Source organism: Lithobates pipiens, unplaced genomic scaffold (assembly GCF_037356315.1).
Source record: "Lithobates pipiens isolate NorthernLeopardFrog02 unplaced genomic scaffold, aLitPip1_a1.2 Scaffold_19, whole genome shotgun sequence".
Taxonomy (NCBI): domain Eukaryota; kingdom Metazoa; phylum Chordata; class Amphibia; order Anura; family Ranidae; genus Lithobates; species Lithobates pipiens.
This window is the reverse complement of record NW_027507764.1, coordinates 357,522,909-357,667,087: the sequence shown is the minus strand read 5'-3', so window position 1 is coordinate 357,667,087 and position 144,179 is coordinate 357,522,909. Positions and strand designations below refer to the sequence as shown.

General features: G+C 43.9%; 2 protein-coding genes across 2 annotated transcripts in view; both read left to right on the top strand.

Annotated features, from left to right (window-relative positions):
• LOC143996909 (regulator of G-protein signaling 9-binding protein B-like) overlaps window positions 1–57,471 on the top strand; it is a 62,810-nt gene extending 5,339 nt beyond the window's left edge. Inside the window, 2 exon segments of the mRNA XM_077492221.1 lie at window positions 50,491–50,766; window positions 50,769–57,471. Coding sequence (XP_077348347.1) covers window positions 50,491–50,766; window positions 50,769–50,839 — 347 coding nt within the window. The 3' untranslated portion in view covers window positions 50,840–57,471.
• A 22,365-nt stretch (window positions 57,472–79,836) lies between these two features.
• MCUR1 (mitochondrial calcium uniporter regulator 1) lies at window positions 79,837–143,198 on the top strand. Its single transcript, XM_077492220.1, has 9 exons — window positions 79,837–80,179; window positions 83,013–83,129; window positions 89,004–89,107; window positions 93,281–93,382; window positions 97,450–97,491; window positions 98,934–99,005; window positions 101,927–101,980; window positions 133,903–134,017; window positions 142,918–143,198. Exons 1-9 carry the CDS (start codon window positions 80,080–80,082, stop codon window positions 142,971–142,973), a joined length of 762 nt encoding a protein of 253 aa, XP_077348346.1. The 5' UTR covers window positions 79,837–80,079; the 3' UTR covers window positions 142,974–143,198.
• Window positions 143,199–144,179: the final 981 nt, after the last annotated feature.

Below are 144,179 nucleotides of genomic sequence, written 5' to 3'. Positions count from 1 at the left end.
GGAAAGTCCGGTCGTGTGTACGTGGTATTACAGTAACCATTATGTGGGGGGGGGGGGGGGGGGTTTGGTCATCTTAAAAGTGCCTATTTTCAGTAAATGTGTTCTCTGGGCTACCTTACTAGACATTCTTTTGTGGCAGAACAGTTTTCATGAATTTGAATATGTATATCCTTACAAATTAGTATATTGCATTCAGATACTGGGATCACTTGCCTCCTCACCAAAAATATTTTCACCCCAACACAGGTACACGTGTCTATATCCCAAGTCTATGCATGACCATGCATTAGATAGTTTGTATATATCCATAGTTTGTTTTTCTTTAGGATGCTAAGTTGCACAATGATAGGGTAAATAACAGGGCTTTTTTTCTCAATGAATAGGTGCAGAAACCCCTCCCTTCTGAGTCACCCCTTGGCTTCACCCCCTACCCACTTCCGAGCAATGTTCCTTGGTTCCACCTCCTACCCACCTCCTAGTACCACCCCTTTTGGAGAATACAGAACCAAATATCATTTTTGTGATATTTTGATATGGAATTTGTTAATGATAACAAAAAATGGCATTAGAGATCGATCTAGCAACAATGGACACCGAGCGACAATAGATCCACCTCAGGAACAACAGACTCCCAACAGTCAGCATCAATAGACCCTCCAGCAGCCAATAACATTAGACTCCTCCCTCAACAATAGACCTCTTCCAGAAATGATTTACCCTCTTGAACACAAGACCCACCCCCAACAACAATAGATTCCCCCACAAGCAACAATAAACTATTCCCAGCAATAATAGACTCCCCTGCAAAAATAGATCCCCTCCAGCAACAAAAGATTCCCCACCAGCCAGCATCAATAGACCTTCTAGCAGCCAGGAACAAAGACCCCTCCCTTAACAGTAGATCTCTCCCAGCAATAATTGCCCACCCCCCCCCCCCCCCAGCAACATAGGACCTACCCCCAGCAACAACAGATCCACAGGAGCAACAGAAAACCTCCCCAGCAACAATATAAACCATTTCCCTGCAAAAATAGATCCCCTCTAGCAACAATAGATTCCCAAGCAGCCAGCATCAATAGACCCTACAGCACACCACAGCACCCCTTGCCATTACATACATTCAGTTCCCGGAAGTCACTTTGAATGCAAAAGTACATTGAAGCAGCATGATCCAGCTCAGAAACAACTTCGGGAATTGAAAGGCAAATAATTGCAACTGAAATGTGAGCAAAAACATAACACAAGTACCTGCTTCTGAGTCTAAAGCCCATCTACACATGTCCTTACAAAGCCAACGGTTGACGTACCATCATATAAAAAAATGGCAGTGAAGAATTGGACAGCTAGAGTGCACAATCACATAAGATAAGTTACTTCAGGGTAAAGGATAAATGTTGATGCTACAAACACACTGTCCAATGTTTAACTGCTTGCCGATCTGCTCATGCACTAATCGCTGTATAAATGTGAATGGTCCCAAAATAGAGCCAAAAGTGTCGGATCTGCTCGCCATAATGTCACAATCACGATAAAAATCGCTGATCGCCACCATTACTAGTAAAAAAAATATTAATAAAAATGCCATAAAACTTTTTACCAAAAATATGTAGAAGAATACGTATCAACCTAAACTGAGGGAAATTTTTATTTTTATATATATTTTTGGGGGATATTTATTATAGCAAAAAGTAAAAATAAAAACCACAGAGGTGATCGAATACCACCAAAAGAAAGCTCTATTTGTGGGGAAAAAAGGATTTCAACTTTGTTCAGGAGTCACGTCATGCGACCGCGCAATTGTCAGTTAAAGTGACGCAGTGCCGAATCGCAAACAGCGGTCTTGTCTTTTGCCACCCGAATGGTCCTGGGCTTAAGTGGTTAATGACATTTTCCCCTGAAGGAAATGCATACTGCGTTTGTAAATGTTTTTGTTCCTTATTTATATTTATTAAAAGAGAAGTATGGAATTTTTTTTTATCCCATAATCTGCTGCATCTGTTCCCCGGCCGCATTTTCACTGAGAACCGAGTGATTGGATATCTCTGATGGCTTGATTCTCTCACCTCCACGAGCAGAGAGATGCTGCCTGTCTGTCAGCATCTCTCTTCTCTGCTCCTCCATGCTCATTGGAGCGATGAATTGTGGAGGGGCAGGGAGCGGCTGTCTCAGCGAGTCTCGCTGAGAGTCTGAGGCGCCTATCAGTCCAGGCACCTGGCGCATACAGACTTCGGAAGTCGGGATGACGCGGTGGACTGATCTTGGTGACGTCAGCAGAGGGCGGACTTCAGACAGCTCTTTGCTGAAAACGGGTCACAGGAGTACAAATTGCCGAATGAGCTCAGGCTGGACTGGACTTCTCCTTTAACCACTTGCCATGAAATCACATACCTGTACGTCATTCTGCTTCAAGTGTTAGTACTGGGGTGATGCCTGCAGCAGCTGCAGACATCACCTCAGTACCGTTTTTTTAGAGCCAACAGCCAGCTTTCTTGTCATAACAACCAATGCATCTAATTAGCCACCCCCGCCACCTTCCACTGCTCTGCCTGGGTTCTCCCATCCCACCGGGAGGCCTGAGCAACCAGCCGGCGGAGCCAGCTGGCCAGAGACCCCAACAAAGCCGGAAATGGCTTTGATCAGGTCTCGGTTATAGAAATACCAGAAGCGGCGCAACAACGTCACTTCCAGTTTACTGAAATCTTAAAGGCACCAGATTTTTAAACAAAATGTCAGCATTCAAAACAGCTAAAATTGGCATTTTGAATGCTTTTAAGTGCAAGGGGGGATTTGGGGTCTTATAGACCCCAGATCCCTTTAAAAAAAAAAAAAAGCTTGACACGTCACTATTACTGTCACAAGGGATGTTTACTCATGCATACTTAAGTCGTGCCCACAAATGTAAACAGTGTTCAAACCACACATGTGAGGTATCGCCACAATCATTAGAGTGAGAGCAATAATTCTAGCACTAGACCTCCTCTGTAACTCTAAATTGGTAACTGTTAAAAATGTTTAAAGAAAGTATTTTAAATGATTCTCCCTCTAAATTCCTTAAAGTATGGTCACCTTGGTGGTCCTATGCTCTTTCCACTTTGCACACTGAGCAGTCTGGGCCTCTCCTGAGAGCAGATCTCCTTCCTCTCCTGCAGGACTTGCCCTCCCCCCCCCCCTTTTTTTTCCTTTCTTTCTATCCTGACCCTTATTTCCTTATCTCTTTTCTTTTCTCATTCCTTATTCTTTTTGCAGCCATGGATTGTGCCTATGGCTGCCCTTGGTCTCCCTTGCTTTAGGGTGACCCTGGATCCTTGGATTTAAGGCTACCTCTGGTTGACAAGCACCCATTTTCACTACATCACAAATTTTTCTGTATCTCTCTACCGAATGTTACCCCAGACCTGTACCAGGGGTAACAATGGACTAGTATACGGCTACACGCAATACCCTCCGCTGTTTTCCAGTGGATCTGCACCTAGGGCCCTAGTTAGTCGGCCATTATGCACTGGAAATGTATATGGACCTTTGGGTTATCCCATTCGGTCGCCCAGTAAACAGCTAATACCTATAAAAGTTCCTTGATTGTTATACTCACTGCACTTGTCAACATGTTATTCTTATTACAATAAAAATTATTGTACCAGAAAATGTTTAAAGCATCACCTATGGAGATTTTTAAGTACTGTAGTTTGTCGCCATTCCACAAGTGTGCGCAATTTTAACGCATGACATGTTAGGTGTCTATTTACTCGGAGTAACCTCATCTTTCACATTATAGAGAAAAATTACTAACTGTACTTTTTTCTCTTTTTTATTCTTGAAAGTGTATTTCTTCCAAAACAATTTTGTTTAAAAAACTGCTGCGCAAATACAGTGTGACAAAATATTGCAATGCCCGCCATTTTATTCTCTGGGGTCTCTGCTAAAAAAATATATAATGTTTGGAGTTCTAAGTAATTTTCTTGAAAATTCAAAAAATACTGATTTTAACTTGTTAGCAACAAGTTAGCAACAAGTTTCAGAAAAAGGCCTGGTCCTTAAGTGGTTAAACAATACAACTTTAAAAATGTATTTTTCAGGACAGGTAAATATAGAATATTCCAGATAATATTATGTATTTTTTTATACATCCAGCAGGTGGAGTGTTAGCCCTTGTACACACGGTCAAATTCCGATTTTTCTGTCGGAATGTCCGACCAACAAAGTTTGAGAGCTGGATATAAAATTTTCCGACAACGTGATCCGATTGGACTTTTTCCGATCATTTGTAGAGAATTCTGATTGGACAAAGTGCCCCGCATGCTCAGATCAAATTACGAGACCAAAGCTATTGGCTACTAGCCTGAATGTAGTCCCGTCGTACGCAACAAACGTCACCACGTTCCGAACGATTGGATTTTCCGACAACTTTGTCCACCCGTGTGTATGCAACACCAGTTTCGGACAAAATCCGTCAGGAAAAAATGAGACGGATTTTGTGGTCGGAATTTCTGACCGTGTGTAAAAGGGCTTAGTCAATTTTTTTCACTTCTTTTTCAACTTCTTACCTCTTGTTGTAAAAAGCCTGCTGTTTACAAAAGCAAAATAGCTCAATCTGAAATGTACTTGCAAGTGAATGTATTGTAAGGCCTCATGCACACTGGGTGTTTTCACAGCTGCTGTTTTGGGCATCAGGCATTTTGTTCTACAGCCAGTAAACTCCTCAGCATGTTATCCTATGTGTCCATGCAAACTTATGAGCTGTACATACGATTGGATTTTTTAACGGCAAATGTTCGATGTGAGCGTGTTGTTGGAAATTCTAACCGTGTGTATGCTCCATCGGACATTTGCTGTCGGAATTTCCGACAACTGTTTGACAGCATGTTCTCAAATTTTCCGACAACAAGACTTGTTTCGGAAATTCTGAGTGTGTACACAATTCCGAAGCACAAAAGTCCACGCTTACTTGGAATCAAGCAGAAGACCCACACTGGGTATTGAACTTCATTTTTCTCAGCTCGTTGTACGTGTTGTATTTTACACGTTCTTGACTTTTGGAATTTCCGACAACATTTGTGTGACCGTGTGTGTGCAAGACAAGTTTGAGCCAACATGCTTTGCAAAAAAATACACGGGTTTGTTTTTCAGAAAATCCTATTGTGTTTACATAGCAATGGTGTCTTATGAGCATTTTTGAGCTTCAAGCTTTTGTGGGAGTAAAGTTTTGCTAAAAAAATGCTATAAAACGCAAAAGCGCAAAAGTGCAAAAAAAAAAAAAAACGCTATTTAAAAAATGCTGCAAAACGCAGCAAAACATTGGCTTGTCTAAGCCACTAACTAAACACATTGAGGAAACCCACATTGCAGTGGTTCTCATACCAGTGACCTCAATCTTTTACTGACAATGACAAAATAGTTACAACTTAAAATAGATCCTCCTATGAACATGTATCAATTTAGAGAGTGTGGCAAGTGGCATATTCCACAGCCTAGGTAAGTATTTCTTAAACATTTGTCAGTAAAGGCACTCCTTTGTAATTCTGTAATTCCAATGAGGTGAGAGTGGGGCTACGGTACTCATTGTTCAAACAACAAAAACAAGGGAAACGCAATAAACGTATTTTTTAACAAATATAAAAACAATAAATGTTGCACTCACATGATCCCTGGTACATGACCATAAATCTTCCCCTAAGCCCGCGTACAGACGGTCGGAGATTTTGCCAACCAAATCGGTCGGATTTTGCCCGTCGGATTTAGTCCGACGGATTGTGTCCGAAACTGTTGCATACACACACGGTTGGGCCAAGTTGGCGAAAAATCCGATCTTTCAGAGCGTGATGACGTAATTTCGTTACGATGGGACTACATTCAGGCTAGTAGCCAATAGCTTTCATGTAGGAATGTGATCTGAGCATGCGTGGCACTTGGTCCGATCAAAATGCTCTACACACGATCGTATTAGGTCCGTCCGGCCCAGTTGGTCGGGAAATATTTCCAACATGTTGTAAAATTGGGTCGGACGGAGATTCGGACGGAATCAGTCCGATGCATACCACACACAGTTGGATTATCTGACGACACGGTCCGATAAGACTCATTCTGACAGATTCTCCGACCGTGTGTACAAGGGCTAAGAGCCATGGGCTGTGTCAGACACTCTCCAAGGAACCTCTGTCCTGTGCCAGCTGGTGTATATAGCTCAAAATTCTCCTCTTTCCCAAAAAGAGTTAATAATCTGACAGGGCTCTAGCTACTATATCACGGGGAGAAAAATTCATTTTTTGGGACAGATAGAGCTCTCTTTTGGTGATATTTATTCACCACTGTTTTTTTTTATTATTTGTGATATATTTGAAAAAATAAATCAGAAAATTTTGAAAAAGAAACACGCTTTTCTTAGTTTTAAAATTTTGCAAATAAGTATTTTTTCTTTGTATGTTTAGGCCAAAATTTATACTGCAACATACACTGATAGGCTGCACTGATGGTGCCTGTGACAGGTAGACTGATAGACTACACTGATGGCGGTTGTGACGATTAGACTGATATGCTGCACTGATGGCAGCTGCGATGGGTAGACTGATAGGTTGTACTGATTGCAGCTGTGACAGGTAGACTGATAGGCTTCACTGATGGTGGCTGTGATGGGTAGACTGCTAGGCGCAACTGATGGTGACTGTGAGGGGTACACTGATAGGCTCCACTGATGGCGGCTGTGAGGGGTACACTGATGGGCTCCACTGATGGTGGCTGTGACATGTACACTGATAGGTTGCACTGAAGGCATCTGTGATAGGTATACTTTATTCTAGGGCAGTCAGGGCGGTGCTGTACACAGTAAAGAAGAGGTTAAAATGGTAACTCACTGTTCCCGTATTCTCCTGCTCACACAGGATCACTGTGATTGGACACAGCACAGCCTAGAGGCGATTCAGTTCGCATTGTGCGCTATATAAGTATTTCATTCATTCATTCACTCATGTGGTATAGAGCCACTGTCATTGGCTCTTTACCCTGATCGGTGATGTGCTGTGCCCAGCTTAGGCATTTGCCTGTAAGCTGCTGGGATCCTTGTCTTTTGCCTTTGCATCTGAGGCTAAAGCTGGCTATACAGTGGGGGAAAAAAATTATTTGATCCCCTGCAGATTTTGTAAGTTTGCCCACTTACAAATAAATGGTCTTTAATTTCTATCATAGGTTTATTTTAAATGATAGTGGCAGAATATCAACCAAAAACTCAGAAAAAAACACATGATACAAATGTTATAAATTGAATTGAAGTTCCGTGAGTAAAATAAGTGTAGTACTAACCCCCAAAGGAGCTGCTGGTTATTTTTGGGCTTACCGTTACCTTCTGTCCTCCTTGTGACACATCTAGGGGATGTCCCGTGGTAAATAGCCCAGTAACTCGAGACTGACAATAGATCCACTTGAATGGATTCTATTTGCAAACTCAGACAATTGAACAGTCTTTCAACTTGGGATCAGAGGGTTGGAAAGGAAAGTTCAGGTACTCTTAGGCCCCTTTCACACTGACGATCCGTTCAGGCCCATAAACGTTAAAGAACTTGCTTGCTTTGATTGCATCCAGAGAGTAGCCATTCGCAGCTGGATGAACACTCAGGTTGGACAGTCCCTCTATCACAAGGCCTAGCAGCCAACAAGGTGCTTACTCAGGAACAAAGTCTTTGTCACAGACGTTGTTGCAGAACACGTAGGGAAACTAAGCTTTAGAACACTTGTAGGATGCCTGGATCTTTCAGCCTGCTTGGCGATATCCACAAGACCGGATTCTCTCGGTTACTTCAGCCCTTCCAGGCTCTTGTTAAGAAAACCAACGTGGTGTTCTTCTAAAGAGTCCTCCCCTGGAATGCTTGAAGTACAATGGGTCTCTCCCACACCGGAGACAGCACCCAACCACCTTGGAATCCTCCTTTAGTTTCCTTGCCTCGGGCTAGCCAGCCCCGAGACATTAAAGTCGGGTGGATCCGCACCCGAGGCCATAGCCTTCCTGGGGGCTGGTCAGGAGGACCAGGACCATATAATCAGCACTATATACTGGACCGGAACCCAGAACCACGTGACGTACGCATCTTAAATACCCTCTCCCAGAGGGCACAGCGAGAGCGCCATTCCCTCTGACCTGGCTCAGAGAGAGAGTAACTTAATCACTTAAGCCCCAGACCAATTTGCAGCCAAAGTACCAAGCCCCTTTTTGCGATTCAGCACTGCGTCGCTTTAACTGACAATTGCGCGGTCGTGCGACGTGGCTCCCAAACAAAATCAATGTCCTTTTTTTCCCACAAATAGAGCTTTCTTTTAGTGGTATTTGATCAGCTCGGCGGTTTTTATTTTTTGCGCTATAAACAAAAATAGAGCGACAATTTTGAAAAAAATTCTATATTTTTTACTTTTTGCTATAATAAATATCCCCAAAAAATGTATAAAAAATATTTTTTTTTTCCTCAGTTTAGGCCGATACGTATTCTTCTACATATTTTTGGTAAAAAAAATTGCAATTAGTGATTGATTGGTTTGCGCAAAAGTTATAGCGTCTAAAAAAATAGGGAATAGTTTTAAAGCATTTTTATTAATATTTTTTTTTTTTACTAGTAATGGCGGCGATCAGCGATTTTTATTGTGACTGCGACATTATGGCGGACACATTAGACATTTTTGACACATTTTTGGGACTATTGTCATTTATACAGCAATCAGTGCTATTTAAATGCACTGATTCCTGTGTAAATGACACTGGCAGTGAAGGAGTTAACCACTAGGGAGCGAGGAGGGGTTATGTATGACGTCATGTGTTTTTTTTATTGTAGGGGGCGTGGCCTGGCATGTGACATCCCTGATCGTCTTTCCCTATGTCAGGGAACAGACGATCGGTGACAGCCACAGTAGGAAGCACAGGGAGAGGTTTGTTTACACAGTCCTCTCCTTGTTCTTCAGCTCTGTGACCCGATCGCGGGACACCAGCGACGATCGGGTCCACTGGTCCCACGGCCATGGTCACGGAGCTCAGGACCGCTCCCGACCCACAGCTGGGCACTTAAAGAGCAACGTACAGGTACGTGCTTGTGCCCAGCCATGCCATTCTGCCGACGTACATCGGCGTGAGGCGGTCCTTAAGTGGTTAAGCACCTGACCAGACTATAGTTCTATGCCTGCCATAAGAGACAGTGCCCCCCGTGGCCAGGCTGAACATCTCACAGTCCAGTCAGACTGATGCTGAAGTCCAATTTAGACAATTATACCTAAACCAAACTGCAGTTTAGGCAAACTGCTCTTCAGGAGCCGCCGCTACACAAGTATTTGATTCCCAATCAAAACATGACTTAGTACTTGATTGAGAAACCCTTGTTGGCAAGCACAGAGATAAAACGTTTCTTGTAGTTGGTGACCAGGTTTGCACACCTCTCGGGAGGGATTTTGCTGCACTCTTCTTTACAAATCTTCTCTAAATCCTGAAGGTTTATTGGCTGTGGCTTGACAACTTTTCAGTTTCAGCTCCCTCCATAAATGTTCTAAAGGATGAATGTCTGAAGACTGACTAGGCCACTCCATGACCTTAATGTGCTTCTTCTTGAGTCACTCCTTAGTTGCCTTGGCAGGATGTTTTGGGTCATTGTCATGCTGGAAGACCCATCCAGTACCTATCTTCAGTGTTCTGGCTGAGGGAAGACGGTTCTCATCCAAGATTTTGCAATACACGGCATTAATGCGGCAAAGTCAGCCTGTTTCTTTAGCAGAGAAACAACCCCAAAGCATAATGTTTCCACCTCCGTGCCTGACTGTTGGGATGGTGTTCTTAAAGCATTTTTCTTCCTCCAAACACGGCCAGTCGAGTTATAGTCAAATAGATACATTTTGGTCTTATATGACAACAGCACTTCTTTCTCCCAATCCTTCTCTGGTTCATTTAGATGTTCATTGACAAACTTCAGGTGGGCCTGTCCATCTGCCTTCTTGAGGAGGGAAGCTTGCCGGCACTGCAAGATTTCGATCCATGGTGGCGTATTGTGTTACCAATGGTTTGTTTGGTGACTGTGGTTCCAACTGCCATAGTTACATAGTAAGTGAGATTGAAAAAAGGCACCAAGTCCAACCTATGTGTGTGATTATATGTCAGTATTACATTGTACATCCCTGTATGTTGCGTTCGTTCAGGTGCTTATCTAATAGTTTATTTGAAAGAGACCACTGCCTGTGGAAGGGAATTCCACATCCTTGCTGCTCTTAGGGTAAAGAACCCTCTACGTAGTTTAAGGTTAGACCTCTTTTTCTTTTCTAATTTTAATGAGGGGCTATGTGTCTTGTTAAACTCCCTTCCGCAAATTTTTTTATCCCTATTGGGGGATCACAAGTATGGTATTTATAAATTGAAATCATATCCCCCTCTCAAGCGTCTCTTCTCCAAAGAGAATAAGTTCAGTGCTTGCAACCTTTCTTCATAACTAATATCCTCCAGACCCTTTATTAGCTTTGTTGCCCTTCTTTGTACTCGCTCTATTTCCAGTACATACTTCCAGAGGACTGGTGCCCAGAACTGGACAGCATACTCCAGGTGCGGCCGGAGAGTGGGAGCATTATCACTTTATCCCTAGAGTTAATCCCTTTTTAATGCATACCAATATTCTGTTTGCTTTGTTAGCAGCAGCTTGGCATTGAATGCGATTGCTGAGCCTATCATGTACTAGGACCCCTAGGTCCTTTACCATCCTAGATTCCCCCAGTGGTTCTCCCCCTAGTGTATAGATTGCATTCATATTTTCTTTATCGTACATCATAGGACACAGAGTCTCAAGTAATTACTTGGTGGGTTATAGGCCTACCTTCAGGTGTTGACACTGGTATAACCAATACAGGAAGTTGACTTCCCTATATAACCCCTCCTCCTTCCAGGAGCACTCAGTTTTTTCGCTAGTGTCTAAGGTGTTGGTCACGAGTGAAGATGTGCTCTGCGGAGCTCCAGGAGGGATCCATGCTGGATTTAAAAAACCCCCACAAACTGGATCCATCCTCACCATTGAAGCCATAGGATGGTACCTGGACCTCGATTCAAGAACAATGTTTTTGCCTGTAAAGCTTCTCTCTGAGAGCTGGACCCTAGGAACCAGGACTCTTTTTGGTCTTGCTACATTTCCTAAAGTTGTCCTGAGGGGTGCTATATAAGGCCCAAAGGAGTGGAATCCCTATTAAAATGGCCCCAGTCTTTGAAGGTTTAAACTACGCTGCTCGCCGTGATGGGTGAAAGTTGGATCTGTCTGTTAAATCAGCATATCCTGCAGCGAGGACAAGGTAAGGGAAGAAGCTTTGATTTTTCCTTCAATATACCTTATATGCCTTATAAATGTCTCCTCTATAAGGAGTAACTTACACTACCTATGCATGTGTCTTAGTGCAGCTCTGTCTCAACATGTGTGGTCCCAGCGGCAGAGGGGGTTCTTACTTAAATAGATCTTGTGGGATTTGGTAAAAAATACAGCAGTTGCTAATACAGAGATGTGTATAAACTTCTATATGGGCGGTGGCTGATTGGTTGATGCTGCTGCTTTAGCTGCATGGTTTAATTACAACCCAGCACTTCCACCTAGTAACATTGGTAAATGCCCTATGCTTCTGTGGTTTTAAAAAACTATAAATCTGCTGACAGAACCCCCCCCCTTCCCCTCTTCCCCTCCCCCCTTGTAGAGGTGTATAGTATGTTCATCTTACTTTGTGTTGCCCATTCGGGTCCCTAGCAGGGCCTGAGAATGCAGAGGGGCAAGGTCACGTGGCACTGTGTATGGATGTAACGTCCACACACACACAGCACTCGCCGCATAGCTGAGGGGAAACGCTGAGGATGCCAGTCAGGTTCCACCTGAGGCTTTATATCACAGACACTCTCATTTCAGAAAGACTTTTTAACTGAAGAGAGGCAGTCTGTCACACTAAGAGACACCAGAGTGCTGGACATGTAAGGTTGTAAACAGGCATTTCCAGACAGGAAAAAACTATTGTTACTTAGCAGCAAAAGAACTGTTATTTTGGTGACATTATCTTTGCTAGAATTGTTGTCAAGCAAATATTTTGTGTGCACCTCTTCTTGTGCTTTGGCACTGTGTATGGATGTAACGTCCACACACACACAGCACTCGCCGCATAGCTGAGGGGAAACACTGAGGATGCCAATCAGGTTCCACCTGAGGCTTTATATCACAGACACTCTCATTTCAGAAAGACTTTTTAACTGAAGAGAGGCAGTCCGTCACACTAAGAGACACCAGAGTGCTGGACATGTAAGGTTGTAAACAGGCATTTCCAGACAGGAAAAAACTATTGTTACTTAGCAGCAAAAGAACTGTTATTTTGGTGACATTATCTTTTCTAGAATCGTTGTCAAGCAAATATTTTGTGTGCACCTCTTCTTGTGCTTTGCACTATGTCTTCCAGACCTACCGTAAAGGAACCTAAGGTATCACCCCCCAGGCGCTGGGAATCCCATTAATGCCCCCATACTGTCTTCCTCTTCAGAGAGATCAGACATGGCAAGCCAGAGTGAGTCATTGGAAGCTAGTGGTGGTGCAACTGCTTCACACACTTCAGCCCCTGTAGATGTGACTGAAGATGCATTTTCCTCTGCCTTGCAAGGCTTAGAAGGAAGATTGGCGGCTTTAATCGCATCCTCCATCCAGTATATAGGAAGAGTCCTAGATCCCCCTCCCCACCTTAGACTCTTTACAGTCAGTAGAGGTTCCAAGAGAATTATGGGGACAGAATAGGGTATTGCCCTCAGATGATCAAGAGGAAAGACATGCGATTATTTCTCTGAGGAGGAAACAATACTTGACTTTCCCAAGGATCCCTACTTCACAATCTGAAGTACAGAGGCTTGCAAAGATGGTTCGCTCTACTTGCATGCTACCCCTAACAGAGTTAGCTGAAGGGGGTGGTCTCTTCCTTGGGTTCTGTGAAGCCTTTACAGCCTTTGAATGCGTTTCCCGTCCACACATTACTAAAAAAGCTTATTTATACCGAATGGGATCATCCGGATAAGCATTTTTTCCCTTCCAAAGAGACTCGCAAAGCTCTATCCCATGGAAGAAAGATTCACTAAAAGATGGAAAGTTCCAGCAGTTGACGCTGCGATTTCCAATGTGAAAAAAAAAACCAGTGGACAATGCGCTTATGCTTAAAGATATAAAGAAGTTGGAAAGTCTTTTAAAATCCTTTTTTTCTTAGCAGGTACTGTTGCTCAGCCTGCAATTGCAGCTATAGGCATCTGTCAGTCCTTAAAGGACCAGTTCACAGATGCTCTCAGATGAGCTCCCTGCACAACAAGTACAGGAACTGGCCGAGCTACCTAAAGCATTATGCTTTGCTGTAGAAGCTATGAAGGATTCTATTCAGCAGGCATCACGCCTTGCGTTTGTACTTGTATATATGCGAAGGACCCTTTGGTTAAAGGGGTGGTTCAGCTGAGACGCCTTGTAAGAACCTTCTAACTAGTTTCCCCTTTAAGGGAGAACGATTATTTGACGATAGATTGGATAAATACATTCAAACAATTTCCAGAGGAAATAGTACTCTTTTGCCAGTCAAAAGAAAATATAAACGTCCGTCATTTAAACTCTTCGGCCTCTGCCATCAGACCAGGCATAAAGGAAGACCTGGGGCTACAAGTCTGCAAAGCAGAATACAAGACCTCATTATGAAGAGTTATCTCCCCTCATCAAGGTGGGAGGAAGACTTCTGTTGTACTCAGAAGTCTGGCAAAGGGAGATTCAGGACAAATGGACTCTCTCCACAGTGTCTCTTGGATAGAAGCTAGAGTTTTGAGAGTTTCCACTATCTCGTTTTCTGAGATCAAACGTTCCCAAGGATCCAGGGAAAGGAAATCCCCGTTGCAAGCATTAGACCGATTATTGATCAGACAGATTCCCAAACAAGAGCAAGGTTTGGGGTTTTACTCAAATCTAATTAGGGTACCAAAGCCAAATGGGGATATCAGACCAAGTCTAGATCTACGTAATCTAAATCGGTTCCTGAAAATCCGCTCCATTTGCATGGAGTCAATCAAGTCAGTCGTTTCCATCTTGCCAGGAGAAAAACTTCTGGAGTCCATCGACATCAGAGATGCATAGCTGCTTGTCCATATATTTCCTCCTCACCAGAGGTTTCTGCGGTTCAAAGTAGAACAGAAGCATTTTCAGTTAATAGCCTTGTCCTTCGGGCTTGCTACAGCACCTCGGGTATACACTAAGGTATTAGCCCCACCTCTTGTCAGGTTAAGGGCACAGGGCATAACTGTCTTGGCTTACTTAGATGATCTATTGTTAATAGACCAGTCAGTGGCTTGCTTGAAGCAAGGTGTAGCCATTACAAGCAGTTACCTGGAAGGTTTGGGTTGGATTCTCAACCTAAAGAAATCCTCCTTAACCACTTGGGATCCGCGCTATTGCCAAATGACGGCATTAGCGCGGACCTACTTTTCCGGGACTACGTCTATTGACGTCGTCCCGTGCACGAGCGGCCTGCGCGCCCCCTGAGGGGCGCGCGCGGCGCGCTCTGTGATCGGCGAGTCCATGAGACTCGCCTGATCACCGATCCGTGCAAGGGGTCGATCCCGACCCCTTATCATGTGATCAGCTGTCAGCCAATGACAGCTGATCAGGTGATAGAACGGAGCCGGTAATCGGCTAGTATTCCTCCTCGCGCTGACAGCGCGAGGAGAAAAAAAAAAGCCGATCGCCGGCGGCCGTGATCGGGACATAAGTCCCGATCACGGCCAGCAATTCAAGCGACCATCTGCCTCCTGCCAGTGCCCACCTGCCCCCCGCAGTGCCATCCTGAATAAAAGTAAGTGCCCCCCGTCAGTGCCACCCAGCAGTGCCCATAGTGCCACCCAGCAGTGCCCAGTGCCACCCAGCAGTGCCCACAGTGCCACCCAGCAGTGCCACCCACAGTGCCACCCACAGTGCCCACAATCTGCCTCAAAGGTGCTTCACCCCAGTGCCGCCCATCAGTGCCCAGCAGTGCCGCCCATCCGTGCCCAGCAGTGCCGCCCATCAGTGCCCAGCAGTGCCACCTATCAGAGCCACCTATCAGTGTCACCTATCAGTGCCCATCAGTGCCACCTATCAGTGCCCATCAGTCCCATCTATCAGTGGTACCTATCAGTGCCCATCCGTGCCACTCATCCGTGCCACCCATCCGTGCCGCCCATCCGTGCCGCCCATCCGTGCCATCTTATCTGTGCCCATCTTTGCCCATCAGTGCCGCCTTATCTGTGCCCATCAGTGCCGCCTTATCTGTGTCTATTAGTGCCGCCTTAACTATGCCTATCAGTGCCCACCAGTGCAGCCTATCAGTGCCCACCAATGCAGCCCATCAGTGCCCACCAATGCAGCCTATCAGTGCCGCCTAATCAGCGCACTTCAATGAAGGAGAAAAATGACCCGTTTGCAAAATTTTAGAACAAACTATTAAAACATGATTTTTTTTTTTTTGCATCTTTTTTTGTTTGTTTAGCAAAAAATAAAACTCCCAGCTGTAACTAAATACCACCAAAAGAAAGCTCTATTTGTGGGAAAAAAATGATAAAAATTTCATTTGGGTACAGTGTTGTATGCCCGCACAATTGTCATTCAAAGTGCATCAGCGCTGAAAGCTGAAAATTGGTCTGGGACTGAGGGGGGTTTAAGTGCCCAGTAAGCAAGTGGTTAAAGCCACTAAGAAGGCTGGAGTATCTGGGCCTGATCATAGACACAGCCCAGAAAAGGGGTGTTCTTGCCTCCCGTAAGGATCGGCTCCATACAGGAGCTGGTGAGGATGATCAGGTCAAAGAGAAATCCTTCAATTCGCCTTTGCATGAGGTTGTTAGGGAAGATGGTAGCTTCATTCAAAGCAGTTCCCTATGCTCCATTCCATTTGAAACTGAAAGCAGTATTCTGTCTGCTTGGAACAAAACGATTCAAGCTTTGGACTCGCCAATGTGGCTGTCCCCATGAGTGCCCCAAAGCCTCAGTTGGTGGTTACTATCTTGGAACCTGCTGAAGGCAAAGTCCTTCAGATCAATTATCTGGAAGGTAGTAACGACAGATGCCAGCCTTTTAGGCTGAAGAGTAGGAGCCTTGCCCATCGACATCCTAGAGATTCCGGCAGTGTACCTGGCTCTAGAAACCTCGACCTCCAGGTTAAAGAATTGTCCTGCCAGGATCCAGTCCGACAATGCCACGGCTGTGGCATATATCAATCACAAGGGGTCAGCAAGAGTCTCTCAGCTCAGAGAGGTTAACCAGATTCTAACTTGGACAGAAGAGAATGTCCCATGCCTAGTGTCAGTTTTCATTCCGGGAATAGAGAATTGGCAGGTGGACTATCTAAGTCGCCGGCAGTTATTCCCAGGAGAATGGTCTCTTCACCCCAAAGTGTTTCAAGCTGTTTGCCAAAGATGGGGGACTCCGGACATAGACCTTTTAGCGTCCAGATTCAACACTAAGCTAGCCAACTTTGCATCCAGGACAGGGGACCCACTCGCATACAGAACAGATGTGTTGGTGACCCCGTGGGATCAGTTTTTACTGATCTATGCACTTTGCCCCGATTCAGTTGCTACCTCAAGTTCTTTGCAGGATCAAGCTGGAAAGAAAATCGGTAATAATGGTAGCACCAGCATGGCCCAGAAGGTCATGGTATGCAGAGATCGTAAAGATGGTAGTGGAGGGTCCAGGGCTCTTCCCACTAAGGCCAGACCTGCTATCTCAGGGGCCGATATTCCATCCTACTTTACGAATGCTAAATTTAACGGCTTGGCTATTGAGACACACATTCTGAATAAACGTGGGCTTTCCAGGTCAGTTATCTCTACTTTGATTAATGCTAGGAAGCCAGCTTCTAGAGCTGTATATTATAGAGCCTGGAAAGCTTATGTTTCCTGGTGTGAATCCAAGAGTTGGTACCCTCGGAGATATATCATAGGCAGAATTCTTACCTTTCTACAATTAAGCGTAGAGATGAAGTTGGCCCTGAGTACTATTAAGGGCCAAGTCTCAGCCTTATCAATTTTTATTTCAAAGACTGCTTGCTATGCATTCTTTAGTCCAGGGTTTCAATCAAGGAGTGCTGCGGATTAATCCGCCAGTTAAATCACTCTTAAGCCCTTGGGACTTAAATTTAGTTTTGTCAGTGTTACAAAAACAGCCATTCGAACCGTTGCAGCATGCTCCCTTAGTCCTTCTGACTAGGAAGCTGATATTTTCATTTTTCTATATTCTCAGCAAGGAGGATTTCAGAATTGGCTGCTCTTTCTTGTAAGGAGTCATATTTGATTATTCATGAGGACAGAGTGGTGTTACGCCCTCGTCCAGGTTTTTGCCAAAAGTGGTTTCAGGCTTTCATCTGAATTAAGATATTGTCCTGCTAGGGTTTTCCCAAGACCTTGTTCCAGGGGAGAAAGGTCACTACATTGTCTTGATGTAGACAGTGAGAGCAGTGAAAATGTATTTAAGAAAACTGCTCCGATTCGTAAGACTGATGTCTTATTTCTTCTGCCAGAGGGTCCTAAGAAGGGACAGTCAGCATCAAAATCCACTATCGCTAAGTGCATTTGGCAAATTATAATTCAAACTTATGATTTAAAGGGAAAGATTCCCCCTTTTTCAAGTTAAGGCGCACTCTACCAAAGCAGTTGGTGCTTCTTGGGCAGTGCGTCACCAGGCCTCCAGGTCTCAAATCTGCAAGGACTTTGCCTTCAGTACATACATTTGCAAAATGTTATCAAGTGCATGCAAGATGGAATGAGGATATCGCCTTCGGGCGCAGTGTGCGGCAGGCAGCAATATAAGTCCTCAGGTCTGGGGTTACCCTACAGGTTTTGTCTCCCTCCCCTCAAGTAGCATTGCTATGGGACATCCCACCAAGTAATTACTTGAGACTCTGTGTCCTATGATGTACGATAAAGAAAATAGGACTTTTAAAACAGCTTACCTGTAAAATCCTTTTCTTGGAGTACATCATAGGACACAGAGCTCCCGTCCCTCTGTTTTATGGAGTGAGAGTATATTACTTATATTGATTGGCTACAAAAACTGAGTGCTCCTGGAAGGAGGAGGAGTTATATAGGGGAGTCAAATTCCTGTATTGGTTATACCAGTGTCAACACCTGAAGGTAGGCCTATATCCCACCAAGTAATTACTTGAGACTTTGTGCCCTATGATGCACTCCAAGAAAAGGATTTTACAGGTAAGCTGTTTTAAAAATCCTATGTTTCCACCCAAATGCATTATTTTACATTTTTCTACATTAAACCTCATTTTCCATGTAGTTGCCCATCTCATTGATTTGTTCAGATCTTCTTGCAAAGTTTCCACATCTTGCGGAGAAGTTATTGCCCTGCTTAGCTTAGTATCAACTGCAAATACAGAGATTGAACTGTTTATACCATCCTCCAGGTTGTTTATGAACAAACTAAATAAGATTGGCCCAGCACAGAACCCTGTGGGACCCCACTACCCACCCGTGACCGTTCTGAGTATTCCCCCATTTATCACCACCCTCAGGACTCACCCTTGTAGCCAGTTTTCAATCCATGTACTCACTCTATGGTCCATTCCAATGGACCTTATTTTGTACAGTAAATGTCTATGGGGAGCCGTGTCAGATGCTTTTGCAAAGTCCAGATACACCATGTCTACGGGCCTTCCTTTATCTAGATGGCAACTCACCTCCTCATAGAAGGTTACTAGATTGGTAAAAGCGATTCTTCATGAATCCATGCTAATTACTAATAATAATACTGTTTTCATTACTAAAATCTTGTATATAGTCGCTTATCATCCCCTCCAAGAGCTTGCATACTATTGATGTTAGGCTAACTGGTCTGTAATTATCAGGGATGTATTTTGGGCCCTTTTTAAATATTGGCGCTACATTGACTTTTCTCCAATCCGCTGGTACCATTCCAGTCAGTAGACTGTCAGTAAAAATTTGGAACAATGGTCTGGCAATTACTTGACTGAGTTCCCTAAGCCATTAGATCATTCACAAGCTCCTCCCGTGTAATTTTGGGCTGATCCCTCACTTTTCTCATGATCATCCTTACTCCATGAGGGGAAATCTTGCATGGAGCTCTCAACCAAGGGCGATTGATGGTTATTTTGTATTTCTTCCATGTGAAAATAAATGCTCCAACAGTTGTCTCCTTCTCACCAAGCTTCTTGCTGATGGTCTTGTAGCCCATTCCAGCCTTGTGCAGGTCTACAATCTTGTCCCTGACATCCTTATACAGCTCTTTGGTCTTGCCCATGATGTTGAGGTTTGAATGGAAGAAATTGATTCTGTGGACAGATGTCTTTTTTACACATGAGTTATTGTTAGGAACACCTTCTTAAATTGACAGGACTAATCTGTGTACCACATGAGCACATATTGTAGCCAGTCTGTGGGAGCTAGAATTATCGTTGGTTGATAGGGGATCAAATGCTTATTTTACTGAACTGCAACTTGATTTATAACATTTGTATCATGTGTTTTTTCTGGATTTTTGGTTGATATTCTATCATTTAAAATACATCTATGATAAAAATGATAGACCCTTCATTTCTTTGTAAGTGGGCAAACTTACATAATCTGCATAGGATCAAATAATTCTTTTCCCCTCTGTAGAGGGTTTGAATCTTGGCCAGTTCAGCAGGCACTGGCTGAGAATTGAACCATGTATGGGCAGGCTGAATGTACCCAAATTGATCCATCTGTCAAGCAGCCTATCGGATTTAACGTGCTTATTGCTAACAGCTATTATAGCTGCTAGCAGTAATCATTGTGTCCTGCTGGGTGAACATAATGGCTCTGCTAGAGGGATTTACAGTCAGTGTTGATGGGAGAATCAAGCAATTTTATTTTCTGCAACCTGTGAAAAAGAAAAAGAAAAAGATACCTGCATCAACACAAGCAATGTTGAAGCAGGGATCTCTCTTGCTGCACTACTGGATTCTGACAGGAAGTGGAATCAAATTCTGGATTTCTAGCATGACCGTTTGAGAGAAGCTTGTTGTTAGACCGGCTTCTATTGAACAGATAGTGGCACACAGGTGCTGAAATTGGGCTGGGGTTCTGCTGAACCGTCCTAATTTCAGTACATGTGTACAGAGCTTATGCTTGCAATACAGGTACCGGGCTTACGATTGCAATACAGCAGCAGTTTGTTTATACCCAAACTAAACAAAATGTTTAGTTTGAGATCGGGCTTAGCATGTAAAGTAAATGGTATGCTTAGATGTGATAGAGAGGAAATGCTCATAGTAGGAATACACTGAAAACTGAGCATGTGCACTGCTCTGCAAACTCCTCAACTGCAGTGGGGACATGGATAGGAGGGGGAGACAGAGTAGAGCAGGAACAACCAGGTTTTTTGCAGAATACAGAAAATAAATCCCATAGTGACTGAGTGAGTATAAACAGCATGTAATACACCATTTATTGATAGTTTTTATGATGTGGGTTTAATGACACTTTGATACTTTGGTTGATAAGAAAACATGATTTGGCTTTGTGTGGATGTTTAAAAATGTTCCTCAGGCATCCTCATGAGAATAATAATTTTGATCGAAGTGATCTTGAGTTTGAGTCTGGGTTCACACTTAGGTAAGGCAAATAGGTGTGATTCTCATGCAGAGTTCAGTGCGATTTTTAATTGCGATTTGTGCTAAAGATATTGCAAATGTAATGCATTTTTGAATGGGCGCAGCTAGGATTTCTGTGAGAGGGGGAAATATGTAAAAATCTACACCGAAAAAGCAGTATTCGCATACATCTAAACACAAGATATGATTTCTGTTTCCATTGATGTCTATGTAGAGGAAAATCACACCGCAATGCAGTAAATTCGAATAGAACCATTTTTTGTTGCTGCATTGCATTCGTATAGCAATCGCAATGCATAGATGTGAACAACTGTCATTGAACGCAATGTGTTTTTGGATAACATGTGAATCTAGGCTTTTTGTAACGCATCAAATTTGCAACAAATTCGCATTGAGTGTTAACCGGCACTAAGTGATGAATTAGTTACACTCCAGACCAGCTAGATTCTCAAGAGTTTAAAGTGTTACTAAGTCCACAACAGTAAAATCAGTCTATATATGCAGTAAAGCATGCTTGTTATAATCACTGTGGACCTTAAGGGTTTAAAGTGGTTGTAAACCCTTAAACAAAAAACAAAGGCATAATGAGCTAGTATGCATAGCATACTAGCTCATTATGTATTACTTACCTTACATCGAAGCCCACTCAGTCGTTCTCAACCCCCCCCTCCCCCCGTCCACAGACATCTCTCCCGGAGCTTACTTCTGGGTATCGCGGCTCCGGCGGTGTGATTGGCTGGAGCCACGATGACATCACACGCAGGAGCCGGCGGTAACGGCACATCTAACCGAAGCAACAGCACGACGATCACTTCGGCACATGCAGACACAGGGGGATATCTCCTAAACAGTACAGGTTTAGGAGATATCCAGGGTAGCTACAGGTAAGCCTTAATATAGGCTTACCTGTAGCATAAAGTTATAAAAATTTGTTTAGGATTGTTTTTGTGCATCACACAGACATTGCATGTGATGTGCAAAGGAATTCAGTGCAAATCACATGCGATGTCTGGCATCCAGGGGCGGACTGACAACTCATGGGGCCCCCGGGCAATAGGAGATTATGGGGCCCCCAGGCAATCAGAGATTATGGGTCCACACAGTAGACAATCACACAGTATACACAGACATGTTTCTATTGGCTGAGAAGGTACTGGAGAGGTGGGGCAGCTATAATCTCAGGATTTTTAGACCAAAAGGATGTCGGTAAGGGACATTTCAGAGACAGATGTAAAAAAAAAAAACACAAATTTTTACATACTGTCCCTGGTTTACTGAGGCTGACAACCCTGATGGGGCCCCCTAGTGGCATGGGGCCCTCGGGCAGTGCCCAAGTGGCCCAATGGTAAGTCCGCCCCTGCTGGCATCGCAGGAGTGTGAACCCAGCCTTACTACATACAAACTCACTGAACATAGCAGGCTATTTATCTTACAAAGTATTTATGTCTAATCTCCTTTCACCTTCATAGTGACCCTGTAAACATGCACAACTTAACCCTGATAGTTATCCGCTTTCATAATGTTGTACTAACCAAGTCATTGAAGAAAGATTTGAAAGCTTTGTCCTTAAGCATGGGTCATACACACAAACAAAATGAATGGAAAAAATTACAAAAGTTAATAGTTTGTACCAGACTGAGATGTGAGGAATGCAAACAATTGAAAACTTTGATAAACTTCTACAAAACACATGCTCAGATTACCATTTAGGAATGCAACAAGTTATTATGCTCTGTAAACAGGTCACAAAAACATTCAAGTTTTAAATATACTTTTATAGCACTGAGTAAAAACAAATGATTAATTAGTAATAGCTTCTATATAAATAGTTGTTATTTTTATCTAATGTAAAAAGTAGAAGAGAAAAAATAGCATAGCTGTCTGAGCCGGTCATGTCCGCTTAGAGCTCCGCACCGTTCTTGTCCTCTACACCCGAGTCTTTTTAGCCTGAAAGCCACTTGTAGCGCCGGCTCCTGAAGAGCATGCGCTATGTGTTTTTGAAATTTAATGTTACACCTATACTGCAGTTTGGTTTGGGTATAATTATTCCAAATTTTGACCTCAGCATCGGACTGACTGGACTATAGGATGTTCGGCCTGGCCATAGGGGGCAGACATGGAAACACAGTCTGGTTGGGTGCTTTAAGGTTACTTTCTCTCGGAGTCAGCCCAGTGGGAGTGTCACTCTTGCTGTGCTTTCTGGGAGAGGGTACTTAAGATGCACATGTCACTTGTTTCGGGGTTCCGGTCCAGAAGTATGTTCTGACTCCATGGTCCTGGTCCTCCTGATCAGCCCCCAGGACACCTATGGCCTAGGGTGCGGATCCACCCGAGTTTACGTTTAGGGGCTGGCTAGCCCGAGGCAAGGAAACTAAGGCAAGGATTCGGAGGTGGTCCGGTGCCGTCTCAGGTTGTGGAGAGGCCCAGCAGCTAGTTATCCAGGGGAGGACTCTTCAGAAGAAGGCCACGCAAGGGTTGGCTTCTTAGCAAGAGCCTGGTAAAGCTGAAGGACATAAGTGAATCCAATCTCATGTGGTATTGCCAGACCGGCTGCAAGATACTGGTACCACACGAGTGTTCTACAAGTTTTCTAGTTTCCTTCATGTTCTTCAACAAAGTCTGTGACAGAGACTTATTCCTTCATGTTCTACAACAAAGTCTGTGGCAGAGACTTATTTCTACATGCTCTATAACAAAGTCTGTGGCAGAGACTTGTTGCTGATTTAAGCACCCTGCTGGCTGCTAGGTCTGGTGAGAGAAGGACTATCCAACTAGGGTGAGGATCCAGCTGTGAATGGCTATTCTCTGGATTTTATTCAAAGTAAGAAAGTTCTTATATACTGACTTTGAAACTAAGAGTACCTGGACTTTTCACCTAACCCTCTGATCCTATACTGAAAGACTGTTGTTAATTACGTTTTTGCAAATAAAAATCCCTTTAAGTGGATCTATCGTCAGTCTATATAGTTTATGGGCCATCTACCACGGGAAACCTTTAGACGCAAATCAAAGTGAAGAAATTAATGGTAAATCCATTAAAACTGCTCCTTCGGGGGTCAGTGCTACACACTCTAAGTGACTGTCACCTCTGTGGGACTCCAGGGCACAAATTGACACTATGTATTCAGGGAGAAAAGCAAAGCTTTACATGGCAAAACTCCAGGAAGCGCTGCCTCTAAAATGGCCGCCCGCCATCTTCCCATTCCTCTCAGCTTCACACACAGAAACAGCTCAAGACTCCCTACACTACTCAACACGGTGAGCCTGATTTTGATTTTGGGTTAACCCCCATTACATTACAAAACTCCCCGCCGGGCTCTGATTTGTTAAGCTAATTTGAAAGAGTTCTCCATAAAGCATTACAAAACACCTCAGATGCTATTACTGAACAGCAGAGTGGATGAATTTGATATTACTACCTCTAGCCATGCTGAGGAATTAGAATACCTCAGAAAGTAATATTCCTTCCCTTTAAACACACCTTGAAGATTTTGAAAATAGGAACAGGAGATCTAACCTCCAAATCTGTGGAATACCAGAGGCTATTGAGGATCTACAATCAACAGCACTCTTTCAGGAACTCGCTCCATTTACCCCCATTGCAAGGCTGGAAATGGACAGGATCCATAGATCTCTTGCTCCTCGTAAGGAAAATGAGTCAACTCCACTGACTATAGGTCTGCCAAGGGGTCTAAGTGGATTCTTATGCATTTTGGGTAACTGGTAAACGACCGGAACTTTAGGTGGATCTGGAATAAGATATCTTGCTTCTTTCTTTTTTTAAATACCATCCTTTTGAGCTCCTTTAATTTGCCTTTTCAATCTTTCAATGTAGTAGGATTCCCCTTTCATTTTTCATATATCTCACTGTCTCCAACTAATCTATCCAACTCTTCCAAATTGTCAGCTTTATTTATAATAGAATAATGAGACGCCCCTTTGTCCGCTGATCTGATAATTATGCCCTTTTTCTTTTTAACAGCTCTAAACGTCTTTCCAAATCTTTTTTCGTCTACTCGAACAAATATTAATTTTGTCCAAATCTTGCTCAATTAAAGACTTAAATACTCCCACAAAGTAGCTATTAGTGATTTTAGGATTGAAAATAGAATTGTTTTTTTAAGGAAGTATGCTGATACTCCTCACTAGATTGATCCACTGATGAACTACTATTCGAATAAAACTTTTTAATGTTAATTTTTCTTATAAATTTCAATAAAAACATCAAATTTGTTTAAATTCCTATCTAACGCATATTTAAGACCTAGTTCTCTATGTTCTCCATTCCTCCTCCCTCCTGTCTGGTGGATTGTAATCCTTCCCACTTCCCATAGGGGTCAGCCCCCCTCTTCCCCTCAATGGCGGACCTCCAGAACCCCTTCTCTGAAAATCCCCTCGATAATTATTAGGATATCATCCACTACCCCTATTGGGGGGAGGGTAGTAACTGGAATGGTTGGGAGTCCAAGAAAGACCACCATAACTTCCCATATGATCATAACCTCTTTGATTATAAAACCCTCTATTAGGGGGGTGATCATATCTCAAGGGTTCAAATCTGTTGTAAGTTGGAACTCCATATTGGGGGGTCCCTGGTTTGGAACTTTCCCCACCATGATGCTCTCCCCTCTCATAATCTCTCTGCGATCCATCATATTTGCGAATGGGGGTTTTGGGAATATCTGGAATGGATTCCTTTTCCTCAGTTGAGGCTCTAGAAACGGTATTTGGATCTTCATTGGTTTCCTGCCACCTATAAACTTTATTACATTTATAATCATTGGTATCCCTAAAAATATTTCTTCTTTTGTTTCTTTTGAGTGTCTTTATCTATTCTATCTACAAAGTCCTGGAGTTGTTTCAATTTATCTGTATGCTCACCTGATGCTATTGAGGGAACTAATTTGGATTTAATGGCATTGATATTAGCCTCTATGAGACTTAATTTTTTCTCGTTCCATGCTATTAACATTTCCAATAGCTTTCTTTCAGAGTGATTAAAAAAATAAAACCATTCATCCTCTAAATCTTTATCAACTAAACAATCATTGGGAGCAATGTCCCATCTTAAAGAGGGAATCCACCTAAAAAAAATGTATTAAAAGCCAGCAGCTACAAATACTGCAGCTGTTGACTTTTAATAAATGGACACTTACCTGTCCCAGAGTCCAGCGATATTGGCAGCCGAAGCTGAGCAATCGCTCAGCTCTCGGCTGCTGCTGCCGCCATTCTCATTGAGGGAATCAGGAAGTGAAGTGTTGCGGCTTCACTTCCCGGTTCCCTACTGTGCATGCGTGAGTCATGCTGCGTGTCGTAAGTGCTCCCGCTATTTCCTGGGACCTGTGTGTTTCCCAGGACACAGTGGGGGGTGCGGGAAGGGGCTTGACTCCCGCATGAGTCTATTCCCGGAAGTGGGTGCAGATACCTGTATTATACAGGTATCTGCACCCCCTGCCCACTGAAAGGTGCCAATTGTGGCACCGGAGGGGGGGTGGAATTAAATGAGTGGAAGTTCCACTTTTTGGTGGAACTCCGCTTTAACCTCCTAAGTGTAATTTTATCCTTAACATATTTGCCAAAGGTAAACACATCCCAGCAAGTTCTAATTTGCTTATCTAAAGTATTTTTGAGATGTCTGACATCCTGGTTCACATCAGAGTTATCATTGGTTTGTGAAAAAAAAGTAATCTGCATTAAAACTTCTATTGTGAACAAAAGTAATAGGCTTCAAAATAGGGTGGGCTCGGGGCAAAGAGAGTGCACCCTGATCCCAGCCAATTGTGTGACGATACTATTTTCACACTAATACCACGTACACACGGTTGGAATTTCGGCCAGCAAAAGACAGATGAGAGCTTTTTGTCGGAAAATGTGACCGTGTGTATGCTCCATCGGAAATTTTGCTGGCCGAATTTCCGCCAGCAAAAGATTGAGAGCAGGTTCTCAATTTTTCCAACGAAAAAGTTTCTATTGGAAATTCTGTTTGTATGTATGAAATTCCGACGCGCAAAAACTCACACATGCTCAGATTCAACTACGAAACGGAAGCTACTGGCTAGTGAACTTCCTTTTTCTAGTCCCGCCATACGTGTTGTACGTCACCGTGTTCTTGACGGTTGGAATTTGATGTGACCGGGTGTATGCAAGGCAGCTTGAGCGAAATCCTGTCGTAATTCTGTCGGGAAAACCATCAGGGCTTTTTCTGACCTAAATTCCTATTGTGTGTACGAGGCATAACATTCCTCCCCGCCAATCAGGGAGGCAGGTTGTCAGACCTGTTTCCCGAATAGCCAAAGCACCAGGGCATCCTATTGGATGCCTGGAGCTTAGGAAGAGGTGGCACAGAGTAGACACGAGGACGGACATCCCCGCCGCAATGGCTGATCTGGTGAACTCAGGACTGGCGGGAAGTGCCGGACCACCTCTGGGGGGTGCTGTCAGAGTTGCGAGCGGGGGCCTGTCAGAGCCGCAAGCGTTGGGGCTGTCAGAGCCACGAGCAGGGGGCTGTCAGAGCCACGAGCTGTCAGAGCCACTTACAGGGGTCTGTCAGAGCCGCGAGCGGAGGGGGGCTGTCAAAGCCGTGAGGAGGGTGTGCAGAGCCGTGGGGGGAGGGTTGCTGTACCTTGAAACGTATTCTGCTCTGCATACCCTGCTCAGTATACATTTATCTGTACACCCTGATCTGTATACCCTGATCTATACACCCAGATCTGTATACCTTTATCTGTACACCCTAATCTGTATGGCTGGGTCATATATTCTGTCCTGTGATGCTGAGCTGTATACTCCTGACACTATGGGTGGAAGCAAGTGGAATACAGAGAACGGAGTGGGTGGATTCTATAAGGGGTGGGGCTTGAGAACTGGGGGGAGTCAAAAAGGAAGTGCGGGGTCTGGCACCCCCCATCCTAAAACTTCACCAGCCGCCACTGCTTACAACCTGGTCATTGGCATGGATGGGTAGGATAACAATAATGAAAATGTCTATCCTTCCTAAAATTCTCTACTTGTTTAGAGTACTCCCAGTAATAATTCCTTCACATTTTTTCTGCATTTTACAACGCAATGCCATACAATTTATTTGGGACAGACTCAGAGCACATTTACCTAAACCAACCCTATATACACCCGAATCCACAGGGGACTTGGGGTACCAGACTTCACCAAATATTACTACGCAGCTCAATTGGCACAACTCCCCAAATACCATGCTTCTAAGGAAACTCCACTATGGGTAGCTATAGAGCCAGTTGACAGTGACCCCCTTCTCCACTGCATATATCTTATGGCTCACCCCTGCTCAACGCTGGACCATCACCAACCCCATTACTAAATACAACCTTTATATTTGGGACAAATTAAAAACCTGCTTCGGTCTTCAATCCAAGCATAACCCTTTCCTCTCCTTCCTCCATAATCCTTCTACCCAGCCTGGTCCTCTCCAATCTCATTCTCTGCCTGGTCTACTGCTGCTTTGATACGTGCCCACCATTTCTTTCAATCTCATATTATTGCTCCCTTCCCTACCTTATGTGTATCACATGATCTCCCTTCTTCAGACACCTTCCGTTATTTACAAATTAATTTTTTTTTAAGTCATTACACACCCCCTGACTTGACAACCCCTGATTTTACAGTCTTTGAACGCAGCTGTGCACACACAGACGAGGTCTTATTTCAGATTTATATACACAGCTACTCTCACACACTTCCTCTTCTCCGCTATCTTACATGAACAAATGGGAGACTGACCTCCACCTCCAACTGGAAGAACTGAATTGGGCCCAGATCTGGCAAGTAATCAAATCAGACAGACGGGGGCCCCGATGATGGCTTTGCAGAGTGCACAGAGGACACAAGAGGCTGTATTGCCGATCTAGCCAGCTGTGAGGGGGTGGGGCTGGGAGCTCCACTGGTGCACTGACTCCGCCCCATGTAGCCTGTATGCTCAGAAAAGAAGGGCTGTAGTTAGAGCAGTGATCGGAGTGGGCGCATCAGTGGAGCTCCCGGCCCCACCCCTCTATACTGGCTGGGGAATACAGAGGTCCGGAAGCTCCACTGACCCGCCCACTCCGATCACTACTCTAACTACTGCCACTCTATTCCCAGTAGAACTCCCGGCCCTGCCCCCTCTCTGCTGTCTAGCGTGTGAATACAGCCTCCTGTGTCCTCTGTGCACTATGCAAAGCTGTCATTGGGGCCCCAATTCCCGGGTAATCTCATGCAGTATATCCACAGTCTCTGGTAAGCTCATGCAGTATATCCAAAGTCTCTGGTAATCTCATGCAGTATATCCATACTCTCTGGTAATCTCATGCAGTATATCCACAGTCTCTGGTAATCTCATGCAGTATGTCCACAGTCTCTGGTAATCTCATGCAGTATGTCCACAGTCTCTGGTAATCTCCTGCAGTATGTCTGCACTCTCTGACCCTCTCCTGTAGTATGTGTATTAATGTACCGCTTTACTTGCTCAAATATTTGGGATTGCTCCACTGCTCAATGAGTGGTAATGATGTGCATTAACCTATAGCCACCAATCAGTGAACGCTAATAATGTGCAGTAACCTCTAGCAACCAATCGGCAAGCAGAAATTATGTGTTGTAACCTCTAGCAACCAGCCAGTGAGCGATAAGGATAGGCTGTAACCTCTGGCAAACAATTGCAATCAAAAACAAAAAAAACTCAAGCGCAAATGTGGATGATAAATGAAAATAATACCTATATAGAAAGCAGCTGCAAACACTTCAAAAGGTCAGTCAACCAAAAAAATTAGGATATTAAAAGTGAGTAGTGTTGCACTATCTTCAAAAAACCCTGCCTGTACAGCCAAAAAAAAAAAAAAAGGGTATATATATATATATATATATTGTGGCAGCAGGCAGGTAAAGTCACCTGGTTGTATTCAGGATGGTAAATATGTGTGTCCTAGATTCAGGCTTTATGCAGACTTTTACAATTAGAGGGGAAGAGTTAATGAGCCCAGCTGAAGTAAGTGGGCTCATTAAGGCCTCTACAAAAAACCCCAGCATGCATAGGGAGATGCTCCATCCTGGAACCAGTTTTGTGTGTATAGACTGGGGAGTCTGAGATCTGTTCTGTGCGGTGAGTTAACGCCTGTGTGGCAAACCCCTACAATAGAGACAGGGACTGGGGCAGCACAAGGCTGTACCCAGTTGTTAGACAGGGAGTCTACGTGTGTAGTTAGAGGTCAAGCTGACCAGGATTTATTTTCTTGTTTTATTTTGTTTGGCTGTTATATGTATCACTGCATGTAGCCTAAATAAACCGGATCTTTTGTTTTTTGAACCTACACCGCTGTCTGCTGTGCCTGACTTTGTGTTGTGAACCCATCCAGGGGGTCACACACACCCACTGCCGAGCTAACCCCTCACAGTTGGTGGAGAATTTTGGCATTTTTATTTATTTTTTGTTAAGGCCAGCATGGAGGAGATACTGAGACAGCTGGCTCTAGCAAATGCAAACCAGCAACAAGCAAATGCAAATCAGCAGCAAACAAATGCAGGTTTACAAAAGAGCCTTGCAGCTCAACAACAGAGCCTTGCAGCCCAGCAGCAGATAAATGCAACTTTGCAGCAGAGTTTGGAAAATCAGCAGAAGGCTCACCAGCAGAGTTTGGAAGCTCAGCAACAAGCCCAGCAGCGATCTGAAGCCCGCTTCATAGACCTGTTGCAGAAGCAAGAGCAGAATTTTCAACAGAAAATAGAGACATTAATACAGCAACGTCCGCAGACCAATGAAGCAAGTGGTTACAATAATACCGCATCCTTTGGTGTGAGCCGTTTACTGACAAAAATGACTGGAGAGGATGATCCGGAGGTGTTTTTGACCACATTTGAAAGGACTGCTGAAAGGGAAAAGTGGCCTAAGGAGCAATGGGCTGGACTGGTGGCCCCTCTGTTAACTGGGGAATCGCAGAAAGCTTATTTTGACCTAGAGCCTGACCAAGCAAAAGACTATGTGGTGCTAAAAGCAGAAATATTGGCACGGCTGGGTGTCACCCTGGCCGTCCGGGCTCAGCGTGTGCATAACTGGACTTTTCAGGTTGGAAAAACTCCCAGGTCTCAAATGTGACTTTGACCGCACCAAACATTGTGGAACGTGTGGTTATGGATCGTTTCCTGAGAGCTCTTCCTACTGCCATCCAAAAATGGGTAAGCCATGGAGACCCAGAAAATGCAAATAAACTTGTGGATCTGGTTGAGAGGTACTTGGCTACAGAGAACCTGACCACCTCTTCCAGGGACTCACGGACTTTCCACCCTAAGACCAGATCATCCCCAGTGGCGGGTAAGATGACTCCAAGGGGTGAGGGTGGAGAGAGTGAGAGGGTGGGAGTTCTACCTAAGGTCTGGCGGGAGCAGCCCAGGAAGCCCATGCTGCAAGAGGCAGCGAAAAAAATTATTTGCTACCGCTGCCGGCAAGAGGGACATATTGCAGCCAATTGCCCAGTTGTGGATGAGCCTATGCAATGTGACTTTATAAGGGAGAGACGTCAGTCGCTGTTTGCGACAGTTGCATGCACTGCCATTCAGGGACCTGAGAAACATTTATGTAAAATGTGTATTAATGGTAGACATGTTGATGTGTTGCTAGATTCAGGTAGCCTGGTAACATTGATAGAAGCTGAATTAGTTACTACAGAGGTCTCTGGGAAGAACAGGGTGGCTGTTATTTGTGTGCATGGGGACACCCGAGAGTATCCTGTAACTTCAGTGTTTTTTGAGACCCCCAAAGGTAACCTCTCTCATCAGGTGGGGTTAGTGGCTCACTTACCACATGATGCTATTGTGGGAAGGGATTTTCCAAAATTCTGGGAACTCTGGGATTGTCCTGAGGCCCCCATTGGTGCCCCTATAAACCAGGAAGATGACCAGAATTCCTCTGGGAGTGGTGAGGACTCTCCTGAATTTCCCTTGTCGGTATTGGCGGGGGAAACTCGAGAAACTGGGGAAGAGCCAACATCCTCAGATGAAAACATGCCGTCTGTGGAGTTTTCGGATCTTGAGGTTCACAGGGAAAATTTTGCCACAGAACAGTTAAAAGACCCCACCCTAATAAAGGCACGGGAAAATGTGGTGAAAATAGATGGCGAGTTAGTGAACCCAGATAAGACTTGCCCTTATCCTTACTTCACTATGGAAAGGGACCTGCTATATCGAGTGGCTCAAAGGGCAGAAGAAACCATTGAGCAACTTGTAGTGCCCAAACCTTACAGGAAGTTGGTGTTAGAATTGGCTCATGGACACATTCTGGGAGGTCATCTGGGGACAGAGAAAACCAGAGAGAGGGTACTGCAGAGATTCTATTGGCCTGGGGTCATGAAGGAAATAGAAAAGTATTGTTCCTCCTGCCCTGTGTGTCAGAAGTCGGCACCTATGCCACATTTCCGTAACCCACTGGTACCTCTTCCTATCATTGAGGTCCCCTTTGAGAGGATCGCAATGGATTTGGTAGGCCCGATAATGAAGTCTGCTAGGGGGCATCAGTACATTTTGGTTATTTTGGATTATGCCACCCGTTATCCGGAAGCAATTCCTCTCCGAAATACCTCGGCCAAAACCATAGCCAAAGAGCTATCTCTTGTTTTTAGCCGCGTGGGTATTTGTAAGGAACTGCTTACGGACCAAGGTACACCCTTTATGTCCCGGGTTATGAAAGAATTATGCAAGTTGTACAAAGTGAAGCAATTGCGTACATCTGTGTATCACCCCCAAACAGATGGGTTGGTTGAAAGATTCAACAAAACCCTAAAACAAATGTTAAAGAAGGTGGTGGATAGAGATGGAAAGAATTGGGATTGTCTAATACCCTATCTGATGTTTGCCATTAGGGAGGTACCCCAATCCTCTACGGGTTTCTTACCCTTCGAGTTGCTCTATGGGAGACACCCAAGAGGGCTGCTGGATATCGCCAAGGAAACTTGGGAAAATGAGAGTTCTCCTCACAGGAGTGTGATTGAGCATGTCGCCCTGATGCAAGATAGAATTGCACAGGTAATGCCAATTGTAAAGGAACATTTAACCCAAGCGCAGTTAGCACAGCAGAGAGTGTACAACCGTGGGGCCAAGACCCGTACTTTTTCCCCGGGGGATAGGGTCTTGGTGCTAGTCCCTACGGTTGAAAGCAAATTTCTGGCCAAATGGCAAGGTCCATATGAAGTAATTGAAAAAATTAGTGAGGTGAACTACAGGGTTAGACAGCCAGGAAGGCGAAAGCCGGAGCAGATCTATCACGTCAATCTGCTGAAAGCCTGGAGGGATAGGGAATCCCTAGTCGCAGAGACTTTGTCACAAGTACAGCCTGATTGCTTAGTTCCTGAGGTTGGAATAGCAGACACCTTATCGAAACCCCAACAACAGGAGGTTAAAGAGTTTGTACTTCGTAACAAAGAGATTTTCTCTGAGCTTCCGGGACAAACATCTGGCGTAGAGCATGACATTATCACCCCGCCAGGAGAAAGGGTAAAACTAAAACCTTATAGAATACCAGAGGCCCGACGGGAGGCAATACGTGGGGAGGTTCAAAGGATGTTGGAATTGGGTGTGATAGAGGAGTCCCAGAGTGACTGGTCCAGTCCTATCGTACTAGTGCCCAAACCTGATGGGAGCTGGCGGTTTTGTAACGATTTTAGACAATTAAATAAAGTTACAAAATTTGACACCTACCCCATGCCACGTATAGATGAGTTGATTGACCGGCTGGGAACAGCCCGATATATGACAACTCTTGATCTCACCAAAGGGTATTGGCAAATTCCCCTGGCCGAGTCGGCCAAGGAGAAAACTGCGTTTGTAACCCCAGATGGGGCATTCCAATATAAGAGAATGCCGTTTGGGTTACAGAATGCACCGGCAACATTCCAGCGGAAAATGGATAAGATTCTGAGGCCCCATCAGAAATATGCTGCAGCTTACCTGGATGATGTGATTATCCATAGCACAGACTGGGTCTCACATTTGCCAAAAGTACAAGCAGTCCTAGACTCTATCCGGGAAGCTGGGTTTACGGCCAATCCAAAGAAGTGTACTATTGGACAGGAGGAGGCCAAATATCTTGGGTACACTATTGGGAGGGGGGTGATAAAACCCCAAGTCAATAAAGTCGAGGCCATACAGAGTTGGCCACGTCCCAACAGCAAGAAACAGGTACGAGCCTTTCTGGGAATCGCTGGTTATTATCGGCGATTCATTCCCCATTTTGCTTCTCATGCTGTGCCCCTCACCAACCTGACAAAAGGGAAAGAGTCGGTTATGGTTAAATGGTCCCCAGAGGCTGAAGAAGCATTTCAGTCCTTAAAAACAGCCTTATGTAGCCAGCCAGTGTTGTACTCACCAGACTTCTCTAAGGACTTTGTGGTACAAACTGATGCATCAGACGTTGGGTTAGGAGCAGTGTTATCCCAGGTCTGGAACGGGGAAGAGCACCCAGTCATTTACCTCAGCAGGAAGTTAAAGTCCCATGAGGTAAATTACTCCACGATTGAGAAGGAATGTTTAGCAGTGAAGTGGGCTCTAGATTCCCTTCGGTACTATCTGCTAGGTAGGCACTTTGACCTGGTGACTGATCACGCTCCTTTAAAGTGGATGGCTCAGAACAAGGAGACCAATAGAAGAGTAAATAGGTGGTTCCTAGCCCTACAGGAATTTAACTTTACAGTTAAGCATCGTCCTGGTGTTAAAATGGGGAATGTGGATGCTTTGTCTCGGATACATGCGTGTCTGACTGCTGGTGTTACAACCCCAAGGTTGAAACAAGAGGGGGGGTATGTGGCAGCAGGCAGGTAAAGTCACCTGGTTGTATTCAGGATGGTAAATATGTGTGTCCTAGATTCAGGCTTTATGCAGACTTTTACAATTAGAGGGGAAGAGTTAATGAGCCCAGCTGAAGTAAGTGGGCTCATTAAGGCCTCTACAAAAAACCCCAGCATGCATAGGGAGATGCTCCATCCTGGAACCAGTTTTGTGTGTATAGACTGGGGAGTCTGAGATCTGTTCTGTGCGGTGAGTTAACGCCTGTGTGGCAAACCCCTACAATAGAGACAGGGACTGGGGCAGCACAAGGCTGTACCCAGTTGTTAGACAGGGAGTCTACGTGTGTAGTTAGAGGTCAAGCTGACCAGGATTTATTTTCTTGTTTTATTTTGTTTGGCTGTTATATGTATCACTGCATGTAGCCTAAATAAACCGGATCTTTTGTTTTTTGAACCTACACCGCTGTCTGCTGTGCCTGACTTTGTGTTGTGAACCCATCCAGGGGGTCACACACACCCACTGCCGAGCTAACCCCTCACAATATATATATATATATATATATATATATATATATATATATATATATATATATATATATATATATATATACACACATATATATTAAATAAGATAATTCATTATCGACACCCTAAAAATGATATATATAAATTAGGACCATTCATAAATTAACACAATTCATAAGTTAAAACATCCCAAAATGTAAAAAAATATTAGATAAAGTGCAGATAGACCAAGCCATATAATTTTTAGGGTGTTGATAAATTAATTATTAAATAAGGGAGTATTGGAATACCTTTTGGAGGTGTATTTTTCCTTTTTTTAGTAATATCATTAGAACTTTATTTGCGATTTTGGCACTTAGCACTTTTTTGGCTGTACAGGCAGGGTTTTTTGAAGATAGCGCAACACTATTCACTTTTAAACAATTGCAATCGCTGCGTGATCTGCTTCAGTAAACTGATTTTGAGTCTACCTGCTATTTTTGTGTATGTCTCAGAATGGGGTGGGGGGGTTGGGGGGGTGCAAGAAAATGTTTGCCTAGGTCCCAATTAAAATTAAAGACGGCCCTGGGCCTTTGATATGGTAGATTTGTTTTAGGGACTGTTCTCTTGAATACCTATTTTAATATTGTTGCCAAGCATTATGAACCACACTTCAATATGTATTATTATTATTATTATTATTATACAGGATTTATATAGTGCCAACAGTTTGCAATCTAAGCAATTGGTCCTACCCATTTAGAGAATTAATGGTTTAACATAATAACAGTTTAAAGTAAAATGCCAATATTCTTTACACAGAAAAGCAGTCTCATTCCACAGGTGTATTACCACCTGCAATATTAAACATAAAAATATACAGACTCATTATGCAGGATGAAATTACTGTAGATTTGTGTCCATATTTTTTTGATTTTGGAAATATACACATAATATGTGAACTGCTAAAAGCCTTATTATCGGTCTTCTAATACTGTGCTCGGCTCTTGGTGTAGGTCAAATGAAAAATATCTTGAGTGTAACATTGCTCAATGGAAACTGGTTGTATGCTCAATTATAATTGAATTTGCTAAACTCATCCTTGCTATATTTGATAACCTCCACTGGTAGAAATTAACCTTCTACCATTCCGCATAAATTCAAATAGCCATTGCAATACCTACTTAACTAAGTCTTGTGTTTCCAAACACAAAAACATTCTGTTAACTTAATAACTGAAGACTTTCAAGCTGTTACAACAGGTGACTGTTCTAGTGCTTATTATCAGCACTGTATTTCATCTTTCCAGTGAGCACCAAAGTTAATGATACATGAAATTTCTGATTGCTGTGTTCAAAAGATCTTTAGTGACCCATCACACACATTTACTGTTAAGGCGTCAGTCTATCAGCTGTCATAAAAAAATGTATCTCTAGAATCACAACCGGCAACAGTGCTAAACTGGCTAAAATGGTGTGAACCATCTGACTTTTTGCCTACTATTAACTTTCTGAAGTTATCCTTTAGCAATTACTTGTACCCTATAATCATACAAAATCATTCACAGTATTCAAGAGGGTCCTGCAGGCTTATACCTTACATTCTGCTTGACTAATGCACTTTAGATTAATTTAAACGGGCAAGGTTGGCATACAGTATGCCAACTTGCAATTAGGGGATTCTGAGAACAATATGTGGAAAGTAGAGAGGTAAAATTTACGGAAATTTTGAAGCCATGGAAAAAAAAAATGTTTCCGCCTGTTTTTTTTTCAGGAAAAATTGAAATCTTGGAAAAAAAATATATAGTGTGTAGTAGTTTTACAAATTGAAAGTCATTTTGTTACACTGGGAATGTGAAATGCAGTGTGTATAAAAGTATTATGCTTTTTTTTTTTTTTTTTTTTTGAAGAAAAAATACAGCTTATTCAGTAACTAAACTAAATTAGCTTTTTTTTTAATTTTTATAAATTAAAAAAAAAATATATATATGTATATATATATATATATATATATATATATATATATATATATATATATATATATATATATAATTTTTTATTTTTTTTTATTTTTTACAAATGGAATAACAAGGATGTCATATGTAAAGAACATTTCAACAATACATGAGAACATTACATTATTCATTACATTTATGCATAATAATTCAGAAGCTTCATACCAACATGCATTTATGCATATATTGATGTAGTGGATAGCACTTTCACCTAGCAGTAAGAAGGGTCGCTGGTTTGAATCCCAACCACGACACCGCCTGCCTGGAGTTTGCATGTTCTCCCTGTGCCTGCGTGGGTTTCCTCCGGGTACTCCGGTTTCCTCCCACACTCCAAAGACATGCTGGTAGGTTAATTGGATCCTGTCTAAATTGTCCCTAGTATGTATGAATGTGAGTTAGGGACCTTCGATTCTAAGCTCCTTGAGGGTAGGGACTGATGTGAATGTACAATGTATATGTAAAGCGCTGCGTAAATTGATGGCGCTATATAAGTACCTGAAATAAATAAAATAGAAATATTGCTCTTATAAGAGGTTGATCAATGTTCTCCTGATTTTCAGGTGTCATTTATCTATAAACAAAGTGATTGTGTATTTTTGGAAGGCAGTGGTTTGTAATAGTTCCTTACTTGAAGATGATGCTAGTGAAGAAACACTTTCTTATGATCCACATGCATCAGAAAGAGTGTTTCTGGGATGAGAACTCTGGAGAACTCTTTATGGTCCTCATCATTTCATTCCATGCAGTATTTTTAATGTCTTTCTGGCACATCTGGCATGCTAAGATGTGCTTTGCCATCCTTGAAACATTTGGAAAAGAATATTTCTTTACACAATACTTGTAAATTGCAGATTTGCTCTCAGCAGAAATTGTACTGTGGAAATGTTTCCAAACTCTGTATGTTGGTCTCATCCTTTTACTGAGAGGAGGAAAATAAAAAAATATTTACTGATCAGATTCTAGGTAAACATTATGCTGTGATGGTAGAGAACATTAATAGGAATCATGTAAAGGTTATAAAGATAAACTAATTGGTCAGACAAATTTACCCTCTTGCCTGTCAATTAAGTCAGTTAGTAAGGCAGAGGGCAACGTCAGTCAGTAGGACAGAGGATGGTGTCCATCAGTGGGGCAGAGAATAGCGTCAGTCAGAAGGGCAGAGGACAACGTCAATCAGTAGGGCAGAGGGCAATGTCAGTCAGTAGGGCAGAGGATGGCATCAGTAGGGCAGAGGACAAGGTCAGTCAGTAGGGTAGAGGGTGGCATTAGTCAGTAGGACAGAGGGCAGCGTCAGTTGGTAGGGCTGAGGGCGGCATCAGTCAGTAGGGCAGGGGGTGGTGTCAGTCAGTAGGGCAGAGGGTTGTGTCAGTCAGTAGGGCAGAGAGCAATGTCAGCCAGTGGGGCAGAGGGCAATGTCAGTCAGTACGGCAGAGGGCGGCATAAGTCAGTAGGGCAGTGGACAGCATCAGTCAGTAGGGCAGAGGGTGGCATCAGTCAGTAGGGCAGAGGGTGATGTCAATCAGTAGGGCAGAGGATGGCGTCAGTCAGTAGGGCAGCAGTCAAGGGTACTGTAGTCAAGTTGCGGAGCAAATGCAGAGTGGCCCTATTTACTTGAATGAGTCGCAATTGGTGGGTGGTAGTGCCCACTGAAAGAAACAAGGGGTATAATTCCTACTGCCCCTGTTGCTTTCAGTGGGCACTACCACCTACCAATTACAATCCATTCAAGTAAATAGGGTCACTCTGCATTTGCTCTGCAACTGCATGTTTGTGTGGAGTGCAAGAGATTATTATTGGTGGTGAGGAGGAGATAAAATTCCTCATTGCCTCCTTTAACCTCTTGGTTACTGTGCTGAACAAGATTGCAGAGTGCTTGCATTGTTGCCTTCTTAACTTGAATGGGTCAAGCTTGGTGGCTGCTACACCTGACAAGCATTCCAAGACATATAATTCTCGCTGCAGCCATGTGTACACCCTTACTGCCCTGAGCCCCCTTAATAGTAACACGGAGTTCACATAAGTTTAGATACTGTTCTAGCCATTTCAGTATTGTGTAAGACACTCCGACCTAAAGCAGGAGATTGGAGAAGACCCTTTTAGTGAACCACAGAACTCTCCTGTATTGCAGCACCTGATGGCACCACTCCGGCTAGCAGAGTTTTGAGGTGGAGTGTAGTAGATATCTTTCTGTCTTATACTGCAGTCGGAACTACAGAATGCGGCCGCTTGCTCAGTCGTGGACTGCCTTCTCCCTCCATGGCCGGAACCTTCTAAGGTGAAAATGACAGAAGTAGTCCCACTATGTTTGACACTGTGGGGACAGAGGGTCTGCAAGCCAAATGTACGATCTACCAGTCACCTGGACGTGGTTGAATGGTAGATCGTGATCGACAGGTTATTGACCCCCACTCTATAGTATCCCAACAATCACCCAACTGCAGGAGGTACAAGGTGTTGTCCACAAGCAATTTAAACTGGAGCCATTCGCTTGTAGTGCCCCCTGGTGGCAGAAATGCATATTTCTCTTGTTTGAGAACTGCATTGAGAAGTTCAGTGTTACTTGAACTGTATTCCAAGATTTGCTTGTCTTCAGCTGAGAGAACTTGCAATAATTTAACACTTTACATAAAGTCTCAGAAATCTTTTGTTAATGTCTCCATGTTATATAGATTGAATACCATCTTACAAATCTATTATTTATCATTGTAAAAGTGTCATGAATCCGCAGTAATACCTTAAAGGCTGCAGTCAGCGGCTCATTGCGAGGGGAATATTTCCTAAACCATACAAGTTTAGGAGATTTTTTTTTTACCTACAGGTAAGCCTTATGATAGGCTTACCTGTAGGTAAAAGTTACAAATTTGACTATACAACCACTTTAATGCCCTGTCTGTCTGCTTACCTCTGGTCTGTGTATCAGCCTTAGGACCTGTACTCTCACACCTGCATGGTTAAGTTATCTTACCTCAGCATGGCTCCACCCTAGCCTCTACAGGATACACTATTTAACAACGTGCTGTCCAAGCCTGCCTTGCCTGAGCAATATTGTATATTTGCCATTCTGTGTGCTTCTTGCCATGTGCTCTATGTCTGTTTCTGTTTACTGATCTTGGCTTGTTCTGTGACTATCCCTGCCTGCTTGTTACCCCAACCTTTGGCGTGTTCTTTTTCTATCCTTCTCTGCTAGTTGCCCCGACCTTTGACTTATCTCCTGACTATCGCTTGTTGTACTGGACTGCTGCTTTCCTATCCTCCAAGAGCCTACTGTGAGTGTGACCTGGAAGACCCTGGGGGCCACGACCTGGAGCCAGTTGCAGCACAGTCCATCCTCACCATTAGAGGCTCTGGAGAACACCTGCTGGCTCTTAGACTCCACGCCCTGGGGAATATAATGCTCTAGCTCCCAGTGGTATCCATCTTGTTGCGCCAGTGGACCTGCTTTACTGAACCACCCATCTGCAGCAGATAGCCATAGGGTCTACTACCTTAGCGGTGCACTCCTGACCCCAACAGTGTGCATCTGTCACCTGGCCTCAGGTGACCTGACAAAAATAATATATTTCACACTTTTTATTTTAAATTTTTCCCCAAAAAAATTAAAAAATGCTTTGGAAAAAAAAAATGAGAAAAAAAACTGTTTTACGTTTTACTTCTGGACCTTCCCATCTCTATCGGGGAGTCAACATTTAAAGTGCATGACATGTGACAGTCACCGATATATAAAATTATTAATTAATAAATTATGAATGTTATTATTTTTCGAATTTTGGTTAAATTTGTACATCTTTCTAATTTTCTGTTTCAGTGACAATGGACAAAGAACAAATAGAGGGATGAACCTTCCCAGCAGGGGCAGACAGCAATAAAAACCTGACAGGGCTGCTAACCCTTCCCCACTCTACACAAACCAACTAAATAAAACAAAATAAACATTTCCATACTTACACATTGATCCAAAAAAATCTGAAACAAAGCATAACAATATCAACAGTTATCCAACTATACCCAACATAGTCTGATCTGGGACAACCGTTCATACCCCAAGCTAAATAAGCTACAATATGGGAATAAATGGAAGGCCTATGGAGGTACATATCTCTCTCAAGTATTTCATGATGGGACGTTACCTCCCTTTTAAGGAATTGCAAACTTCTTTTTGCCTCCCCCGCACAATGTACTTTTACTATCTTCAATTGCACCATGCAATGTGGGCCCAGGGTGATGGTACAGTGTGGCGACAGTCCCCAAACCCTCTAATAAAACAAATGCTCCTGTGAAAGGTTGTATTTCTAGGAGCTATGCAATGTGACTGAATGTGACTATTTGTTGAAATCGGTGTAACTCTGGGAGAAAGATGTAGGTTCCTTTCAGGCTGAACAGTAGGAGGAATCTCTGGAGATTACTTATACTTGCTCTTTCAATACAGCCCAAGGGCTCATGCAAATTTACATTATTCTGAGAGCCCATTATACCCTGATGAAGCTTTTTAAAATAGGGGCTTTACCAGATTCTACTTATATTAAATTCAGACAAGATCATAGATCTATCCACTATGGCGCTGCCCCGCGTTGCATACATGCTAGACAGGCATAGTGAGCACCCTTAATGGGGTGTCTAAATGTACTCTGTCAGTTGATCCCAAATGCTGTGTGTTGGGTGTCCTAGGTGATTTACAGGTTGATAACATCATCAGGGAAGCCATTACTAGAGCTCTAATTCTGGCCCATAGACTGATTCTTATTCATTGGAAATCTCAGGATCCCTCTACACATGCTGAATGGGTTAATCTATAGTTAGTTTGCTCTAACTGGAATGCTACATATACCAGCAGAGGGGATGCCCAAGGAAATTTGAAAAGATATGGGGCTTCGGGCTGGATACCCGGGGCCTTAGTCCCACTGATCTAATTATGGATAGAATATTATTGTGAGGTTTCGTGGCCTAAATTCTTCTTATTGTTGGAATGTCCTTTTCCTATTGTCATGGTTCTGATGGTGTCATGACTTGTTTAACAATTGGGCTGGATTGATGTTGATGTTTTATTGAACTTACTTTTTTTTAAAATAAAATGTATCTTTTTCAGAGAAAAAAAAACGAAATAAAACATTTTGCCTTAGAGCCGGTTTACACAGGGGCGACACGACTTCAGGACGACTTTGTGAGGCAACTTGGAGACGACATGAACACGACTTAGACATGACCTGGGGCGACTTACAAAATGACTTTAAGTCGCCCCAGGCCAGGCCGCGTGCCCTCAACATGGGGGGGTGCTTTGGGGAAGGGGGGGCGTGCGGCCCCCCCACCCCAAAGCACCTTGTCCCCATGTTGATGAGGACAAGGGCCTCTTCCCGACAACCCTGGCCGTTGGTTGTCGGGGTCTGCGGGCGGGGGGCTTATTGGAATCCGGGAGCCCCCTTTAATAAGGGGGCCCCCGGATACCAGCCCCCCACCCTATGTGAATGAGTATGGGGTACAATGTACCCCTACCCATTCACCTGTGAAAAAAAAGCACAACACAGGGTTAAAATAGTTTATTGCACAGCTCCGGGGGTCTTCCGTCTTCGGGGGTCTTCTCGCCGGACTCCTCCTCTATCTTCTGCTAGCTCTTTGACTAGTGGAGGGGCCCGGCTTTCTTCTTTTTCGCCGCCCTCTTCTTCCGACTTCGGGGGTCTTGTCCCCCTCTTCGGTTCTTCTTGCCGGGCCACCGCTTCTTCTTCCAGCTCTTTTACTAGCGGTGGCCCGGTCTTCTGTCGCCGACCCCTTACGATGTCACAGTCCCAGCATCCTCTGGGACTGTGACATCGTAAGGGGGTGGGGTTACCATGTGACATCAACCGGTGACCCCGCCCCTTGTCCCTATATAAGTCGCCGCGCACAGCGTCCCTGGCATTGAGGCCGGAGAGAGCGTCGAGTCAACATCTCTAGAAGAAGAAGAAGAACGGAAGGCGGCGGCGGCGACAGAAGACCGGGCCACCGCTAAGGGCCTGGTATGCTCTCGGAGAGGGAACCCATGCCAAATTTTCATAAATTTGGCGTGGAGTTCCCCCTTCAGAGCTAATAATTCTGTCAGAGTCGCCTCCGTATAGACGGACATCCGACTTGGAGGCGACCTCCATTGAAATCAATGGGTACCAGTCGCCTACAAGTCGGATTGAAGTAGTACAGGAACCTCTTCTGAAGTCGGAGCGACTTCAGTAGCGTGCATTAAGACGGCTCTCATTCACTTACATTGATTTTTAAATGTTGTCCAACCTGAGGTCGGATCTGAGTCGCCCCTGTGTGAACCGGCTTTTACACAAGTATAAGTGACTTATGTTGCAAATATTATTTTAACATCTCTAAATTTAAAAAGATTAGGGTAGGTATATGAATCCCTATCAATTGTCCAAAATGTTTGACATGGAAACACCTTATTGCTGGCGCAATTGTGGTCATAAAGGTAATCTTATGCATGTTTTATTATTGCTTCATTTATTTCTCAGGTCACAGGGATAATCACTAAACCTGCACCACATTTAGCTTCCATGAGCCTCTCCATACGTGACTTTCTAAAACAATTTAGAACTATAGTTCCACACATTTTAATTGCAGCACGGTTAAAGAGATTCTAAATGCAGAATGTTTTTTTATCTTAATGCATTATGCATTAAGATAAAAAACCTCCTGTGGGCAGCAGCCCCCCTCATACTTACCTGAGCCCCATCTTGATCCAGCAATGTTGTACGAGACTTGGCTGAGACACAAACCGGGCGCCAATGGCTCCTGCTGCCATCAATCAAAGTCAGTGAGCCAATGAGAAGAGAGAGGGGGCGAGGCGGGCTCCAGGTCTGAATGGACACACAGAGCAGCAGCTCGGCTCAGGTGCCCCCAGAGCAAGCTGCTTGCTGTGGAGGCACTCGGCAGGAGGGAGGGGCTAGGAGCACTGGCGAGGGACCCGAGAACAGGAGGATCTGGGCTGTTCTGTGCAAAACCCATTGCACGGAGCAGGTAAGTATAACATGTTTGTTATTTTTACACAAAAAAACAAGACTTTAGTATCACTTTAACTATTAAAAAAAAATGGAAGCAAACTCTAGCTTCAAATATTTCGGAAGTGATTCAAAGGGTTAACATACAATGCTCCCATGAACGGGCTTTCTTCTTTAACTATAGGAAGACATCATATTTCTATCTTTTTTGGGATCTTTGGTTGCAATCATATGGTATCTCCTAATTATGAGTGATGATATCTTTCACTATTTATGGCCATTACCAGTTTTGCTTGTAATCGCTACCAGGTCATTGTTGTATGTCTTTGGCGAGATGTTCTGGTTATTTGTCTTTTGTTTTATTTTCCCATATTTTTTTGTTCCTGTGGTTTTGTATAACATATAGGCCCTATATATATATATATATATATATATATATATATATAGAAAGGCCAGTATGGTGGCCTGAAATTATGGGAGGAGCCCGGTGGAGTATATAACCAGCCCGTTCGCCTATCTTCCTCGTCGGTTCCGGTGCGCGATATCTGATACGTCAGACATCAAGGGCCGACTATCCAGACCAGATGCAGTGAGCCTGTTCGTGAGTTCCCGCGTTATTCGTTCCCGTCTTGACAACTCGTCTTCCCGTACATCAGCGTCCGTGGGTTTCGCCGTCGGAGTGTCGTCGTACCCATCGAATTTGTCGTTTCACGTTGGGCCGGCTGTCGCAGGTTTGGCTTCGGCATCCCCTTTTCAATTATGTTTTCGATGTACCATCAACATTCCCTGTACTCTCGACCCGCTCGCTTCTTTTAAATCGAATGTTTTACTGTGGCCCTCGTACGCATGTCACTATTTTCTATTTTCGATGTAGTCGTTGTCACTTTTCGACACGTTCGATTACGCCACGTCAGGCGATTCATTCGCAGGTACGGCATTCGAAACCATTCGTCTGCCCGAGCATTTCTATTAGTATCGGTCGAATCATTCGACTCACAGCCGACTGCTTGTTACGACAAGGCAAGCAGTCCACACGTTTCGCTTTGTCTGCTCCAGTTCGAATATATATGTCTCTTCATTCATGCAGTTATGTTATGTATCTTATTTTATCTCATGTCAAATCATTTCACTCCCAGTCATTTCTACCGTTTCAAATCATTTCTGTCACTAGTCGCGCTCCGGCGCGAATCTTGTCGCACCTCTGGTGCACCGATTCGCTTTGAAGTGCCCCAGGGTTCGGCCTCATTTCTGTACATGCTCCAGAGACTGAATCACTCGCAGGTTCACGCACGGTCCCTGATTCTCGTCTCTGTCATGGCATACCATTTCTGTCACTTATTACGCTCCAATTCGAATCCTGTTGCATTCCTCTATGCACCGATTCGTCCTGGTGTGCCCAGCGGCTACGCCTCATTTCGGTACATGCTCCAGAGATGGATTCTTTGTAACCTACAGTCCAGTCGTTGAATCCTGTCTCTGTCATGGGACATCATTTCTGTCACTTATTACACTCCAATTCAAATCCTGTCGCATTTTTTATGCACCGATTCGTTCTGGTGTGCCCAGCTGCTACGCCTCATTTCAGTACATGCTCCAGAGACGGGTTCTTTATTGCTACCATCAGTCCAGTCGTTGAATCTTGTCTCTGTCATGGGATATCATTTCTGTCACTTATTACGCTCCGATTCGAATCCTGTTGCGTTTATTTATGCTCCGATTCGTCCCGGTGTGCCCAGCTGCTACGCCTCATTTCAGTACATGCTCCAGAGACGGATTCTTTGTTGTAACCATCAGTCCAGTCGTTGAATCTTGTCTCTGTCATGGCATATCATTTCTGTCACTTATTACGCACCAAATTCGAATCCTGTCGCATTCCTTATGCACCGATTCGTTCTGGTGTGCCCAGCTGCTACGCCTCATTTCAGTACATGCTCCAAAGACAGGATTCATCTGTTTGGTTCAAGGGCTCATCCTCTGATTCTTGTCTTTGTCATGGGTTTTTCATTTCATTTCACCTATCACGTTCCGGTACGAATAGTCACATCGGTGTACCAAATTCGTCTCGGCGTGCCCCAGGAATGGCCTCATTTCAGTACATGCTCCAGAATCCGTTTCGTGCTCGGTCGCAAGTTGTGGCATGGCGATCCGGATCTCTGTCATGGCAGGTTCTCTCATTTCACTGTCACATACCGCTTCCCGGCTTGGGTCCAGTTGATTCTTCAATGTTTGGATGCCTGCCGGGGGGCCTTGCTCCTCGGCCTCATTTCATTATAGATTGCCTTCAAAAGGGAAACACAGCTTCGTTTAGGCGTGTCTCGCTGTTTTCTCCACATACAAGTGCAGACTTCTTGCAATCGTTGCAAACACACATCCAAGCGTAGACTTCTTGCAATCGTTGCAAGCACGCATCCAGACATAGACTTCTCGCAATCGTTACAAGCACGCATTCGAGCATAGATCTCTTGCACTTATTACTAGCACGCATTCGAGCATAGACCTCTTGCAATCGTTGCAAGCACGCATTCGGGCATAGACCTCTTGCAATCGCTGCAAGCACGCATTCGAGCATAGACCTCTCGCGGTCATTACAAGCACGCATTCGAGCATAGACCTCTTGCAATCGTTGCAAGCACGCAGTCGAGCATAGACCTTTTGCATTCATTACAAGCACGCATTCGGGCATAGACCTCTTGCAATCGCTGCAAGCACGCATTCGAGCATAGACCTCTCGCGGTCATTACAAGCACGCATTCGAGCATAGACCTCTTGCAATCGTTGCAAGCACGCATTCGAGCATAGACCTTTTTTGCATTCATTACAAGCACGCATTCGGGCATAGACCTCTTGCAATCGCTGCAAGCACGCATTCGAGCATAGACCTCTCGCGGTCATTACAATTACGCATTCGAGCTTAGACCTCTTACACTCATTACAAGCATGCATTCAAGCATAGACCTCTTGCAATCGTTGCATGCAGGCATTCGAGCATAGACCTCTGGCGATCATTGCAAGCACGCATTCGAGCATAGACCTCTTGCACTCATTACAAGCACACATTCGAGCATAGTTCTCTTGCAATCATGGCAAGCACGCATTTGAGCATAGACCTCTTGCAATCGTTGCAAGCAGGTGTCCAGGCACAACTTGTTGCAATCATTGCTGGCAGGCACTTCTGGCTTGCTCAATAGATTGCTTTAGGGAAGACCTGGATACCTTCCTAAATGTACGTTGTATTACGGGGTACTTATATTTATAGGTGTAGTTGATCCAGGGAAAAATCCGATTGCCTCTCGAGGGGTCAGGAAGGAATTTTCCCCAGCTGTAGCAAATTGGCCTATGCTCTGTTGGGGGTTTTTTGCCTTCCTCTGGATCAGCTGCGGGCGTAGAATTGGGTGTCGGGTTGTGTGATACCTTATTTATTTTGATTTGGTTGGACCGGATGGACTTCTGTCTTTTCCGGCCTGGCTACCCATGAAGCCTACCATAATTCCTTGCAGTCGTTGCAGGCACGAGTCCTGGCACAACTCCTTGCATTAGTTGCAGGCACGCATCCTAGCATAACATCTTGCAGTCATGGCAAGCACGCATCCTGGGTAACATCTTGCAATCATCGCAAGCACGCATCCAAACATGCATTCAAGCACAACTCCTGTAGTCTTCGCAGTGCACATGCGGTAACACGAATGGCTCACAGTCACTACGTATACATCTCCAGTGACAAACTCCCGGGCAATTGTCGCAAGCACATGTTTAAACACAACTTTAGTCACGCCAAGGCTCATGACTTAGCATAACTTCTTGCAATCATTCATTGGCAAGCACGTTCTCAGTGGCACACAAACTGGCTACACATCATTTTCAGCAGCACTTAATTGGCCTCTCGTCTCCCGTGGCTTTCTTACAAACCATTCACTGTTGTCTGTCTATCCGTCTCTTCCTTAGGACAGTTGAGTTCAGCTTCCGTCCCGCACCAGGATCATGTAGTCACACGCAACTGGCTTCTTCCTGTAGCACGCCCAGGCTATTTCTAGCCAGCGTTTAACATTTCTTATCCTTACAGTGCACGGAGAGCCATCTGTCGTTACGGCCCATACAGCAAGATCCCCACTACGAGGCATCCAGAGGCATCAGCCCATAGCCAACGGCAAACGCTCGCCATCACAACTGCCATCTTTAGGGGCATATTATATCCTCGCATATTCTCCAGTCTAGTCGTCCAAAAGACACCTACAGTCCCTACACGGCATGTTGAGTTCGCTATGCGCATCATCCCTCAGGGTCGCGCCTTTGTGTCACACTTATTGGTTTTACTCTCCCTCTCACAGGATCCAGAGCAAGTCCTCAGCCGGGTTCCCGTGGCAATAGCAGTCCTGGCTATGCGGGAGGAATTCCTACCGTCTGGGAATGACGTCTCCCTGTTCATTCCCTCCGTGTCTTCCCTTTCTCCCCAGGTGATGACCAACGCAGCGGCCTCCACGGGCTTGCGGCTGTTTTTTGGCCACCTCTGGCTCGCAGCTCCCTGGCCTCCCCAGTTACTGGCAATTCCTGGCTGCGCCAAGGCGTCCTCTCTGTTGGTTATGTCCTTCCTACGTCGACTGGTCCAGCTCTTGTTGTTGTTTCAGTTCAACATCCATTCTTCCTTTATCCCCGGTAAATTCAATCAGGCAGCGGACGCCCTCTCCCGCTTTTTAACCTTGTCTCGTTTTCGTTCAGGTACCCGGAGCCGGACCAACATCAGCAGCTATCCCGGACTGGTCTCAACTGACCCTGGATTAGCCCCTCACCTCCTAGCGGCTACCCAACTCATTTGATCACTCCCTTTCCCGCAATACCCTCAAGGCCTATCAATCAGCCTGGAGGGCCTTTAACCAACTTCATCACGTATCACGGTACAGAGACGTCCCGTGTCAAGCAAGTCATAGCCTTCATTTCCTGCTGCCACTCGCAGTTGGCGTTATCCTTTAATACGATCCGGCTATACCTGACCGGTGTACAACATTTCACGTCCCTCCAGGACCCTACCGTACCCTTCCTATTTTCTTACCACGCCGTTCGGGCTGTTATGCGCGGTATCCAGAAGCGCCAGCCGATGGCCGGCACCAAAACGACTGCCTATCACAGGGGACGTTTAGAAATATGTCAGATATCCTGGCCACTTCACCTTTTCGGTCTCCACATTAGTGTCATTTACAAGCAGCCATACACCTGGCCTTTTACGGCTTCTTACGGCCAAGCGAGTTTACTTATTGTAGCCTCACAGCACGCATGCTGTGCGAGCACTACCTGGTCCGATACGAAGACCATTTCGTCTTACACTTAGCAGTCTCCAAGACGCAGCAGCTTGGCTCGGGTTCGGACATACACTTCTATAAGTCCAACAACCGCTGGTACCCGGTCGCCATTCTCACGCGCCTGTTGACCCTTTTGGCTGATCAACCAGGAATTAGTCCTCTTCTGCCATTTCTCACTAAACCTCTGAACGCTGCCCGGTGGAACGTGTCAGGATACTCCCGGGTATCCTTCACCTCTGTCCTACTCACATTATCAAGAAGTTGGGCAGATGGAGGTCCACCTGTTTCGCCCGCTACATACCCAATCCGCAAGCGGAGATGACCCAGGCCTTTGTCGAGCTCACCCAGTAACAAACTTGGATCAATAAAATGCAACCCCTACCTGAATGTTTTTGCCCCCTTATTTTGGTATACCGTACGTCAGACCAGGGCACACTTTCAGGTCCATTTCAAGTAAGCGAGTTTATGTTAACCTTGTTTGTCATCCTTATCCGTATCGGTCAGAGGGCTCCACACCATAAATAGAAAGGCCAGTATGGTGGCCTGAAATTATGGGAGGAGCCCGGTGGAGTATATAACCAGCCCGTTCGCCTATCTTCCTCGTCGGTTCCGGTGCGCGATACCCACCCACCCATCCCCTTTTTCAGGGCATTTCTCAAGCATCATACTCCTCATGAGAGTACTCATTTCACTCCATTCATATTCATTTCATTTATCACCCACTTTCTATCTAAGGTATGCCCCCTTATTTTGGTATACCGTACGTCAGACCAGGGCACACTTTCAGGTCCATTTCAAGTAAGCGAGTTTATGTTAACCTTGTTTGTCATCCTTATCCGTATCGGTCAGAGGGCTCCACACCATAAATATATATATATATATATTACAGAGCTGGGACAAGGGGTGGGCAGGAGGGTCGGTTGCCCCTGGCGCAATGGTTTATTGCAGGGGTAGGGGGCACCCTGACCCTAACCCTAAGGGAAAGGGGGGCTCAGTTTGGCATCTTTGCCCTGGGCGCTGGACAACCTTTTCCCGGCACTGTGTGTGTGTGTATATATATATATATATATATATATATATATATATATGGGATGATGTACTGCTATGCAGCGTATTATGTCTTATTTTCTAATTATTGTTATGCTGTGATTTGTCCATGCATCTTTGTTGTGTTATCCGACAAACGTTAATAAAAATGATTAGAATTGAAAAGGGGTAAGGTATCTGTAATTTGCAGTCTATATTTACTATTAGTTAAGATATCCATGCGAGATCTATTGTACTTTAAAAACAGCCTACTTGTTCTAAAGTTCTTTTTGTATTTCCAGGCAATACTTCCGCTATTGCCTCCAGGGCACTGAGTGTCCAGAACATTACCTACGAATCACCTTCAGCAAATAACAAAGAGAAGCTGGAACACACAGAGCTAGAAAATGAAATATTCAAGGTGGACCAGATGATCACTGACATGGAGCTAAAAGTTAATGTCCTAAGATGGACTGTAGAGGCAACAGCAAATATGAATGATGAGCTTGACAACAATGATGTCTCCTCCGCAGCTTTGCTCTCAATGGATGAAAAAGAAAGTCGCAACTGCTGTAATGGGTGCGCTTTATTGTGTCTTTGATTTTGTTTACTGAAGCAATAGTAGTTGTCACATGTTCTTCTGTGCTGTAAATGTGATATAAATTCCTAGTTAGTGTTGCTGTGTTTTGATTTACTTTTATTTATATGATTACAATCGCATAATGGATTTAATTACATTTATGTGTATGAAATGTGAGGAACAGAATATATATTTCAAAATGCTACTAAGTTAGTCAGTGACTACATTACAGGTGTCTAGACAGCAATACGGGAGCCCAGCTGTAATAAAGAGAAATTAATTAAGAAAATAAAAAGTCCTTATCCCATGCCAACAATGTTTTTCCATATTTTATTTCATAAAGAAGCAGTCTAAGCTAGACTCCTTCAAATATATAAATATTTGTTCCCACATTATTATAACTGTGTGAACCTAAAGTATAAGTTCACCTTCAGGAAAACTTTCCAAAAATTCTTCTACGTAATACTGTAGGGTTGAATTACTAAAACTGTAGAGTGCAGAATCTTGTGCAACTCTGCATAGTAACCAATCAGTTTCCAGTTTTTTTTTTTATCAAAGCTTAATTGATTAAGCGGAAGTTAGAAGCTGATTGGTTACCATGCACAGCTGCACCAGATTTTGCACGCTCAGGTTTTAGTAAATCAACTCCTCTGTCCTCAGAATAGTACATGCCAGTTCTCCTCCTGTTGTAAATGGTGTATGTCCTACCATTACAGATACAGCTGTTGGGGGCCTCTCCGCAAAAACTGCTAGCCCCCCCCCCATCTTGTCATTTGTAGGACGGACTGACTATTACAGTAATTCGCCCTGAGCAGCCACTCCTGGCAGTGTGTCTCCTTCTCTAATCAGGATGCTAGGGAGCATTACTGTATTGTTCAACCCCTTCTGGAAATGGTAGGACAGAGGGGAATGAGGGGCCAGCAATTTTTGTGGAAAGTCCCCCCAACCCCCCCCCCCCCCCCCCAAGAAAAAAAAAAGCTGCATGTAATGGGAGGATGTGCACAATTTACAAAAGGAGTAAAACTGGTATGTGCTATAGGATACAGAATTGCATAGGGGGGTTTTGGAAAATCTTCCCGAAGGTAAACTTACACTTTACAGAAAGAAATCAATTTTAGGGACTTTAAATGAATTTATGATCTGGTAAGGCCAAGTATTCCATCCCTTGGGACTTTGATTGAAATTATGGCCTGGTAGGGTCATACATTTCCATCCCTATTATGGTCAGAAAAAGGAGGGCAGAGCCAAAAAGGTGGGACTTTAAATGAAGCTCGTGGTTAGCCAGATAGGTAAATAGGTGAACATCATCAGGTTTAATTAATTGCATGCCCTGTAATACAGATAGTAATATAAAATGAAAAACACTGCGCGTCAGTGTCACGCACAGGCCGCGTGGCGCCCTTCTGGCGGTATCACGCCTATGTTGTGAGGATGACACACTCGTCAGCTGACTGGGGAATCCTTGGTGCTGACGGGCCAGGGTCTGCTGACCTGGCCGGTTCTGCTCCTCCCCCTTGTCTTGCTGCACGGCGTGACGTCGGTGGACATCTACGTGGAGGCGCATATATGGACGCCTCCCGGGCGGCCACTGACATTCGAGGCTTTCTTCTTATACACTCACCTGCACATGCCCTTACTTTTGGTTTTTCATTTTCACTGGTAACTTATACACTTTACTTTTTCTTTTACTTACTTTTTTTTCTCAATCGTCTCCGCTTATCTTTCATCTTTTTTCTCCTTCACATCCTATTTCACTGCTCACTGGCCACTTTGGCTGTCAGTTTCTTATCTACTTTAGCTCTTCCTTGCACGATTATTCCCCACCATCTCACATCACCTTCTCTTTATTGGTTTACTCACTATTTGTATCTCACACATAGAAACTCCTTCGGTCTCTTTCCTGCCCTGTTGGTTGCCCGTGGGGCGTTTCCAGCTAGTTGTCCGCTGCGGCTCCCTACTGGGACACTCTCCTTATATAAATTACAGTGAGTCAATTTGCATCGGTTGGGGGGACTGCACCCCTACCTCTGTTTATAATTGCTTTTTATTATTCTATCTAAGTACATATATTTTTAATTTTTAATTATAGATCCATCATGTTGCTTGCTCCTGATGAGTGGCCTCCTAGCCACGAAATGCGTAGAGCTGCCTGTCCGTTATACCTCCACATATATCTATCCTTACAAATGAATTTATCGCCAATACTTATCTTAGGATCAATGAGGCCATAGGTTTTATTAGTTATTATGATTTTTTATGCATTCGTCGCTGGTGAACTATTTATTATTTTTTGTCTGCCATATTCATGATATCAAAGTATTATTTGTGTATTGTACTAAGTTTGTATTCATTTATGTGTTTTTCATTTTATATTACTATCTGTATTACATGGCATGCAATTAATTAAACCTGATGATGTTCACCTATTTACCTATCTGGCTAACCACAAGCTTCATTTAAAGTCCCACCTTTTTGGCTTTGCCCTCCTTTTTCCAAACTTACACTTTAGGTGCACACAGTTATAAGTGATTGTAACCTTGTAAAATAAACCATTCTGTTTAAAATAGAAATTAAAGGCAAAACAGTTATATATAGATGTAAAAAAAACACATTATAAATACCCTTTTTTTTTTATAAGTGATCATATTCCTTTTAATCTCAGCTGCATAAGAGCTGGGGGGGGGGGGGGGGAGCAGCAGCACACTGATCTTCCCAGTGAACAGCTGTGCAGTGGAGGCACGTCAGGACAAGTCTGATCATTGGAGCAGAAGACACTGAATTCCCAGCATTGCTAGAGATCTGACCACACTGCTTAGTGTGGTCAGTTTTTAATAGGAAAGCAAGTGGACTAGCAGGAACACCAGAGATTTCACATAAAGCAAGCCATAGAAATAAAAGAGGATAATTTCTCATACAACATGGTACAGCAGGCACATATCATGAATATGAAGTTTTGGGGTAACAAACGCTTTAAGCTGACCATAGATGGATCAAAATGTGGCTAGTTCTGCAGGGACCAGCTTAATTTCGATCCATTTGATAGTAGTTCCTGTTTAAATGGGAATGTTTAAACAGGGACTACCATAGCTGCAGCCACAGCTGCAGCCACTGGTCAGTGTATTCTGACAGCAGATGTCAGAATACAGTGTCCTTGTGGGGAGGATTCCTCTACCACTTTGCTTGTGTGGATGGAGGAATCTGTTCCCCTTTTTTTGATCTGCAGATAAAAAAAAAAAAGAAAGTCATCTGTGGCCACTTTTACACTTTAACCATGCATAGTTTCCCTCTTATTTAACTTTGATTACCTAGTCTGACTTATCAGTTCCTTTTACATACAGTTTGGTAAATGATATTTGCAATTTGCCCCTTCAGCGTGATAGCCCACTCTTAGTAACCAGGTTGTCTTAGTCCCAGTTCACACTATGGTGACCTGTCAGGCGGCTTTACCGCCTGACAAGTCGCACTCCATGCAGTGCAATGGAACCGTTCTAATCGGAGCGACTTGAGTCTAGAAAAGGGTTCCTGTACTACTTGGGGGTGACTTCAGTGTACCTTGCATTGACTTCTATTAAAGAAGCAATTTGCAAGCCGCACTGAAGACGCGCTGTGCGGGGCGGCTTCAGAGTTGGATGACTTTGAAGCTGCCCCATTGCAAACCGACACTAGTGTTTATCATAGCTGAGAGCAGTGTAATCTAAATGACAATATCAAGCTCACGACAGCAACATACAAATTTAAGAAAAACTCCCTCTTATAATTCGTTTAGTTTAGTCATATGAAATAAAAACAACATTCAAATGAGTTTGCCATCCAACCACAAGAACTGCATTCAATATGAATGACATTCTAGGGCAAGTGTTTAAAAATGTAGTGGATAATTACACTTTGTTTCTGAATTAGCAGCATGTAACCCTATATACAAGATAAGATTGCATCAAGAATGATCCAGCGATTTTCCAAATATGAAACTTTATAAAACTAGCTATACTCATCCCAGATGAACTAACATGGAATGTGGCTTCATGTAGGCTTAGGAATAACTAAACTCAGGAACAAAAATGTAACATATTGCCATGGGCGTCCGCAGCAGGGGGCAAGGGGGGTCAAGTGCCCCCCCCCCCTGGAATCCCAACAGATGTATTGCAATGTAAAAAGATGCACATTCTCTAGGCTATATGGGCATGGAACAGAGCTGCCAGAGTAACTTCCAATACAAAGTGAAGATGAATTATCTGTTATATAACACATATGTATTACCAATGGAAAGATTTTCATGAGATTGTCGAAAAGGGGTGGAGCATGAGTGGCTTTGAAATGATGCCCCCCCTTGGAAAAAGTTCTGCGGACACCCATGCATATTGCAGCTTTTCAGTCTCTAGTTGTGGCTGCTGCCTTTGTTTTCATCTTAGCAGGCTTAGGACATTTTTAGCAAGTACAAAAAGCACAAAAATGCTATGTCCTTGTCACCTCCCATTGGTGGAACTGGAGTTACCTGCTTTCTTCTTCCATCCCCATCCAACATGTTGTAGAGATTAACATAGGCAGATATGTTTGAAGTCAAGCCTGGTTGGCAACCATGGCTACCTCCATACATACTGTGGAGGAATGAGTGTAGTCACTTAAGGACAGAAACTGGATTTGGCAAGGTTACGAAATTTAAAGAGAAAATGGCCTAAAAACGAATGCAACTCATGAACCGGTAAGTTGCTATTTATTACATTTTTGTTTTTGTGTTTAGAGACATACAATAAGGGGTGGAAGAAGTTAGTTATTACTGACCACCAAGGATGAACCTCACCCATCTCTCTTGACACAGCAAATTCATAGTATGTTGATTTACCTAAGTAGCCTATAAAGCATTGTTCATTCTATCTGCAAACAATGCTTATTAGTAATCTGAAGATTTAAAAAAAAAAGTTACATTTACTAAGCATTTTAAAATGAAACAGAGCAAAAATGATTTGCTTTTCTATCCATATTTTTCCACATTCTAAACAAAGGGCCAGTTTACTGTCCCTTGGCTTTAGGTGGGCCGGTCTGTGCCCACTGGGAGTCAACAATGCCAGATCATTGGTATTACAGGAAGAAATAGTTGGTGTCAGTGGAAGGAATAATGCTCCATCATTGGTGTCAGTGGCAGGAATTATGCCCCATTGTTGGTGTCAGTGGAAGGAATAGTGCTCCATCGGTGCCAGTGGCAGGAATAGTGCTCCATCATTGGTGTTAGTGGCAGGAATTATGCCCCATCGTTGGTGTCAGTGGAAGGAATAATGCTCCATTGTTGGTGTCAGTGGCAGGAATTATGCCTTAAGGGCTGGATAAAGGCCAGGGCTCGTGCAAGGATTTTTGACACCCTAGGTGAAACCTCATTTTGCCCCCCCCTTTTGGCTCCACCCCTGACTCCATCCCCTTTGCCCTGCCCATGTATACCCCACCTTTTTAATGAAGCGCCCATCAAATGTGGCCCATCAGCGCCCATCAAATGCAGCCTCACCAGCGCCCATCGATGCAGCCTCACCAGCGCCCATCAAATGCAGCCTCACCAGCGCCCATCAATGCAGCCTCACCAGCGCCCATTGATGCAGCCTCATCAATCAGGGCCCATCAAATGCAACCTCACCAGGGCCCATCAATGCAGCCTCATCAGGGCACATCAAATGAAGCCTCACCAGGGCCCATCAATGCAGCCTCCCAAGCGCCCATCAATGCAGCCTCATCAACGCCCATCAATGCAGCCTCACCAGCGCCCATCAAATGCAGCCTCACCAGCGCCCATCAAACACAGCCTCAACACAGCCTCAAAGCCTCAACAGCGCCCATCAAATGCAGCCTACCAGCGCCCATCAATGAATGTTTGCTTGCTTTCATTCATTCGGGAGTCGGAACACAGACACAGTCCTCCGTTGCTACTGCGCCTCTGACACTAAGTGTGAACGGAGTGGCGGCTGCCTGCTGATTCTGAGACATAGTTGCTTGCTGCAGAGAGAAGAGTAGGAACACCAGTGGCCAGGCACCCTAGGCGGTGGTGCGCCCTAGGCGGCTGCCTAGTTTGCCTAGTGGTAGCACCGGCCCTGATAAAGGCAAGCAAAGAGCCGCATCTCCAGGGCCACAGTTTGAAGACCACTGGTCTAGACTATCATCCTTCTCCTAGCTCCACTACCTGGTAAGGCACCAGCTTTGAACAAGCATGCTTGATGAAAGTTTAGACTTTTCAGAGTTCTGTGACTGCATGCTTGTCCCATGTCAAAGACTTGTGAAGTCACAATGACAGCCCTAATATTTGTATTTTTAAAAACAAGTCAGCGAGGACAGCACTGATATTTTCATATTCCCAGAGATTTCCAGTAATAAACAAGGACAGTCAAGCATTGCATCCCATTGCTATACAATTTGCATCATACTATTTTAGCTATGCTATCACCTGTGCATGTCTTTTTTTTTTTTTAAACAACAACTTTATTTTCAGATACAAAGATGCAAGTACTGGGAAGTCTGAATTTAACAGTCATTTACTGGTGAATACAGCTACTCTATATACATAATGGAAAGTGCTGAGCTTTCAATAGTCAAGTGAGCAGTTTGAATGATAATTCTCAGTTATGTTAACATCTGATATTCCTGTAAATAAATATATATGTATATTGTATTTACTTATTCATTAAGCTAACATATTTGGATTTTTTAAATAAAGCAATAAAGATTATGTGTGGCATTTTGATAATGTTGTTGTACAAACAAATTATGGTCTAATTTCTAGACATTTGAACAACCCCATTTATTTTTCATTATGTCTAAACATCTTAATTTTCCTGGTGATTATCTTAACCACTTCAGCTCTGTAAGGTTTACCCCCCTTCCTGACCAGGCCAATTTTTGTGATATGGCACTGCGTTACTTTAATTGACAATTGCGACACTGTACCCAAATAAATGTCCCTTTTTCCCCACAAATAGAGCTTTGTTTTGGTGGTATTTGATCACCTCAGCTGTTTTTCTTTTTTGTGCTATAAACAAAAAAGGCTGACAATTTAAAAATATATTTTTTTTTTACTTTCTACTATTAAACATACCTAATAAAAAATGTAAAAAAATCTAATTTTTTCATCAGTTTAGGTCAATATGCATTCTGCTACATATTTTTGTTTAAAAAAAAAGGCGTATATTGATTCATTTTCACAAAAGTTATAGCGTCTACAAATAATGGAATATTTTTTATTTATTTTTATTTTTTACTAGTAGTGATGGCGATCAGCGACTTATAGCAGGACTGCAATATTTCGGCGGATAAATCAGATACCTAACTGGCACTATTTGGGAACCAGTGACACTAATACAGTGATCAGTGCTAAAAAATATGTACTGTCACTGTACGAATGACACTGGCAGGGAAGGGGTTAACATCAGGGGCGATCAGAGGGGTAATTGTGTGCCTAGGTTTTTGGCAGAGATCTTTATCTCGACTGTTCCATTTTTATAAAGAAACAGAGAAATCCACCTTCAGATATGAGTTCCAAATCAATATTTTACTGCCACCATGGAGAGCATAGAGCAGACTTTCTCAACCTTTTCAACATGGAGGAACCTTTGAAATAACCTTTCGGTCTCAGGGAACCCCAGTTAAAAATGTCTATATCTACAACTCATGATACATTGGTGTGATGGTCAGCGGAACAGTGCTTATTACATCTGTGGTCTTCTGGAAGAATCCCCACCCTACAGATAGCTAAAAATATCATTGGTGTCACTTGGAACTTATCTGAGAGGCAAAAATTGGTCATTGCTCAAGGAACCCCTAGCAGCCATTGGAGGAACCCTGGTTGAGAAACCCTGGCATAGAGTATACATCAGTGTATGCTCTGACATGACAGTTATCAGAGAGCTAATTTATGGGGCTTCTTATCAAAAGCAATATGTGTCCATGGCACATCACTTTATCTTATCTTCATACATATGCCATACCTAAGGTAAATTGCCACCTAACATATCACCATCTTACATATTGCCATCTTACAAATTGACAGGAAAGTCCCCAAAAGTTGTTCATCACTCAAGCTAAAGCTTAATTACTAATATAAAATGGAGGATGTATCTTTAGGCGAAGGCAAAAACCTGTGTTCCTGCTTTGCTGAAACACAGGATCAATATCTTCCCCTTTGACAGAACGACAATCTGCCTTGTTTACATAGGAAGATTGCCGTTCTGCCTGCGTCCTGTCTAAACGGTGGGCGGCCACAAAAATCAACTCTGCAGTACCCGCCACTGGGCTCCCACTGTGTATAATCGCGACCCAGACCCAGAGGTGTCAGATCACGTACTAGGCACATGATCCGGCACAGAGCGGCCACCCTGCCGCAGTAAATGTACTGTGGGCAGTCCGCAAGTGGTTAAAGTATACCTAAAGCCAAAACCTTTTTAATTGCATGGCTTTCTATTTACAGTTGTCACTGGAATAAGTGTTCTTACTGGAATGTTTTACCACTATTCCTGTTCAGGTGACAATGTTGGATTTTTCCTCACTTTCAGCTGCAAAAACAATAAAGTGAATCATCCTAGTGGGGACACAGACAGCAATACAAGCATCACAGAGGTTCCAATCCTTTGACCCCAAAAATGGCTTTAAATGCACTTTAAACTGTATGCCCAGCTAATAGTTTTGCAATAGCAGTGAGTTAGAACCTTTGTTGGGTTTTTACTGCTATCTGGGGCTAAATTAGAAAGAGTTTCCCTCACTTCCTGTTCTGCTGACAACACTTTTGCTAGACAGGTAGTGATAGAAATGCTCCAAAGACAACGCAGACCGAAACAATTGTCACACTGGCATTATCTCTGTAATAGATGCCCAGATATCAGTAAAACTTGACGGAAGTTCTAGCCCTTACCCATGCTATCCAAAACTAAAATAAAAGTTTGGGCTGGATACACTTTAATTTACTAGTGAGGCTTTTCACCTCATTTGCCCTCATGTTGTAAAGTGCTGCTCAAACTTTTTGCGCTATATAAATCCTGTATAATAATAATATAATAATAATTTGCCTTTCGGCCAATGCTGTTTTCTGTATATTTTTACTTAAGAACCTGGAGAAAACTGTGGGCAGATTACTACAAAGATCGTTCATAAACCTTTTCTTGAAGAAGCATCTGATTGGTTGCTATAGAAGAGGTGTCAACCCAGGACAGTAGTTTAGAAAGGCGACAAGAGTCATGGCATGAAAAGATGTGGGTGTGGTGTAAGGAAGGGCAAACAAAAATAGGCAATGGTCAGTTCAATCCCACATTTGAAACAGAAGTTTCAAGGAAACTTGCACTGCCCACCTTAACTAGTTGTGGACACTGGGCATGCTACATACACCCAAAACAATTTCATCAAAGTACGCTGGGAATGTGTGTGCATATGCCCCACTGCCGCTTCCATTCCTCACACTTGCATTCAATTGCCAGTTCTCAAAATGAAAGCCAGAAGTTACTGCGTAAATACTGTAGCTCTTCTAAAGAGAGATACAAAGTATCAATGTTATCTTGAATTTGCTCTGTTTCACTCATCTGCAGATCATATGAGCAACCAGACAAGTAAAAAAAAGCTATATTTAACCTCTGATTAATTTATTTTTACCTATTTCTATTTTATTATCTAATAATATTTAGAATTTTTTGTTCTTTTTTTTTTTTAAGTGCTATTAAAAAAAGAGAGAGCAGCATATCAGTGCAGCCCGATCAGTGCTGCCCCATCAGTAGCCATCAGTGCAGCCTTTTAGTGCCCATCAGTGCAGTCTCATAAGTGGCCATTAGTGCAGCCTTTAAGTGCCCACCAGTGCAGCTCTATTAATGCCCATCAGTGCAGCATATCAGTGCTGCCTTATCAGTGCAGCCTCATTAGTGCCCATCAGTGTAGTTTATCATTACCCATCATTGTCACCTCGTTAGTGGCCATCAGTGCAGTTTATCAGTACCCATCATTGTTGCCTTTTTAGTGGCCATCAGTACCGCCTCATCAGTGTTTGCTGCCAATGATTGTAAACATAGGATTATATCACGTATTTGTACAATGACTAGGAAGTCCCTATTCATTATACAAATAAGTGAAATAATCAGCAAACACAAATCCAAATATTTTATAAAATAGGAGTAATCTTACTAATCCAGTGACATATTGGGATAGCACACATGAAGTAAGCAGGTCCAAAATATTATTGCCATCATATACAATTAAAAATATTACTTGTATATGATGCAGTTTGATATGCCCGCTCAAGGACAAGGATGTTTAAAGAAATAAAATTATATTATTGAAATTATGGTATACCTGGGGGCTTCCCTCTTCTCACTATTGACACAGAGCTCAGAAGGAAGTTACATATCGTAACCTCCTCCCAATAATGCCACGGAGGAGGGTAAGGGAAGCATTAGGCTGCAGTGGCACACATATTAGTATTGATAGCCGTCGGTCTGTCTGTTTGTCCTCACCGGCCTTTATTATGTTACTGGCAGGCAGCAGTGCGGCCAATTTATGGGGGCGCAAGACTGATTTGTCTCCTGGACCCTGCCCCCGGCCCAGTTTGCCCCATAAGACTGGCGCTACACTTTTAGTGTAGCCGACGGGGACTCTTTTCGTGCGGGAGCCAGGAGGTGGCTGTTCTTTTCATGCGGGGGGGTGGCTTTTTTTGCCAAAATCCTGCAAAGTGCCACCCTAGGCCTGGGCCTTGTCGGCCTAGGCCAAGATAGAGCGCTGCTGGCAGCACCACCAAAAAAATTTCTGCACCTATGATTAGGCCTAGAAGATAAGGGATCACATAAAGAAGCAAAACTGAATTTAGAGGCTACTTGCATACAGTGAACAGTCCCTGCACTTTAGCTTTTTTATTATTCTGGAAACATTTTAGACTAGATTAGGTTGATTAACCAGTTACAGACAGGACGATTATCCCCCTTAATGACCAGGCCATTTTTTGCGATATGGCACTGCATCACTTTAACTGACAATTACGTGGTCGTGCGACGTTGTACCCAAACAAAATTAACATCCTTTTTTTCCCACAAATGGCAGAAATTGTGAAATTAATATTTATTGAAAATATGACTGAGTATGCCAAAAAACTGTATTTTTATTGAAGGATAGCAATCACATGAAGCCATTTTATTATTGCATCGTTTTTGGATCCTTTTCAAATCATAATGATAACAAAAATTCCCCAAATGGCCCAGATATTTGGCCTTGGTATGGATACTGAAGGTGGCACACACAGGTTAAAATGGCAATTAAGGGTTCATTTCCCACGTTTGTGGCTTTTTAAATCACAGTTAAGCATCTGTATATACAGTAAATAGTCAATGGGTTTGTTATCTCTCACATGGATGCACCAAGCCATAAGGATGTAGAAAAGAATAGTCAAAAGAGCTGTGTAACAAGGTAGTGAAACTTTACAAAGATGGGAAAGGATATGAAAAAATATCCAAAGCCTTGAATATGGCAGTCAGTACTGTTTAATCCTTTATTAACCACTTATGCCCCAGACCAATTTGCAGCCAAAGGAACAGGCCTCTTTTTACGATTGCTTTAACTGACAATTGCGCGGTCGTGCGACGTGGCTCCCAAACAAAATTGGCGTCCTTTTTTTCCCCACAAATAGAGCTTTCTTTTGGTGGTATTTGAACACCCCTGCGGCAAAAAGCACTAAAAATGCATTGGTGTGAATCCAGCCTAAGACTTGATTCACACCTATGCATTTTTAGTGCTTTTTGCATTTTGCAGATTTGTACTACAGAACGTGTTTCATAGGAAACAATGTTAAATGGAATGCAAATCTGCAAAATGCAAAAAGCACTAAAACTGCATAGGTGTGAATCCAGCCTAAGGCCGCGTACACACGGGCGGACTGTTCGCCCAACCTTGTCCGCTGAACAGTGTTTGGGCAGACAGTCCGCTCGTGTGTGGGCTTTCAGCGGACAGTTTCAGCGGACAGTTGGACGGACAAAGTCTTTCGGAAATTCCGAAAAACTGTCCGCTGAAACTGTGTTTGAGCGAACAGTCCGCCCGTGTGTGGGCCTGTCCGCTGTACTTTCGAAATGAGCGGACTGTTCCCGCTCGGAAAGTCCGCCCATTTCGAGCGCGTGTACAGGTAGGCGGGGCCCGCGAAGGAGACGTCGCGGGCTCCGCCGCCTGGAATGGGCTTAAAGGGGAACCCCAACGCCGAAAAAAATCGGCGTGGGGGTTCCCCCAAAGTCCACACCAGACCCTTGTCCGAGCACGCTACCCGGCCGGCCAGGAAAGGGGGGCGAGCGAGCGCGCCCCCCCTCCTGAGCCGTACCAGGCCGCGTGCCCTCAACATGGGGGGTGCCTTGGGGAAGGGGGGGCCGCGCGGCCCCCCCCACCCCAAAGCACCTTGTCCCCATGTTGATGAGGACAAGGGCCTCTTCCCGACAACCCTGGCCGTTGGTTGTCGGGGTCTGCGGGCGGGGGGCTTATCGGAATCCGGGAGCCCCCTTTAAGAAGGGGGCCCCCAGATACCGGCCCCCCACCCTATGTGAATGAGTATGGGGTACAATGTACCCCTACCCATTCACCTGTGAAATAAAGTACAAAAAAAAACACAACACAGGGAAAAAATATTTTATTGCACAGCTCCGGGGGTCTTCCGTCTTCGGGGGTCTTCTCGCCGGACTCCTCCGCTATCTGTGTGTAGCTCTTTTACTAGCGGAGGAGTCCGGCTTTCTTCCTCCCCGCCGCCGGCCTCTTCTCCCGACTTCGGGGGTCTTGTCCCCCTCTTCGGTTCTTCTGCCGGGCCACCGCGCCTTCTTCTAGCTCTTTTACAGGCGGTGGCCCGGTCTTCTGTCGCCGCTGCCTTCCGTTCTTCTGTCGCCGCCTTCGGTTCTTCTGCCGGGCCACCGCGCCTTCTTGTAGCTCTTTTACAGGCGGTGGCCCGGTCTTCTGTCGCCGCTGTCGTCGCCGCCGCCGCCGCCTTCCGTTCTTGTTCTTCTTCTTGTTCTTCTTCTTCTTCTCCTGGAGATGTTGACTCAACGAGCTCTCCGGCCGGAATGCCAGAGCCGCGCTGTGCGGTCACTTATATAGTGACAATGGGGCGGTGTCACATGGTATATGTCACATGGGTTGGTCACATGGTGACCCCGCCCCCTTACGATGTCATAGTCCCCATGTGACATCAACCCATGTGACCAACCCATGTGACATATACCATGTGACACCGCCCCATTGTCACTATATAAGTGACCGCACAGCGCGGCTCTGGCATTCCGGCCGGAGGGAGCGACGTGTCAACATCGCCTGGAGAAGAAGAAGAAGAACAAGAAGAAGAACAAGAACGGAAGGCGGCGGCGGCGACGACAGCGGCGACAGAAGACCGGGCCACCGCCTGTAAAAGAGCTACAAGAAGGCGCGGTGGCCCGGCAGAAGAACCGAAGGCGGCGACAGAAGAACGGAAGGCAGCGGCGACAGAAGACCGGGCCACCGCCTGTAAAAGAGCTACAAGAAGGCGCGGTGGCCCGGCAGAAGAACCGAAGAGGGGGACAAGACCCCCGAAGTCGGGAGAAGAGGCCGGCGGCGGGGAGGAAGAAAGCCGGACTCCTCCGCTAGTAAAAGAGCTACACACAGATAGCGGAGGAGTCCGGCGAGAAGACCCCCGAAGACGGAAGACCCCCGGAGCTGTGCAATAAAATATTTTTTCCCTGTGTTGTGTTTTTTTTTTGTACTTTATTTCACAGGTGAATGGGTAGGGGTACATTGTACCCCATACTCATTCACATAGGGTGGGGGGCCGGTATCCGGGGGCCCCCTTCTTAAAGGGGGCTCCCGGATTCCGATAAGCCCCCCGCCCGCAGACCCCGACAACCAACGGCCAGGGTTGTCGGGAAGAGGCCCTTGTCCTCATCAACATGGGGACAAGGTGCTTTGGGGTGGGGGGGCCGCGCGGCCCCCCCTTCCCCAAGGCACCCCCCCATGTTGAGGGCACGCGGCCTGGTACGGCTCAGGAGGGGGGGCGCGCTCGCTCGCCCCCCTTTCCTGGCCGGCCGGGTAGCGTGCTCGGACAAGGGTCTGGTGTGGACTTTGGGGGAACCCCCACGCCGATTTTTTTCGGCGTTGGGGTTCCCCTTTAAGCCCATTCCAGGCGGCGGAGCCCGCGAAGTCTCCTTCGCGGGCCCCGCCTACCTGTACACGCGCTCGAAATAGGCGGATTTGCCTCCTCCTTACGTGGGCGAGTCCGTTCATTTCAAAAGTTGAGCGAACTGTTTGCCCAACCTTGTTCGTCAAACAGTCCGCTCGTGTGTGGGCAAGTCCGCTCATGCAAATTTTGAGCGGACTGTTTGCCGAAACTGTTTGACGAACAAGGTTGGGCAAACAGTCCGCGCGTGTGTACGCGGCCTTAGAGGGAAATTCCACTTGCTTTGAAGAGAATTTCTCTCACTTCTTGTTCTATCACCAGGACAGTAAGTGATGGGAAATCCCCCCTATGGGGGCAGTCCAGACAATATAAAATAAACTGAAACAGGTTTCATTCCTTTTCTGTTCTATCCAAATTTAAAAAGAAAAGGTTTTGACCAAACATCAGGCTAGGTTCACATCTATGCATGTGCTTTTGCTACATTTTCCTTCAAGTTTTTTCTTGCATGTTTTCATGCTTTTTTACTGTGTTTTGCATATTTTGTCTTGGCCAATGGCAAGTTTTGTATTGATGCTGCTAGAAGGAGGTGTCTGGGGTCATGCAGGAAAATGCTGCAAAAACACACCAAAAACATGTATGTGCATTGTTGATGGAATTCCACTGAAGTCTATGGAGCCAAAAACTCACCGTCCTGCGCTTAAAAAAACGCAGTGCAGAAAACTGCATAGATGTGAACAGGATCCACAGGAAATAAGGTTTAATGGATTGTAGTGCATTTCTGCAGATTTGCAAATACACCAAAAAACTCATAGATGTGAACTTAGCCCAACTCCCATTCACACATTTGTTCACACATAAATACAAGCGGAGGGCCCAGAGCTGCTCTCTCTTTTCCACATGGGATTTCAGAGGAAGGACTGCCACAATATGTAGCCCTGATGGAGCACATGCCCTCCTTCTGGATCACTCAGCTTGGATTCTCCCTGGAACCAGGACTCTACGAGAAATGGACTTGAGCTAAATGCACTTTCTTTGGAGGAGGTATGAACCCAAACAGCATGCATTAGTTGGGTAGGGCTGGGCTCTGTTTCATGTACATTGTGCTGTTGAACTGTGCTGATGAATGCTCAGTAAAGTTTCATTAACTGTTTTATGCCTGGTCTGGGTGCATGAAGGTACATGGCATATCAGAAGAACAGGGCTCGTAAAGCATACATGGGGTACAGGAGGAAAGCCATAATTCAAAGAGTTAAGTCAGCAGAAGAGTCGGAAAGGAAGAGTACTTGCCTTGGGTAACCAAAGACTGGTGGGAATGTATAGCAGGCGGTCAATAAAGCGTGATATGATATAGGTGACAGGTCCCCTGGTAGTGAGAAGGGTCAGTGTTCTGGTTCTCTCCCGAGAGGTCGGTTTCCCAAAAAGCATCTCGGACCAAACTCATGGTACAGAGACCCCATGTACCTAACCACATGGTACGGGAGAGCGAAAAAACTACATTTTTGTGCACGCATGAGTCCGCGCTACTGCGCGGCAGAAACTGATTCTGTCATTGGAAGTGAGGTGACAGAGTTAGGTTGGACTGGTGCAGAGGGTATCGGCTCAGTGGTGTCCCTCCTAAATGCAACATACCCATGGAGCGAGGGTGTGTAGTAATATGGGACACTACATTTTCACAAAGGGACTCTACATGTTACACTACTACACACAGTATTGGGCTCCTATGCCAAGGAGTAAATGCCCATGGTTAATATCTACCTATAGGTAAGCCTGTAATAACGCTTACTTATAAGTACAGTAAATATCTCCTAAACCTTTGCTGCTTAGGAGCTATTTACTTGTAAATGGGCTGGTGACTAGGGTTTCCACCCATACGGGATTGACCCGCACAGTACAGGTTTGGCTTTTTGTGTCTGGGTTTCTGTCCCCTGGAAACCTGGGCACGCACAACATATATCCAGTGCCTCTGTGTCACGGTTTGTCCCGTCCTCCACCCCGTAGCTCTGTACTTACTATGTGGCAGGTGGTGCTGGTGGCTGTGCACCTATCTGTTCCTCTCCTACACTTGTCTTTGTAAGAGTGCCTCCTCACCTCATGGAGCCTCGTCCTCTTCCTGCTCCACCACAGCTGGGGAGACAAGATATTGAGGTGACCGGGGAGCCCGAGACCTCCTCCGCACAGTGGGAACCCAAAGGTATGATCACAGCCATCCTCCTCTCTCAGCGCCCTTCCTCTCTGTCAGCCCCCCTCCTCTCTATCAGCACCTTCCTCTCTGTTAGCCCCCTCCCTCTCTGTTAGCCCCCTTCCTCTCTGTTAGCCCTCTTCCTCTCTGTCAGCCACCTTCCTCTCTGTCAGCCACCTTCCTCTCTGTCAGCCCCCTTCCTCTCTGTCAACCACCCTCCTCTCTGTCAGCCCTCCTCTTCTCTGTCAGCCCCCCTCCTCTCTGTCAGCCCCCTCTTCTGTCAGCCCCCCTCCTCTCCCCTGCCCCCCCCCATACTACACCAGTAGACCTCCCAACACCCCCCAAAATTACACTGGAAGGCTCCCCACCAAACATTACACACTACTTATTCACTATATTGCACATTACACACTATATTATACATTACACACGCCTGCACTATATATACACTATATTGTACATTACACACGCCTGCACTATATACATTATATTGTACATTACGCACGCCTGCACTATATACACAATATTGTACATTACACACACCTGCACTACATTGCACATTACACACTAAATATACTGCGGCAACATGGCTTGGCTGCGAAAATCGGCGTCATGGTACGTCGGTAACATAGACAGCCACTAGGGGATGTGTGCGTGCCCCCGGAGGCACGTGCCCCCTGCTCACCTACGGAGCCGACTTGAGTGCCTGGCGGTCGCGATCACCAGCAGGCTCCCGCGATCGCTCTGGGCACACCGAGAACCGGGATCTGTGTGTGTAAACACATGGTTTCCAGTTCTCTGAGGGGAGAACAGACAGATCGTCTGTTCATACAGGGTATGAACAGACAATCTGTCATCTCCCCTTCACAGTCCCATCCCCCCTTCAGTTAGAAACGTACTAGGACACACTTAACCCCTTCACTGCCCCCCAGTGGTTAACCCCTTCACTGCCAGTGATATTTTCACAGTAATCAATGCAATTTTATAGCATTGATCACTGTAAAAAATGCCAATGGTCCCAAAAATGTGTCAAAATTGTCCGACATGTCTGCCATAATGTTGCAGTCCCGATAAAAATTGCAGATCGCCGCCATCACTAGTATAAAAAAAAACAAAGTGAATGATAAAAAAGCCATAAACTATCCCCTATTTTGTAGTCGCTATAACTTTTGCCAGTTAAAACGACGCAGTGCCGAATCACAAAAAGTGCTCTAGTCAGGAAGGGGTAAAATCTTCCAGGGCTAAAGTGGATATTGTACATTACACATGCCTGCACTATACACACTATATTGTATATTACACACGCCTGCACTAGAGATGGCCGAACTGTTTGACCGGCGGTCGATTTGTGGCGAATTTTGCGTGTTCGCGATTCGCCCGTTCGGTGGACTATTGCCGCTGTTCGCCTGGCAGACTTATGTGTTTACAGTGTGAAAGAACTTTGACCCATGATGACACATCCATCACGGGGTACAGGACAGCCAATGGAGACATTTCAGCACATGGACAATTGGACATTCCCCCTAACTTATAAATAGACCTGATCTGGCGGCCATTTTACATTCTTTCTTGTGTCATTATAGGGAGAGGTTGCTGTGTGGAGCAGGGAGACACTGCAGTGACACAAATCGCTAGCTATTAGGTCCACAAAAGTCCTTTTAAGGACTGGTATGGTATAGGTGTAGTACAAGATATAGGGTTGAGTGCACTGCTGTGCTAGTGATTGTTGCAGCAGCCTGTCTTTTGTCAGTGCAGAGAGGGACAGGACGCTGTGTGCAGCAGGGACAGTCAGTTTAATCACTAGCTGTTACTATTAGGTCCACAAAGGTCCCTTTAAGGACTGGTATTGGTGTACAGTATATAGGGTTCAGTGCACTGCTGTGCTTGTGATTGGAGCAGCCTGTCTTTTGTCAGTGCAGCAGGGACAGTCAGTTTAATCACTAGCTGTTACTATTAGGTCCACAAAGGTCCTTTTAAAGACTGGTATGGTATAGGTGTAGTACAGTATATAGGGTTGTACATGTATAATATACTTTCTTCCAAATATAGAAAGAATATTATACTTGACTGCTGCCCTATTCTGCAGCAGTCCTTTATCAGTGTAGGGACTGAGGTACAGTCTGCACATCACTAGCTACTCGGTTCACAAAGGTCCTTGTAAGGACTGGTATAGCTGTACAACATATAGGGTGCTGGTGCACTACTGCTGCCCTATTCTGCAGCAGTCCTTTATCAGTGTAGGGACTGAGGTACAGTCTGCACATCACTAGCTACTTGGTTCACAAAGGTCCTTGTAAGGACTGGTATAGCTGTACTATTTGGTGTGCAGTATATAGGTGTGTAATACACGTATAAAATACTTTCACATACAGAAAGCATAGTATAGTGCGTTTCCACTGTGCAGCATTGTGACTGCTGAGCATTTCTGCAGCGATACTACAAAGAGTGACAAACGCAATCCAAAAAAAAGTATTATAACTGGTGTGATAGACCAGTGGCCCCCAAAACGACATATTGAAGCGGGGTGTTACATACCTTCTTTCACATACATACTGCACTTCTCTAGAGACTTTTGTCCCAGGGTCATTTAAAAAATGACAGGCAGAGGAAGAGGCAGGCCCTTCCGCAGGGGTGGTAGGGGTAGGGCAGGAGCAACAGACTTGAGAAGTGGCAAATTGCAGAAGGTGAGTGCGATTACGTCAAAGGACGCACCAGACTTGGTTGAGTGGCTCACTCAGCCTTACTCTTCTGCACCCTCCTCATCCTCTCGATCTGCACCCTCTTCTTCAGTCTCTGCTATGTGCACCCCCAAAGACACTACCACCATCACCATATACCTTCCGCTTGAGTCACAGGAATTATTTTCCGATCCGTATCAAGACTTTTCCGATGCGCAGCCACTCTTGGCATTGGATCAGGAAGAGGAGGTAGCAACAACCGCCACTCAGCAGTCTGACGACAGTACCCAGATCAGCCCAAGGAGGAGGTTGGTCCCCACTGTTGCTGCCTACTCCAAGATCTCTAATTATAGCGGTGGGGAAGGTGACGTTGATGATGACGTGTCTAGTGATGCCACGTGGGTGCCCACAAGAGAGGAAGAGGAGGGGAGTTCAGAGGGAGATATGGACCAGCAGATAGGGAGGAGAAGCAGGAAGAACTTACATTGCACAGGAGGGACAAAGCAGACTGCGAATGTATCAGGAGCGAGGCATCAACCATGTACGGTCCCATCTGGCGCTCCCAGGACGCCGGCACATGGCTCCGCAGTGTGAGCTTTTTTTAACGTGTCCGCTAATGACAATAGTGTTGCCATCTGCAATCTTTGCAGTCAACGCATAAGTTGCGGTAAGCCCAACACTCACCTAGGGACGACCACCTTAAGGCACATGAGCTGCCATCACCGAGCCCAGTGGGAGCAACGGAACACACAAAGCCACACTCCAGGCTCTCACCGTCCAGCCTCGTCTTCTACTTCTCCTCACAATTGTCCTCCACTCCACCTTCCATGATGCCGTCCTCCCGTTTTTCTGGAAAAAGGCAGGCTTCCGTGGGCCAAATGTTCGAGCGTAAAAAAATTATGACGCCAGATAACCCTCTTGCCCAACGGTTGACGGCTGGCTTGTCAGAACTGATAGCCCGCCAACTACTGCTATATAAACTGGTGGACTCGGAGGCCTTTTGAAAATTTGTGGCCATTGGAACACCACAATGGAAGGTCCCAGGAAGGAAGTATTTCTCACAGAAGGGCTTCCCAGAGCTATATGGCCATGTACAGCGGCAAGTGAATGTATCTCTCGCACACAGTGTCGGTGCCAAGATACATCTGACCACAGACACATGGTCTAGCAAACACAGGCAGGGAAGGTATATCACTTTTACTGCTCACTTGGTGAACCTTCTGACGGCCGTCAAGCATGTAACCCGTGGCACCCATGTAGATTTGGTTTTACCGCCACGGATTGCATGCAGGCCTGGCTCTTCTTCTCCTCCTCCTCCTCCTACTCCATCCTCCTCCCTCTCCTCCTCTGCTGACTCCTCCTTTTCCGCTGCTAGCATCTATTCTGCTGCGCCGCCCAAGCTCCCCAGAACCTATTCGACATGCCAGGTGAGACGTTGCCATGCCGTGCTGCGTCTGTTGTGCCTGGAAGCCAAGAGCCACACTGGCCCGGCACTCCTTTCAGCTTTGCGTTCACAGGCAGATCAGTGGCTAACACCGCTCAATTTGACAGTTGGTAAAGTGGTGTGTGACAATGGTGCCAATCTGCTTAGCGCATTGAAACAGGGCAAAATTCCGCACATGCCATGCATGGCACACGTTTTAAACTTGGTTGTGCAGCGATTCGTTGTCAAATACCCTGGGGACCAGGACATCTTGCGGCAGGCAAGGAAAATCTCAGCCCATTTCAGAAGATCTTACACGGCGTGGGCTCGCCTTGCTGACATTCAGCGGCGACACAATCTGCCGGTAAGACGTCTTGTTTGCGATTGCCCGATGCGATGGAACTCAACCTTCTATATGCTTGATAGGCTGCTCCAGCAGAAACGTGCAGTTAACGTCTACCTGTATGAACTCTGCTGCAGAACAGGTTCTGGGGAGCTGGGGTTTTTATCACCGCACCAGTGGCTGCTCATGCGCGATGCATGCAGACTTCTGCGGCCAGTCCGAAAGGACGTTCAGCGTAGCAGGGGGGATCGTGCCCAATAAGCGGAATCGCCTAGCTCACGACAGTGTTGACTACCTCACATTTATAAAAATGAATGAGGCATGGATCTCGGAGGAATTCAACACATGTGATCAGTAGACCATGTATATCTCTATAAACAATTTATTTAATCGAGCACACAGACCTTTTTTCTAGATTTGGCTCACTTCCTTGTACAAAAAAAGCACATCGTACTATATGCCCTTACCAAACTGTTTGAAGAGGTTGAGCGGTGTCATATCTTTGGTGCCCAGCAGCGAGTTGCTGGTATCAGTGCTGCTGTCAGTGTTCTATATCACAGTGTTGGTGTCAGTGCTCTATAACACTGTGCCGATGTCAGTGCTCTATATCACGGTGCTGGTGTCAGTGCACTCTATCACAGTGCTGGTGTCAGTGCACTCTATCACAGTGCTGGTGTCAGTGCACTCTATCACGGTGCTGGTGTCAGTGCTCTATATCACGGTGCTGGTGTCAGTGCTCTCTATCACGGTGTAGGCGTCAGTGCTCTATATCACGGTGCTGGTGTCAGTGCTCTATATCACAGTGCTGGTGTCAGTGCACTCTATCACGGTGCTGGTGTCAGTGCTCTATATCACAGTGCTGGTGTCAGTGCGCTCTATCACAGTGCTGGTGTCAGTACACTCTATCACAGTGCTGGTGTCAGTGCACTCTATCACGGTGCTGGTGTCAGTGCACTCTATCACGGTGCTGGTGTCAGTGCTCTATATCACGGTGCTGGTGTCAGTGCACTCTATCACAGTGCTGGTGTCAGTGCTCTATATCACGGTGCTGGTGTCAGTGCTCTATATCACAGTGCTGGTGTCAGTGCTCAATATCACTGTGCTGGTGTCAGTGCTCTATATCACTGTGCTGGTGTCAGTGCTCTATATCACGGTGCTGGTGTCAGTGCACTCTATCACAGTGCTGGTGTCAGTGCACTCTATCACAGTGCTGGTGTCAGTGCTCTATATCACAGTGCTGATGTCAGTGCACTCTATCACGGTGCTGGTGTCAGTGGACTCTATCACGGTGCTGGTGTCAGTGCACTCTATCACGGTGCTGGTGTCAGTGTTCTTTATCACTGTGCTGGTGTCAGTGCACTCTATCACGGTGCTGGTGTCAGTGCTCTATATCACTGTGCTGGTGTCAGTGCTCTATATCACTGTGCTGGTGTCAGTGCACTCTATCACGGTGCTGGTGTCAGTGCTCTATATCACGGTGCTGGTGTCAGTGCACTCTATCACAGTGCTGGTGTCGGTGCTCTATATCACGGTGCTGGTGTGAGTGCACTCTATCATGGTGCTGGTGTCAGTGCTCTATATCACTGTGCTGGTGTCAGTGCTCTATATCACGGTGCTGGTGTCAGTGCTCTATATCACTGTGCTGGTGTCAGTGCTCTATATCGCTGTGCTGGTGTCAGTGCACTCTATCACGGTGCTGGTGTCAGTGCACTCTATCACGGTGCTGGTGTCAGTGCTCTATATCACGGTACTGGTGTCAGTGCACTCTATCACAGTGCTGGTGTCAGTGCTCTATATCACAGTGCTGGTGTCAGTGTTCTATATCACAGTGCTGGTGTCAGTGCTCTATATCACGGTGCTGGTGTCAGTGCTCTATCTCAGGGTGCTGGTGTCAGTGCTCTATATCACTGTGCTGGTGTCAGTGCTCTATATCACGGTGCTGGTGTCAGTGCTCTATATCACTGTGCTGGTGTCAGTGCTCTATATCACGGTGCTGGTGTGAGTGCACTCTATCATGGTGCTGGTGTCAGTGCTCTATATCACGGTGCTGGTGTCAGTGTTCTATATCACAGTGCTGGTGTCAGTTCTCTATATCACTGTGCTGGTGTCAGTGCTCTATATCACTGTGCTAGTGTCAGTGCACTCTATCGTGGTGCTGGTGTCAGTGCACTCTATCACGGTGCTGGTGTCAGTGCTCTATATCACGGTACTGGTGTCAGTGCACTCTATCACAGTGCTGGTGTCAGTGCTCTATATCCCAGTGCTGGTGTCAGTGTTCTATATCACAGTGCTGGTGTCAGTGCTCTATATCACGGTGCTGGTGTCAGTGCTCTATATCACGGTGCTGGTGTCAGTGCTCTATCTCAGGGTGCTGGTGTCAGTGCTCTATATCATGGTACTGGTGTCAGTGCTCTATCTCAGGGTGCTGGTGTCAGTGCTCTATCTCAGGGTGCTGGTGTCAGTGCTTTATATCACTGTGCTGGTGTCAGTGCTCTATATCACTGTGCTGGTGTCAGTGCTCTATATCACGGTGCTGGTGTCAGTGCTCTATATCACTGTGCTGGTGTCAGTGCTCTATATCATGGTGCTGGTGTCAGTACACTCTATCACGGTGCTGGTGTCAGTACACTCTATCACGGTGCTGGTGTCAGTGCACTATATCACAGAGCTGGTGTCAGTGTTCTATATCACAGTGCTGGTGTCAGTGTTCTATATCACGGTGCTGGTGTCAGTGCTCTATATCACTGTGCTGGTGTCAGTGCTCTATATCACTGTGCTGGTGTCAGTGCTCTATATCACTGTGCTGGTGTCAGTGCTCTATATCGCTGTGCTGGTGTCAGTGCACTCTATCACGGTGCTGGTGTCAGTGCACTCTATAACGGTGCTGGTGTCAGTGCTCTATATCACGGTACTGGTGTCAGTGCACTCTATCACAGTGCTGGTGTCAGTGCTCTATATCACAGTGCTGGTGTCAGTGTTCTATATCACAGTGCTGGTGTCAGTGCTCTATATCACGGTGCTGGTGTCAGTGCTCTATCTCAGGGTGCTGGTGTCAGTGCTCTATATCACGGTGCTGGTGTCAGTGCTCTATATCACTGTGCTGGTGTCAGTGCTCTATATCACGGTGCTGGTGTGAGTGCACTCTATCATGGTGCTGGTGTCAGTGCTCTATATCACGGTGCTGGTGTCAGTGTTCTATATCACAGTGCTGGTGTCAGTTCTCTATATCACTGTGCTGGTGTCAGTGCTCTATATCACTGTGCTAGTGTCAGTGCACTCTATCGTGGTGCTGGTGTCACTGCACTCTATCACGGTGCTGGTGTCAGTGCTCTATATCACGGTACTGGTGTCAGTGCACTCTATCACAGTGCTGGTGTCAGTGCTCTATATCCCAGTGCTGGTGTCAGTGTTCTATATCACAGTGCTGGTGTCAGTGCTCTATATCATGGTGCTGGTGTCAGTGCTCTATATCACGGTGCTGGTGTCAGTGCTCTATCTCAGGGTGCTGGTATCAGTGCTCTATATCATGGTACTGGTGTCAGTGCTCTATCTCAGGGTGCTGGTGTCAGTGCTCTATCTCAGGGTGCTGGTGTCAGTGCTTTATATCACTGTGCTGGTGTCAGCGCTCTATATCACTGTGCTGGTGTCAGTGCTCTATATCACGGTGCTGGTGTCAGTGCTCTATATCACTGTGCTGGTGTCAGTGCTCTATATCATGGTGCTGGTGTCAGTACACTCTATCACGGTGCTGGTGTCAGTACACTCTATCACGGTGCTGGTGTCAGTGCTCTATATCACAGTGCTGGTGTCAGTGTTCTATATCACAGTGCTGGTGTCAGTGTTCTATATCACGGTGCTGGTGTCAGTGCTCTATATCACTGTGCTGGTGTCAGTGCTCTATATCACTGTGCTGGTGTCAGTGCTCTATATCACTGTGCTGGTGTCAGTGCACTCTATCACGGTGCTGGTGTCAGTGCTCTATATCACTGTGCTGGTGTCAGTGCTTTATATCACTGTGCTGGTGTCAGTGCACTATATCCCAGTGCTGGCGTCAGTGCTCTATATCACTGTGCTGGTGTCAGTGCACTCTATCATGGTGCTGGTGTCAGTGTTCTATATCACGGTGCTGGTGATCATCTTCTGTACCCTCTTCATAGCCTACCCTGACCTTTCCTCTCCTCCATTGCCTTCATGCGCTCCTGAGTCCTGAATTGTCAAAATTTCAATATAAAAAAAGAATGCTTGTAGTTGTTGATCCCAGATTCACTTCATACATGTGTTATGTCAGTGGCCATGTGGTGGGACTATGTGTGCACAGCTAGTAATTATTTTGTGGCTGGAAATATGACCTGTAGGTTTTCAAAGTTCGCCTGCCATTGAAGTCAATGGGGCCCGCCGCAAACTTTGTGGTTCGCGAACTTCCGGCCGCGTTCGCGGTTTCGCGAAACGCCCCGTCGGAAGTTCATCCATCTCTAGCCTGCACTATATTGTACATTACACACACACATGCACTATATGCAATTGGCTACACCCACTGTTGGGTGTTGATATTGTTCTACTATATATCTATGATATTATATGTTTTTAACTTTTGTATAAATAAAATGTATGGCTTTTTATGTATATTGCTATATGTCAAGGCTATGCAATTAGTGGACCTCCAGCTGTTGCAAAATTACAAGTCCCATTATGCCTCTGCCCCTGCGTGTCATGCTTGTGGCTGTCAGTCTTGCTATGCCTCATGGGACTTGTAGTTCTGAAACAGCTGGGGGTCCACTAATTGCATATCACTGCTATATGTTAGATTTAATTTTATGGCACTTACCACCCCCCCCCCCCCCCTTTCGCAAAAACTCCTCATCAGGGGACATTTGTGGAAATGCAAACTGTCCCATTTGATTGTGTTCACAACCAAACCATCAAATGGCTGGTGTCATAACTGATCACATGTGCAGCACCATGGCAGTTGCAGTTCACAAATTATGCCAATCAGTGCCCATCAGTAATGCCTGCCAGTGCCTACTTTACACTGATGCCCATCAGTGCCACCCATAAGTACCCATCAGTGCCCCCTATCAATGCCCATCAGTGCCGCCTATCAGTGCCCATCAGTGAATGAGAACATTTATTTATTTATAACATTTTATAACAGAAATTAAGAAACTTATTTTTTTCCAAACTTTTTGGCCTTTTTTTATTTGTTTAGGAAAAAATAAAAACACCAAGAAATCTCTATTTGTGGGAACAAATTGATAAAAATTTAGTTTGGGTACAGTGTTGCATGACCGCGCAATTGTCATTTAAAACGCGACAGCGCTGAAAGCTGAAAATTGGCCTGGGCAGGAAGGGGGGTAAGTGCCTGGTATTGAAGTGATTTAATGGAGAATTATACAAAAAAAGATTAGTTAAACTCACAAGTGCTTTGTTTTTACCACTACAATTCCTTTATACTGGCTTTTGAAATTTACAAATGCTAATAGGTTTAGCACTGGCAAATACTTTTTGAAAGATAAATAGTGCATTTTATATACAACTATATAGATCAGACCAAAATGAGGGACAAATGAGGAGGCATGACAAAGGGACATTGTTCTAAATCAGGGACAGTCCCTCGAAATCAGTGACAGTTGGGAGCTATGTAGGAGGGTGTAATTCCACTTTAAAAGAGAAGTATGGGTTTGGACTTTTTTCTATATTTATACTTACCAGACCAGGTGGATGCAGCATGGGTCCAATGCTGCATCTATTCCCCGGTGCCTCTGCACTTAGAACAGAGCGATCGAACACTTCATCAAGCCAAAACCGAACACTTTAGCTGCACACAGAAAATGTTTTGTTTTAGTATACACTATAGCAGTGATGGCAAACCTTGGCACCCCAGATGTTTTGGAACTACATTTCTCATGATGCTCCACTACACTGCAGAGTGCATGAGCATCATAGGAAATGTAGTTCAAAAAAATCTGGGGTGCTAAGGTTCGCCATCACTGCTATAGTGTATACTAAAACAAAACATTTACTGTACGCAGCTAAAGTGTTCGGGTTTGGCTTGATGAAAAAGTGGCAACTCTAGTCAATCAAATCCAATGATGCGGGCGCCGAGTCCTGCTTTCTGTGTGAATAGACGCAGAAGCAGGACAAGGGAGCACCCCACAAGGGAGTCCATGAAGGAGAGCACTTCTCCAACGGGGCACTCAAGAAGAGGAGGAGCCAGGAGCGCCGCTGAGGGATCCCAGAAGAAGAGGATCGGGGCCACGCTGTGCAAAACTAACTGCATAGAGGAGGTATGACATGTTTGTCTTTTAAAAACCCTGAACCTTTACGATTCCTTTAAAGAGGGAGTAAAAAAATACACCCAGCAAGACAACATACTGAACTCGTATGCGTAGCATACAAATTCATTAGGAATTACTTACCTGAGATCGAAGCCCCCCCCCCCCCCCGCATTGGCCCTCGTTCGCCTCCTCTGGCGCCAGCATCTATTCCGGAGTGATTTCCTAGTATTGCGGCTCTGGTGATGTGGCGGTCCGGAGCCGCGATGACGTCACTCCAGTGCATGCGCACTGGTGCCGCCACTAACTGCATGATCGCCGTTAGAAACCGCACGCTCAATGCGCCTAATGTATACGGCGCATGTGTCCTAGACATCCCTGCTATTTCTGCAAATATCTCCTAAATCTTTTAGTTTTGGGAGATATTTCTTGCACCTACAGGTAAGCCTTAAAGTGGTTGTAAACCCTCCCCTACAACTTTGTCCCATGTGAATCAGCATAAAAATCCCTAATGAACACTGCTTGAAGATATCTCCTTACTTGCTTAGTATTGTTGTAATCCTTTTGGTTCTTTAGAATGATGTCACTGAGCATGCCCAGCTGTCCCCTAATTTACGGCACACTCTCTATGTCTTATCTATCTGTTATCAGAGCTTCCTTCTACACACCATGTGACCTCACATACAGTGTAAACCAGGGAATGGGACAGCAGTACTGCAGTCTTATCAGCTGAAGCTGATAGGACTCATACAGGCAAACACTAGGTCAGTGTTGGCGAACCTTGGCACTCCTGATGTTTTGAAACTACATTTCCCATGATGCTCCACTACACTGCAGAGTGCATGAGCATCATGGGAAATGTAGTTCCAAAACATCTGGGGTGCCAAGGTTCGCCATCACTGCACTAGGTTATCAGCACAAGTAAATACTATGAAATAAACAAGTCAGCTATGAACAGGGAAGCAGGGTTGCCATTGAAACGTTGGATTGAGAAGGAGGCTTGGTTAACAGTACAGGAAGTGCTCAATGGAAGGGCAGAAATACACTCCGCTGTGGACTCAGAAAACAATACTTAAGATGGTGCTGCCTAACCCCTGGAAACAAGTTTTTTAAAGTTTCTTTAAACAGTAAGTAATATGCAATTTGGGCTGGATTACAGTGGCTATAGTTTGATAATTACTTGTTATAATGGACTAAATGAAAAGAAGCATCAGAGTGGGAGAGTTTACTTCCTCTTTAATCTAGGCGTACCTGTAGGTTAAAGTGGTTATAATGGGTTTACAACCACTTTAAAGAGGAAGTAAAGGCAATATAAAAAAAAAACACATCCTGTAAGGCAAAGGCATAATGAGCTAGTATGCATAGCATACTAGCTCATTATGAATAACTTGCCTGAGAACGAAGCCCCCGAAGCGGTCCTCCGTCTTCCTCTTCGCTGCTGCCATGTATCCCGGAGCAACTTCCGGGTCTCGCTGCTCCGGCGCTGTGATTCACCAGAGCCGCGATGACGTCACTCCCGCGCATGCACACGGGACCCGACACGAGCGGCATATTGCCGCGATCTGCAGCCTGCCCAGTGCGCCTGCGCGCCGCAGTCTAGGGCGCATGCGCCGTAGACAACGGTGGCTGTCTTTTTGTAAATATCTCCTAAACCGTATAGGTTTAGGTCTAGGAGATATTTCTTGGACCTACAGGTAAGCCTTAATATAGGCTTACCTGTAGGTCAAAGTGGTGTGTTAGGGTTTACAACCACTTTAAGGCTGTCAGAAGATAGCAATAAAAACAAACAAGTGTTCTAATCCCTCTCTAGTCTGTCTAAAACTTAAAAAAATGCCTTTAATTATACTTTAACAAATGGCACATTAGTAGCATTTGTTTTGGGTCCTAACAAAGCTAATTTCATAAATAAATCCCGAAATATCAGCTGTTTGTTACTGTCTAGCGCACAGCCATGATTCCGAAGACCAGCAATCATTGCAATCACTGGGAACGTCACAGCCAACATGGCTCCCGGTATGCAGACATTCACTTCCTTATGTCTCAGCGCCCCGCCTATTTCCGTGTTTTCACAAAACGTTTCACAGATTTAGAAGTTAAAAGCTGTCATTGGAATTAGATGACTCTTTGCTGAAGCAATATCAGACGAACACGCTGCTGTTGCAATATTTGTATTTCACAGGAAGTCTCATAATACAATTGAGCAGATCCAGACATGGAGGCGCTCTGAAGACTCCTCGGGTGCCTGTTCTGGGTACGGAGTTCGGGAGCGGCCCGGTTCTGGAGGCGCGTGCTGGAGTCTCCCCGTCATGAAGCTGTTGTGGCGCGTCCTCGCCTGCAGGGAGCGCGCTGTATCCTTGTACACAGGGGGCGCGCGCTGTACAGGGCTGCTGAGAGCGTGCACGAGAGGTGAGATGTCAGCTGCCAAAGCCTTGCAGATATAGGAGAACATGGTGGACCATTCATCTGCAGGCAGGAGGACCTGCTGGAGTGTTGGAATAATAATATGTAAAGCAAGGAGAAGGTTATAGGAAGCTAACATATGCTGTACAGATTATCTGGGGAAATAAATACTCTTTTTAAGACTATTCTGGTGGTAGGTCGCTTTAAAATTGCATGTCTTTCCTGCAATAAACAGCCTGGCCGCTCACCATATTTAAATAAAAAATAAAAATAGTTCTGCTTTTAGAAACTGTTGCAGATTTAAAAATAAAATAAAAATCACTGTCAGCTTGCAGATAAGGAAACTGGCAGTAATAAGGCTCACTATTAAGGCGTGTTCGCAAGTCCGCGCGCCCGCCAGTAAGCCGACACTGCCCAGCGCTAATCACAGGCAGGGAAACATTTCCTGATCTGTGCAGCCGCGTATCGGGAAATGTCTCACTGCCTGTGATTAGCGCTGCGGATCGTCCGCTTCCTGGCGGGCACGTGGCCTTGTGAACACGCCTGAGCTCATCCTTATGGCTCTTACACATGATCCGAATATCGTACGAAAACTCGTCCGAGGAAGAATCGTACAATTTTCGGATCATGTGTCCACTACTTTCGAGAGCCGATCACGACAGTTCATCCAATATTATTCGTCCGGACAAGTATGCAACTTTTCCTTGTACGATACCAGATCATACGATTTTCGTTTAGTCAGTATAGTTGTCGTCTGAAAATACAATACAAATACATTACAACACATGACTTTATTTACCTATTCAATTTCTACTTGCGACTATTAAGTGAATAAAGGTCATACGGTCTGTCGTACTATATTCGGATCATGTGTAAGGGCCATTACTCACTATACATGTTACAATCCAGCCTTTTGTGCAATCAGCCAAGACTCGTTTGTAAACTATCCTAATCAATTTTGTATCCAAAAGCAGGCCCCTTGCGCTACATACGGTACTTGTTGATAGAGATAAAGCATGAGTCTTCAAACTATGGCCCTCCAGTTGTTCAGGAACTACAATTCCCATCATGCATAGTGATTTCTATGAATGTCAGTGTTTTACAATGCCTCATGGGATGTGTAGTTTTGCAACAGCTGGAGGGCCGTAGTTTGAGGATCCCTGATATAAAGCATATAGTGCATTCAGAATATAAGATGTATGGTGAGCCCAAGGCCAGATCCAAACAGGTGTACAGAGAGATACCAGTGCCCAGAGTTGGGCATGTCTGTGCTGGGAAGCTGTCATGAATGCGACAGTTTCCTATGCTGGGCTTGTAGTAGCTAAGACACCGGCTGCTGCCTAATTTTTAGCAAATAGGAATGAGCTTGAGCCCACATTCACGCCGGCGCGATTTGACTTGTCAAATCACATGCCAGATCACAGCCTATTGATGGCAATTGGTGTGACACACCGACCTTGTGGTGCCTCACCAATTTCCAAAAGTAGTTCCTACACTACTTTTGGCGACTTCAGGATGATTTCAATAGACATTTGTGCATGAACCCACACAGATGTCTTTCAAATCGCCCCCAAAACTCGCACTGAAATATGGGTTTAAAATGCTTGCACGATTTCAAACCTTGAGCAAACAAGCAGGACAAAACTCTGGATAGCAGCACACTGGAAAAAGACTTGAAATCCCATCTTTAATTGAAACAACGTGGGTCACATCAAAACAAAATAAAATAAAAAATCCACGGCAAAAGGAATAACAGGAAAATGAATAACAGGGTACAGGAAAACTGACACGTTTCGCACCGCTGCCGGGGCACCCTGGAAAAGGAGGATTGGGGCTGCTTTGTGCAAAGCTCTTGCACAGAGCAGGTAAGTATAACATATTTGTTATTTTAACAAAAAAAGCCTTTACAATCACTTTAACTAAATTCCTGTATACAACACATTTTATGAATTTCCTTCTATGTTCCTACAACTAGATATTGGCCAGACTAATTAAAAAAAGAGTTACCTTGAAACATATACCATAATCAGTGTAGCGTAACCCATATAAATTATAATCAAAAATGACTGAAAATAAAGAACAAAGTCCCAATATTGTATTTAATATCCACCACTGTGCAACTCAAAGTGACAGTTCAAAATGATATTCAGAAAATAGTGATCCAGTGGATTCAGTGACCACCACCTATGGCTGGAATGCCTGCTCACCACCAGATAATGAGCCCACTACAGAGTCCTAATCGCCTGCTTAGGATGTCTCACAGGGTGCCACGGTGGGTGTTGATCCACAAGGTATCTCTAAACCTCGCTGTCCTCCACTTAGGATCTCAATCATTCAAGTGCGGCCGGTTCACAATGTGATGATATTCCCTTCACTCATTCCAGTTTCTCCTTCCTTTCATTGAAATACAGATCTTTCAATTGTTGAGGCTCCACATGACACGTGGGATTCGGAACACCCACTCAAACACTAGTTACCCTGAAAGTCCAACTTTCACTGCAGTACTCCTCTTCATTCTATCACCATCCCCCATAAAGAGTCATCTCATTCCACTTAATATCTAGCCTTTTGTTACCCATTGTCATTTAAAGTGGCCCTTTACCCATTAAAGGCATTTTCTCTCATCTCCCCCTCCCTCTTACACATGTAGATTGGACTGAACTGAAGAAGTAGCCGGTCCATGTGTGTGAAAGGGTCCTTAATGAGTGGTTATTCAGGAGCTTATATTTTATTTCTATGTGTATATCAGCAACTGTGTTGAGTCTACCTTCATAACTTTCTTCAGGATTGCTTATGTAGATGTGACAGTCATTACAACATTATTGTCTGTGATTTCCAGATTACAGAACATCCGTTTCATTACCAGGGGACACGCAAAAAAGGACCGTATTTTCATTTGTGGGGAAGAAGTTCTACTTTGACACTCATGCTGTTGTGCAAGTTCTGGAAGACAAAGGTAACAATATCGCATGCTTAGACAGACAAAACAAATCGCCTGTCTTGCTTTGGAAACCATATTCAATTCGTTTTTTTTTTTTTGTAGTGTACTAGGACCTATTATTTAATTGTGTACAATTTTTCTCTGTTGTATGTGACCCCAAACTGAAGAATAATATAGGTGGTTACTCTTTTACGTTTAGTAAATGTAGCCTGTACATTTTTCTATTTTTTAGGTTGCTGATAAATACCTGCTAATCTTGCCAGTTTCATTTTGCATCTGTGCTGGTGTGGTCAGTTTGTGTCCCTGGGAATACTGCTACTGAATACTGTTTTTAGATTTTGTCATCTGCTTCCTGGGTGAATATGCTCCAAAAAATGCTCAAATGTGCCCAATTCGAGTGACAAAAAAGGGTCCAGAACTTGTTTGAGCTTCAGGTGTTGGGCTTCAGGTGACTTGGCATGGAGATGTGAACCATCTCCATAGAGTATAATGGATTTTTTCCCTTCAAGCGTTTTTTAGCTTCAAGCTACAAAACACTCAGGTATGAATGGGGTCTTACTGCTGGTTTGACTTAGGGACTTGGGGCCCACTTGCACCACATCTGTTGGGCTGCTTACTCAAAGCAGGCACAAAGCAATGATGGGCCATCCATTGCTTCCAATAGGTCCTGTTCACACCAATGTGTTGACATGCACTTAAAAATGGAGCATGTTGCATTTAAAAAAAATGCAATGCTTTAACCACTTTCAGACCGGACCATTTTGCTGGTAAATGACCAGAGGTCTTTTTACACTTTGGCACTGCGCTGCTTTAACTGGTAATTGCGCGGTCATGCAATGTTGTACCCAAACAAAATTTGCGTCCTTTTCTTCCCACAAATAGAGCTTTCTTTTGATGGTATTTGATTGCCTCTGCGATTTTTATTTTTTGCGATATAAACGTAAAAAGACCGCAAATTTTGAAAAAAAATGATATTTTCTACTTTTTGTTATTAGAAAAATCCAATAAACTCAATTTTAGTCATACATTTAGGCCAAAATGTATTCAGCCACATGTCTTTGGTAAAAAAAAAGTCAATAATTGTATATTTATTGGTTTGCGCAAAAGTTGTCACATCTACAAACTAAGGTACGTTTTCTGGAATTTACGCAGCTTTTAGTTTACGACTGCCTATCTCATTTCTTGAGGTGCTAAAATGGCAGGGCAGTACAAAACCCCCCCCAAATGACCCCATTTTGGAAAGTAGACCCCCTAAGGAAATTGATAAGAGGCATGTTGAGCCCATTGAATATTTTATTTTTTTGCCTCAAGCGATTGAATAATGACAAAAAAATATATATTTTTTTTTTTTTACACAAAGTTGTCACTAAATGATATATTGCTCACACATGCTATGGGCATATGTGAAATGACACCTCAAAATAAATTCTGCTGCTTCTCCTGAGTACGGGGATACCACATATGTGGGACTTTTTGGGAGCCTAGCCGCGTACGGGGCCCCGAAATCCAAGCACCGCCTTCAGGCTTTCTAAGGGCGTAAATGTTTGAGTTCACCTCTCACTACCTATTACAGTTTTGAAGGCCATAAAATGCCAAGATGGCACAAAACCCCCACAAATGACCCCATTTTAGAAAGTAGACACCCCAAGCTATTTGCTGAGAGGCATGTTGAGTTCATGGAATATTTTATATTTTGCCACAAGTTGCGGGAAAATTACAAACTTTTTTTTTTTTTTTTTTTTCACAAAGTTGTCACTAAATGATATATTGCTCATGCATGCCATGGGCATATGTGAAATGACACCCCAAAATAAATTCTGCTGCTTCTCCTGAGTACGGGGATACCACATATGTGGGACTTTTTGGGAGCCTAGCCGCGTACGGGGCCCCGAAAACCAAGCACCGCCTTCAGGCTTTCTAAGGGCGTTACAGTTTTGAAGGCCATAAAATGCCAAGATGGCACAAACCCCCCCCCCAAATGACCCCATTTTGGAAAGTAGACACCCCTAAATTTAGGGGTACACTAGTGAGACTAGGTAATAAATGGCGGGTGCCCTGAAACTATAAAAAATAACTAACCAACCAGCGTCACCTGTAACCGTTATATGGTGATCACTGGTGAAAGGGTTAACTAGGGGGCAATCAGGGGGCTTTATGCGGTAGTATATGGGTGTCCCTGGCGCTATAAAAAGCTGCGGCGAACCTAAATACCTACCTGCCTAACTAGCGTCACCTGTGACACTAATACAGCGATCAGAAAAACGATCGCTTATTAGGCTGGGTTCACACTGGAGCGATGCGGGAACGCCACGAATGCGCGGCGGGTTCCCGCATCGCATGCCTCCCGGCGGCAGTTCACACTGCCCTATGCGAACTGCTGGGAGTGTCAGTGAAATGTTAATGACACCCCCAGATCAGTTCGCATATCGCAGTGCGATCTGCAAACTCGGATCGCATGGTGTGAACACCCATGCGATCCGATTCTGCTGCGGACCAAAAAAAGGGTCCCGTGCGAGTTTGCGGCGGGTGCGACACGAATTCAGCCATACTATCTGTATAGCTGAACTCGAATCGCACAGAGATCGGATGTGATTTGCACTGCAGTGCGGTGCGAATCGCATTCGTTCTCATAAACCGCTGCAATGTGAACCCAGCCTTAGTGACACTGGCGACGGGGGGTGATCACGGGGTTAAACCTTTATTGGGGGGGTTAGGGGGGTACCTTAGAACTAAAGGGGGCTAACCCTAACTGCCCTAACAGTTATTACAGTCACAAATGACACCCGCCGGGTGATCAGGGGGTTAAACCTTTATTAGGTAATAAATGGCGGGTGCCCTGAAACTATAAAAAAATAACTAACCAACCAGCGTCACCTGTAACAGTTATATGGTGATCACTGGTGAAAGGGTTAACTAGGGGGCAATCAGGGGGCTTTATGCGGTAGTATATGGGGGTCCCTGGCGCTATAAAAAGCTGCGGCGAACCTAAATACCTACCTGCCTAACTAGCGTCACCTGTGACACTAATACGGCGATCAGAAAAATGATCGCTTATTAGGCTGGGTTCACACTGGAGCGATGCGGGAACGCCACGAATCCGCGGCGGGTTCCCGCATCGCATGCCTCCCGGCGGCAGTTCACACTGCCCTATGCGAACTGCTGGGAGTGTCAGTGAAATGTTAATGACACCCCCAGATCAGTTCGCATATCGCAGTGCGATCTGCAAACTCGGATCGCATGGTGTGAACACCCATGCGATCCGATTCTGCTGCGGGCCAAAAAAAGGGTCCCGTGCGAATTTGCGGCGGGTGCGGCGAATGGCTGAACTCGAATCGCACAGAGATCGGATGTGATTTGCACTGCAGTGCGGTGCGAATCACATTCGTTCTCATAAACTGCTGCAATGTGAACCCAGCCTTAGTGACACTGGCGACGGGGGGTGATCACGGGGTTAAACCTTTATTGGGGGGGTTAGGGGGGTACATTAGAACTAAAGGGGGCTAACCCTAACTGCCCTAACAGTTATTACAGTCACAAATGACACCAATGCAAAAAAAAAAAAAAAAATGACATTGGTGTCACTGTGACTGGGGGGCAGGGGTAATTGGGGGGGGGTGATCGGGGGGGTGTGAGTGTGCCTGGCATGTTCTACTGTGTAGTGACGTGTTGGTGCAACTCACCGATCCTCTCTCCTCGGTGTCGGAACGAAAAATACCGACACGGAGGAGAGAATACATCACTTCCTCTCCTGTGTTTACATTACAGGAGAGGAAGTGATGTCACGAACAATTCCTATTCGTCGGGAGCGATCGCGAGGGGGTGGCCATGAACGAATGGCCGCCCCCTCGTCCGGGATCGCTCCCGCACGAATACCGACCGCCGCAGGCACCGGGCGGGGGCCCGATCGGGCCCCCGACCCGCGGGAAGGCAGGGACGTACATGTACGCCAATATGCCTGCCCGTGCCATGCTGTCGACGTACATCGTCGTGCGCCGGTCGGGAAGTGGTTAAAATGCATTGAAACGACAGAATGGTTCTCACTTTAGAGTACAGCTGGTATTATTTAACTGACTCCACTAGTTTGCTATTGATGCGCGTGCATGCCCTATGACAGTCTTTTTGAAGCTCCTTGGCAGTACATAATTCTGGGGTACTTCAGTATACACAATTTGATTAGCACCCCTTCCTGCCTCTCATTTTTGTTGCCCATTGAGATTTCTAGAATAGCACTGAGCCAAGTGGAAGGTGAGGGGGATGTGTGAATCGGCTCTTAGAACTGCTAAGAAAGGCTTATTAGACTTTTCAAGAAGGCTGTACATTTCGCACGGATAAGTCTGCTTTATTAAAACACTTTCAGGAAATGTAATGGGTTGGTTTAGGATAGCATGTGGGGAATTCAGTAAAGCTGCTGTGCCACCCTTCTGGTGTTCGTCCCTCTTTTTAATGTATTGGGACAAATTCATGAAGCATTTGCGACACTTTTGGTTCTGACACCTACTTGTACATCAAATATAATTGATGTCTGGTTGGGAAGAGGGTAGGCCATCATCCCAAATTGTAACAAATGACAGAGAAAAAAAAGCCTACAGGACTTTAAAGGCTCAAATGCATAAAAATAATAGTAAATAACAGTTGGATGTGTATAATATAAAATCTCAGTACAAACTTTATTAAACAATATTTTGAAAACAAGGGAATCCATCTTGGACCTCAACCAGAGAGGCTGCTTCAGGACTTCTCCCCACATATCCAGTGACACCTTGTGTCTGAAGATAATAATAATTTTTTTGGGGACCATTGGCCCCTTTTGGCATGCCTCCTTGGCTGCCCTCGCTTTGCTTTTTCTCATGAGTGTGACTGGTATGTCGTCCCCCCTGGCAACATGATGGATACCAGTGCTTGTTTTTAACCTTGTTGGCTGATGTACAAATACTCAGGTAACATAAGTGATTTTTTTCTACTTGCCTTACACCCCTGATGAAAGAACCCACTTCAGAAATGCTTTGGGTGATTATGCTTGACTGGTCACTATTGGACCACCATGATGTCGACAGAAACTGCAGCACACTGTTCACGTATATTTCTTTTATGGTTGCCATAATGCTACACCAGCCGTATTTTGTTTTTAAAATATTGTTTAATAAAGTTTGTATTGAGATTTTATATTCTATACTCCTCCAATTGTCATTTACTATTATTTTTGTGTATTTGGGCCTTTAAAGTCCCATAGGGTTTTTTCTGTCATTTGTGCACCAAATTCAGGTAGTTCTAAAGTGCACCAATTTTACATTGTGTCTAATTGAATGCACCAAACGTAAAAGTGGAGCTAAATAAGACTAACTCTCTTTGGGTGTACAGAGGAAAAAACTGTCTCAGACAGATTTTGGGAAAGTGTCTTGCGTGCATTCTAAAAGTGTTGCACCGTGTGCCAAGTTCAAGTACAAGTTCTAGACAGGTGTATGAATTTTGTGTATTCCTCACCACTTTTAGAATGCACGAGACACACTTTCAGGGAATTTGTTCAAGTTTCATTTTCAGGGTTTTTTTTCACCCATTTTCTTTGCATTTGGTTAATCATAGTTCATATATGAAAGCAGGCCAGAACATAAAAGAGAATGAGAGAAGATGACTGTGACCAACCAGGTCTTTCTGGCCTTGAATGGGGATTGTTGGCTTTTGTTCATAAGATAATGCTTGTAACAGTTGTTGGCTGTTAAAAACAGACACGTGTAAGTTTTGCTGCTATGCAACATTTGCTTGAACTGAAAGGCCTACATTTCACCTGATTGGATCACTGATCCACACAAAAAACTGTTAAAATTGTCACACTCTTTGTTAAATAGAATGTCCTCCAGTACTATGTATTTGAGTTGTGTGTTTTTTGTCTAGGATTCAGCACTCGTCAGTCGGAGGTCATTGTGTCAGCACTAGTGAAAATCATGAATACTAACATGGATCTCATATACCAGGACATGGTTTCCAAAGTGCAACAGGTTAGAAATGAGAATAATGGGATCTAAGGGTGGGTATAGCCTTCTAGAAACAAAAATATCCAAAAACCTAAAAATTCCTGGGTGTCTCCTGTGGCAGAAAAATGAGCAAGGGCTTGTGTACTTAAACTGAAAAATGTTGTCATAGCTGATATCTGAAAATACTGGCTTTAGATACTGGAACTATGATGGCTTTTCCTCAGCTAAAGAAAGCTGTTTTGTTTTTATTGCTACTGACAATTTACAGAATTCTGTGGATTGGGACTCTTACAACTCACAATTAAGTTGCATTTAACTATTTTACATATTTTTTTTTTTCAGGTTTTTATCAAAACATATTCAAGCTATAGTTCTATAATGGCTATGGGCTGAAAGTGAACACTATCAGGTTTAATTTGAGCATATGTAAATCCAAATTGGAGGAAGGGTTTAGGATTTACAGCTCTTAAGAATAGCCACCCCCCTTTTTCAAAGGACCAAAAGTAATTGGATAATTGAATCAAAAGCTGTTTCATGGTCAGGTGTGGGCAACTTCTTCTTTTTTTTTTTTTTTTCATCAATTAACCACTTGCTTACTGGGCACTTAAAGCCCCCTCAGTCCCAGACCAATTTTCAGCTTTCAGCGCTGATGCACTTTGAGTGACAATTACGCGGTCATACAACACTGTACCCAAATGAAATTTTTATCATTTTTTTCCCACAAATAGAGCTTTCTTTTGGTGGTATTTAGTTACAGCTCGGAGTTTTATTTTTTGCTAAACAAACAAAAAAAGATGCAAAAAAAAAAAAAATCATGTTTTAATAGTTTGTTATAAAATTTTGCAAACGGTCATTTTTCTCCTTCATTGAAGTGCGCTGATTAGGCGGCACTGATAGGCTGCATTGGTGGGCACTGATGGGCTGCATTGGTGGGCACTGATGGGCTGCATTGGTGGGCACTGATGGGCTGCATTGGTGGGCACTGATGGGCTGCATTGGTGGGCACTGATAGGCTGCACTGGTGGGCACTGATAGGCTGCACTGGTGGGCACTGATAGGCTGCACTGGTGGGCACTGATAGGCATAGTTAAGGCGGCACTAATAGGCACAGATAAGGCGGCACCGATGGGCACAGATAAGGCGGCACTGATGGGCAAAGATGGGCACAGATAAGATGGCACGGATGGGTGGCACGGATAAGTGGCACGGATGGGTGGCACGGATGGGCACTGATAGGTACCACAGATAGATGGGCACTGATAGGTGGCACTGATAGGTGGCTCTGATAGGTGGCACTGCTGGGCACTGATGGGCGGCACTGCTGGGCACTGATGGGTGGCACTGGGGTGCAGCACCTTTGAGGCAGATTTTGGGTGGCACTGTGGGTGGCACTGTGGGCACTGCTGGGTGGCACTGTGGGCACTATGGGCACTGCTGGGTGGCACTGACAGGGGGGCACTTACTTTATTTCAGGATGGCACTGCGGGTGGCAGGTGGGCACTGGCAGGGGGCAGGTGTCCGCTTGAATTGCTGGCCGTGATCGGGACTGATGTCCCGAACACGGCCGCCGGCGATCGGCTTTTTTTTTTTCTCCTCGCGCTGTCAGCGCGAGGAGGAATGCTAGCCGATTACCGGCTCCGTTTTATCACATGATCAGCTGTCATTGGCTGACAGCTGATCACGTGATAAGGGGTCGGGATCGACCCCTTACACGGATCGGTGATCAGGCGAGTCTCACGGACTCGCCGATCACAGAGCGCGCCGCGCGCGCCCCTCAGGGGGCGCGCAGGCTGCTCGTAACCGGGACTACGTCAATAGACGTAGTCCCGGCAATCTAGGGCCGCGCTAATGCCGTCATTCGGCAATAGCGTGGATCCCAAGTGGTTAAGCAGGTAAAAGGTCTGTTGATTCTAAGTGTGGTATTTGCATTTGGGATCTATTCCTGTGAACTTCATGCAATTAAAGGAGCTGTCCATGCAGGTGAAACAGGCCATTGTAAGGCTTTCAAAAATGAAACAAATCCATCAGAGAAAGTAGCAACGTAAGGTGTGGCCAAATTAACTTTTTGGTACATTCTGAGGAAAGAACACCCTGGTGATCTCGGTAACAAAAAAAGGCCTGGATGTCCATGGAAGAAAACAGTTGTGGATGAGCACAGGATCCGCTCTAGGGTAAAGAAAAACCCATTCACAACAACCAGACAAGTGAAGGACACTCTCCAGGAGGTGGGCGTATAATTGTCAAAGTCTTCAATCAAGAGAAGACTTCACGAAAACAAATACAGAGGGTTCACCACAAGGTGCAAACCATTCATAAACCTGAAGAATAGAAAAAACCAGAATAGACTTGACCAAAAAACATCCAAAAAAAAAAAGCCAGACCAGTTCTGGAAAAGCATTCTTTGGACAGATGAAACTAAGATTAATCTGTACCAGAATGTCAGGAAGAAAAAGTATGGATAAGGCTTGGAACAGCTCATGATCCAAAGCACACATCTGTAAAACATGGTGGAGGTAGTGTGATGGCATGGGCATGCATGGCTTCCTGTGGCACTGGGTCATTGATGCTTATCGGGGATAAGACAGAAGCAGCCGGAAAAATTGTTTAGAGATACTGTCAGCTAGGTGTGCAATGGATCAAAAAACTCACGGATCGGATCGTTCCTTGGGTCAGAGTCACGGATCGGATCATTTTTCGGATCAGCAAATAATAATTGAATTTGCAAGAACCGAGGAAAATTCCACCACCATATAGTCCCCACTTTAACAGCCACGTCATCTCCCCCACTGTAACAGCCACGTCATCTCCCCACTGTAATGGCTGGGTACAGATGGGCATGGCTGGATTTCAGAGTATGGCTGGGTATTACTGAGTATTGCAAAGTATGGCAGGATATTGAGGGATGGCTGAGCATGAATGGATGTGACTGCAACTGTCACAGAGCAGCGCTGTGGGCACTACAGATCCAGGCCACAGCGCTGCTGCCATCCGATCTCTCCCCTCTTTGTACTGATCTGTACAAAGAGGGGAGAGGGAGGAACTGACGTCGTGACATGACGCTGGTTTATTTACAAGTGATCGCTCCGTCATTTGACAGAGCGATCACATTGTAAACAGCTGCTGGGTGTACCAAGTTTGCCGCCGCTCCGGAGCTAGGCCGAAGCCGTGGCCTTTCCTAAGGCCGAGGCAGCAGAGCACTCTACGGATCGCGGGGTGTGACGATCCGAGTAGGTTGACCCGTTCAGATCACGGATCGGTGACTATCCGTTGCACCCCTACTGTCAGCCCAGATTCAGCCAAATGCAGCAAATTGATTATATGATGCTTCACAGTATAGATGGACAATGATCCAAAACACACTGCAAAAGCAACCCAGGAGCTTTTGAAGGAAAAGAAGTGGAATATTCTGCAATGGCCGAGTCAATCACCTGATCTCAACCCTATTGAACATGCATTTCGGTTGCAAAATTAAAGGCAGAAAGACCCACAAACAAAGAACCTCTGAAGACAGCTGCAGTTAGATACTGGAAAAGCATCAGAAATGAGGAAACCCAGTCTTTGGTAAATGTACATGGGTTCCAAACTTAAGGCAGTCATTGCCAGTAAAGGATTCTCAACAAAATAATAAAAATCAACATTTTATTTATGCTTATATACATTTGTACTTTTATATTTATGTCCAACCCCTTGAATTAAAACTGAAAGTCTGCACTTCAAATTCATTTGGATAGCTTCATTTTCATTTTATTCTGGTGGCATACAGAGCCAAAAGTATGAAAATTGTGCCTGTGTCCACGTATATATGTATCTATCTCTCTCTATATTTCTGTATAATTTTTCTCTGTTTTTCATTATTTTTAATTTTTTAGACAGGTTCTGCAGTATATGCACTCACCTTTTTAAAAGTTTACCTGTAAATCAAAGACTTTATTTGCATAATACAATATGACAAATGATTTGAATATATTAAATTTAAAAAGGTGAAAATATAATTGACCCCCAAATGATTAGATTAACTATTATAGGAGTAATGTAATTTCTACTATCAATATAGTCTATAACACATATAGATCTCTCAATTGCCCTACCATCCCAATTATATTAAAAATGAATTGTTAAACCTAAGCATATGGGCCAGCTCTACTAATATATCACTGCCATCAAGCTAATGCAGGGCTTATGCATCTTTTATTACAGGAGATCACTCTTCAGCAGGTCATGTCACACATAGCTTCAGTAAAAAAGGATATGATCATCCTGGAGAAAAGTGAATTCTCTGCTCTCCGAACACAGAATGAGGTACTTAATACACACCAGATTAAGTGTTATTGAAATGTTCTAGTGTTATAAATCCATTTGTTTCACATAAAATGCTTTTATATTTAAACATAATAGTTACAAAAAAAAGGTATATGCAGTAATGAAAAGACAAAGTACATGTGCAAAGTACAGTAACCCAAAGAACCAGGTTTAGATGTCAGTAAACACTGAATTTTCCACGCTACACTTTTGCTTTAGTTCATTTAGGAACCACTGCTGAGAGAAATATGAGGGCTGCCATTTTTTACCCCTTCTAAAAAATGCTAGTTTCCTGGCTGTCTCCAATCTCGATAATTTTCACATTTCTGACCAGGAACAGCAAGAAAAGTTAAAGCGGTTCTTCAGTCGGAAACAAAAAAATAAGTCAGCAACTACAAATATTGTAGCTGGCTTTTAATAATAGGACACTTACCTGTCCAGGGATTAAGCATGGTCCTTAGCTGAGCCGGCTCTTTGCCTGTCTTCGGGTCCAGGCGTCGGCATCATTACTCTGGGATGGTGGCTGTGGGTGCTTGCAGCTTCACAGCAGATTTCCCACTATATATGCGCAAACCAAGCTGAGCTGCCTGAATGGTCTTGCAGCTTTCTGGGATCTGTGATGGGTCTCAGAAGGCTGCTACACTATATTGTCAAAGGTATTGGGGCGCCTGCCTTTACACGGACATGAGCTTTGATGGCATCCCAGTCTTACTCTATAGGGTTCAATATTGAGTTGGCCCACCCTTTGCAGACATGGATGAGTGCATTTGGGGTGGAGGAACTTGACTGGTCTGCACAGAGTCCTGACCTCAACCCAATAGAACACCTTTTGGGATGAATTAGACCGCGAGCCAGGCCTTCTCGTCCAAAATCAGTGCCTGACCTCGCAAATGCACTTCTGGAAGAATGGTCAAACATTCCCATAGACACACTCCTAAACCTTGTGGACAGCATTCCCAGAAGAGTTAAAGTTGTTATAGCTGCAAAGGGTGGGCCACCTCAATGTTGAACCCTACGGGAAAAAAAACTGGGATGCCATTAAAGTGGTTGTAAACCCTTACAACACACTTTAACTTACAGGTAAGCCTCCATCCTGTCCCAAAGTTCCCATGTCCTATTATGCTTATCAAGGGTATTATTTAAGGAAGCCATCATGTATTCCATCCGTTTGACATCCCTAATTCTGGTGTGTAATTTGACCAGTGAGGTTCCCTTTTTTCCCATTTTAGGGCTATTAAGCATCGCCCGGCCATCAGCACCTGGGCTAAGAGTTTTTTGGAGGACTTTGAGAATGAGACAGGAGGGAGGCCCAATAAGAACATTTTAGGATCCAGTGGGATCTGCACCTCAGAGATGGCTTGCAGCAGAGATTGAACCGTTACCCAGTAAGGAGTGATCTGTGGGCAGGTCCAATAAATATGATACAACGTACCCACAGCTCTGCGGCAGTGCCAGCAACAAGTCAGCCAATGGGTAGATAGAGTGGAGCAGCTCCGGGGGTTTGGTACCAATGAAGCATGATCTTGGTTCTCCTTGTATAGGGTACAAATGGAGCTCTTAGGTGCCCGTGATCAAATGAGCTGCCATGTCCTCCAAAGGTATGACCTACCCCAAATCTCGCTCCCATCTGTCCATATAAATATGCCGCGGCGCAGCTGGAGACATATCCATTATCAAAATTTGGTATGTACGCTATATCATGCCCTTGGGGGAAGGAGACCTCCAAGCATATTTGCTTGAACTCGGTTGAGGGGGAAAATTGCAGGTTCGGCGTGAAGGACTGTGCAAATTTGTAAGTAGCTATAAAAGGCTTGTCTGGGAAGGTCAAAGGCGTCTTTCAATTCTTGAAAAGACCTTAGTGTTCTGGTCCTAAAGTCTACCAACTGTCTGTATCGGAACAGGGCCCTATCTAGCCAGGGTTGGGACATCTGTGATGTCAGGCTGTCTGGGGCATTGGAAGTAAACGAAGAAGGTGGCCAGAGATGCCGTGGAGGTGAGCGGATACACTTTTTTGGCCCGCCGCCACAGTGTATGTACTAGCGCCATTGGGCTCAATAATTAGGACCCTCTGACACTTACATCCGTACTCGCTAGCATGGAGTTTGGATGGGTTGGGGCCACCCACAGCTTTTCAATTTGAGTCCATCTATTGTAGGCATGGAGAGTGCACCAGGATGCGATTGGATGCAGTTGGGATGCCAAATAGTATTTGGCTATGTTGGGGAAGGCCAGTCCTCCCTGGTTCCTGGGGCATATAGAACAGATCTGGCGATCCGGTGCCGCTTGTAATCCCAGAAGAATTTAATTAGATCACCCTGAAGTGTTCTAAGGTGCGCTGCTGGGATTGGGATGGGGAGGGTCTCATAGAGATAAAGGAGTCTGGGGAGGATCGCCATCTTGATAGTCGCTAGGCGGCCGAAAAGAGACAGCTTTAAGGTTTTCCATTTATTAAGAGAGGCCCTTATGTCAGTGTATAGCTGTAGAAAGTTGGCCTTGTATAGGGTCTTGAAGGTAGGTGTAAGGTGAACTCCCAAGTATTTTAGAGAGGAAGATTTCCATGTGTAGTTGAAGGACTGGGAGAGGGCCGAAAGTGCGGGGCCATATTAAGAGGGAAGGCTTCAGTCTTGGAACTATTGATCTTGTAGCCTGAGAGGTAAAGAAATATTAAGTACTCAAAGATCAGTGTAGGTTTGAATACACAGAACTCTCATAGACGCATATAGACTCAATGTAAGAGCATACTAGGGGAGAGGGTCGGGGACTAAGCAAAGCAAGAAATCGCTAGTATCCTGCGATCCATGGTCCCCATATTTAAAAAAAAATCTTAGGGCAACCTTTCTCCTCATATGTCCCTTATAAAGCGGAAGGTTTTGATTAATCAATTTTTTCTATAGGCCCAAGTGGAGACACACAGCCTTTATCCAATGCAGAGCAATTGTTTTCATAGTATAGAAGAGCAATAGTCTAAGACACTGGTTCTCAACCTTTCTAGTGCCATGACCCCTTGATAAAATTTCCCAAGTTGTGGGGACCCCTAACAGTAAAATTTTCTTAGCGTGGGTTATCAGCACCCAAGTCAAGACCAGTAATTTGCACCCTAATCCACAGACATTTAGCGCTCCCCGAGTCCCTTCCACTTGTACAGTATTAAAATCCCTTATGGTACATTTTAAGATGAACTACTCCTTTGTTCTCCTTTCTTTCCCGTTTATCTCTATCCTAATTTCTTTTTTTTTCTCTCCATCCCTCTCTCTAGCCATGTCTCTTGTTCTTATTCTTTTACATTGCTGGCGGGGAGTTGGGATGAGTGGCAGTGCTAGGGGGAGTTCTGATCAACCAACTTAGGTGCTCTTGATCAAGGTCATTTGCCAATCTGAAAACTGTAGTGGGGACTTTTAATGGCACCTCCAATCACAGGTAGTGTTACTCACTGTCTCTGGCTTCACTGTCTGCAGCTCTGTGGTGTCTTGCAGCAGTGACGCCTATGCCAGTATCAGGAGATAGGGTCTCCTCCAGCCTCTCCCAATACACATTCCTCACCAGCCAGCTGACCGCTAGTCTCTGCCCCCCAGCCATGCCGTGAACTGGCATGGCATTCGGTGACCCCTGGCAAATTGTCATTTGACCCCCCAGGTTCAGAACCACTGTTCTAAGAAAACTTTTGGTCTTAGCCGGTAGACCTACATTCTGAAATACTCCCAATAGACACCATTTGGGGTTAAACACATTAGGGAATTCAAAATTTTGAAGGCAATAAACTCAGTAACCTGACCAAAAAGCTCTGATCTTGGTGCAAGCCCAAACCATGTGGAGAAAGTCACCCTGTTCAGCCTTGCATTTGTGACACAAAGGACTCTAAGGAAGAGTCGCTTAGGAGTGTAGTAAACTCTGAGGTTTTTTTTCTGGATTTTTTGCATTAAAAGAGTAGAACATGTAGTTGTATAGTTTTTCATTTAATATCTTTTCAACATAGTAGTTGCCACAGCTGTCTATCTAGAACAAAATCACATCAAAATGTAAAAAAGTATTTGACTGCTGTTTGTTTTTTGTTTTGTTTTTTCTCAAAGAAAGTAAAAATTGAGCTACAGCAACTGAAGAAACAGTTAAAAGTAAGTTTTTGTAATTTACTCTCACTACAAATCTTTGGTTTCTAACAAATATTCAATAAACAAACCTGTATTGAAACTTTTGATATTAGATATCAGCTGCTGACCTGAGGAGAGAGCGGATAGATGACAGGACCATGTCTGCTCAGCTTATGCAAAGTAGATACAGATTGAGCCCACTCTGCTCTATGGCCCATTGGATGTAAATAGACTCCACTGTCCATCTACACTTTACTACCCTCCGATCCACAGGCAAACTGGATGGGATCAGAGGTATGTGGGGATAAATGGACACAAGTCCGTTTTACACCTACTAGTTCATAGTGGTGAATGGTGGGTCCGATCAGGTTTGCCTGAAAAACTACAGGGGCCTAACTGCCTTTGTGCTTGTTTGGAAGGAAAAAACTAAAAAAAAACAAAAAAACGTCTTCTACGCACCTGTCCCCGATTGGTTGAGAGCTCAGTGCTGCACAGCCTCCTGATGGAATCTTCAAGGCTGCAAAGTTGAGAACTTGTGGGATTGGGCACAAGTGAGTGTATGGACCCTTTCACACGGGCAGATTTTGTTGTGATCAGCAGGGGATCTGTGAGCTGATCCCCCTGCTGATCGGAGCAGAGTGGATGGATGCCTCTGTGGCCTAATACTGGTGGAAAGAAACTAATGGTGGAAGTCAAAAATAGATGTATCTGCACTGGAAGTTGTTCATAGCTTTCCAAACCTGCCATTGAAGTTTCAGTGTGGTTGGTGATGTAGGTAGCCAAGAGATTGAATGTTACATAAATGTTAGCATATGTTTAAAGATGAACTTTGAAACAGGAAATATTGTCTAAATACAAGAGCCATTTTAATGGCTGCACAGTTGTGTGCTTTGTGTATTTCTTCCAGATATGTGCAGTAATCCAACATGACATTTTTCCTTTGTGCAGGATTTTCTTGTAATAAAGATCAGTCACTGCTACTCTGTCCTTGTTCAGGGTGAATCGTCTCATATCTGCCCCCCCCCCTGTAGTTTACTGCAGGAAGCTTGTAGGGGGTGGGATTGCTGGGTCCCTCCCACAGCTCTGCTCTCTGCACAGGCCATAGGCAGCATAGTGATGTCATCAGTACTTTCACAAGGTAATAACTAGGCCTGCAAAAGCCTTTGGTGCACACGTTGATTTATATCCTTTTTGGCTGTTGAGGAATAAATATAATGAAAGTTGTTGTTCTCAGATTTCTGCCCTCCCAATGATCTTTCGAGGTCTACATAGTTTGTGTGTCCGGTGGATCCAGGGGATTGCAGAGAACTTTGCTGCAGTATGCTGGAATGCATTAGCAGCTCTTTGGTTGGTATGACTAGGGCACTGATTGAATGTGAGGAATGCAGTTGCAGAACCCCCTTTTTATTTTATTTTTTTATTTTTTAGTAAACCAGAACCTTACAAATCATTTTTTTTCCTCTAAGGATGAAATTCTTAAAGTCAGAGCAAACAACAAATTAGACTTCAACTCTGAGAAAAGCAGAATAAAGGAAATGGTAAGTTTGTCCCACTTTCACACATCTGTTTTCCGTAACATTTAACCACCCATCAGTGGATTTGTACTCCATGTAAAATCCATACAACTTGCATTACTATGATATCACTCTATATTGGGTATAGGTTTAAAATGTTTTGCCATAATTACAGAACTAATGTGTCTTATGTAGTTAGCATTAGTTTTCTTGAGATAGAACCTATAATTATGAGCGTATGATATATTCTTTAAAGTGTTTCATGCTTCTTTGTACCCCTCACCATCAAACCTTATGAATCCACTCAGTTGCAGTGATCAGTGTAGCAAATTATATGGTTAGAAAACCAGTGGTGGTTCTATATTTTTCTTGCCTTTTCAAGAAGCTCCTTGTGAGGGGACTCGTAAGGTCCCAGACTATAATGTCACACCAAGGATAGGAACTCAACCAGCCAAGAGAGCACTTACCTGCTTTCTCAGGACTACTCATTGGCTGAAGTACTGCAGAATACCATTACCAATATTGGAGCAGCAACAGTAGGACACTTGCAGTAACAGGTGAGTGTTCTCTCTGCTCTCTTAGCAATTCTGTCTCTTGCACTTTGCCTCCGGAACCTATAATATGAGATGGCCCTCAAAGTCAGTGGAAAAAATATCTAGAATAACCCCTCACAGACGCACACCTCACTATATATAGAAGACACCTTGCGTCCCTTTTACTCTGCTTTCCCACTCCACTGCTCTGCTCTGATTCCCGATGCAGTTTTGATGTATAATGAATTCTACAATGAATTGCTCATCCCAGTGACTAATTGCCAAGTGTTGTCACAAAGAGGATAGGTTGGGTATTCCTAGATGAGTGCAAGTACTGACGATGGGTCATGGTCAGTGTGGGAAAGGACCTTTGATTAACCTTAATAAAGGGTCTACCTGTGCTAATCTCCACCTGAAAATGCTAGGTTCTTGACTTTCATTTTCTTTTAAGCTTATTCTCTACTTTCAGTGCTTTCTGAGTAACTCATTTGGAGCAAGTAGGCAGATTGGGAACGTCATGGAAAACCAAGTCCTTATCTTCTTATTTCTGGGTTAGTGTCTTAAAGTATTGAGTAAAGGTTCAGCCAAGCATCTGCATTTTCAAGAAGTCAGTAAAAGAAGCCTCACTTGTATCAGGGAATTAGTAGACCAGACTGTGTGGACTGCACAGAGGAAACCCAAACGTATGTAGGTGAAATAATAGTTTTTTTTTATAAGTGACAAGAAAGTGAAAACAGACAGTGCACTACCAACCACAAACAACAAATAATATATGCAATGAATGGGAAATACCAGAATCGTAAACAAAAGCCAGGCCGAGGTCATACACAGGGGAATCAGTAGATGGGTAAGGATGAGGAACCAGAGGGAGGGGACAGATGGATGGGCTGCAGAGCAGGGATCTCAGGCAAACAGGAGACAGGAGGGACAGGTCCAGGATGGGATCGGGAGAGATCAGGTCGGGTCAGATGCAGGCTCAGGGTCAGAGTACAGGCAACAAGGTCAGGGCACATGGAGAGAACGATACCAAGGCAAGCATGTGTGGGCTTGCCGGGTATTTATAAGACTGCAGTAATTGTCCTCATGTAACACCTGAGCGCAGGAAGTGTCTGCTCCATACTGCCAGGATCCATCCGCTGGTGGATGCCAGTACTGCGTTCCAATGATGACATAACACCAGCAGGGAAAGTCTCTCCTGACGGTTACAAACTGCCAGGAGACACCTGCTGGTGGACCTCAGTACTGCATGCCAAATGATGGATCTTACCAGCGGACAGACCCTTTCCTGACAAAGTGTCTCATTTGACTGGTTTCCTTGAATACAGGTTTAAGTTCTGTTCACACATATATCAGAAGGGAATACCCAGCATGGTTGATGCTGATTTAATGCCCAGTGAGCAGCAGGTAATGCAGGCCATACACTGAGCGGATTTCTTTCCTGTGACCACAGGTTGCAGCGGGGGAAGCCATCGCTGCCGGGAGAACACAGTGATTATTGCTAGCGGCTATAACAGCCACTAGAAATAATTGCATATGAAATCTGGCAGGCTGGTTTTACCCAAGTTGATCGCTTGATCAGCTTGGTACATTCAGTCTGCCCATACATGGTTTGCATCTCAGCCGATCCCTGCTGAACTGGCCAAGATTTGAACCGCATATGGCCGGCCTAACACAAGAACAGCTGAAAAGGGAATAAAATAGTCTGACCCCCATCTGGCTATGTTATGTGAACAAATAATGTGAAATTAAACAATGGAATAAAGAGAATATCTAACAAATCCTTTAGCCGATACAATTAAACCACCTGTTATGCAGATATTTCCCTTATTTAAACTAGGCAATAAATGTTTCCATAGATAAAGATTGAAACATTATGGAAACTGTAGTGCGATTTCAATTACATACCAAATAGTAGATGTGGATTTAGAATTAAGTCATGCTTTTTGCATGCCTCAGTTTATCTTTGATATTTTTGAACTGAGATGTAGGTAAAGGTAAAATACATATTTTCTCCCATTATTGTGTTTATTGCAAAAGATTCAGGAAATAATTTGGGTTTGGAGTACTCCTACAGAAAGATTAACATGATTTTCTAAATCGCCTTTAAAGCTGTTTATATATTGTACATGTACACCTTTTAATTTTTAATAACCGCGTCATTTGTAAAGTTAAACTAACTTTCTAGTCCAACAGACAACCCTTTGAAGTCAAGTCTTAGTAAACTGCTAAATTTAGTGACAAAGCCATAAAGGTCAGACTTGTGACTTCTAGACTGTGACAGGTACATTCCATGTGGGCACTGTTCAGTCTTTTCACCGAGAACATGATTTACTCAACAAGTTCTACGTCTTTAAATTATTATTTATTTTTTGTGCTGTACATTTATAATCCATTTTTCCTTTTCACTTATAGTATGCTGATCATGATAAAAAACTCCTAGAACTTCGAACAGAGATAGTGGAAATGGTATGTAACTGATGCTTCTAAAATAAAGAATTTGTAAAATTGGAGACCATTAGGTTATTTATTTTTTTAGTATTGCAGCCTTCCTCGGTGAAAATTGTTGGAACACATTGATTTACTAAAAGACTAAATTGTGTGAAGCTTTACTTCAATGTGCAGATAAAATAAGTATACAGGTATTTCTTAATCCTTTATTAAAGAGGAAGTAAACCCTTCCAAACAACTTGGACCTACAGGTAAGCCTAGATTAAGGCTTACCTGTAGGTCCAAGCAATATCTCCTAAACCTATATGGTTTAGGAGATATTTGCCCGAAAATGGGCACCGCTGTCTACGGCGCATGCGCCGTAGACAGCGGCGCGCAGGCGCACTAAATGCGGCAAATCCATGAATGGATTTGCCTAATTTGTCGACTCCCGTGCGCATGCGCGGGAGTGACGTCATCGCGGCTTCGCCGAGTGGCAGCGGCGGAGCTGCGAGACGCGACTCCCGTGCGCATGCGCGGGAGTGACGTCATCGCGGCTTCGCCGCTGTGATTCGTCGGAGCTGCAAGACGCCACCAGCAACATGGATGCGGCGGACTACAGGGATCAGCGGCGACTTCGCTGGCTCCTGTGTCAGGTAAGTGACACATAATGAGCTACTATGCGATGCATAGTAGTCCATTATGCTTTACCTTTGCAGGGAAAAAAAGAGGAAGTAAACCCATCAGGGTTTACTTCCTCTTTAAGACCCCTTTCACACTAAGGAGCTTTTGCGCTAAAAATAGAACCTGAAAAGTGCTTCCCATTCATTTTAATTGATGCTTTCACACTGGGGTGGTGCGCTGAAAAAAGTCCTACAAGCTTTGTTCTTTGTAAATGTTTTTTTTTTTTTTTTGACATGTGACCGTAAAAAAAAAAAAAAGTGCATCGCTAAAGTACCACAAAAACACCCAATGTTTTATGGGCAGCTCTCAAGTGTCTTCCTGAGACACTGGGTTATGCTGCTGTCTACAGGAGATTGCTGGACACTGGCAAACAAAGCTGTAGTAACCCCTACCACTCCTATCATGTTCCAGGTTTGTTTTGTTTTTTTGCTAATGTCCTTTGAGACGCAAACCCAGTTCTTTTACTTTTTTTTTTGCATATTATCGAGCTTACTTTTTCTTCAGTCAAGCTTATCTAGTTGCTACAAAGCTATAAGAGCTCTCTTTGCAGCTTTGTCGCTGTGATGAAGACCCAGGACTGGCCTGTAATCTGACCTATGGGCACTGTGTCTCTGCTGTAGCACTCTCGAGAGTGAGTAAGATGCAGAATGCTTTACAGGTCCAGGGCAGTGAGGCATCATTTTCAGACGCTCCCTTTGAAGTCTGTTGGGACCAAAAGAAGCTTCAAGCTATGCTATGCTTAGGTGTGAACAGGCGTCATTGAATATAATGGAAATCCTAGTGGTGAGTGCTGAAGCTTCTCTGTTGAAGCTTCAAATCGCACTTCAAATTGCACAAGTGTGAACCAGGCATTATAATGCAGCATCAAGGGACAGATATCAGCCTTGGCTGTCTTTTTCCAACACCCCATGGCATCCCACTCACTGGTAAAAACCTTTGTGCAAGGGGTTCGGCATCCCCACCAGGGATGTTTTTAGTCTCGACCACACTTTTATTCGATCGCGAATGTGACCTAACAGGGGTGACAGATTGAGGGGGATATATTCTTGTATTTCTGGAGTGGCCTGTACTCCTAAATATTTAAAGCTTGAGGTTACTGGTGGAGTGCTGCGGGGAGCCCTGAGCATCAGGATCTGCATCTAGTAACTTTAGTGATGATTTAGTCCAATTGATCACCAAGCCGAAGTACGTTCTGAATTGTACTATGATCGACATCACAAAAGTGTCTCCCAATAGCAGCATGGTGTCATCCGCGTATAGCATGAATTTCTTTTTCCGTGAAGCTCCCCAAGCCTTGAACCTGTGGATTAGACCTGATCAGGGTGGCCATTGTCTCTATAGCAACTGCAAACAAGAGCGGGGACCATGGGCAGCCCTGTCAGGTTCCCCTGTGGAGTCTGAAGGGTAGGGAGATGTGGCAGCCTGTCTGCTCCTCCTCCTCCTCCTCCTCATAAAAAGCAAGCCTATTGAAATATCTAGCCAGGACTCTGTTTGAATCACTAGGGCTGTCAATAAACCTTGTAAATAAACCTGCACCAGGTGTTCTGCCTGCTCCTTCTGTGCCCTCGTTTTGGATTTGATGTTCGTAACTGCAGTAATGAGTACCTCTCAGGAATGCCTTAAAGGCATCCCAGGCAGTATTAGGATCAGGGTAGTCCATATGACGCTCCCAGAATTCCCTAATTGCCTCTGGTAGGCCACCTTGGGAAGGGAGTAGGTTTAACCAAAAGGCATTGAGTTTCCAGGGAGCCCTCAGCAGGGTCGTGTCAGGCTTAGAGATCAGGTGGATCAGGTGGGGGGGAGTGATCGGAGATGCCCCTGACAGGGTATTGGGTGTCATGTAAAAAGCGGGACGTTTGGGCTGTGCATAGGCACAGATGTATTCTGGAGAGGGATAGGTGCTTCATTGAGACGCAGGAAATTTTGTTTTTGCTGCAGGTTACGGTCCCGCCATGGGTCCAACCATCCCACCTCCTCTGTGAACTTCCGCAGTGCCGTTCAGGCAATTTTGCGGCCGTTCACCCGTGGCGGATGTTTGTCCAGGACGGGGTCCATGTAGCAGTTAAGGTCCCCCACAACAATCAGTGGTAGGTCAGGGTAGCTTGGCTAAAATGCTAGGAGGGTTCTCAATGCCTCTGAGTTAAAGGGGGGTGGGATATATAAAGCAGCCAGAATACATTTCAATTGGTGCACTTTACATGGCAGGATAACCTATCTCCCTTCTGTATGAATTTATCATAGACTTGGAAGTCTACTGAGTGGTGCACTAGTACGCTCACCCCCCTAGAATAGGAGGTGTGCATAAAGTGGTACCCCCATCCCACCCATACAAAGTTAATACAGGATACCGTCTCTGGAACCAAATGAGTCTCCTGGAGAGAGCGTGCTTCCGTAGGACTGTAGACACCATAGTATTTTTTAGTGGGTCCCGAAGACTCCTCATGTTCCAGGACAGTATGGGGACGGTGTTCATGGTGGTAGTTCCCTTAACTACTTGCGCCTAATTCAGGCAGTTTTCATTTAGACAGTGATTTGCACCAGTGTTGGTAACATTACTGAACTAAAGAATTTAAGAAAAAGCTGGACGGCTGCACGCTGTTGTCACCACTTTATTAAAGACGGTAAAATCCATACGGTTACAAAGACATCAAAAGCACAGGGACAAAAATACTGAACTAGTCGCTCAGTTCCCCATCAGGCTCCACCTTGGCCAGGCGCCTGTCAGTGTGATAGGATAGGAGTGGGTACACTGAGGGAGTGTCTTGTGTGGACATCCCTTCCCCATTGAAGACACAGACAAATTCATGTATCTGCCTGTCAAGTACATGAATTGGACACATATACCGACACTTTCAGTGCTGAGCCCTGATGAAATTCCACAGCGTGTCTACGAAATGTACAGTATCTCACAAAAGTGAGTACACCCTTCACATTTTTGTAAATATTTTATTATATCTTTTCATATGGCAACACTGAAGAAATAACACTGCACTCCTCCACCTTCCGTTTGAGGATTCCCCACAGATGCACAATAGGGTTTAGGTCTGGAGACATGCTTGAACAGTCCATCACCTTTACCCTCAACTTCTTTAGCAAGGCAGTGGTTGTCATGGAGGTGTGTTTGGGGTCGTTATAATGTTGGAATACTGCCCTGTGGCCCAGTCTCCAAAGGGGGGGGGGATCATGCTCTGCTTCAGTATGTCACAGTACATGTTGGCATTCATGGTTCCCTTAATGAACTGTATCTCCCCAGTCCCGGCAGCACTCATGCAGCCTTCAGACCATAACACTTCCACCATCATGCTTGACTGTAAGCAAGACACACTTGCCTTTTGTACTCCTCACCTGGTTGCCGCTAAAAACACGCTTGACAGCTTCTGAACCAAATAAGGTTCCAGTAATCAATGTCCTTAGTTTGCTTGTCTTCAGCAAACTGTTTGCAGGCTTTCTTGTGCATCATCTTTAGAAGAGGCTTCCTTCTGGGACAACGGCCATGCAGACTAATTCTAATCAGAGTGCGGCATATGGTCTGAGCACTGACAGACTGACCCCCTTACCCCTTCAACCTCTGAAGCAATGCTGGCAATGCTAATATGTCTATTTCCAAAAGACAACCTCTGGATATAACGCTGAGCACGTGCACTCAACTTCTTTGGTCGACCATGGCGAGGCCTGTTCTGAGTGGAACCTGTCCTGTTAAACCACTGTATAGTCTTGGCCACCGTGCTGCAGCTCAGTTTCAGAGTCTTCTTATAGCCTAGGACATCTTTATGTAGAGAAACAATTCTTTTTTTCAGAGTTCTTTGCCATGAAGTGCCATGTTGAACTTCCAGTGACCAGTATGAGAGAATGAGAGCAATAACACCAAATTTAACACACCTGCTCCCCATTCACACCTGAGACCTTGTAACCATTATGAGGCACATGATATCGGGCAGGGAAAATGGCTAATTGGGCCTAATTTGGACATTTTCACTTAGGGGTGTACTCACTTTTGTTGCCAGCGGTTTAGACATTAATAGCTGTGTGTTGCGTTATTTTGAGGGGACAACAACTCTACACTGTTATACAAGCTGTCCACTCACTACTTTCCATTGTAGCAAAGTGTCATTTCTTCAGTGTCGTTACATGAAAAGATATGATAAAATATTTCCAAAAATGTGAGGGGTGTACTCACCTTTGTGACATACTGTATGTATAGGGCAAATTAAAGGTATGGCTAAGGGCAGCACCAGAATTTTCTAATTTATTTGTTTTTCTGGAGGAAAAAAATAAATCTATCCGTCACCTCTATTTACATTGTTTGTTTGTCTATATTTGGGTAAGCTATATAGATGATGTGTTTGTCATTTGGAAGAGCAGTGATATATATTGTCTAAATTACATTGTACATGGCATGAGTGAATAAATGATATTGAGCAATTGGATAAATACACACACTTCTAAATGCATAATACAGTTCATACATATACAAGGTAGACACCATAACTCATGATATTGAATGATCAAAGCCAATATGTACTCAATATCGTAAACTCATTAAAAGTTGAATATAGTGTGGTAATGGTATAAATGACATAAATGGGGTCTTATGTGCATAGCAGCATCAAGTAAGCTGTACGCAGTTCGTGGACTCTCTCTACTTCATCAGAAGATGCACACCATATCTGAAAAAAAAATGTATATAAAAAAATTTGTTCCAATATAATTTGAGTACAGAGAACCGGAATGTCAGAGAGGGGATAAGAGCCAGAGAGATAGAAAATTTCCTGGAATACTTGCATATAGGCTAAAGTAAAACTGCTGTGCCAAGACAGGAGGGGCCGCCAAGGATGTCTGTCACGGGAGCTGAGGTAATGGGGACACAATGGGGGATGGCCAGGTGCACACATATAGTCCCCAATGGGGCTGGGATTTCCATGATTAAATCTGGGGTAATATCAAATAGTGGTTGCAAAAATGTCTAAAAAAATTAATAAGTCAATAAAAATATTAAGCAATGCTGCTAACAGACATGCTCAAACCTGTCTACTGTCTCCATGACCAAAGGCTCCATTCAAGACTTGAAGATTCTTAACAGGTTAATTTTGTTTCCAAAATTCTATATGGATTTTGCCAGGTCAGCTATTACTTCCCTGCAACAGAAGGACCTTCTGGCCTCTGTGGACATCAAGGAAGCCTACTTGTACATCCCCCATTTTTACTCTGAATTACCAATACCTAATTTTCCTGAGGACACCAGACTACCAGTTTGGGACACTTTAAGTCTTCACCAAGGTGTTAGCTGCTGTCCTAGATCTGCTGTGCTCGTAGGTTATTCCCATCCTGGGATACCTGGATAACCTTCTGCTAAAGGAACAGATGGTCCAGATTCTGTCAGCTAATGTTCATGAGACAATGTAGACTCTGCAGAGGTTCAGATGCATCCTAAATCTCCAGAAGAATGCTTTCCTCACACTTTTTAGTGAAAGCCCTTGTATAGGGCGTCATTCACGTCCCCCCCCAAAAGGCAGTCCACCAGATCAGTTAGTGAGTCATGGGTTTTTCAGCATCGGGCATCTGTATCTCCGATTTCCAAGGCTGCCACCTGGTTTTCGGTTCATGCGTTCATTAGCTGGATGTTCAGAGTTCATCTGGTGCCAGCTTGGTTTATAAGGTTCATCAGGTGGTTCTATAAGCCTCACTGATCCCCCTCTGTTACCTGTTGTTTACTTGTGGACCGGTTAGCCTTTTGTTTGGTGCGTTGCCCATCCCCTCAGTTGGACTGATTTTGGACTTCCCAGTTTCTCAGATGCCTTCCGAGAATGTGTCCCTAATGAGGGAATAAAATAGAACTTTAGGCAACACCACTTTTTTTCATTTTAGATTTAGTAAGGAAAGGATATAACCCCTGCAATGTTTATTTTTGCCATCTTTGTCCCATTTCGGAGATTTCCCTTCACTTTCTGTCCCATATCCACACAGGAAGTGAGGAAATCCCTGAAAATTATGGGACTTCCTTGGGGGGGGGGGGGGGGGGAAATGCGGGTCACCAGAACTAGTGTCCCCATTTAAAGATTTCCCCTCTACTACTTTTCTGGGATCAACCCAAAATTTGGGATTTTCTTTACATTCGCTTTCGATGATAACGGTAAACGGAACGAATAGAGGGTGAATCTCCTTAACGGGAGCGCAGATAGCAATAAAAACTGACAGTGGTTCTAATCCCTCTCCACTCTATCCAAAACTAAAAAAAAAGTTTTGCCTTTTACTTGTACTTTAAGAAAACTATTTTTTACTTTAAACTAATTTTCTTGGAGTTTAGTAGGAACACAGGTGGTCCCTCCACAAAACTGAAGCATGATGGGTGTCTTACAGCTTTGTTTGTTAACATCCAGCCTCATGACGAGAGCAGCAGCATAACCTATTGTCTCAGAAGTACTTTTACACTGTATACCTTTAAAGAACTCCATGAAAAGAATTTAATGGGAAGTGAAAAATCCTGTTTTTATTTCACATGATTAGATAGCTAGTGGTGTGTGTGAACATTTTCAAAGCATTTAGTAAATGAGCTCTATTTATTATTTTACTTGGAATTATAAACTTTTAATTTAGGGACCCTTTACTTTGCAGTGTGTTAATGTGTTGTATTAATGCAGATCATTAAAATTAATTGCTGCCAAAACAATCATATGTGTCGAAAATTGGAACTGACCCTTCTTTTGTAATGCACTGCAACGCAAGGTGGGTTCTCATTAGTGTGTTGGGTTGAATTTTTAAAGTAAATGTGATACCATGCACGTTATCCCAACATTTTAGTACAAATGGAGTTTAAATCCATTTAATTAATCATGTTTACCCATAACTTTGAGCCCTTACTGACTTCCAAGTTAAGTTATTTTTAAAGTGTAAACCTGAAACATTATTTTTTTTATTATTATAGCTATAATATAGAGCGATAGGTATGCACATTTCACATTAAACATAGCATATCCCCACTTTATCCAGTTAGATATGTGATAGTAAAGACTGTCAGAAGTAAAATCGTGATACAGGAGCGTACACCAAAATATTGGTCCAACATTCCTAAAGAAAAGCCACAAAGGGCTGTCGAGAAAGGAAGTCAAAAGAGGGTACTACCAAAGTAGCTTGAATAAAGAAAGAGAAGAGATATTGGTATATTATATATGTAAAAATAGAAAATGAAACAACTAAAACTGAAGCCTGAGTCTCAATGCAAATTCTAATCATCCATCAGTAACTGGTCTTGGTTATCAGTTGAAAGCATGAATCCCCATCAACAGAAAACCACGTATGAAAGTGCTAACAGAAACTCTAATCCATTAAACATCCAGTAAAAGTTGAATGTGTAGGGATCTGCTTTCAGAGGAAAATAAAGCTAACAGGCCCATATTTTATAGAACTGGTCATAATCCTCTCTAGTTTCCAGTCGAGTGCAGTGGGACATTTGTCCTTTTTTCCCAAATTGGAGGTGTAAGTCTCTTGGCTGCAATCCTTAGGTGAGGCAACACACTATTTTTGAGGGCTTTCACTAGAACCTGTGTGTATCATGAAACAGAAATTGCCTGGGCTCTTTTAAAGCGTCAAGCCCCATACATACTATCAGTTTTTCCTTCAGATTTACCAAAACCATATAATATGAGGTCAAACCGTAGGATTTTTTATTTTGTATGCAATCAGACAGGCCTTTGCACTACATGGTTTTGGTAAACCTGAATGAAAAACTGATAGTGTGTGCTTAACTCTACTTTTGTTGGGGAAAAAAACATTCCCCTCTAGGTGATCTATAGCATGTACATTGCAAGGTTTTAACAAATGTTGTTGCAGATTCATACCTTTTTTTCTTTTTTTTTTGTTGTTCTGAGGAAATCCCTGTTTGTTCCTCTGTGCCCCTGTGCTCTGTGAGTCTATTGGGAGTGATTTCATAATTATCAACCAGCTGCTGTAGAGTCAGGGCTCTAATGAGGAAAGCTGCTGGGCCTGCATCCCTTTAGACCTTATTTCCGTTGGGAGTATCTCACGAAAAATGAACATTTTTAATGCAAGGGATGCCAAAAATCTGACTTGTATCTTAGTGTAGACTTCTGGGAAAGTCAGTAATCCAATCGCACAAACAGGAAATTATGTTTCTGTGGGGCGCTCTGTACACATTCTGTGTACAGAACACCTCCAGGTAGCCATATTGCATTGCACTTTACAGAAAAACACAGAACTGCAGATTGAAAAGGAAAGGTAATTTTTAATGACCTTCAGTTAAAATATGACTTGTGTCGCAATTGTATATGCTAAATTTTTATTTTTTGTTTGCTTTTTTTTTTCTTTTTCCATGAAAGTGGAGTTATCCTTTAACAAGACTGAATGGTTTAATTTTCTCCACACATTGAGTTCTCACCCCAAAATGTCTGAAACTTTGGGCATACCACCATAGAGAGTATGTAAGAAACAACCTGGTTGCAATCCCCCCCCCCCCCCCCCCCCCCGTTCTCAGGATAGTAAGTCTAAAACTGTTTTGAGCTGCACATAGAAGAACAAACCAAGCATAGTTTGTAGTCTTATTTTTTTTATTTTTTTTAAAGATTCGACAGATTCTTCCATCTACACTAAATAGCATGAATGGATTAAACTCCGGCTGTGCCTATTTGTATTCTGAGTCGCCATCACCTAAACAGCATTTTCTTTCCAGCTCCTTCAGTTTTTCATAATTGGGGAGGTAACATAACCAGCAAATCTGCATAGTATATGGTTAGTTTAAAATACAGACTGTTTGTCCCCAAGATTTGAGCTTAACAGTGGCCATGACAGCTAGCAGAGGATGCCTTTTAAGGTCCACAGTGGATTAAGCACTTTCTAAAAGAGTGATCTAATTTGCAGGCCTTTTTTTACTTTTTTTTTTTTTTGTTTTATTTCTTTGCAATCTGTGCTCTCTGATTTCTCACTTATAATAATTTCTTGTTGCCATGTTTACCACTTGTGAGTAATGCTAATAACATCAGAGACAATGTTCAAGGACATCATTTGTTATTGTAAATCCCTTGAAATTATAGTTCTCTGCATACTTAATCCAAGTGTGAAAATGTGAGGAATGCAAAACTGGTCCAGCCCGGTGAATCATGCACTGTGTGCTTTTCCCAAACTAGTTTAAAGAGGCTCTTCCAGTTTAATCGGAAGTACAGCCTGTGTGTGCTATGAAGGGATCTATGCTTCAGGCAGTCCTAGACAGGATTAACCTCGTCAACAAATATTTTTGTTGCCAAAATTTAACACTATTTTAGTCAACTAAAATTTGACTAAAACAATTCAGATGACTAAAATACGACTAAAACGAAAATTGTATTTTAGTCATAATACTATGACTAAAACTAAATTGAAATTTGACGTCAAAATTAATACTGGTTATGTATCACAATGGCTAAATCCTGTGTCTGTAAGCAAACCTTAACCATAAATAGTGTTATTAGATTTTTATTCCAGGAGTATAGATAAGTCTGGAAATTCTAGAGAAATGCTTAAATAATTCATTACGATTTAACCACTTGACCACTGGGCACTTAAACACCCTTAATAACCAGACCAATTTTCAGCTTTCGGTGCTCTCACATTTTGAATGACAATTACTCAGTCATGCAACACTGGACCTATATGAAATCTTTGTCCTTTTTTTCACACAAAGGGAGCTTTCTTTTGGTGGAATTTAATCACCGCTGGGTTTTTTATTTTTTGTGCTATAAAAGAAAAAATACAGAAAATTCTGTAAAAAATAAATGAATTTTTCTTTGTTTCTGTTATACAATTTAGCAGATTAGTAATTTTTTCTTCATAAATTTTGCCAAAATTTATACTACTGCATATCTTTGGTAAAAATAAGTACAAATTGGTGGATATTATTTGGTCTTTGTGAAAGTTATAGAGTCCACAAGCTATGGTGCCAATATCTGAAAATTGATCACACCTGAAGTACCGATGGCCTATTTCAATTCTTGAGACCCTAACATGCCAGAAAAGTACAAATACCCCCCAAATGACCCCTTTTTGGAAAGAAGACATTCCAAGGTATTTAGTAAGAGGCATGATGAGTTTTTTGAAGTTGTCATTTTTTCCCACAATTCTTTGCAAAATAAAGATTTTTTTTTTTACTTATTTTTTTTTTTTTCACAAAATTGTCATATCAGTTTATTTCTCACACACAGCATATGCATACCACAAATTACACCCCAAAACACATTCTGCTATTACTCCCGAGTACGGCGATACCACATATGTGAGACTTTTACACAGTGTGGCCACATACAGAGGCCCAACATGCAGGGAGCACCATCAGGTGTTCTGGAGCACCCAGGACAATTCTGACATTTCTCTCCTACATGTAAAAATCATCATTTATTTGCTAGAAAATTACATAGAATCCCAAAACATTATATATGTTTTTTAGCAAACACCCTGGAGAATACAATGGTGGTCATTGCAACTTTTTATCTCGCACGGTATTTGCGCAGCAATTTTTCGAATGCTTTTTTTTGGAAAAAAAACTGTTTTGTGCTTAAAAAAAAAAAAAAAAAAAAACACAGTAAAGTTAGCCCAATTTTTGCATAATGTGAAAGATGAAGTTACGCTGAGTAAATAGATACCCAACATGTCACTCTTCAAAATTGCACACGCTCGTGGAATGGCGCCAAACGTCGCTACTTAAAAATCCCCATAGGTGACGATTGAATTTTTTTTTACTGGTTATATGTGTTCAGTTACAGAGGAGGTCTAGGGCTAGAATTGTTGCTCTTGCTGTAAGGTTCGCAGCAATACCTCACGTGTGGTTTGAACACCGTTTTCATATGTGGGCGGGACTTGCGTATGCGTTCGCTTCTGCATGCGAGCACATGGGGACAGGGGCGCTTTAAAAAAAAAAAAAAATGTATTGTTCATTTTACTTTATTTTAGTTTGACATTTTTTTCCCCAAAAATAAATTTTTTGATCACTTTTATTCCTATTACAAGGAATGTAAACATCCCTTGTAATAGGAATATGGCATGACAGGTCCTCTTTACAGTGAGATATGGGGTCAATAAGACCCCGCATCTCACCTCTAAGCTGGGAAGCCTGAAAAAAATAAAAAAAATAAAAGATTCTGGCTTTGATCGTATTTGGTGAGACGGTAGAAGCACCGGAGGGCGGCGGGAGGGGGGGATGTCTATGGTCGGGTATTGCAGGGTATCACCGACTATGGCTGGGTATCTCAGAGTATGGCATTGCAGAGTATTGCGTTGCAGAGCATTGCAGGGTATTGGTGGGTGTTGCAGAGCATTGCAGAGTGTTGCAGGGTATTGGCGGGTGTTGCAGGGTATTGGCGGGTGTTGCAGGGTATTGGCGGGTGTTGCAGGGTATTGCAGAGTGTTGCAGGGTATTGCAGAGTGTTGCAGGGTATTGCAGAGTGTTGCGTTGCAGAGCATTGCAGGGTATTGGCGGGTGTTGCAGAGCATTGCAGAGTGTTGCAGGGTATTGGCGGGTGTTGCAGAGCATTGCAGAGTGTTGCAGGGTATTGCAGAGTATTGCGTTGCAGAGCATTGCAGGGTATTGGCGGGTGTTGCAGGGTATTGGCGGGTGTTGCAGGGCATTGGCGGGTGTTGCAGGGCATTGGCGGGTGTTGCAGGGCATTGGCGGGTGTTGCAGGGCATTGGCGGGTGTTGCAGGGTATTGCAGAGTGTTGCAGAGTGTTGCAGGGTATTGCAGGGTATTGCAGAGTGCTGCAGCAGGGTATTGCAGAGTGCTGCAGCAGGGTATTGCAGAGTGCTGCAGCAGGGTATTGCAGAGTGCTGCAGCAGGGTATTGCAGAGTGCTGCAGCAGGGTATTGCAGAGTGTTGTTGCAGGGTATTGGCAGGGTATGATGGGGTTAATTTTCGGTGAGCAGCGATGTGGGCACTGCAGATGCAGCCCACAGCGCTGCTGACACCGATCTCTTCCCCCTCCGCTGTACCGATCGGTACAGAGGGGGAGGGAGGAACCTCACAAGTGATCACTCCGTCATTTGACGGAGCGATCACGTGGTAAACGGCCGCGATGAGCGGCCGTTTACCATGATCCGTGATGCGCCGGGTCCTGTGGACCCGGCGGTCACGGATGCTCTCGAGTGCGCGCCCCAGGGGGCGCTCGAGAGCGGAATTCTGGGAGGACGTCATATGACGGCCTCCCAGAGTTAAACAACCGCCCTGTAGCCGTCATTCGGCTATGGGCCAGTTGTTAAGTGGTTAACTAAACCCATTCGATTTTAACATGGGGACAACTTTGGGGGGCAGCCTCAAAGCACCCCCCCCCCCATGTGGCTCACTTGTCTCATCCCTTTCCTGACCTGCCAGGGTCTGGTATGAATTTTGGAGGGGACCCCACACTATTTAACTTATGTTTTAGTTGTCCTTATTTTGTTTTCTAGCACAGATCAAATACCACCAAAAGAAAGCTCTATTTGTGGGGGGGGGGGGAAGCACATCAATTAAATTTGGGTACAGCATCGTACAACCGCGCAGTTGTCCGTTTTAAAATAACGCATTACCATTTTGCAAAAAATGGCCTGGTCAGGAAGGGGGTAAAATCTTCTGGAGCTGAAGTAGTTAATGGATTGTAGTGCATTTCTGAAAATTGCAAAACGCACTAAAAATGCATAGGTATGAACCTAGGGTTAGTGTTTCAAGGATTAGTTCACTCAGAATTGGTTATTCACTTATAACTCTATGCTCTGGGGGGATTGAGGATCCCACTGGCATTTAAGACTACATTTACACTAGTGATGGGGTACAGATAGTTTGCTGCATTTAGAGACTGCTTAACGCCGCTTTTGGACAAATCAAGTCTGCGAGCAAACTGGCCAATTATAAATGTGTGAAATTCCGCGCTAGGTTTAAAAAGTGAAAAAATAGAAAAAAGACAGACTAGCACAGGTTAACAGATACAAACCTTCTACAAACTATTCACTAAACAAAGTGCAGCGCTTGTCACAAGAAACATAAATATTATTTAATTACAAAAACAAATATAAAGAATCTGCTGTTTCCAAGAAAGAATCCATACTTAAATATTAGAAAAAAAATATATATAAAAAAGAGTCCCAAAGTGGGCAAAAAGTGTCTCTAATAATCAAAGAAAAATGAAAATCTTCTACAATTCCAGAAGAGTAAGCTCCAAAGAGGGGGAAAAAAACCACCCCAGACAGTGGCAGCCTGTCCATAGGGGGCGCACAGGCGTGCCTCCCCATCCATGCATCCAGCCCCTAAGCTGCAGGCAGGGTGCTGGACACATAGGATTCCAATGTTGTGTGTTTTATTTATTTATTTTTTTAAAGCACCTGATTAGAGCCCGAGGCTCTAATTGGCTTTAAAAAAGGATGGGCTCGGGGGGGGGAAAGAGCAGTGCGCCCTGAGGCTACCCAGTTGTGTGACAATAGCGAATTAATATTCACTATTGTCTTCTTGCTTCTCCAGCCAATCTGGATGCAAGTCGATCCAATTGTCTGTGAGAAGTGATCGTATTGGCCAGGCAGGGGGGAGGATGTACAAGGAGATCCGGGAGCACCAGGACTGGACTCCCTCATCTACCAATCGTATCGACAGAAGGAGAGTAAGAGGAGGCACTTGTTCCTGCTGTGTATCGGCAGCCTTGGCGGTCACTGACCCCCATTGTCCTCTTCATCTACCTGGCCGGCTGCCAGTGGGGCCAGATGGACCCGTCCGGTCATCTGTGCCTCTTCTTCGGGCTGATCTGTGACCAGAGAGTTGGGGTGCTGTGAGTGCAGCATGTTTACATATTACATTCAGTGTGCTGGGGTGCACGCCTTTCCTGCCTGCTGGTCAGCTGTGACTTCCCTGGTGTTACATCATCAGCGCTGTAACCGGACAGTCCACAGAGATCCCAGATCTCGACACCCACACACTGCCAGCACATGCCATGGAGGGAGCTCAGCGCTGTCAGTGCTGGGAGTCCCTGTGTACAGTGTGTGATCAGTGCCTGCTTCGCCTGCCCTATGGGCGTCTATCAGTGCACATCTATCATCAAATCCTCCCAGCAGTGTGCTCACTGACTCCTAGCACTAAGATCACTGACACACCCCCCCCCCCCCCCCCCACAGCAGTGTGATCACTGACACCCAGCACCAAGATCACTGAGTCATCCTTTGGGGGAGTTTGTGCCCCCCCCCCCAAATGTATAGCACCAGCTGCCACTGACCCCAGATGTCCAGTGGATGTGAAAGTGAGGTTGGCTGCTTACCGGAAACATTTGTCTCTCAAATGAAAAGCTAGAATCGCTTTAGGGGATAAACCCCAAACAGATCTGCGGTGCCTAACGTGACGTCACCAATTTATTTATTTTTTTATTCATTGAACTAGATGTCTTTTTTTTTTTTCAACTAGACTAACTATAACTGTTTGCCGGCAGGGTTTAGAACTGCTGGCAAAAATTTTGGGATCCCTGCTGGCAGCCAGGTCTGGCTTCTGCTGTATGCAGAATGCAGCTAAATGTCTCCTGGGAACTTCAGCAGTGAGATCTTGTTATAGTGCCTGGCTTCAATAATAACCTTATTTCAGTCCTATGGGTGGTTTCACACTGCCCCACTGTGCTTTGGTCACAGCATGGGTGCAGCGCAGTGTACGCTTGTTTTTTGAATACAGGTTTCTTGCGTTTTCAGAACTGTGGGACATAATAGAAGTCTATGGCAAAGCTCAGATAACCCACACCAAAACCGCAGCAGTTCAGTGTGAAGCCATCTTTACTGTTCTGCTACCGCAGAGGTACTCCTACTCCCCACGCTGCATTCTTAAAACTGTGCTAGCAAAAGTGTGTCTAATGCCGTGTACACACGATCTAATTGCCCAGCGGACCACAGTACGCCGGACAATTCGCTTGTGTGTGGGCTCCAGCTGACTTTTTTTCATCGTAAAGTGCGGCGCACTTAGAAAGTAGTTTTGACTCAAAATTTGTCTGCCGGACTTGGCTTTCAGTGGACAATCCATTTGTCAGTGTGCTAGTCTGGCGGACTAAGAATGACGCATGCTCTGAAGCAAGTACAAGAAGGCTACTGGCTATTGAAATTCCTTTTTCTAGTCCCATCGTACATGCTTTACGTCATCGCATTAGAAATCGCTGGACTTTTGGAGTGTCCGTGTGTGGCCAAGTCCGTTCGTTATAAAGTCCGGCGGATTGTTTGTTTGCCGGACCAATTCCCCCGGACAATTCGATCGGGTGTACGCGGCATTAGAAATTAGGGAGATATTGTAATCCTATTGCTACTGTAATCATGTGACTGACGTGGACGATAAAGAGTGGATGCAGGTGATCTATGAAAACTGGGTAGATGTGTTCTGTAAATGAGTAAACGTGTTAGAAAAAATAATTTTTTGATTAACTTTTTATATAGAACTCACTTTGAAAAGGCTCCAGCATGACTGGAGTTGCATACTTTCTGCGTTCTCTTTTGGTAGATTTTAAACCACTAAGGTGCTTTTGATAGGTTACAGGATATGCTGGCACCTTTTACGTGTGTTTACATTTACTTTTATCTAACAGTTTGTTAGTTTCGACTTTATGGTAAACTTTATAGAAACCCCACCTAGAACAAACCATTTGCAAGATCTTCGATATTTGATAATTGGGATCCCGTTCATTTCTTCTGTTACTACAGCACTAAATTAAACACTCTTCAGTGACAAATGGTGCAGAAAGACTGGGTTTCAGACTTGTGCAGTATGGGACACCATATGTGATTCGGATAGTAATCGCAGTGCATTTCCATTCAAGTCACATGCAATTTTTATTTATTTTATTTTTGCAGTGTGATTTGAGCCCATTCATTTTGTATGCGCTCAATTCGCACTGCACAAAAAAGGTGCAGGCATCTTTTTTTCTTTTTTTTTTTGCCACACCTGTGACCTGTTTTGGGGTGTCATTAATTTTAACATTAACTCCTGTGGCAGATCGCATGAACAGAATTTGATCTCAGTGCAGTGCAGGAAACAATCAGGATTTGTTGCATTTCCCTCATAGCATATACAGTTGCAAAAAAATAAAAGTATTTGAACCCTTTTGGAATGATATGGATTTCTGCACAAATTGGTCCTAAAATGTGATCTGATCTTCATCTAAGTCACAACAATAGACAATCAGTCTGGTTAACCGCTTTCAGACCGGACCATTTTGCTGGCTTAAGACCAGACCACTTTTTGCGATTCGGCACAGCATCGCTTTAACTGACAATTGCGCGGTCATGCGATGTGGCTCCCAAAGAAAATTGACGTCCTTTTTTTTCCCACAAATAGAGCTTTCTTTTGGTGGTATTTGATCACCCCTGCGTTTTCTTTTATTTTTTGCGCTATAAACAAAAATAGAGCGTCAATTTAGAAAAAAAGCATTATTTTTTACTTTTTGCTATAATAAATATCCCCCAAAAATATATTAAATATTTTTTTTTCCTCAGTTTAGGCTGATACATATTCTTCTACATATTTTTGGTAAAAAAATCGCAATAAGCTATTATTGATTGGTTTGCGCAAAATTTACAAAATGGGGGATAATTTTATGGCATTTTTATTAATAATTTTTTTACTAGTAATGGCGGCAATCAACAATTTTTATTGTGACTGCGACATTATGGTGGACACATCGGACATTTTTTACATATTTTTGGGACCATTGTCACTTATACAGCAGTCGGTGCTATACAAATGCAGTGATTCCTGTGTAAATGACACTGGCAGTGAATGGGTTAACCAGGGGGTGGCAGTGTAGGGGTTAAGTGTGTCCTAGGGGCGTGTTACTAAGTGTGGGGGGCTGGGCTATGTGTTAGTGAACACTGATCTCTGCTCCAATCACATGAAGCAGAGATCAGTGTCACTCTCTGCTAGGTAGAATGGGGAGATGCTGTTTACATCGGCATCTCCCCCATTCAGCCTCCCCGTGAGGCGATCGCAGGTATCTCCACAGCGATCGAGTCTGCGGGACTGGAAATGGACGTACCTGTACGCCAATTTGCCTGCCTGTGCCATTCTGCTGACTCACATCGTCATGCGCCGGTTTTTATTGAAGACACCATGTAAAAATTCACAGTGCAGATGGAAAAAGTATGTGAACCCCTAGACTAATGAGATCTCCACGAGCTAATTGGAGTGAGGTGTCAGCCAACTGGAGTCCAATCAATGAGATGAGATTGGAGGTGTTGGTTTACAGCTGCCCTACCGTATAAAAAAAAAACATTGGTTCTGGGTTTGCTTTTCACAAGAAGCATTTCCTGATGTAAATGATGCCTCGCACAAAAGAGCTCTCAGAAGACCTACGATTAAGAATTGCTGACTTGCATAAAGCTGGAAAGTGTAATAAAAGTATCTCCAAAAGCCTTGCTGTTCATCAGTCCATGGTAAGACAAATTCTCTATAAATGGAGAAAGTTCAGCACTGCTGCTACTCTCCCTAGGAGTGGGTGTCCTGTAAAGATGACTGCAAGAGCACAGCTCAGACTGCTCAATGAGGTGAAGAAGAATCCTAGAGTGTCAGCTAAAGACTTACAAAAGTCTCTGGAATATGCTAACATCCCTGTTAGTGAATATACGATATGTAAAACACTAAACAAGAATGAATTTCATGGGAGGATACCACAGAGGAAGGCACCGCTGTCCAAAAAAAACATTGCTGCACGTTTACAGTTTGCACAAGAGCACCTGAATGTTCCACAGCAGTACTGGCAAAATATTCTGTGGACAGATGAAACAAAAGTTGAGTTGTTTGAAAGAAACACACACCACTATGTGTGGAGAAAAAGAGGCACAGCACACCAACATCAAAACCTCATCCCAACTGTAAAGTATGGTGGTGGGGGCATCATGGTTTGGGGCTGTTTTGCTGCATCAGGGCCTGGGCGGATTGCTATCATCAAAGGAAAAATTAATTCCCATGTTTTATGAAGACATTTTGCAGGAGAACTTAAGGCCATCTGTCCACCAGCTGAAGCTTAACAGAAGATGGGTGTTGCAACAGGACAACGACCCAAAGCATAGAAGTAAATCAACAACAGAATGGCTTAAACAGAAGAAAATGCGCCTTCTGGAGTGGCCCAGTCAGAGTCCTGACCTCAACCCGATTTGAGATGCTGTGGCATGACCCCAAGAATATTGCTGAACTGAAACAGTTCTGTAAAGAGGAATGGTCAAGAATTACTCCTGACCGTTGTGCACGCCTGATCTGCAACTACAGGAAACGTTTGGTTGAAGTTATTGCTGCCAAAGGAGGTTCAACCAGTTATTAAATCCAAGGGTTCACATTTTTTTTTTTTCCACCGGCACTGTGAATGTTTTACATGGCGTGTTCAATAAAAACATGGTAACATTTAATTCTTTGTGTGTTATTAGTTTAAGCAGACTGATTGTCTATTGTGAGTTAGATGCAGATCAGATCACATTTCATGACCAATTTGTGCAGAAATCTATATCATTCCAAAAGGGTTCACATATTTTTTATTTTTTTTGCAACTGTATGTGAATCGGGGCTTAAGCCAAATAGCAAAGGTCCTACCAGTTAATGCATGAGCCAATTTTTTTGCGTAAAATACAAAAGATGTTACACCAAGTAAATAGATACCAAACACGTCGCGCGTTTAAAATTGCGCACGCCTGTGCAACCATGACAAACGACATAAACGTTACTATCCATCGGTGACATTTTAAAAGCCCTTTTATAGGTTACTACTTTAGATTTACACAGAAGGTCTGGTGCTAGAATTACTGCCCATGATCTGACGTTCGTGGTGATACCTCACGTGTGTGGGACAAACGCTGTTTGCGTGTGTGTGTGTGTGTGTGGGACTGACACGTGTTTACCTTTGCACGAGGGAGGGGGGGGACACTTTAATTTTTTATTTTTTTTATTTAATTTTACTGTTGCTTTTTTTTTATCACTTTTTTATTGCTGTCAATTGCTGGAATGTAAACATCCCTTGTCACAGCAATTTGTGACTGATACTTTTTACGGAGAGATCTGGGGTCTATAAGACCCTAGATCCTTCCTCTGCCCTTAAAAGCATTTGATTACACCAAGGTCCGTGAGATCAAATGCTTTTGATTTTTTTTTTTTTTTAAATGGCGCTGTTTACATCTGGGTAACCCAGAAGTGATGGGACCTTATGCTTCTGGGTTACTATCTCATAGAGCCCAGCTAAGCCCGTTCTTTACATGGCTCTATGATCAGCTGGTGAAAGCAGGAGTCCCCGTACAGCTGTGGAAGGCAGCGCGAATGGGGGGATGTCCCCTCCCGCTGCTTGTAAAAGCAATGCAGCAGCCAGTTGGCCCCTAGTATTGCTTTTACAAGTGAGCCAACCGCTGGCTCTAAAATAAAAAAACGGTCCTGGGGTGATGCAGGCAGCTGCTCAAACTCCAGCGATGTACGACTACGCCACTTGAGATGAAGTGGATCTGGTGAAGCATACCACTATAGCATTGACTGGATCAGTGAGCATACAATACCCCTGTCACTCCATAGTTACAGTAAGTAAGATTTCCTGGTAATTAATTTATTTCAGGTACTTGTATAGCGGCGTCCATTTACACAGCGCTTTACATATACATTGTACATTCACATCAGTCCCTACCCTCAAGGAGCCTACAACCTAAGGTCCCTAACACACATTCATACATACTAGGGCCAATTTAGACAAGCTCCAATTAACCTACCAGCATGTATTTAGCTTTAGAGTCTTATGCCTTGTACACACAAAATCCGTCAGATTTTTTTCCGACGGCACATGATCGGATTTTCCAACAAAAAGATCCGATCGCACATTTTCCGTCGGAAAATCCGACCGTGTGTACAGGGCATTAGAATGATGATGTAAACTCTAAAGAAATATATAAGCCCTGAGAATGATGCTGGGAGCTTCCATCTTGGATGTGTTAATAGCCCCAGCAGGATCATAGGTGTCTCTCTAGTACTCCCCTTTACTCTTCACTTCTCCCTTGGCAGCAACAGTAGGGTCAAGAGAGCTGGATTAGCTGGGCCAGCATAGAGCGTAATCGCACACTCCTAGAAGAGGAGAGAGCTGTGACATGCAAGGAGGGAGGGTGCTCTGCTAGGAGATCAACTCTTAAGTAATGTGTAAAAAAAATATATATATATATATATATTAGATTATATATTTTATATAATATAATTTTTTTTTTTGGGTTGCACCTATACCACTTTTTTTTTTTTTTAAGACTGAGTACAAGTATCGATACTTTTTTTCAAGTACTCGCCGATACCAATTACCGAAATTTTTTATTTATTTTTTTAATGTCAAGTGACTGTTTTCAAAGCATAATACAGACTAATGATATCTTCTTTATAATTAGGAATTCTGCACTGATAGGTGGAACTTATGGACACTAATAGGTGACACAGATGTGGCACTGACTGATGGACACTGATTTGAAGCACTGATGGGTGGCACGTACTGATGGGCACTAATTGCTGGCGCTGATAGGTGACACTGACTGATGGCCACTTATTTGGGGCACTGATAGGTGGCTAGTATCGGGGAAACCCTAACTTGTTCTTCAAGGAGAAAATCCTAACCCTAACCAGAAACCCTAACGTGGAAAACCATAACCCTAAACTTGTTCTTCAAGGGGAGAACTAATGGGGGCAACTATGTTTGATCAAGTCGGGGGTAAAGCTCAATGGTGGGGTCATCTAACCCTAATGGGAAACCATAACACTTCCCATAACCCTAAACTTGTTCTTCAAGGGGAAAACCCTAATCCTAACCATAACCCTAATGGGAAACCCTAACTGGAAACCATAACACTTACCAGAGCCCTAAACGTTTTCAAGGTGAAAACCCTTACAATAACCCTAAACTTGTTCTTCAAGGGGAAAACCCTAACCATGTTTAAGTCCGTGGTGAAGCTCAATGGTGGGGTCACGAAATCTAACAATATATAGGTCAAATTCCAATTATAATTTGGCTAACAGCAATGCTAAGGGTGTATTGGATTGAATCATGCTCATTAGGGGCATATAAATGGTCTATGAAGCATAGAAAGCAATTACAAGTTAAAAAATAAAAAATAATTTGTGTTTTTCTCATCATTTGCTAGAATTTTTAAGTTTTGTAATGTTAAAAAATAGGACACCTGTAAAAACGCTTATAAATGAAATTGCAGTACCGGCATTCTGCCGCGCTTAGCGGCATTTTGCGTCTGAAACTTCGGAAAATTCAGCATCTGAACTCTTTTTTGCTTTCAAGGAAAAGCCTATAAACGCAATTGCCTAAAAATGACATTAAATTAACCTTTGTACATGTACACATAATATAACATTGGATGAGTTCAGGGGAAGCTGAAAAAAGCAGCCAACTGCTGAACAGCCATTTTAAAAGCAGCAGTGTACATGAAGCCTTAGGCCGCGTACACACGCGCGGACTGTTCGCCCAACTTTGTCCGCTGAACAGTGTTTGGGCGGACAGTCCGCTCGTGTGTCGGCTTTCAGCGGACAGTTTCAGCGGACAGTTTGACGAACAAGGTTTTTCGGAAATTCCGTAAAACTGTCCGCTGAAACCTTGTTTCAGCGAACAGTCCGCCCGTGTGTAGGCTTGTTCGTCAAACTAAGTTCCGCACATGCTCAGAAAGGATTTACACGCCGAAAGTTATAATGCAGTGTATAGGACGTCGTATTTTTCGTCCCGTCGTACGTGCCGTTCACGTCATCGCGCACGGTTTCAGCAAACTGTTCGTTCGTCGTGTGTGGCCATGTCCGTCCATGCTAATTTTGAGCGGACTGTTTGCCGAAACTGTTGGGCCGCGTACACACGCGGGGACTGTTCGCTGAAACTTTGTTCGTCAAACAGTTGCCGCAACAGTCCGCTCAAAATTTGCATGAGCGGACTTGCCCACACATGAGCGGACTGTTTCAGCGAACTGTTTGCCAAACAGTTCGCTCAACTTTTGAAATGAACGGACTCGCCCACGTAATGCGGAGGCAAGTCCGCCCATTTCGAGCGCGTGTACAGGTAGGCGGGGCCCGCGAAGGAGACGTCGCGGGCACCGCCGCCTGGAATGAACTTAAAGGGGAACCCCAACGCCGAAAAAAATCGGCGTGGGGGTTCCCCCAAAGTCCACAACAGACCCTTGTCCGAGCACGCTACCCGGCCGGCCAGGAAAGGGGGGGCGAGCGAGCGCGCCCCCCCCCTCCTGAGCCGTACCAGGCCGCGTGCCCTCAACATGGGGGGTGCCTTGGGGAAGGGGGGGCCGCGCGGCCCCCCCACCCCAAAGCACCTTGTCCCCATGTTGATGAGGACAAGGGCCTCTTCCCGACAACCCTGACCGTTGGTTGTCGGGGTCTGCGGGCGGGGGGCTTATCGGAATCCGGGAGCCCCCTTTAAGAAGGGGGCCCCCGGATACCGGCCCCCCACCCTATGTGAATGAGTATGGGGTACAATGTACCCCTACCCATTCACCTGTAAAATAAAAGTACCCCAAAAAAAAACACAACACACGAGAAAAAATATTTTATTGCACAGCTCCGGGGGTCTTCCGTCTTCGGGGGGTCTTCTCGCCGGACTCCTCCGCTATCTTCGTGTAGCTCTTTTGCTAGCGGAGGAGTCCGGCTTTCTTCCTCCCCGCCGCCGGCCTCTTCTCCCGACTTCGGGGGTCTTGTCCCCCTCTTCGGTTCTTCTGCCGGGCCACCGCGCCTTCTTGTAGCTCTTTTGCAGGCGGTGGCCCGGTCTTCTGTCGCCGCCGCCTTCCGTTCTTCCGCCGGGCCACCGCGCCTTCTTATAGCTCTTTTGCAGGCAGTGGCCCGGTCTTCTGTCGCCGCTGTCGCCGCCTTCCGTTCTTCTTCTTCTTCTTGTTCTTCTTCTTCTCCAGGAAATGTTGACACGACGCTCTCTCCGGCCGGAATGCCAGAGCCGCCCTGCGCTGCCACTTATATAGTGACAATGGGGCGGTGTCACATGGTATATGTCACATGGGTTGGTCACATGGGTTGATGTCACATGGTGACCCCGCCCCCTTCCGATGTCATAGTCCCCATGTGACATCAACCCATGTGACATATACCATGTGACACCGCCCCATTGTCACTATATAAGTGGCAGCGCAGGGCGGCTCTGGCATTCCGGCCGGAGAGAGCGTCGTGTCAACATCTCCTGGAGAAGAAGAGGAAGAACAAGAAGAAGAAGAAGAACGGAAGGCGGCGACGGCGACAGCGGCGACAGAAGACCGGGCCACCGCCTGTAAAAGAGCTATAAGAAGGCGCGGTGGCCCGGCAGAAGAACGGAAGGCGGCGGCGACAGAAGACCGGGCCACCGCCTGCAAAAGAGCTACAAGAAGGCGCGGTGGCCCGGCAGAAGAACCGAAGAGGGGGACAAGACCCCCGAAGTCGGGAGAAGAGGCCGGCGGCGGGGAGGAAGAAAGCCGGACTCCTCCGCTAGCAAAAGAGCTACACGAAGATAGCGGAGGAGTCCGGCGAGAAGACCCCCGAAGACGGAAGACCCCCGGAGCTGTGCAATAAAATATTTTTTCTCGTGTGTTGTGTTTTTTTTTTTGGTACTTTTATTTTACAGGTGAATGGGTAGGGGTACATTGTACCCCATACTCATTCACATAGGGTGGGGGGCCGGTATCCGGGGGCCCCCTTCTTAAAGGGGGCTCCCGGATTCCGATAAGCCCCCCGCCCGCAGACCCCGACAACCAACGGCCAGGGTTGTCGGGAAGAGGCCCTTGTCCTCATCAACATGGGGACAAGGTGCTTTGGGGTGGGGGGGCCGCGCGGCCCCCCCTTCCCCAAGGCACCCCCCATGTTGAGGGCACGCGGCCTGGTACGGCTCAGGAGGGGGGGCGCGCTCGCTCGCCCCCCTTTCCTGGCCGGCCGGGTAGCGTGCTCGGACAAGGGTCTGTTGTGGACTTTGGGGGGACCCCCACGCCGATTTTTTTCGGCATTGGGGTTCCCCTTTAAGTCCATTCCAGGCGGCGGAGCCCGCGACGTCTCCGTCGCGGGCCCCGCCTACCTTTACACACGCTCGAAATGAGCAGACTTTCCTCCGAGCGGGAACAGTTTGCTCATTTCGAAAGTAGCCTACACACGGGCGGACTGTTCGCTCAAACAAAGTTTCAGCGGACAGTTTTTCGGAATTTCCGAAAGACTTTGTCCGTCAAACTGTCCGCTGAAACTGTCTGCTGAAAGCCCACACACGGGCGGACTGTCCGCTGAAACACTGTTCAGCGGACAAAGTTGGGCGAACAGTCCGCCCGTGTGTACGCGGCCTTAAAGTCCCAAAAGTTTAAAACCATTTCAAATAAACACAGACACACATAAAGCTCCCCAGCAGAACAAGATAAAAAATGTAGGGCAAAGTGCATGCTTATCTATCTGTATTCACGGTTAAGTAAGGTCACAGTCCTTAAGAGGGACTGTCCTGCAATAATATTATCAGCAATCTTGTAGCTCAAACTAATGTGGGAAAAAAACATGATTTTTTTTTTTGGTATTGAATTTACACCTGCTTGTACATGTAGAAACAAAAAAAACCTTGGGAATGGAAATTTTAAAAGTGACACTGGAAACAGCAATGTATATATAAAAAAAATATAACGTTTATTGAATATGATACAAAACATTCATAGGTTAAAAATAATTTCATGTGGAATATACAAATCCAGATAGAATATTAGTTAGATACATATACAAAAAACTCTTTATAAGACCCAACGATTGTTTCTGGCTTGATGCCCTTCTTCAGGGGATAACAAACATATAATGATAAATAGGACAGGGTATAATTAGCACCCCAAAAAAGCCCACTATACAACAGACTGCATCCTGGTGTGGAAAAAGGATCAAAGTAATTCTATGGTCCCAGGAGTATGCCTATATGCCTATGGATGCAAATAAATAGCTAACGTAATTGCCCAAAAAGTCCGCTAGAGTAACCAGGTACAAGAGTAGCAAACAGCCTATTTACCTGATTGTTTGTTTGTAAGGCAAAGACTGAGTAGATATGCTTCCGCAGTGGGAGCCATCACAGCTAACATGTATTTACTGCTAGACTGTTTAAATAAGAAGCCGGGACGCCGTAGCGTGCGCAGTGTTCTGAAAAGGCGTAGTGTCGTCATTGTGACGGTAGATAACAAACGTCACATGTAGATGATGCGCCCGTATGTGTGATGGCGTACTGTCACCAAGACAACAACTTGGCGTCATGACGTGAAAACATTGTGAAGAATTCCCAGTGGGATCATCCAGTAAAATGTATAAAAAAAAAAATAACCCAAAATTGCATGATAATGTGGTGGAACACTTTGCAAATAATAACTAAAAAACAGCGATGAGTATCCCAAATTTATAAGAAGGCAGAGGCCCTCTGCACAAGACGCGCACGGCATCACCCCAGGAAGGGAGTCAAGTCCTGCGCTAGATGTGCACCGACACAGATTCATGGCGTTGGCCATGAGTAAACAGGGATACTAACACCAATAGAATGGCACCCACATCCCTGGGTGAGCAAGGTGGGGCTTACTGAAAGCTGGAAATTAAGAGGATCTCTATCTATATTATATATAATGTGTAAGTATGTGTGTGTGTGTAAAAATAATAAGGGGGCAAAGAAACAAGGGTAAAGAGAGGCAGAAGAACAAACCAACACACAATCAAAAAATCTAAAAGGTCAAAGAAACCCAAACCATATCCAAGTGGACAATAGAAAAGTAGTGATAAAAATTATCAAAACATCCTAGATCTAGCTTTAATCCACTATAAGGTAAGTGTTAGGGTGGAGAACATAAAAACAAGACAGCATGAAGAATGATGTCTTGGATTCTCATTCTTCCCAACCTCCTGAGGCAAAGCCTTCCAGGAAAGGGCAATAACTTATTACATCATTGAGACCAGGAGCTGACGTACCATTCAAAGTCACTATCCATCTCGTTTCTCGTTGTAACAAGATCCTATTCTAGTCACCTCCCTGGCTATTTGGGTGTATTCTATCCAATATAAGGAATTTAATTTTAGGAGCCCTACAGGTGTGAACATCTCTTACGTGGAGACCCAGGGGAAGTTCAGGACACAATTTTTTCATACTAGTAATGTCTTGATGCTCTTTTGTGGAACGGTTGTTTTGTTTTGCCCACATGGCACACCAACATGTAGACAACACCTATGGTTTTACAGTTTGCATAGTGGACTGGTTTGAAAAATCTATGATTAGGTAGGATCACATTATCACCAATATACATATACTGACATATATTGCAGCCGCCACAGAGAAAAGTGCCAGGACGTTTGCAAGAGTCAGTCCGGAATTCCCCTGTGAATTTGCTTTGTATTAGGGTATCCTTTTTAACCACTAGAGATCCGCGCTATAGCCAAATGATGGCTACGGCGCGGACCTCCTTTGCCGGGACTACGTCTACGATCCCGACCCCTTACCACGTGATCATCTGTCAGCCAATGACAGCTGATCATGTGATACAACGGAGCCGGTAATCGGCTATTTTTCCTCCTCGCGCTAACATTAGTCCCGATCACGGCCAGCTTACCAGTGCCCACCTGCCCCCTGCCAGTGCCACCTCAGGAATAAATAAGTGCCCCCGTCAGTGCCACCCATCAGTGCACATAGTGCCACCCAGCAGTGCCCACAGTGCCACACATCAGTGCCCACAATCTGCCTCCACAACGGTGCTGCACCCCAGTGCCACATATCAGTGTCATCTACCAGTGCCCAGCAGAGCCACCTATCAGTGCTACCTATCAGTGCCCATCAGTCCCATCTATCGGTACCTATCAGTGCCCCTTAGTGCCACCCATCCGTGCCACCCATCCATTCCCATCAGTACTGCCTTATCTGTGCCTATAGGTGCCACCTTATCTGTGCCTATTAGTGCTGCCTTAAATATGCCTATCAGTGCCCACCAGTGCAGCCTATCAGTGCCGCCTCATCAGCGCACTTCAATGAAGCAGAAAAATGACCTGTTTGCAAAATTTTATAACAAACTATTAAACATGATTTTTTATTTATTTTTTGCATCTTTTTTTGTTTGTTTAGCAAAAAATAAAACTCCCAGCTGTAATTAAATACCACCAAAAGAAAGCTCTATTTGTGGGAAAAAAATGATAAAAATTTCATTTGGGTACAGTGTTGTATGCCCGCGCAATTGTCATTCAAAGTGCATCAGCGCTGAAAGCTGAAAATTGGTCTGGGCAGGAGGGGGGTTTAAGTGCCCAGTAAGCAAGTGGTTAAAGATTTAGTTCTACGGTATGTAATGGACGGTTGGGGAGGCACAAAATAATTTAATAAAGGATCTATAGTTAACAGGTGCCAATACTTGAAGATTATCCTAATGATTTGATGATTTTGTTTAGTGTATCCCGTAATAATTCAAAGGTGTTAGACTTGGGTTCAATCATCTTCCTCACAGTTGTCTTTCCAGACAGCAAATCATGTCTTGACCTTTGGTTGGCCCTTTTGAAAGCCTTCTTTAGGCAAGTACGAGAATAGCCCCTCCAAAAGCAGACGATCTCTCTGGTCATCTGCTTCTTTTTGGAATGCTAGGTCATGTGTACATGTGTAAAGCTCTCTTTAAATCTATTTGTCCTAGTTTTAATCACCCTAAAACGTCTCCCAGATGTCAATAATTCAAAGACATGACAATCAGGATGAGTCTGATCTCAATATTTTCCTGCTCTACAAAGGCAACGAGTCTCGTATATATTTCTTCTAGAGAAACAAGTTCACGCCCTACACTTTTCTGTGCTGTTCGGACCACTCTCTTTAGAGCATTTTTGTCTGCCTGCGTACAACTAGGGATACCATACTAGAATACAATACATTAATGTACCCTCAATGGCAGAGTGATTGAAGGTCTCTAGTACCTTTCTTCCTAAGGAGTCGCAAAAAATATAAACGCTGTTGCGATTTTCTTAATGATGGCTTTAACGTTCATTGTCCATGATAAGTTTTCAGAAATATATGTTCCCAAAAACTTAAAGATGGAGACCCGCTCCACGCACACACCTTTAGTAAAACGCGGTGCTGATTCAGGCCTGTTCCTTCTGCAATCTACAATCCGTTCCTCCGTTCCTTTTTGGTTTTCCCTAGGTTTAAGATCAGGTTATTCGCTGTACACCATTCCACTATCCTATCAACCTCTCTCCTGTATCACTCTTCATCGTCTCCAGTGATACAACTGACTACAGTAGTGCAATCTGCAAACTTAACTATACTATTGGTCTCATAATAGAGGGTGCAGTCATACGTGTACAGCGCATAGAGAAAGGGACTTAACACTCAACCCTGCGGTGCTCCAGTACTTGGAGTACTTGGCAGAAACAAACTTATCCAATTTGACCACCTGTGAGCAATGGACCAAAAAATCCCTTATCCAAAAACAAATAAAGGGCGGCAAATCCAATTTTTCCATTTTTTCCATTTTTTTTTTTTCAGCCAACCAATCTGGAATGATGGTATTAAAGGTAGAGCTGTAATCTATAAACAACATCCAGATGACTAAGTGCCCCATGCAGAGCTAAAGCTATCGATATTCTGTCTCCACTCATTATATGCGTGGGAAAAATTATTTATCTCATATAATTACAGTAACGTTGGCAATAATTGTGTACAAAAGGATAATCCTAATCGGTGGTATAGAAACCACTCGGGTATTCATCTTAGATTGGGTCATATAATCCAAGTGGAACTAGATAGCTCAGCAAGTCTGACAGAAGAAACTATTAATTTCCTAGACTGGGTCCTTTTGTTTACATTAATATCCACTGATCATGTGCAGATGTATGGAACTTGGAATCATTCATAACATTTAAGTTGTAAAGCTTAATCACATGGGTGTAGGGGTGAAGCAATAATGATGGATTGCATCAGATGACTCCTGGTTTATAAACATGAATAGTCTACTCCCACGTTCTCCACTGCTGCACCTAAGAGATTATTATAGCAACAAAGACACAGAGTTCATATCAGTATATTCATAATATCTCCTGTACCATTCATGGAATGTGACCATGTAATACTATACAGCATAGTGGATCACAACAGAAGCAATAAATTCCATATGTAAGATAAGTGGAACTAGATGGCTCAGCAAGTCTACCTCAAGTTGGCAAGAATCTTTTGCTTCACTCTTTTGGTATAGATTGGTATCCACAAGTCATGCAGATGTATTGAACTTGATAATTCTGATCACTTATAGCATTATAATAGTGATGCTTATTTTTATAGGTACAGATTTGAAACATTGGTAAGGAACAGAACCAAATGGTTCCTAATACCTAAACATAAATTGTCAACTCCAGTCCAGTCAATGCCACTACTGCACTAAAAAAAAAAATGTAATGTATCTTGTGATGACAATAATGTAAAGTTTATGTATGTTGTAGTGTTCCCACAGTAATTATTGCTGGCCTTCTGAAAATACTAGTTACCTGGCTGTTATATATGGAGATCAAAGGCTCTGACTTGGCTTGATGAATGGCTGTTCTGGGACATTTAAAGTAGTGTTAAAGGGTTTGTAAAGGCATTTTTGTTTAAATAACAAATGTAGTAGTCCCGATTAAAAATTGCAGATCGCCGCCATTACTAGTAAAAAAAATAAAAATAAAAATGCTTATTGCGATTTTTACTATACACTGAAGACTTTCTCACAGTGGCACCTATATTGTACAGTTATGCAAAATCCTTACATTTTGACTGCATTAAAGCATGCAGTTTAAATATGGATGACCTAATACTGTAGTTGCACTGACCTATACATTATTTATTGTTGCTATAGTACATATTTCTTTCCCATTAAGCTAAGCACAGAAGCATTTCCAGTGACTGTCCATGTTATTGCACATAGTACTGGCACTGTACTGTTGTGTGGGCTAACTAGGTTCTGCCCTCACTGCTGGAATCGCAAGTACTTCATAAGGACTCTAATAAGTATGCAAGAGCAGCATTGTCACTGTAGGCTGCTTTCTTGATTTTGACTAAAAATACGTCCTCCTGTTCTCCTTTTCATTACATAGGGAGGAGGGCTTTTGTACTTCACAATCGATAGCTAGGAAGGCAGGTAACATTGTTTGAGATTTCAGTTCAGTGTACAGGTAGTTGCAAGGACATGAATTACAGCAAGATCAACTGGTATTTCTCTGTACTTGAATAAAATGATATACTTAATGTCCACAGATTCCATATACTGTAGCAGGCATCACTAAATGGTGGAATGGGATCTAGATCCAGACTGAGTGACAGTCTCATCCGGACCACCTTGGTCACATCACTCAGGAGTTTGGTCTCTAGCTCTTTTGTATGTACATCTTGCTGCTGTTTATTACCCCTAGCTGCCATGCTATCGTCCTTGCTGGACAGAGGGTGGGAGAGACAGCAGGACTGGATAGAGTGCAGGAGCAGCAAGTGGGTGATTGGTTGCTAGTATGCTGGGTGGTCCTAACAACCAATTGCCAACTTGTTAACAAGAAAGGTTGGGCAGCTCCCACCCTCTGTACAGACCTGCCCTATGTAGGATGGGGCTGAAAATGCTGCTGTGAGTGGGAAGGGGGTTTCAATGGGGAGGGGTGAATGGGGACATGAGGATGGTGCTTGGAAGGGGGCTGAGGACAGTGCTCTAAACTGGGGGTGATTGGGGGGGGTGAGGATAGTGCTCTGAACTGGGGGTGATTGGCGGGGTGAGGATAATGTGCTGAAGGGGGGGTTAAAGGGGGCAAGGGACACTAATGTGAAGGGGGAAGTGTTAAGGGGGGGCAAGGAATATCGATGTGAAGGGGGAACTGTGGCATAAAGGGGAAACTGTCATGTAAGGGGGGACTGAGGACAATGTTGTAAGAAGGGGACTGATATAAAAGGGGGGGGGGGGGCGGGGGGGCTTTCATGTGACGGATCTGCATTCTTGCACATACAATTTGGACTCCTGCTAGAAGAAACTTGTACTGATGTACTGATTTGACTTGTGTGCATCTTAATTTTATACCCCTGCAATATATGGATGCTGTGTGTGTCCCTTTTTTTTTTTTTCTTTACACTTGCCTGAGAAAAGAGCTATCCTCAGTGGAAACTCAGTGCAGCATCTGTGTGACATATTATTTTTTAGGCAAGTACATTAAACTCAAACAGGGTTCATTGCCCCAGAATGAATTTGCAGTAAAGGCTGTACTTACTAGAAGATATTGGGTTCGCTTGAGCCAAGTATAAAGGGCTGTAACAGAGACTCTTTAACATTGCTTACCATTTGAAGTTCTAGTTATTTAGTAATGTCTTTATTATTTGTAGCATGTCGATCAAGACAAAGGACTGACACAAACCAAAAGGAAGATTGACACAGAAGTAGCAGGCCTGAAAACTATGCTGGAATCGCATAAACTTGATACAATTAAATATCTTGCAGGTAAGTGGTCTTGACAGGTATTGTTTCTTGACTATATGTTGCTTTATTGGTCAGAAAAATTTTCCTAATCTTACATTACAGGACAAAGAATGAGTTTGCAGGTACATAGTTATGTTAGGTTAGGAGATTGGACACAGGCAAAACAATCCTGTAAGGACAGCCCAGTATAATAATTTTCACCCCCTATATACATGCTATTGTCCTAAGAGAAAGGACATCTTCTCTCTACTCCTATTAAATTTCTGCAACTGAGCGAGAAGGTGCTCGTTTTTTAGATTGGCTACTGCAATGGAGGCTGTACCCGAACCCTGCTGGTACAAATCAATGCCAGCCTGTAATATATCCTTTGCAAACTGAGCTCTGTGTTATAGTGCCTTGAAAAAGTATTCATACCCCTTGACATTTTCCACATTTTGTCATGCTACAACCAAAAACATAAATGTGTTTTATTGGGATTTTATGTGATGGACCAAAACAAAGTGGCGCATAATTGTGAAGTGGAAAGAAAATCATAAATGGTTTCCAAATCTTTTTAACAAGGATGTGAAAAAGTGTGCCATGCACAGCCCCCCTGTGTCAATACATTTGTAGGACCACCTTTCACTGCAGTTACAGCTGCAAGTCTTTTTTGAGTGTGTCTGTACCAGCTTTGCACATCTAGAGTGAGATTTTTGCCCATTCTTCTTTGCAAAATAGCTCAAGCTCTGTCAGGATGGAGAGCATCTGTGGACAGCAATTTTCCCAAGGCGTCTTTCAGGACAGCACCTGAGAGATGGTGACTTCTCCCTCGGACCATAGGAAACACCTTCTTCCTCCAGAACTTTAAAGGGAGGCACCTCCCTACCATACCTCCGCCAAAGTGATGGCAGAAGCCTTAGCTCTGCTTCATCTTCAGGGAATCACAGTAATTCCTTATTTAGAGAATCTATTTTTGCCACTCAAGGGAGGAATTGCAGAGAAATTTAGGCAGAGCACACATCCATTTGGAGTCTCTGGGATGTTTTTTTAACTTCCAAAGATCTTACCTAGACCCATCTCAGGAGATTTGGTTTCTAGGTTATCTAATAAATTCTGTGGATTCTTTAGAGACGGACAGGATTCACGATACAATGTCGGTACTGCAGACCAACTAGCAGCTGACGGTAAGACAGGTTATGTCAGCTTTGGGTGTTCTGACTTCATCAATGCCGGGCATTCAGTGGGCAAGACTACACCTTCAGGTGCCTGCAGGATTTTCTCCTGAGATTATGGGATCACGATTTGGAATCCCTAGAAACAGAGGTAAAAATTCCAACTCAGGTGAAAAGGTCACTAGTTGGTGGAATAGGCATGATATCCTATCAAAGGGTTTAGTCTGGGCTTTTCCAGTCGAGAAAAGACTGACAACCGATGCCAGCTCCTGGGGTTGGGGCGCCCACCTAGGAAAGAGTTTCACTCAGGGAAGTTGGTCCAAGAAAGAGGCAACAAGGTCCTCAAACTGGAGAGAGTTCAAGGCGATCGCCTTATCTCTAATGGCATTTGCTCAGGATCTTCACTCTCAGCATGTTCGGATACTAATGGACAATGCCAAGGCAGTGGCTTATATAAACGGGCAATGCACCCCAACTTGTCAGTTATCTGCAGCTGCTGAGTGTTTTCTGGCAGTGGGGGGGGGGGGGGGGTGCCACTGTTAGAATACAATATGCCTGCAAGTTGAGGGCTCAGTCTACCTTGTTTGTGTAGACAGAAGAATCTACCTTTTTTATTTCCTTTTTTTTTTAACAGTAAAAACTTTATTAAAAGTTTACAAAATTCCGTATTGGTTATCAAAAAGTGTTAGCATATTTATTTATAGTTTGTCTGGTTAAAATCCATCTAGTTCAAGTATAGTACAGTAATACAACTGGCTGGCTTTCTTGTGCATCATCTTTAGAAAAGGCTTCCTTCTGGGACGACAGCCATGCAGACCAATTTGATGCAGTGTATGGTCTGAGCACTGGAAGGCTGTATACTGTATATGGTCCAGGGTCAGAGGTATCTTTAGTGCCTTAGCCACCCTGGTTGTGACTTGTTGCCAATAATCAAATAGCAAGGACAGTTCCACACCATATGATAGAAAGTGCCTATGTGTGACATTTGTTGCAGAGGGAAAAGGAGTGGGATCAATGTGATGCAGTCTCTGGGAGGTATTCTAGATCGTATGTAAGAATTCAACTGTATACATTTTATCCTTAGATGATATCATCCATTTGGTCTATTGGCCCACCACATCTTCTTATTCCTCTTCAGAAAGAGAGAATGTTTGTTTTTTCCACTTTTGAAAAAGAAAATGAGTCTTGGCACCATGGTGAGCTATAAAGGTAGAAGCTGAAGAAAAAGGGCTTGTCAAGATCAGGGCCCTTAAAGTCTAAGTACACCTTTTTTTTCAGGCAGAATTTCCCTTTTCATAATAAATAGAAGCCTTTTCTAATGTTTTTTTCTGCTCAAGCCATCCCAGTGTGTTTGTCTCTCACTTAACTTATCCACCGATGCTTTCAATCGTCACTTTTTTGTGTTTTTGCTTCCTGTAGATCATCTCCCATCATGTACTGTCTTAGTGCATCAAAGAATAGGGCATGCTTACCAATCTGGTCCACACCACCTCTTGTTTTATTTTCACCCACCTTCTGTACAATCTCCTTTTTAGATCTACCATCAGCTGTGTATAGTTACATAGTACATAGTTACATAGTAGGTGAGGTTAAAAAAAGACAAGTCCATCAAGTCCAACCTATGTGTGTGATTATATGTCAGTATTACATTGTATATCCCTGTATGTTGCGGCCGTTCAGGTGCTTATCTAATAGTTTCTTGTAACTATCGATGCTCCCCGTTGAGACTACCGCATGTGGAAGGGAATTCAACATCCTTACCACTCTTACAGTAAAGAACCATCTACGTAGTTTAAACTGGTTGTAAACCTTTACAGCCACTTTAAACTACAGGCAAGCCTATATTTAGGTTTACCTATAGCTGCACTGGATATCTCCTAAACTTGCACGGTTTAGGAGATATCCCTGTATTTGCATGTGCCAATGTCATCGGGCACATGCGCACTTAAGCCAACTGAAGCAATGGCACGTACATGCCTTTGCTTCAGTTAGCCTGTCTCGTTCCTGGTGGCTCCTGGCCAATCACAGGGCCCGAGCAGTGATACCCGGAAGCAAGTCCCCAGGGAGATGTCGGCCGCCAGAGCAGTGAAGGACCACTGCGGGGGCTTTGATCTCATCATTCATAATGAGCTAGTATGCTATGCATATTAGCTCATTATGTCTTTATCTTGCAGGTTTTTTTTTTGGTAGCTTAAAACGGGTTTACACAACCACTTTTTTAAATTGAACCTCTTTTCTTCAAATTTTAATGAGTGGCCACGAGTCTTGTTAAACTCCCTTCTGCAAAAAAGTTTTATCCCTATTGTGGGGTTACCAGTATGGTATTTGTATATTGAAATCATATCCCCTCTCAAGCGTCTCTTCTGAGAGAGAGAGAGAATATGTTCAGTGTTCGCAAACCTTTCCTTATAACAAATATCCTCCAGACCTTTTATTAGCTTTGTTGCCCTTCTTTGTACTCCATTTCTAGTACATCCTTCCTGAGGACTGGTCCCCAGAACTGGATAGCATACTCTAGGTGCGGCCGGACCAGAGTCTTGTAGAGTGGGAGAATTATGGTTTTTATCTCTGGAGTTGATCACCTTTTTAATGCATGCCAATATTCTGTTTGCTTTGTTAGCAGCAGCTTGGCGTTGCATGCCATTGCTATCATCTACTAGGACCCCCAGGTCCTTTCCCATCCTAGATGCCCCCCAGAAGTTCTCCGCCAGTGTATAGATTGCATTCATATTTTTGCCACCCAAATGCATTATTTTACATTTTTCTACATTGAACCTCATCTGCCATGTAGTTGCCCACCCCATTACTTTGTTCAGATCTTTTTGCAAGGATTCCACATCCTGCAGAGAAGTTATTTCCGTGCTTAGCTTAGTATCGTCCACAAATACAGTGCAAGGGCCAGTGCAAGGACCTGTCTGGTTTGATACAAATTGAATAGATTAGACGGAAAAACTCAGCTGTCAAGCCTCGTTCACATGGATTTCTTTTTTTGGGGGGGGGGGGGGGGCATTTTGGAGCATTTCCACTCATCACACATAGGGCAGCCCATTCACTTGAATGCCCCAAAAAAACGATTTTTAGAGCAGAGACTGTTGCAGTTTTTACCATGCTTTTTACCATGACATGTCAAATCCCATGCCAAATCGCATCAATGTTAACCTAGACTAAAGCGACAAACGGGGCTGCCTGTCCATACAGTATGTAGATTTAGGGAGCAAAATCATTTAATACATTTGCCCTGCCACCAGGGAAAGAGGGAGAGCAGACCAGACCTTGCATGTAGATTTATGTTGAGTTATAAGGAGAGTGCCATTAAGATCGAAGAAAGACCTAGGTTCAAGAGAGATATAGATACCTAGGTACCTTTTTTAAAGTGCTGATCTTATTGCAAGGAGGTAGTACTAGTCACCTGTGTTGCAAATGTATTCATGGGAAAGGGAATGGATTTAGACTTTTTAGATTTAATTTTTTGTTTTTTTTACCACTTACTGCTTGTCTTATTGCAAAATAACGACCGGGCAGGACTTGTGGTGGCACTGCAGATGCGTTCTGATCATTGTACCAGCCCACTGCCAGTACCATGTGATTGCTGTAACCAGTAACCGCAGATCACATGACCGTTTTAAACAATTACTAGTTTATAATTTTCACATAAGTGGGGAGAGTTATATTATTAGCACTAAGTTTGGAGGTCAGAAACCTCCCTGTACATACAACATAGTGTAATAAGGAACGAGGGATTTTTTTTAGGAAGGAAAGTTACATACATATATAGGGGTGTTCTCCTTTTTTCCTCTCCCTTATTTTGTTGTATTTATTGGTTTTCCTTCTCTTTGGGATTATTATTTTACCTCAATAACTAGCACACAAATAGATGACATAGAGAGGCAGATGTACCAGCTTTATCATTTTTTTCATATTTAAACACCTGTTAAATAAGGCTGGGTCACCTGATAGAAGGAATAGGTAACAGAATAGAGGTAGCGCCACTAGCCCAGTTTTAGATTAACATAGCAAATTTACACTGTTATACAAGCTGTACACTCACTACTTTACAATGTAGCAAAGTGTAATTTCTTCAATGTTGTCACATTAAAAGATATAATAAAATATTCACAAAAATGTGAGGGGTGTACTCACTGTTATTTTTATTTATTTTTTCCAAAGTTTTCGATTATTTTATTTTCTTCTTTTTTTTTTTTTGCTAAATAAACAAAACATCCCAGTAATGATTAAATACCACCAAAATAAATCTCCAAGAAAGATCCAAATTGGTTAAGTTTGCAGTGTAGCAACCAGGGAGGACTTGGCATCATTTAGATAAAATAACACATCAGCATATAATGAGTTTGTCCTCCAATGCCCCAACACACAGACCACATATATGTGGATCGATGCAAGCAAGGGTACACAGGTTCATGACTTGAGCAAAAAAAACCTGGGTGCAGGGAATATCCCTGTCTTGTACCCCTGTTTAGGGAAAAGGGAGTCAAGAGGGTATTGTTGGCAAAGATCCTGGCTGAAGGGCCCGAATAGAGATGCTTAATAATCCACTGGATAAAGTTGGATCCAAAACGAAATTTAGATAAGGTTGTCCAAGGAAATGGCCACACTAATTGATTCAAATGTCTTTTCGGCATCCAAAGAGGCAACAAACCTGGTGCCAATATTGTCGTGTTGAGCCAAGCAAAATCACATTCTTTTCTCCAAGATAAACCCAGATTGGTTTTTATGCACAAGGGTGGTAATAACCAAGTTCAATCTAGTAGCCAGGACCTTTTGCCAAGTTTTTGGCTCCACCATTCAAAAGGGAGGAGGAACACCTATCACACATCATCTCTTCCTGGTTTACGAATTACCACTCCATTTATATTTGGAAAGCATGTGTGAGTGTTGCATGACATAATGCACGTAGTACTCTGTTGGAAGTGCATCTGCTTCAAAAGTTTTACCAGACTAGATAGATGTAATTGTATAGAGAAACTCATCCTGGGGGATATATGCCTATAGCTCAGCGCATTTTATAGGAGAGAGAGAGTGGGCAGCAAAATATAAAGTAAGTGTCTACGTTGTAGAGTAGGCTACTGTAGTGGTATAGAGGTTGCAATAAAATGAGGCAAACTGGCTATTAAGCATAGGACATTGGTTTAGCAACTGATTGCTTGCTTGGTTGTCTAGAGAGCAATCTCAACCATTTCATTTCTAGTGGTGCAAGACAAGACGCTCTTTGTGAGAAGAATCCTATTTTTTTTTTATTTTTTTGGATGAGGGTTTGGCTGTGGGTACCATCAAGGGTTAAGTCTCAGCTGTAAGGATTCTTCTTTAGAGACAACTTGCCTCTTGCTCCTTAGTGAAGACCATTGTACAGGGTGTTGCTCACATCGTTCTCCCTGTATACAGCAGTATATTCTCCAGTGACTCTGTGGTAACTCGACCTGACTCTTTCATCTCTTCAAAGACTGTCATTTTAATCTATTAGGGATATTCATCTGTCTATTCTTAGAGATATTCCCCTGTCTTTGGCCTTTTCTTTATCACCATCACTTCTGCAAGGTGAGTTTTTGAGTTGGTGACCTTAACAAGGTGGTTTTGAGGTCCAATGCTGCTTTTGTTTTATTTCCAAGGTGGTTTCTTTTTTTTCTATCTTAACCAGTCTGTCCTGCTTCTAAACATCCTAAGGGGATTTCCCCTTCTTTGTATGGATGTGTTACATGCTGCTAAGCTGGCCATAGATGGTGTGATATATTTTTTTTTCCTGCAACCACAGATTGAGCTCTTGCGTTCTCTGGCAAGAACAGTGTTTATTGCTAGCAGCCAAAATTGCTTGGAAAATCCGACAGGCTGGTTGTACCTAAATTGGTTGATTGAACAATCAATTTGGGTAAAATCGGCCTGTCCATACATGGTTGATGACTGGCTTTAGATTTTATCTCTTAGCTACTGCTCCCTTTCAACAGTCAGACCCTTTGTCATTCCTGAAGGTCCCCATAGGTGCCAGCCTGCTTTTAGTTCCACTATCACCAAGTGGATTCCACAACCCATCATTCAAGCTATTGACCTCAAGGGCAAGATTGCCTGTCAAATAACATTCCAGTTGATCAGTTAGTGCTTCATGGACTGTTTACTATTCGGCATCTGTTTCTCAAATCTGGAAGGCTGCCACCTGGTCTTCTGTTCACACACTTGTTTTACTAGGTGGATGTTCTGGCCTCACCTGATGCCAGCTTTGGTTGTAAGGTTCTTCAGGCAGCTCTATTGAGCCGCCACTGTTGACCTATTGGCATTTGTATCCTTTATTTGCCCTGTTGCTGCTCACCCCTCAGTTGGACTGTTTTTTTTTTTTTTTTTTTTTTTTTTACATCCCTGTGTACCTGAATACGCATCCTGTGTCCTTGTATGATTGACCTACCATAAAATCCCTTTCTTGGAGTACATTATGTGATACAGTTTCCTCCCCTCTGTTTTTATGATCAACTAATACTATTGTTTGCTAACAAAACTGAGGCAAGATTAGAGTCTAAAGGGCTTATACCAGGCTGACTTGTGTAGCCTTGTTTTGCCAGTGTTCAATCTCCTGAAGGCAGCAGAATAATCCTATGTACCTGAATACTTATCTGGTGTCCCGTAATGTACTCCAAGAAAAAGATTTCACGTTAAGTAAAAAAAAAAATGATTTTTTTTGGTACTTGCACATCTGGGTATGCCCATATTTATTTGAAGCAAAATATTAGAAGTTTATTGTAGAAAATAGCTTGTCCTTTTTTTGTGGCTTTTATTTCCTTGTGGAATTTGTTTTATTTATACACATATTCTCCTATAAATACACAAGATGTTAGGTTTTTTTTTCTTTTCTTTTAAACCCATACTAGCTTCGGGCATTGGTGTGAACTGGTGCCATTGAAAACCAAACTTGCTTTTTTTTTTCTAGTGTGTTGGAAAAAAAGGGTTTGTTACATTTTATTGCAGCACATTACAGTGTCCTGCAGTGGTCATTGTAAGCATAAAAGTATAAAAAAAGAAAAATGCTGCACAACATTTGTTAAAAACACATGACAAAATCATATATTAATGCGTTATGAACATATGAATGCATGACCTTTATGTGTGAAACTTAAACTATCTCTGTTTTTATGTCACTGATAAGAGAACTATAAATGTATCTATAGGTTTCATGAGTCAGTACAAAGTCTGGTCAGTAACTTATAGAAACCAATGAAATTTAGGCTTAGTGATGTTGAATTATGTAAAGATTTGGTTGGAAATGGATAAATAGGTGATGTTTGAAAAACGCACTCAGAAGTTTGAAGGGATATGGAAAAAATGGATAGATGCATCACGTTCTAATTTTAATTTAAACCCTTAATTAAGGTTTGAATATTTTTTTTTTTTTTTTAGAGGTAGGAGAAGGCCTGTCAAAGAGTTTTCTTATATACTATCTGTTCCAGGGTATTTCCGAATTTTTTTTATTAAATTTTTTTTTTTTTATAACTGTGAATATTTTGGGAAAATTAGATGTGTCAAATGTACCAATGCTGATACTGTTTGGAATGGTGATTTACATTTTTTTTGTTTGTTTGTTTTTATTGGTTGCTTTTTGTCTGTTATAAATTTGTTATAAAAATGTCAAAAGTAAAAGCTGGGGGAAAAATAAATTGCTTGGTATGGGTTACTGCACTGTGTACATTGCTCATCGCTAGCTGTGTGTACATTACACTGTGAGTAATTTTATGACTTTTAAGCTTGTGGTTTTTGTTTTTTTTTCCCTAACAGGTTCTGTATTTACATGCCTTACAATAGCTCTTGGATTTTATCGTTTGTGGATGTAACACCTGCCAATATGTTAAATTTTTATACATCATAATCCACTGTGTTATTTTAAAAACAAAGGAGATATGATGGATTCAGTGGCAACCAAGTATTTATTTTGAAATGCAGCTGCATGACCAAAGAGTGAGAAACGACCACACATTTTATTTCACAACAAGATATTATATTTAGTCAAGTGAATGTTTTTCCGTCCATTCAATAAAAAAAAGTGTCATACCAACAAATGTGTTTTATTTCCAGAAATAGAAATGCTGTCAAAACATTTTTTTTTAAGAGTAAATGTGTGTTTTATGTTCTTTTCAGTCATGGAATGCTTACTAACTAGAAACTGTTAAAGGAGTTGTAAAGTCTTGAGGTTTTTCACCTTATGCATTTTTCACCTTAATGTATAGAATGCATTAAGGCCTTCCTTTTACTTACCTGAACTCGATCATTCCAGCATTGAAAACAAGCCCAGCAGCTCCAGCCATTGTCTTGGGTCCTCACTGGATATATTGATAGCTCCCGCTGCTGTCCTGTTGCTGCATTGGATATCAAATCCAATGATACGGGAACTGGGGGACGTGGGGCCGAGTCCTGCTGTCTTTGTCAATGAATGCAGCAACTGGACTCGGTAGTGCGCCCACATGGAAATCTGTTCTCCATGGGGAACTCGCTGAAGAGGAAGCCATGAGCGCCACTGGGGGCCCCTAGAAAAGGAGCAAAACCCATGCACAGAGCAGGTAAGTATGACATGTTTGTTATATATATATATATATATATATATATATATATATATATATATATATATAATTTTTTTTTTTTTTTTTTTTTTTAAATTAACCTTTTACAATTACTTTAACCACTTGCTTACTGGGCACTTAACCCCCCCCCTCCTGCCCAGACCAATTTTCAGCTTTCAGCGCTGATGCACTTTGAATGACAATTGCGTGGTCATACAACACTGTACCCAAATGAAATTTTTATCATTTTTTTCCCACAAATAGAGCTTTCTTTTGGTGGTATTTAATTACAGCTGGGAGTTTTATTTTTTGCTAAACAAACAAAAAAAATGCAAAATAAAAAAAAATAAAAAATCATGTTTAATAGTTTGTTATAAAATTTTGCAAACAGGTCATTTTTCTCCTTCATTGAAGTGCGCGGATGAGGCGCACTGATAGGCTGCACTGGTGGGCACAGATAAGGCGGCACTGATGGGCAAAGAT

Coding starts and splice junctions, on each gene's coding strand:
- MCUR1 (XM_077492220.1), top strand. CDS start 80,080: ATGAAGCTGTTGTGGCGCGTCCTCGCCTGCAGGGAGCGCGCTGTATCC. Junction 93,383..97,449: donor CTCTCCGAACACAGAATGAG/GTACTTAATACA, acceptor TTTTTCTCAAAG/AAAGTAAAAATTGAGCTACA. Junction 99,006..101,926: donor AAAGCAGAATAAAGGAAATG/GTAAGTTTGTCC, acceptor TTTCACTTATAG/TATGCTGATCATGATAAAAA.